General features: G+C 43.0%; 4 protein-coding genes across 14 annotated transcripts in view; 3 read left to right on the top strand and 1 right to left on the bottom strand.

Annotated features, from left to right (window-relative positions):
• Nucleotides 1-7,439, top strand: part of FAM118A (family with sequence similarity 118 member A) — a 16,329-nt gene extending 8,890 nt beyond the window's left edge. For both annotated transcript variants that reach the window (XM_033148277.1, XM_033148278.1), the window contains exons 5-9: nt 2,182-2,310; nt 3,340-3,625; nt 4,822-4,854; nt 6,425-6,508; nt 7,249-7,439. In XM_033148277.1, coding sequence (XP_033004168.1) covers nt 2,182-2,310; nt 3,340-3,625; nt 4,822-4,854; nt 6,425-6,508; nt 7,249-7,295 — 579 coding nt within the window. In that variant the 3' untranslated portion in view covers nt 7,296-7,439. The remainder of the gene's footprint in view (nt 1-2,181; nt 2,311-3,339; nt 3,626-4,821; nt 4,855-6,424; nt 6,509-7,248) is intronic.
• A 2,216-nt stretch (nt 7,440-9,655) lies between these two features.
• Nucleotides 9,656-48,819, bottom strand: SMC1B (structural maintenance of chromosomes 1B). 7 transcript variants are annotated; one of them, XM_033148276.1, is made up of 26 exons: nt 48,780-48,819; nt 46,891-46,999; nt 44,610-44,798; nt 41,863-41,975; nt 40,563-40,766; nt 38,860-39,098; nt 37,506-37,764; nt 36,928-37,068; nt 35,359-35,441; nt 33,303-33,510; nt 31,555-31,740; nt 31,043-31,222; nt 29,149-29,295; nt 28,393-28,530; nt 27,370-27,486; nt 25,078-25,184; nt 24,083-24,224; nt 22,590-22,735; nt 21,700-21,853; nt 21,045-21,143; nt 18,230-18,386; nt 15,661-15,815; nt 14,661-14,812; nt 11,338-11,407; nt 10,238-10,348; nt 9,656-10,017 (listed from the first exon to the last, which is right to left on the bottom strand). In XM_033148276.1, exons 2-26 carry the CDS (start codon nt 46,997-46,999, stop codon nt 9,892-9,894), a joined length of 3,732 nt encoding a protein of 1,243 aa, XP_033004167.1. In that variant the 5' UTR covers nt 48,780-48,819; the 3' UTR covers nt 9,656-9,891. The 7 variants fall into 7 exon arrangements, with proteins under 7 accessions (XP_033004167.1, XP_033004164.1, XP_033004160.1 ...); XM_033148269.1 differs by lacking the exon at nt 27,370-27,486 and having other exon boundaries at nt 9,657-10,017; XM_033148270.1 differs by lacking the exon at nt 27,370-27,486 and having other exon boundaries at nt 9,657-10,017; nt 48,692-48,787.
• Nucleotides 48,820-50,571: 1,752 nt separating this feature from the next.
• RIBC2 (RIB43A domain with coiled-coils 2) lies at nt 50,572-59,998 on the top strand. 2 transcript variants are annotated; one of them, XM_033148266.1, is made up of 7 exons: nt 50,572-50,703; nt 51,696-51,777; nt 54,410-54,754; nt 55,297-55,415; nt 57,028-57,255; nt 58,956-59,122; nt 59,807-59,998. In XM_033148266.1, the coding sequence occupies exons 1-7, from the start codon at nt 50,587-50,589 to the stop codon at nt 59,886-59,888; spliced, it is 1,140 nt and encodes a 379-aa protein (XP_033004157.1). In that variant the 5' UTR covers nt 50,572-50,586; the 3' UTR covers nt 59,889-59,998. The 2 variants fall into 2 exon arrangements, with proteins under 2 accessions (XP_033004157.1, XP_033004159.1); XM_033148268.1 differs by lacking the exon at nt 51,696-51,777 and having other exon boundaries at nt 50,605-50,703.
• Nucleotides 59,999-79,327: 19,329 nt separating this feature from the next.
• FBLN1 (fibulin 1) lies at nt 79,328-143,498 on the top strand. 3 transcript variants are annotated; one of them, XM_033148264.1, is made up of 17 exons: nt 79,332-79,551; nt 86,090-86,189; nt 89,411-89,543; nt 91,050-91,218; nt 93,813-93,866; nt 94,655-94,756; nt 97,425-97,556; nt 98,065-98,202; nt 98,428-98,571; nt 100,428-100,556; nt 101,437-101,562; nt 102,527-102,646; nt 103,790-103,921; nt 105,504-105,627; nt 120,226-120,368; nt 121,136-121,267; nt 143,259-143,498. In XM_033148264.1, exons 1-17 carry the CDS (start codon nt 79,485-79,487, stop codon nt 143,396-143,398), a joined length of 2,085 nt encoding a protein of 694 aa, XP_033004155.1. In that variant the 5' UTR covers nt 79,332-79,484; the 3' UTR covers nt 143,399-143,498. The 3 variants fall into 3 exon arrangements, with proteins under 3 accessions (XP_033004156.1, XP_033004155.1, XP_033004154.1); XM_033148263.1 differs by having other exon boundaries at nt 93,801-93,866; XM_033148265.1 differs by lacking the exons at nt 120,226-120,368; nt 121,136-121,267; nt 143,259-143,498 and adding an exon at nt 110,947-111,355 and having other exon boundaries at nt 79,328-79,551; nt 93,801-93,866.
• Nucleotides 143,499-144,179: the final 681 nt, after the last annotated feature.

Below are 144,179 nucleotides of genomic sequence, written 5' to 3'. Positions count from 1 at the left end.
ATATACAGTAAGCCCACAACTTTGCTTAGTTTACGTACATGACCTCAACCTTAAATGTGATCTTATATAAACAAATATGTTGGAAAAATTGGGAAAAATCAAATACACGGTAGAAGCATGTCAATCAGCCATTGCACTCACTCTGGGAGAGTGTTTCGGCGACATCAGAGTCGGAGGGTGAGAGAAGGCCTAGCAAGAGCACAGAGGGCAAAGGGAAGCTGGTCTGAGAGTGGGCAGAGGTGATCTGAGAGCAAATGGAAGATTGGCTAAGCAAGGGGAGGTGGTCCGATAGCGAGGGGAGGTGATCTGGAAGGCAGTCTGAGAGCAAGAAGGACGTGGTCTGAGCAGGCCAAAGTGCTCTGGATTTTTAAAATAAAAACATTGAATGCCTTGCAGAAATCCAAAGGTACAAAAAGTGTCCCATGCTGTATTTTTGAGTGTGCGTGCATGTGCCAGGGGTGGGAGAGAGAAATGCATGTTGAATCAGAAGTAAGCCCTATTGAGTTCAGCATGTAACTTACTCCCAAGTAAATGTGTTGAATTGGCAAAATGATTTTTTCTGGAACTAAGCTAATTTCATGATATTTGGCCCTATCGCTGTTTCGCTCCAACCCTAGTTAAGACCAGCTGCCCACCTCCACTCTGTGTTTACAGAATGCAATTGCAAACACTTTTGCAATTCCCACAACTTTTATTGAAATGAATAAGAGCAGCCTGAGAAATTTCTTTCAGTGGAACTTGCATTTGCAGGGGGCAGGAAGTAGCCCAAGGTGGTTCTTCGTCATTGTTCTTTTATTTTGAATACTGCATTCTTTTAACAGTGGGTGGAAAATTCTTCATCTTTAAAATGTTACCTAGATATACAGTTACAGGTGGGTAGCCGTGTTGGTCTGCCATAGTCAAAACAAAATAGGAAACAAAATAGGAAATTCTTTCCAGTATACAGTGTTTCTCTAAAAACAAAAATGTTTAGTTGTACTGGAGTGTTTTGTTTTCAGCTATGTGTAGCATAACCACTGTCAGGTTTGTTTTTTTAGAAAACCTATTTCATAAGTAGCTAAAGAAGTATGTCCCTTTGCAGTATCAAGGCTCGAAGAGGATTCAACGTTTAGCAGCAAATTAGGAAAGCTTATTATATAAGTGCGTTTCTGTACTCTTTAAGCAAGCCAGTAGGAGCCCATGGACTTGTGAATGTGGGATCTAGTGCTGTTGTTGTTGTTGTTTAGTCGTTTAGTCGTGTCCGACTCTTCGTGACCCCATGGACCAGAGCACGCCAGGCACTCCTGTCTTCCACTGCCTCCCGCAGTTTGGTCAGGCTCATGTTGGTAGCTTCTCATGAGGTGGCCAAAGTATTGGAGCCTCAGCTTCAGGATCTGTCCTTCCAGTGAGCACTTAGGGCTGATTTCCTTAAGAATGGATAGGTTTGATCTTCTTGCAGTCCATGGGACTCTCAAGAGTCTCCTCCAGCTAGTGCTGTTATATTACCCTTAAGCAGTCAGGTATGAGACCCAAGGCTTGCTGTAACATCATAACAACTAAACCAATAGCAGTGCAAGGGATCCAGCATGTTTTGCAGTAGAAATAAAGGTCAGCTGTGAAATCACAGGGTGTTTTGAAAGCCCCAGGTAAACTGAAACAGTTGGTTAAGAAAATGGCATGGTTGACAACATTCTGTTGCCCATCTGAATGGCTATACTTGTATTGACATTTTTCTGTAGAAGGTAGCTGGATTGATAGATACATTTTCACCCTATAGTTTTCTAGAACATTGCTGTATTTTTCCATTTAAAAAATAGGAAAGTAAAATAAAAACCTATATTTTTATTTGCAGATTATCCCCTCCCCCATTTTGTTTGAAATGATACCATTGTAGAATTTGCATTATTGCAGAATATTGTTCTGCATTTAATAATTTGTAACTTAGCTCTCGAATGCCATGCTGCAGCCTAGACAATTCTCTAAACAACAGCAAGCCTTCAACAGGTAGCAAATGAAATATGTGCGAATGCTGTAGCCTGCAGTTTGGGTGGGTTCCTTTTTCAGATTTAGTTGTTTTTTTAAAGTAAATGAGGGAAGTGATAGTACTGTCACCAAAATGAATAAATCACATGTCCCTTTTGAGACAAGGCCTCTTTCTGCCTCATGCTTGGCCGTATTAATAAACTGTTTGGCTTTCCCCAGGTTCTCCAGTGGGCAAAAGGGCAAGTCAAATATGGAGTCCTTCACATTCACGGTCTGTACGCTGATCCCTGTGGAATGGTGTTGGATCCCTCAGGATATAAGGATGTCACTCAAGACCCTGAGGTGATGGTATGTGGACCTTGAAACCAGGAAATTCTTCTCTTTCATGTTATGTCACCTATAAATCAGGAAGTGCTTCAAAAGCATATTTCTGTTGTTGGGGACATTCTGTTGTTGCCTTCCGTGGCCTCTAGCTCCTTACATTAATCTGTGTTGTCCATGTTGTCTCATTTAATATATATGGCTTTTGTGTGTGAGGAGGAGGAAGTTTGTGCAGCAAGCCCACAACTTGCCCACATTTTACTTGTGCACATTCAGCTTTACACGTGCAGCAACAAATTAAAAAGGTGGCGGGGTCTGGGGGGGGTGGGGAATGACTTTAGCAATTCCATCTCCCATTGAACCCGATGGGTTTTGACTATATGTGATTTTGGCTTTGGGCGTGATCCCCAGAGCATTACTCCCATGTAAGTTGCAGGCCTACTGTATTTTGAAATGTTAAAATAACTTTTTCTGATACTTATTCCAGTGTATGCATCACTCATTGATGTGTAGATGATGTGCACAGTGTGAGAGGGTCGAACTCAGACCTGCGTTCAGCACCCATATTTGTTATCTATGTAGTTTTAACAAGAGCCATGTGAGTTTGGTCACGCTGAAAAATAGTGATTTGCTATAGGCTACTCTTTTTCTCAGGAAGGATTTGAATCAATTCTTTCCATTATACAACATTCTAATGAAATGCTAATTAAGTAGATGCAACTTCTTGATCACGACATCTTAACAAAAATATTTCTAATATATGTGTATATTTTGAAATTAACGTTATACTACCAAATTCCTTGGGCATAAAAGTGCAAATGGTTATGTTATCTAGAGCCTCGTAATGAACCCATCAAAATACTGACTTGCAAAATTTTTACTAGCCCAATTATAAGTCATTTGTGGCATAATGACAACCTGAAGGAAAACTTACTGTAAGTGTTTGGAAACTTCCTTGCCTGGGAGCAGCTACAGGCAATCAGGAAAATGGCCATTCATGAGCCTAGGCTGCCTTACAATTAAACATTTATCTTACATGTGACTTGTTCTTCACAGGAGGCTCTGCAGAACCTGTACCGGACAAAATCTTTTTTGTTTGTGGGTTGCGGAGAAACCTTGCGTGATCAGATATTTCAGGCCCTCTTTCTGTACACTGTCAAAAACAAAGTGGATCTAGAACATTATATGCTGGTGCTTAAAGAAAATGAAGACCAGTTTTTTAAACTCCAGGCCGATATGCTCCTACATGGAATAAAAGTAGTATCCTATGGAAATTGCTTTGAAAGTTTCCCAGAGTATGTTCAAGATCTCTCCACTCAGATCTGCAAACAGAGGAGTCCAGGTACTGTATGTGTGTGTCAAATGTTGTGCCAAAACATATTTTCTCTTCTCCATATACCAGTGGTTTTTTGTTTCATATATTTCTGGAATAAAGGTTATTGCTTTAAATATGTGCGTGAAACTTCATGCTTCTGATGCCGCATTCATTTGTAGAATAGTCTGTGACAACCACCATCCCTTGTTTCTGTACTACCTATGACAATCACGGAAATGATGGCCAAATTAAAAGATTATAGTTCTATGATTCCTTTTATTCAGGCTAAACATACCCAATTCCCCTCAACCATTGTTCATATGGCTTGGTATCCAGACCCTTGATCGTCTTGGTTGCCCTCCTCTGCACACATCCCAGCTTTTCAATATCCTTCTTAAATTGTGGAGCCCAGAACTGGACACAGAACTCCAGGTGTGGTCTGACCAAGGGAGAATAGAGCAGGACTAGGACTTCCCTTGATCTGGACACTAGACTTCTGTTGATGCAGCCTAGAATAGCATTCGCTTTTTTTGCTGCTACTGCTGTATCACACTGTTGACTCATGTTAAGCCCCTGGTCTACTAAGACCCCAAGATCCTTTTCACATGTACTACAATATTTTGCTCTTTTATTTTGGAAGGCCTGGGATACAACAAAATATGTTAATAAGTATTGCCAATGGGCAAATATCCCATTTTCAAGAAGGTGGCCCACATGCTGCCCTGCCCTATCCCATCTTTGGCCCAGTAGTTCTAGGAAGAAGAGCTGTTTTCTCTTATCCCAAGAGTATCTAGACTACTCCATCATGGAAATATTATCATGATACAGTACTGCAGAACTGAGGATGTAGACTCTTGGACCAGTAAAAGCACAAGTTAAATGTAAATCTTTATTTGCGGTAAAAGCACCAGTAAAAGCTTGGACCAGTAAAAGCACAAGTTAAATGTAAATCATTATTCTCCTCCATTACTTTATATAATATAGGAATATTGTATTATGTATAATATATTGTATAATATATTGTATAATATAGGAATATTGTATTATGCACACACGTGTGCATGCACATGTGTGCAAAGAGTCGCATGTTAATAATGTCCTAGATAAGATGTCTCTGTGCATTTAGCCTTTCATGCAACCTTTTTTATTAGCAACTCTGAAAAGTGAATGTAGCTAAATTCTATCCTATCTCATTCATGACATAGTTTTCATTCTTTTTTCAGATGCAGATCGGGTGGACAGTACAACACTTTTGGGTTAAGTACATTTTTTAATTTGAATGTAGGCCTTGTAATATTCAGTTGGGTCTTGGGAAGAACTGGGATAGTATGATTTTACACTCGTGTAAAATTATGTACTAGTTTGAATGTTTGGGTCATTATATTCTGTTTTACAACAACAGTAAAATAATAATAATAAACCCTCTGGCAATAGTATTCAGAGAAATTGATAAGATCTTAAAGCTGTCACATTTTCCCAACTTCTCAGTTAGCAGTTTTATTTATAATTTATAAATTTAACAAACATTTGCATAATAAAGAGCTGATATAGCACCTTTTTATAGCAGCTAGAACGACCATTGCAGTTTGGGGGAAATTGAGCCATTCTTACTACTTGGTACACTAAAGCGTGGAATATTGCTGGGCTAGAAAAACTAAGTCCTTAGGGGCCAAAGAAAACAGGATGATTTTGTACCTCTTTGGTCTCACTTTCATTTCATTTGAAAGCAAGGAAGAAAATGGCCCAGGACTCACCTCAGCCTATGAACAAATACAGCTGATATACTGGTAGTGACAGGGGGTGCTTGAATATATCTACTTTGTCTTGGTACAATAGGGTTTATGTTTTGTAAACTTTTATTATGGTTTTTTTATTGTGGTTTATGGCTTATTTGTTTTGTGCAGTAAGCCCTTAATTTTGCTAGCAGTAAATGTATAGGTGTTTCTCAGGGATTTTGTTTCAGCATCGTAGTGCTTAAGGCAGGAGCACTGGAAGGCTACCTCTCAAAGTTGTGCCTGTCAGGAGAACCCTATAGTAATACCACTGAAGGGTGATTTGTGTGTTTCTTTTGTGCACAGCCACAATTTTAACACATTTACCTGTTGATCTATGGACTTAACTTGCCTTAAACTCAATGTTTGGATTTTGAGGTACCACTTCAAACAGTTACAGCTGTATAAAACTGAAGTTATCTGGTCAAACAAACTACTTGAAACAAACATCTTCTCATTTTTCTGTTCAAGGGGAAAAATCCCCTGGGGATGCACACAAAAATCCCCTGGGGGGGCATGCCTGGAGATCAGGTTAGGAGGGGGCAATCTGGACATTAACCTTCTCTGCCCACTCCTGCTTCCTGCCTACTTTATCTCCCCACTGATTTTGCCAGTAAAATCAGTGGGGTCTTAGGAGGCCAGATCTGGGGCCCAGGGTGTGGATGAATTAATTTCAGCAGGGAAATCTCCACGCTGGCATACCTTTTATAACTGGTTAACACCGGGTTCAGGGACCTGAAAAAGCCCCCCCAACCCCACCAGTTTGGGCAGCAGCAGCAAAGGGGGAAAAAAAGTTAAAGTAGATACACAGCTGAATGGGCAGGACCCTGATGCGGGTGCAAATTCTACCTTTTCTGGTATGACCCCCAAAGGGTTATCCAACGGTGAATACGGACCTCCATCCACAATTGTTACCTACACCTGGCATACGGCACAGGATTATGATGTGAATTCTAATGGTGTTCAATATGCACCTAGTTGGAGCCAGTCTTTTCATGAAAATCCTTATGTTCACTACATGCGTATGACTTTGTAATACTGTTTGTTCTCACAGGAACATCTTGCGTGGATTGTGCCAAGAGACGGCTAGGGGAGAGCAGTAATGACCAACTTAAGAGACCAAGGCTTCAAGATAATGGTAATTCTAACCCATTATTTGACGTTTTATTTTTATTTTCAAGGGGACATTGTTTCCAAGCCTACAAACAGTGCATAGCACATATTTATGAGTCTGCAGTGTAAAAGTAAACAGAATTAAATGCATGCATGACGTGTAAAAATAGTGTCATGGGGGATGCAGCTGGTATTTTCAAGATCACGTGCCTAGAGTCATTCCACACCATGAGGAAAGTTGCACTGTATCTTAGTTATCTCCAAGTCCAAATTTGGCCATTTTGAGAATAAAAGTGTGGCTTGAAATGCCCAAATAGTTACAGGGGGAAAAAATCCTTGTGCAGATTTCATAAACACTATCCTGCCTGGATCAACAGCTTACTGGGGTGGCATGCCAGCAATCTAGAACCAATTGGGAGAACTTGTGCATCTCCAAATTCTGTAGTTATTTCCTAATCCGGAGATGTTTAGAGAGATCTTAGCTCACATCGTCAACAGCCGTTGGAACTGACTATCTTGATGGAAACAGATTTCTCTCCATATAAAGGGATAAATGATGAATTAAGTTTGTATCTCAGCATGCTCCTTACCTCAAATGCTACAAGGCAGTTTCCTTTCCGCCAAAGTTTTCAAAGCTTTAAAACAGCTGCTTTTAGAACTAGAGGCAGGATTTCCTGGCACCTGTGCATATCCATTGCTTCTATAATTAGTCTTGATAAAATAGTATTTTTTTCAATTTGAAAACAGACTTTTTTTCAAAATCAGGTAGTGTTGAAGATGTTGTCCTCTCTGAATACAAGAATGTAACTTGAACAACAGTGGTCTACGATGAGTGTGTCATCTGATTTTATCATGGATACGGCTTCCAACAATGGCCAAGAGGATCCTTTAAATTTATATGCATTGTTCAGTAAGAATTGTTTAGGAATGGATTTTCTATTACAGACTTGTACACCTATTCAGGATATGTACATTTTAAGAGTATCCGTTAAGTAACCAATTTGCAACTACCTCAGCGAAGAAATACCGCAAAAGGATATGTAGCTTTTCTGACAAATATGTGAAACAGCGTTTTACTTTCTTTGAATTGGACTTATTTTGTTTCCGTTCGTCTGAATCCAAAGGTGAGTATTAGAAATCATCTTCTGACAAGGGCAGTTGTGAGAAAAGTGCATGAGAACTGCTGTAGAACCTACCCATCAGAATGAACTCTTGTGCAAACATTTGTGGAACAGCAGTAATGGTAATTTTTATTTTGCTTACTCCTACCCATTGCAAATATAAACAGGTTTTGCACATTTTGTAAGTTTTTAAAAAAACTTGGTTGCAGTGGGGCTTTTAATTTATGTACATTTTAATAAAAATATTTGAAACCCAGGAGCAAATGTTTGTTGTTTTCTGTATATATGTTTTAAACCTAGCAAAATGTCATAAAGGACATAAATAGAAGGTAAAAGCTATGAGACTAGTAGAAGAACTTTGTTAGAACGGTGTAAAGCATTGTTTTATTACAATAGCTACTGACCAACAATTACCCACTTCTTGGGGAAGAGATCTGTTCTAATCTGGATTCAGGGCTCGGACTGAGTTGTCCTGATATGATGACCTTTACAGAGAGCATGACAAGAAGAATGCAACCATCTGTCATGGAAGCTTTTAATTGAGATTCCTGATTTGCAGAGCTGGACATGACCCTCGGGGTCCCTTCCAACCCTGCAATTCTGACATTACACTTGCTTCTTGATTGTGCAGCTTTTGATACAGTTGACCACTTTATCATCCTGGACCAGCTCCATGCAATGGGAATTGGGGGACTTGTGGTTCTGGTCCTACCTTTGGGACCAAGTCCAGAGAGTAGCACTGGGAGATTGATTTTTGACTGCCTGGTAGTTAGCCGATGCTATTTAATAACTATATGAAGCCACTGGCAGCAGTCATTAGGAGTTTTGGGACAAGGTGGCATCACTATCCTGGAGACATCTGAATCACGACAGGCTGTGTAGGACCTGAATTGCTGCTGGGATGCAGTGTTAGCACAGATGAGGGGAAATAAGCGAAGCTTGAATCCTGGCATGATGGAAGAACTGTGGGTGAGTGGTTCTTGTTGCACGATGGGGTTGCAAGCCAACTGAAATAGCAGTTAATGCAGCCTGTGGGGTATTTCTGGAGGCCCAGATAACCGAGTAAGACAGCTTGACCACAGTAGTTCACAAACCTCTTGATCTGGAAACTGCACCCAGTGTAGAATGCTACATTACGGTTACTGAACCTAAGCATCCATGAAAAGTTTCTAATCTTTCCCCACTCTGCTTGTTTTCTGTATCAGGATGATTTTTGATACAATCATGCATTTCAAAGTGATACAGTTCAAGAACACTTTTTCTGTCCTACATGCTTATGTCAAGCAGGTGTATAACATATGCATCTCTAAGAATTGATATATGTAATTACCACCAATATTTTTCTAGAAAAAGAGGTACCAGAACTCACCATGAACAATTGTTCTCTTAGAATGGCAATGGCACCCACCTGAGAGGTGCTGGAACTGAGTTCTGACAAGTTCCAGCTGGAAAAAAGCTCTGTTTACCACTTATATTAGCAAGTATGCTTAGAAGTGACCACAACTTAATTAGAAACTAAACATTGAATAGTTTATTTAGCAACTTTCAAATATAAATGCAAGCAAAACAAATTTAATGGAAACACTAAGAAATATTTTGTGTCACAAACTGTTGCATAATAATCTTCAACGACCAGTGTCAGTGGTTCTAGTTGTCTATATATGCTTTATATTAGTAAATGTCATTGGAACCCCGTCTTTGTCTGACCAAGGATAACGATCAGCTCAAAAATGCCAAAAAAGTGTGGAACTTCAACGATAATAACTCAGGCCAATGCAGACGTTACATGAAGTTGTGTGTCATGGCCCCGTTTTAAACAGGAAAACACTGCTGGAGGGGAAATCAAGATTTGAAGAGTGGCTAATAGGGTGTGTTTACCTACTCATTCTTCCATTCCAGGTAGCACCCCCATGACTTTTCACATGTTTAATACCTATATGAAACCAAAGTTAAAGCGGGGGGGGGGGGGGGGACAGATGGACGGACGACGACAGACGGACAGAATGGTGGGGAAATGAATATTATTTCCACATTCAATCCCATCTGCCCCTCCAGCAGCTTTTCTTTTTGATAAGATACACCAGGAAACTGTATCTAATGCCTACGTAGGGCCACAGCTATTACAAATTTTAGCAGTTAAACTTCCACAGAGAATAAGCATATTAATATAATGCTAAACAACCAGTTCTCACATTAAATATATGTGAATTTAGTTTTATACTGAATTCTAATCGGTAACATTCAAACCTGTCACACCGTGGTTAAACAAAAGCCCACAGCCACAAATTCACTTTATATCATATTTCAATGCAGAGCTCTTTCTGCCTTTCGGTTGCCTTTCATTTTCATCATCAGACTCTCGATACAGGGTAAGATCCAGGCTCAATACTTGACTGAAGACAGTATCTTCTTGCTAAGGAGAGAAATGATCAAGAGTTACCACAGCAAACCAGGCCATAATAATGCAGGTGTTTGGTTTCTTTGCATTTCTGCCACCCAACCCTTTAAAATCACCAGGGATTTGATTCTATAGAAGTGTAGCCATATTCTGTTTGTTTTCCTCTATGAAACATTTGGAGTGCGGAAACTATCACCCAAGAGTGTGTTTTGTGTGCATGTGTGCATATATATACCTCAGGCCAGACTCCAATTAAAGCATCTGCTTCAGAATAAAACTCTTCCTTTAGAGAAATAACAATAATCTGAAACTTTTCTTGGGCCTGCTCTTTAATGAAGCTGGATATCTTTTTGAGAAGAAAAAAAGGGGGTTGTTAGATACATGCAGAAATACAGTGATTAGAAAAGAAACTTGCTTTATAGAATGGGTAAGCATACTGTTGGCAAGACATCTCAAATACAAGACTATGCTATGAAATACATTCATTTAGAGAATCTGTTTGAAATAAAAATTCCTCATGCAATATATCTCTACTCACTAAGACAGTATTTTATTTTATTTTTAAAAACCCCACACCATTACGGCTTGGAGGAATTGTATGAAGTGGCTTAACAAAAAAGTGCAGAAGCAATCATGGGAGAGTCCTCACTATAATAGATAAATTTTATTATCTATTTGGGGTCTTAATTAAAACCCTCATGTGCTAATAGGGCTACAGCAAAGGTGTGATTAATACTGTCAAAAAACTGTGGAAGGTTGCAGGTTCCTTTCCAAAGGAGCCTGCAAAACCCCTGCACGGTACATCCCAAGCGCCAGCTGAATAAGAAGTGCTACAATGCCCCTTTGCCAAGCCCTGCCTTTACCTCACTTTACATGGGCAGGGCTTTGTCAAAATGGCCCGGTGGGCTGGGTTAGGTCTGTGGACTGGAGGTCCTTCACACCTGCCTTGGTCCCTAGGCAAATGGCTGTCTACTCACTGACAATTTCTGGAGTCCTGAGATCCCAATGAACAGTGGCTTTCAAGAACTCACAGTTCCTGTGGCTGCAAACTACTAATAAATCCTAAGATGCGTTGGGTAGGCATGGAAAGACTCTTAAGCAAACAATCAAAACTGCCTTTAACAGGCAATTAGCATGAGATGCAATTCACTTCCTTCCATTTCAAAGAGTGTCTGATATATGCAGCATATCCACTGTAGTCTCTTCAATAAAGGGTTTGTTTGCTATTTACTCTTTGCTCCTGCTTAAAAATACTGTTTTCATATGTTAAAAAAAAGCATGTTTCTGAGATGGAATGTTGTTTTTCTTTTAGGAAGAGAGCGAGCGATAGCTTACCTTGCCAATGTTTGTGTTATCTAGTGCTGCATCTACTTCATCCAAAACAAAAAAGGGGGCAGGTCTAAAGCTGAAACAACAAAGTAAGCACAATTATTAGTCGAAACTAATAAGTCCAATTGTACCTTATAAGAGTAACAGAAACAATTTCACCAACTGAGTGTGCACCTGCCACCACCTGCTTTCTACTTTAATGACTGCATATTCTGGATTTCAAGACTTTTTACTTTTTCTTAATATATAGCCAAAATCCCCCACAAATACATAAGCGTGCCATATAGTATACCTCCTCCCCCACCTTATAATATGCCAGTGGTATAGAAATATATTTCTACTTCTCTTTTACCATATTGCCATCTAAACTGTATTACTGTATTACTTTTCTGCAGTTAAGCTGGAATGGAATTAAAGTGGCACTTTAATAAATGATTATTATCTTAGCACTTAATACAGTGCTGTATTATCTAGCAATTTCCACCTCCATAGCCGAGACCTAAAAGGTAATTAAGCAGAGGTAGCCTGGAATTTTAACTAGACCCAATCCATTACAATGCTATTTTGCGATTTTAGGAAAAGGAAAATATGAGGTCAAGCCAGAAAATAACTGCCTGAATGGTATCCTGAAACCTATCAGAAACCTCCTAATTAAGGAATGATTAATTACCAATGCCACTCTACACTGAACAAGAAGCAGAGGCAGAAGAAACTTATAATTAAAGGCACAGTATCCTCCCCGAGAGCGGCGGTCTACCCTGGCAAAACTGATGCTGCAATTGCATTTTATTTGAAAAACAACACAGAAAACACTGGGTGGGCAATCATACTGTCTGTTTTCACTATGAAGAATGAGTGGAGGAGGGTGGCAATTCCATTCTAAACAACTAGCATGGTAGCAGCCCTAGAAGATAAGTAGGAGACACAGCTTCATTCAACAAGTTGTAGGGCAAGGCAGCATTATGTGGTACTTAAAACGAAGATGAACATTGCAGAAGTAAGAGGTATCTATTGACTATCAGCTATAGAATTAGTGAGCCACAGAACAGAAGTAATGAACTCTGTGAACATAGCTGGAGAGCACTTCATTGTTCTCCAACCTTTTAATTACTATATAAGACCACAATAATTGGAAATTACAAAAATTAAAAGATTACATAAACTAAGAAACAATATAAAAGACAAACAAAATCATTTAAATAAATTTCCTACTACCTGATTTTAGCTTATCATAAAGGCACTTTAAATCATTTATTTCAAGGCACTTTAAATCATTTATTTCAAGAAAAAGGCCACTAAGTAAATGATTTACCAGTATGTAAACTTTCTCACTGATATTTTATATATCCATTAAATAATGATGCTTATCTGACCACTAACCCATGTTGAATTTTAAATGGAGTAATTTTGCCCCAAGGAAGGAGCTACTTTGTATATTTTTTATTTATTTGGATACTGATTTGCATGAAAGTGCTTAATGGGTAGCTTAGATGGTTATCTTTGTAGCAAAAGCTGCAGTTCCTTAGGAGTATTAATACTGCACCACTCTCAAATTCTGCACCTGGAAGAAGACCCCTCACTGGTTGCGTCCCTGACAGACTTCCTTTGGAATAGCTGGACCTTGGGGGAAAGTGGCACATTCTAGACGAAAATCTATTTGTGTATTGCTCCCCATGTTGCCAATCTCTTATTAATCCAGTTAAATAAATTGGAGAATCAGGTTTTCTGGGTTGAGCCAGAACTGGATATAGGAAGAATCATAGAATCATAGAGTTGGAAGAGACCACCAGGGCCATCCAGTCCAACCCCCTGCCAAGCAGGAAACACAATCAAAGCATTCCTGACAGATGGCTGTCAAGCCTCCATGTAAAAAGACCTCCAAAGAAGGAGACTCCACCACACTCCTTGGTAGCAAATTCCACTGCCGAACAGCTCTTACTGTCAGGAAGTTCTTCCTAATGTTTAGGTGGAATCTTCTTTCTTGTAGTTTGAATCCATTGCTCCGTGTCTGCTTCTCTGGAGCAGCAGAAAACAACCTTTCACCCTCCTCTATATGACATCCTTTTATATATTTGAACATGGCTATCATATCACCCCTTAACCTTCTCTTCTCCAGGCTAAACATACCCAGCTCCCTAAGCCGTTCCTCATAAGGCATCGTTTCCAGGCCTTTGACCATTTTGGTTGGCCTCTTCTGGACACATTCCAGCTTGTCAGTATCCTTCTTGAACTGTGGTGCCCAGAACTGGACACAGTATTCCAGGTGAGGTCTGACCAGAGCGGAATACAGTGGTACTATTACTTCCCTTGATCTAGATGCTATACTCCTATTGATGCAGCCCAGAATTGCATTGGCTTTTTTAGCTGCTGCATCACACTGTTGACTCATGTCAAGTGTATGGTCTACCAAGACTCCTAGATCCTTTTCACATGTACTGCTCTCAAGCCAGGTGTCACCCATCCTGTATTTGTGCCTTTCATTTATTTTGCCCAAGTGTAGTACTTCAAATTTCTCCCTGTTAAAATTCATCTTGTTTGCTTTGGCCCAGTTGTCTAATCTGTTAAGGTCATTTTGAAGTGTGATCCTGTCCTCTGGGGTATTAGCCACCCCTCCCAATTTGGTGTCATCTGCAAACTTGATCAGGATGCCCTCAAGCCCATCATCCAAGATGTTGAATAAGACTGGGCCCAAGACAGAACCCTGTGGCACCCCACTAGTCACTTCTCTCCAGGATGAAGAGGAGCCATTAATGAGTACCCCTTGGGTTCGGTCAGTCAGCCAGTTACAAATCCACTGAATGGTAGCATTGTCTAGCCCGCATTTTACCAGCTTCTTTACAAGAATATCATGGGGCACCTTGTCAAAGACCTTGCTGAAATCAAGATAGGCTACATCCACAGCGTTCCCTTCATCTACCAGGCTTGTAATTCTGTCAAAAAATGAGATCAGATTGGTCTGACATGACTTATTTTTCAGAAACCCATGCTGACTTTTAGTGATCACAGCGTTCCTAGAAACTGGGTGTTGACACAGCGCCACAAAAAACGTGATCAACAGCTTTCCACATTTACTTCCAGAATTTCTAAGCATAAGCACAGGACCAACAACAGACATAATCCTCTCTTGCCTTTCCACACTTCCAGAACAAACTGAAAGCTTATATATGTTGCTCTCCTTTCTCATCTTGTCCACCATATATGTCCAGAGGTAGAATCTCAACATTATATGAAGAACGGAATGACTTCAAAATGATATCACGGTTGTATAAACTGTGATATATGTGTCATATTATATTTCATTCTTTTTTGAAGTGCAATGTATTTATTACCTGTGTATTGCAAACACAAGAGCCAAAGCTGCAATAGATTTTTCACCACCTGACAGGTTGTCCATTGGCATAAATCTTTTTCCAGGAGCTACACAGTTATAGCCAATACCTTCCAAGTAAGGCTCCTCGGGATTTTCGGGACTAAGAAATGCCTGAAAGATACCAGCTTCCTTGTTCAGTTAATAACAAAACATGGGCATTAGCTTTATCTGTGCAAATTTAATGCAGGGTTTGTCAACATGGTGACCTCCAGTTGCTGTGAACAACTATCAGCCACAGCGAGAAGAGCCAACAAACAGGGACAGGAGTTCTTGTCTGCAACATCAGCAGGACAGCATACTGGCTATCCCAGATTTCATGAATGCTAAAAAAATTACTGGTGTCCATAAATGCAATTTAAATTATTCTTTTGGACAAAAATGCAATCCAATTTAAATTCTGGATGCAAACAATATAACATTCTTCAAAGTAAATTTGGAGAACAGGGAGCATCTAAAGCAGTATTTGTAGTGGATGGAAAATCATTCACAAGCTGCTTTGGAAACAAGGCAGAGCTCTTTTCTGTGTCCATGAGCACAAAGCTTGAGAACACACTAGTTCTGTACATGGCAAGTTAACCTAACCTTCATGATAACTGCATGTCAACTTTGCACAGAACAAACTTCCCACCCCCAAAATAAACTTCTACTGTGGAGCCTTGATGCAGCTTCACAGGTGAGTAAGTCATCTTTCACCAGCTCTGTCATTTCCCCTATGCCCAGCTAACTCTGTATTTCCAAGTCATGGAAGCAGAGGGATTGGACCCTTTGCTGCTTGCCTTGGATCACTTTATTTTGAATCCTGAATCTGGTTGCCTATATTTCTGTTTTAAAAACTAAGAATAATTCCTGGAATGATTCATTTTCTGTAGGACCAGTAATCTAGCCTTAATTTAGAACCAGTATACTCACTGTTGTTGTTGTTAAAGAGTATTAAATGAAATATCTGAAAAATTACAAACCTGAGCGCTATTGTTTCTGCAGAGTTTCTTGTAGATCTGATCTATAGCTACTGACACATGTTCAAAACACTGGCTGAACAGCTCATATCTCCTTTTCTTCACCTTCTCAAATTCCTGCCTACATATTCTGGCTTCTGTCCTACAAGTCTCAAACACTGTAAAAGGATAATTGAACTAGCTTTAACAGAACACATCACTAAAATACTGGAATTAATTTTATAGGGTAGAATCCAATTAATGTCCTTGCATTCAAGGAAGAGCTTTTTTCTGGTGGATGCCTCTGCTAATGTAAGAACATGGGTAGATGATTTACTCCATACTCAAATTAGTTTCAGATAGTTGTCACCATCCAGCAGAGGGTTGAAGGTGGTGTGGAGAGCTGCAGGTGGAAGAATGAACTAGAAAAAAATCAACCCTTCTCCTTTTCCGCTGAATCAAAAGTCCCTCCATGAGAGCAAAGGTCACCAGCTGGATTCCACCCAAAGAAACCCAAGAAAACAGTATTTATGCTGTATCTGAAGAAGTGTGCATGCACACGAAAGCTCATACCAAGAACAAACTTAGTTAGTCTCTAAGGTGCTACTGGAAGGATTTTTTTATTTTTTATTTTGTTTTGACTATGGCAGACCAACACAGCTACCTACCTGTAACCAGTATTTATGCAGATATTCTTTTGCAACAGAAAGGCACTTTTCCCAACATACAAGTTTGTGCTGTACAAGGCCAGGTTCTTGCAATTTAAAAAAAATGTTCTCAGTGAACATTACATGTTTGCAGTGCTATTTAAATTCAAACTTTATTGTAGCTTATGTGGCCCATTTATCTATCTGTGTATGGTGGAAAATTGAATTGCTTCACACTTTCATGGAGAGAAAGAAAGAAAAATCCTTGCAAATGTCTATTCTTTTGAAGGAACACTGGATTTACCAGGATGTTCTTTCTTCATTACCTCTACATCTATTGCCCTAAAGGGACAAATGAAAATGAACATCCTTGCAAAAATTGCCATTAAAGCAGAGATTCACCTGCAATTTCCAGTGAGGGAAAGAGTTGTGGGGTCTGAGAAGGCAGCACTGTCCTCCCAGCTCCGCAAGCCCTTTGGGGCAACCAGGATGTGCAGTTACCTGATAGGTAACTCTTCGGATGAATGGAAGCTTTGAGTCTTCACGGGAGGGACAACGAATAGTATCTTACAAGGAAAGGGATTTTGTGAGGGTTGACAAACATTTCAGGCATGGCCTATATTACTCGGACTTTTGGCACCTGAGGTGTATATTTTTAGGAGCCCCCATGCTTTTGTGATTATAAGGTGTTTTTTTTACTGTTTGGAAGTTTTTTTAATGTTGTAACCAAGAGCTGTTTTCAGATCCCTAATGTGATATCTCAAGAAAATTGGGGGGGGGGTGGGTTGACAATGACAATGACTTTCTTGGAATATTGCCTAAGGGATCTTGTAGTGGATCTACACACAGAAAAAAAATAAGTCAGAAATCAGATCGTTATAACAAAATGAAAGAAAAAAAAACCCTTTGGAAAAACGCTTATAAAGATTTCCTGCTCTCTGGTATTGCATGTTTATAGCACATTCAAATTGTTGTTTCTTTACTAATGTAAAGAAAGTGGAGTCCTTGCTTGATGCAAATAATGCTGACAACTTGTCAGGCAGAACAGTAAGGCCTATAGGGGATGGGCTGGGGACTGCCCAGCAGGTTTGGGAGCAAGTGCTGAAGGGGCCTGCTCATAACCTAACCATATGCTCAAGTATAGGGCTTCACCAGAGGAAAAAGGCCCCAACAGATAGTCCAGCAGGACAAACAGCTAAGTCACTTCGGGGGGGGGGGCAGAAGGAAGGGGAGAGGAGGCCTCCTATCTCAATTACTTATTGAAGGCAAACAATAAATAAAAGTTGTGGCTGATTTTTAATCTAAGACGTGTTCACCTCTTTCCTGTCAACTGTTAGGACATTTTGAAAGATTTCCAATAACGTAATAAATAGGGATGCGGGTGGTGCTGTGGTCTAAACCACAGAGCCTAGGGCTTGCTGGTCGGAAGGTCGGCCGTTTGAATCCCTGCAATGGAGTGAGCTCCCGTTGCTCGGTCCCAGCTCCTGCCAACCTAGCAGTTCGAAAGCATGTCAGAGTGCAAGTAGATAAATAGGTACTGCTCCAGCGGGAAGGTAAACAGCGTTTCCATGTGCTGCTCTGGTTTCGCCAGAAGCGGCTAAGTCATGTTGCCCACATGACCCGGAAAAACTGTCTGCGAACAAATGCCGGCTCCCTCGGCCAGTAAAGCGAGATGAGCGCTGCAACCCCAGAGTCATTCGCAACTGGACTTAACTGTCAGGGATCCTTTACCTTTTTAATAAATTGGGGTGTAAGTGCACTGTGGGGTGATCAAACAGCCACAAGGGCACCCAAGCAATCTGGGTTTACAAAAACACCTTTCTCACTACTACTACTACTACTACTACTACTACTATTAGAATCAGGAATCGTTTTATTATTAATTTTACTAAGTAAAAAGGTTAATTTTATTAGTAATATTATTAATTAAAATGGTTCAATATTACCATCAACCGATTCTTGAAATCTGCCTATAACAACATGTAATCTCTCAAGTGCTCTCATATTCGGTGCTGCTGTTTTTGATAAAACATTTTCTCTAGATGATATTTCCTGCTGAAGTTGTGCTAGGTGAGTTTCAATATCTTTGTCGGAGCGCAAGTCCTAGATGTAAAACGAAATAATGAAGTATAAAAACAATGGATAATTGGTATTGGGTTATTAAAAATTGCCCCAAAGTCTTAAAAGAAAAGACAAGGTGTGAGGAGGTAATGTCTACACCAGAGTAACTTCCTGCAGCTGCAACATTTTGATTGTCTCTGTGGGGCTGCAAGTACAATGCTTATTCCTCCAGGCCTTATGGACTCAGATACAGTGGTACCTTGAGTTACAAACGCCTCAGGTTACAAACACTTCAGGTTACAAACTCCGCTAACCTGGAAGAGTTACCTTGAGTTGAGAACTTTGCCCCAGGATGAGAATGGAAATCGTGTGCCAGCGGCACATCGGCAGCAAGAGGCCCCATTAGTGAAAGCATGCCTCTAGTTAGGAACAGTTTCAGGTTAAAAACAGGCCTCCGGAATGAATTAAGTTCGTAACTAGAGGTACTACTGTAGTGCTATTGACCTTCTTAGAGCATACATAGTCCATCAGACGGTTGGATACTGCCATCTATCACTTGATACGGTGTCTCTGGAGAGATGATTTCTCCAGCCCTTGGGCAAAAGTAATACACTTGAAATTTGTGTCCTTTGGGTTATCCCCATCCAAATTATTAAAATTGGACTTAGCCTCAGCCAAGAGAACTGTTATCCAAAAATTAGAGGAGATTGATCTCCAACATAATATCACGATGGGCAGTGGTACCTGCTCACCGATAAATCTTGGCTTAACACCATCACTGAAACTACCATCTTACTTAACTACTCTATCCGTTGCGACATACAGGTATGCCTTCATAAAGGCCAGATTCAATGCTTTCCCGTCAAACGTCATGGGTAACAGACTCTCCAACGGCCAGATTTCACTTCTATGCGACTGTGATAGTGGTCCTATAGAATCCTTGAATCATATAATCTTTTGTTGTCCATTACATCAGGCTGCTCGGACCAGGTTTCTGTCTCCATTTTTATTGCAAACTGCGGGTGAAACTAAGGAAGCCCAATTAATATACTTACTGAACGATGAAGAGTCGAGCAGATCCTTTATGGTCGCTAGATTTCTGATTAATGTTTTATTTCAAAAGAAGAGAAATCGAACACTTTATGATTTTGATAGCTCAGCTAAACCAAATAACCATTAATGGGAACCAGAACTTAGCTGTAAAATTATATTTTATTTGATAGAGTCTAAATCAGGTTTTAGATGGACGAATGAATTTTATTGAATACAACTCTCTTATCCAACTGGAAATTTTGTATATATATATATATAGAGGCCATTTTAATTTGGAAAACTGTTTTAAATTGTATCGGTTCAAATGTTACATGATGTATTGTTGTTATTGTTGTTTTGATATGGACCAATGGTCGTAATAAAATTACTACTACTACTACATACATAGTCCATCAGATGGTTGGATACTGCCACAAGCAGAACGGCAGAGTTTAGGAAGTATGATTTTTAAGGTACTGACACTGACACAATAAGGAAAACACCCTAGAACAAAAAACAAACGTGTTTTAAAAAAGCTGTCAAGAAAGGTCTGGGGGCAAAAGCTACTAAGAGAAGAAAAGGAACTGCTGTTGCTTAGGACAGCAGGTATGGGGAAGAGACTGAAGACAATTGCTCACATACCACAACTACCATTGAATAAAATTATAAACTCAGGGACTCACTTCAGATGGGGAAGCTGAGGGGCCAGAAAACAAACAAAACACCAAACCACTGGGCCGAGAAGCCAAGCGGATGTGGGGAGACGTGTGAAGAAAAAATTAAAATACTGTCAGGAAAAAACATAACCCAAACCACTCAAAACTCACCATAATGAACAACAAGCAAGCAAGCAGGGAAGGGAAGGGAAGGGAAGGGAAGAAAAATCACCCAATAGTCCAAGATGTGAGGCTAGTCATGAGCTATGAAAGGCAAAACCACCTGGAGAGGATGCAGGAAACTGACCAGGGTGTCTACACCGGGAGGAAATCTACTTCCCCAACTCTGCAATTCCTGCCAGTGGATGGCAGATGGCAGTATCTACCCATCTGAGGGACTATCCTCCAGGGAGAATTTGGTTCAGGCAACAAACCTGATATAGCTATGAATATCTACAAACAATAGTCTCAACACAGTGTGCAGTGTCAGTAATGCAGAATGAATGTGGAACTAATTTCTTTTCTTTTCTTTCTTATTTATATCCCACCTTTCCTCCAAGGAGCTCAAGGTGCCATACATAATTCTCCCCCTTTTTTCCTCACCACAAACCTATGAAATGCAGAAGCACTTATCACAACAGGTAGTTGTGCTATGAAGTGTGGACTGCACAAGCTGTGGGAGAATGTCCCCCACATGCTGATGAAAACCACCCTTCTCCCTGAAGCTGCTTCTGTCTGTGGGAGGGAAGCTTCAATGGGCATCCATGAAAGCTTCCCTCCAGCAGGAAGCGGCTCAGTGGTCCTGCACACCACAGGATGGACAGTCTCTGGGGTGATTGATTGCAATCCTGCTTACTGAGCAAGTTGCATGCAGCAGAAAGTATCTAAGGAATCATGGTAGCCAGATGTTCCTTTTAACCACATTATCCAGGCAAACGGAAAATAAACTGGGGAACCAAGCTCATGAAAACATGCTTTCATACACAAGATTAAAATGGAGATCTTCTCTTACCTTTAGCTCTTTTGCAAGATTGCTATAGTCTACAAGAATTGCCTGTTCTCTTTCATAGATATCAGCCGTCATTTCTGTAGTTTCAGTATCAGATCCCAGCTGTAACAAACAGCCAGCAAAATTAATGGAGATACGTCATACTTAAAACCAAAAAACCCAAAACAGCAACAGCAGCATTTGCTTCTCTCTTCTCTCCCATCCTTCTACTTATGGTTAAGATACAGTGTTTACTTCTTCATGAAAACCAGTGGTGCCTCAATTTTATCCAGCCTTCTATTCATTTGTTTCTACACGTTTGCCCTTTTTGAGAGGCAGGAGCATCAATTGTTAAATATACATCCTAGCATTTGAATAAAATAGCATTGGATTCGGGGGGGGGACACCCATCGGGATGATAGCTTTGCAGTTCTGGTTCCCTGTGCCCTCTCAGTGTCAGCTCTTCTAAAAATTTGGTACTTGCCACCCGATAAAACTCTAGTTCAATCTTTCCCAAACTGTAGCTGTTTTTGGACTACAGTTCCCATCATCTCTGGCCACTGGTCCTGCTAGCTAGGGATGATGGGACACTACTCTACTTAGATCAAGCTCTGGCAGACCTTATTTATGTACAAGCTCCACAACTGCATTAAATTGTTTAATATGCCACAAAACCTACCTCTATTTCACTAATGTCATCCAAAGATCCCAACAGAAGTCCTATCTTTAAGTCCTGGAGTTTGCAATCAAGAAAGGTATTATGCCTTTCTAACTTTTTCTGTTCGAGAGAGGTCTCGATGGCAATACCTTCCTTTTGCAACTTTGCCAACTCTCTGCCACCAAAAAGCAAGAACACAGAAAACATAACACTGATATTTCAAAACTGGTATTTCAGCTACTGAAGGTTTAAAAATTATATAAGAATAGTTTGTGTATTATATTATTAATTTAGACTTAATACCTGGGTTGAGAAACACGAGATAGTACTTTTGAACCACACTTCAAGCTTAAGTTTCTAACCCAAATACAAAGTACCTCAATCCATTCTAGAAATCAATTACTTCCCCATCAAATTCAGCTTGCTTGCTTTCAGTGACACGTGTAAGCAGACACAACTGGGAAAGATTTGCACGCCCTCTTTCAAAGAGAGAAACAGTTTTGTATCTGAGTCATTTACACATCTGCTCTTGCCACTTTCTTTTACCATCCAAACCACCCTGCGGTGGTGATCCAACGAGCACCGAAGCCGAACATGTGCACATTGGCTTCTGGATCTCTTAGCCTGCTCTGCACCAGAGACTGCATCTAACTTTCCACCAATTCATGAGTGGCTTGTCAGGCTGCAATGAAGATGGTATTGGAGACATCCTGTTGTACACCAAGAACATCTCCATCACAACCCTTCGGATCTAGGTCAGAGCAGTTGTACAGCATTGTACTATCCGATTAGCAAATATACAATGCTCAACTTAAATGTTCCTGTTCACACAAATTTGTGTGAGAAGTTTCAGATATCTGGAGTTCCTCCCCCACAAATCACTTAACTATTCTAAACACAACATTATTTACCTTGTTAGAGTTAGTGATGCCATCCTTGATTCCTCTACTTGATTCTGTGCTTCTGCAATATCAGCCTTATTAACATTCCACCTTTCCTTAAGCTGTTGCAGTTCCACCATAACTTCCTCTACCATTTGTAAAAAGTTTTCCTCATCCTATGTGCAAAAAGTATTTATAAAGTATAATAGCCTCAAGAAGCTACAGTTAGAACTGGATATGGAATAAGTGATTGGTTCAAAATTGGGAAAGGAGTACAACAAGGCTGTATATTGTCTCCCTGCTTATTTAACTTATATGCAGAATTCATCATGCGAAAGGCTGGGCTGGATGAATCCCAAGCCGGAATTAAGATTGCCGGAAGAAATATCAACAACCTTAGATATGCTGTTGACACAACCTTGATGGCACAAAGTGAGGAGGAATTAAAGAACCTTTTAATGAGGGTGAAAGAGGAGAGCGCAAAGTATGGTCTGAAGCTCAACATCAAAAAAACTAAGATCATGGCCACTGGTCCCATCACCTCCTGGCAAATAGAAGGGGAAGAAATGGAGGCAGTGAGAGATTTTACTTTCTTGGGGTTCCATGATCACTGCAGATGGTGACAGCAGTCACGAAATTAAAAGACGCCTGATTCTTGGGAGAAAAGCAATGACAAACCTAGACAGCATCTTAAAAAGCAGACATCACCTTGCCAACAAAGGTCCATATAGTTGAAGCTATGGTTTTCCCAGTATGTATGGAAGTGAGAGCTGGACCATAAAGAAGGCTGATCGCCGAAGAATTGATGCTTTTGAATTATGGTGCTGGAGGAGACTCTTGAGAGTCCCATGGACTGCAAGAAGATCAAACCTATCCATCTTGAAGGAAATCAGCCCTGAGTGCTCACTGGAAGGACAGATCCTGAAGCTGAGGCTCCAATACTTTGGCCACCTCATGAGAAGAGAAGACTCCCTGGAAAAGACTGTGATGCTGGGAAAGATTGAGGGCACAAGGAGAAGGGGACGATAGAGGACAAGATGGTTGGACAGTGTTCTTGAAGCTACCAACATGAGTTTGGCCAAACTGCGGGAGGCAGTGGAGGATAGGGGTGCCTGGCGTGCTCTAGTCCATGGGGTCACGAAGAGTCAGACACGACTGAACAACAACAACAACAACAGCCTCATAGTAATATTATCCAGACAAGGTAGTGAGATACCCATTGGTACAGATGGAACATAGTCTCTGTGTTGGGTTGATCTACATGGATTTCCCCCTCCAATTCCCATCTCATTCCTTGATCTTAGTTACATTTATATGTTCATATATTATAGGCATGCAATGTGTGCATAGTGCAAAGTGCGTAGAAAAGGAGGTCTTCTAAAATAATTAAACCGATTTCTTTGTGAAGTAAATGACTGTAACCAAATCTGATTATTTTATTACTTTGAAATTTTATACACTGCTTAATTGTAGTGAAAACTTGAAAAGCTGGATATAAATTATTTTAACAAACCGTTGGTTACCTTTTTCAGGCTAATAATATAAGCTTCATCTTTGCAAATGTTCTCCTTTAACGTGTTATTCTTCTTCACCGCCTTGTCTACCAAGCTGCAAATATACTCAAGCTGAGCACTCAGTCGTGTCTTCTGGTTTTCAAACTGAAACCTGAACAGACACAATACAGCACTATGTTAAGATGGAGAGGGCAACGTTTTCCTGTCAAGGGCCATTAGATCTCTCAGAAGTAATGTCAAGGGATGTGTATCGACTGTGGTAGGGCCAAAGTCAACAGTGGGCAGGGACAGTCAGAAATGTGTGGGGCATCACCTTCCTCTACTTCTGGCACACCTATTTTTCTCTTGCCCCCTCTTCCTCTCTACCCAGCATACTGCCAGAGGAGGGACAGATAACACTTGCTAAAAGGCTGAACTGATCAGTTGCAGATGACTCTAGAAATTGGGCGGGTGTGCATGTGGCTTTAGGCTGCCCGCCCTTCTCTAAATGCAAGGTAAAAAAACAATTTATTTATTTATTTATTTATTTATTTATTATTATTATTATTATTATTATTATTATTATTATTATTATTATTATGGCATCAGAATGCATGGCACTTTGCAGTGTAGACCCCCCAAAGCTTACAATCTAATCTTCAATCCAAGGGAAACAACCAAGGAAGCAAAAGGTATTGGAATCAGGGGTAAATAAGGAAGCAACATATACAAACATTACACGCAAACATCCCTGTTGGTGGGGATAGGATAGGAAAAACAGCTTTGGAAAAGAATAAAACTACTGACAATTCCTCTCCCCCAATGTACTTGCATCCCCAAAGAGTAGCAAATGCATACTGGCGAGGGCATTCCATGCAAGCATAGTTCTGACGTCAATTTAACAGTAAAATAATCATCATGTGATGATAGCTGAACAATATCTTAGGACAGAGACATTAAGTATGTATTTATACAGAATAAGGAGGAATTCTGATTACAGAATGTTACGAAACATCACTAGTTACCTCTTCTTGTCAATTTCTTCCTGCTCTTGCAAATGTTCTTTTTCATATACACGAATATTGTCTACTCCAATCTCTGCACAGAATTCACGGAAAACATTGTCTTCCACCTATTGTAACAACCCCCCACCAAGAGGGCAATTAAATATAATTCCTTTAAAGAAGTTCTTTCACACAGTATATGAAGGTTTTAGAAATGTAAGAAGTATCAATTGTTATTGTAGGGATGTTCACATATTACATTCAACAAGTATACAACCTATACACAAATAGTCAAGCTATGCAAATCGATAATAACACTTCAATATGTATAGACAAATGCTTGTGTCTGTGTGTAATGTGTGAATGTGCCATTTAGGAACATTTGTCTTTCAGAGTCACTGGAAAGAAACCTCACTTGCAGCTTTTCTTCTTTAATGAGGTATTGACCTGTTAATTGGAACACAAGAACACTGAAAAGCTAGGGCCAGAATAATTTCACTTTTTTTTTTAACTGCAGACACACCTTTTTAGGAATATTGTATATTCTGGCGTATAAGACTACTTTTTAATCCAGAAAAATCTTCTCAAAAGTCAGGGGCCGTCTTATACGCCCAGTCGTCTTATACACCTGAAAATACAGTATTTGGTTGGAAGAGGTCAGGCCAAGCTAGACATTACATTATTCAGGAAAGTAGCAACTGGACAAACATTTTAAAAACACAAACAGTAGCCATATGGCATGTGTGTGATTTGGACTGGGACTGTAAGGCGGCCGGGGGGGGGGAGCCTTCAACCCTTTAGCCCCTCTATGCTCCCAACCTAAATAACATGTCCCCATCCCATGGTTCTTATCTGCACTGGGGGGGGGGGGAATTCCCTTTGGCACAAGTGGGAGCTCTTTTCCCAATGCAAATATGGGGGTTGGGAGGAAAGATCTGGGTCAGGACAATGGTGGAAGAAAAGGGTTAAATTGTCTACCCTTCAGCATAGCTCCTATTTACTTGGTTTTATTAAAACACACACACACACACACACACACACACACACTGCTAATTGCATGAACAGCATCACATCTAGTTTGGCCTGAACTGTTACAGAAATTGGTGTTTGGTTAAAACAGCTTCAAATTTTATTTTATAATAGGAATGAAGTGCTGGTGCCCATTTTGAAGATTTCCTTTCTGTTAAAGAATTAACGTAATTATTATACGGGGCAAATGCCAGAGAGAAAAGCAGTACTAGAAATTCTGTAGAACATATTTCCAAGAACGAGTCTAGAACTTCTTCAGGGACACCATCAGTTCCTCTTAGAGCGCTGAACCTTGATTACCATCTATGGCAGCTAAAGCTGACCTGCTTTACTTACAATACTGGTTCAATTTAAACGAAACGTAAGATATGGGTCTTACTAAACTGTGCAGCGTTCCCACAAAGGGTTGCAAGTTGTCAAAGGAATTGTCCAAATAAATTGGCAAGTTGTATCTTAACCTCTGAAAGATGGATCTTTGACATCAGACCATCATTGTGCCCTGATAAGGTATCTGGCTATGATGGACATTAAAATTGTGCAGTCATTAATCATACATTTTTCTCCCAGTGGATGCTGCAATTCAGATAGATCATGCCAGGGCAAACACTGACCTTTATGCAGTTAACAAAGGGCTTTATAGAACTTGAGTTCTGAGCAATACCAGTCATATATCTCAAAGGGAGATGAAGGCATCCTGCAGCAGGATCAAAAATGTCCCTTTGGGTCTAATTGAAACTCACCATGTAATTATTTTGCACACCATATGCTGACCTAATATAATTTTTTCATCAAACATTATTTTACACTAAATGAATGAAGCACCTCAAAAGATGTCATGAGGAGAGTTAGTATTAAGTAGCTAGTTTTATATTACATACATGGGGGTGCCTTTTTTCCACAGATGCCAGAAAATTATTATTATTTTCTATGTTTTTGTTATTAACATCGTTAAAATTTGTTTTAACTGAGTTTTATGTGCTGTATAGCTTTTGGATATGAAAGTTTTTTGTTGAGCTTTTCAACCCCCCTCCCTGGGTTATGTACATAGCCTGGATACATTATATTTTATAAACTATTAATCTGTTGTTTGAGTGAACATGAGATCTGCAAAGGCCTTTGGCTATATGCATTAAGTTTATTACAAGTGTAATAGCAGGTCTGGAGCTTTCGCCTTAGATCAGTGGGTTTCACAAGCAGCCACACAAGGAACACGCATCTACAACAAATTGCCATAAGACAGTCATTCTATGATTCTATATGCTGCCATGAATGAAAAACTTATACCTCATTAATTTTCTTTTGGAGTTCATCCATTTTTACAGCTCTTTGTAAAACTCCTTCATTCAACATCACATGTTGTGACTGGCTATTTAACAGTACACTTTCCAGCACAGATTTTTCCTAAATACAAATAAATATGAAGAGTCTTTAAAAACAATGTAGAACTAGTCTCACTGTTTTAATTATTTATGTTGTAAGGATATTTTATTCTGGAACCACACAATTGTACTGCAAAATGTAACTATCAGAACATAGGTGGCTACCTGCAGTCCACTGGCTGCATTTTGCAACAAAAACCATTTTTGTGAGGCCTCCCCTAAAACTGCTCTATGGGTTCCCCACTATGAGACCATGATGCCAAAAAAAGGCTTTTTGTGGGGCCATCCATTTTTTCTTTTTTAAACATTTAATGATTTTAATGATAGTAATTCTTAGAAATAATTTGTTCCTGCTGTAACTGGTGACAGCAGCATGTTTGAGGCCAGACAAATCCAACCTAAATTTCTCAATTTACAAAATAATTTAAAATTTAATATAAAGAAATTGTTTTATGGACTTCTTCCAAACGTAAACTTCACTATGCTACCATGATGACAGAAGTTTTTTGTGTCCTTCCGCACCCTCCCAAGATTTGTCCTTTATAAACAAAAATGTGGTTGCACTCACTTTTAAACTGTGGCCCCTGGATGATTGTTCAAGGGCAATGCAGTCCTTGGCACAATAAAAAAGTAAGCCAGTCTGGGGATTAGGAGAAGCCATCCCCACTCCAACACCCAAACACAAAAAGGGAAACGTTTGATGATATAGACATCATGTTTAGAGTACAAAAGTATAAAAATGAAAGTCTCTCAAAAGAAACATTCCATCCTAAATTATGGGTTTTAAAAAATTACTTCTATTTCTTCAACAGGTAAAGAAAAAAAATCAATTATGTTACCATTTAAGATGTCCTAGTTAAAACCAAAAAGCAAGTCATTTTGCCCAAAGTCAGACAAGGAAAACAGCCACCTGAGAGTTTAATATTACCTTATAGAAATTAGCAATGTGTTTTTTTTTAAGAACTTCTAGTTCATTTTGCGAATATTTATGTCGTGTTTGAATTCCTTGGCATTGAGCTTGCAACTGCTTTAAATCAGTCTCTTTGCGCTTGATTTTCACCAAGTCCTAGGGATAGGAGAGAAATCTGATTTAGTTTGCATTTAGAGGGCAACCTACCTAAATCACACTTTCTGTAACAAATTTGCAGTGCAGTTCTCCAGCCGAGTAATATGTACAAGAATGTGTTTATTAGTGGAAGCATGTATTAGTGAAAATAAAATAAAAAATGCATAATATTATGGGAAATTGCATTTAAAAAATGTGTTCATTAGGGGAAAAATTGAATCAATTCATCAAAAGTTGAATTGTTCCTTTTACAGTATTACAGTAATGATATTAGGATACTTTGGCACCTTAAGCTTAGGTTATGGGCCCAACAACAGAATGTCTAGGCACTCTTTTTTATAACAAGAATACAAAGCTGAAAATGAATGAACTGCAGCTAAAATATTATGTTCCTTTCAAATGATCTAGCCCTCATCTGCAAAAAACAAAGCCATGCTTCCCCTGCCCCCCCCAATATTCTTAAGAGGGTCTCTTCTCCAGTCTTCAGAGAGTGGCTGGAAGTGGGGAGGCAGAAAAAGGTCCTCCTTTCCTTCCATTCTGTCGTTTGTCACAAAACGCACCTAGAACAATGGGAGTTTCGAACACCGATACTGTTGGAAATAATTTCCATAGCTTTACCTTTAGTTCATTCATCAGCTTCTCTCTCTTCTCTTTAAGTTCATTCACCTCTTTTTCATCCCAGTATCTAGCTTTCTTTTTCAAATCATTTGAGCCGCCAGAGATTACACCAGATTTCAAAAATAAAGTTCCATCCAGAGCCACTGTCTGAAAATTAAACACTTTTTTCTGAATTGATCAATATTACTAGAGGGCAATTAGGCATAAGTATACTAACAATTCCTGGACTGAAGTGAGGGCAAGTATATTTGGGGGGGGGGGGATTCCAAACTAGCTATATTCAAATTAATTTTGCCTTCCAATAAAACACAGAGAAACAGGACTTAAAACCAGTGAAATAGTTCAGGATTAAGACAATTATACATTACAGCATGTATTTGACTATCCTGTAGTGTATCTTGGATGAAAGGTAGTACAGTGATACCTCGGGTTACATACGCTTCAGGTTACAGATGCTTCAGGTTACAGACTCCGCTAACCCAGAAACAGTACCTCGGGTTAAGAACTTTGCTTCAGGATGAGAACAGAAATCGCACGGCAGCAGCGCAGCCGCAGTGGGAAGCCCCTTTAGCTAAAGTGGTACCCCAGGTTAAGAACAGTTTCAGGTTAAGAACGGCCCTCCAGAACGATTTAAGTTCTTAACCCAAGATACCACTGTATATGTGATAACCTCTGGCTATCTTAAACCTAATCAGAACCTCTGGCTGGTCTCATATAACAGCAATTTTAAAAGACCTGCACTGGATGTAAATTGTCTTATGAGCTTGGTGTGTATGGTGACATATAAAGCTCTGAAGGTTCCTATTTTACCCATTCAGTGGGACAATGCGTGCCTGGCGTGCTCTGGTCCATGGGGTCACGAAGAATCGGACACGACTGAACGACTGAACAACGACAACAACAACAAGCTAATGTGTCATTAGATTATAAACTAGGTTGCTCTGTCCCAGCTCCTGCCAACCTAGCATTGTATTTTATACAATGCTTTATTTTAATTTAAAACAGCAATAAAAACAGTAGATATAATAAAATAATCAAAATAGATTAAAACTAACAAATTTTCAAAAGCAAATGCTCAGAGGACCACCAGTGTTACCGTATTTTTCGCTCCATAAGACGCACTTTTTTCCTCCTGAAAAGTAAGGGGAAATACCTGTGCGTCTTATGGAGCGAATGGTGGTCCCTGGAGCTGAATTGCCCAGGGGCCAAAAGAGGATCATGCTTTTTATTTTACAAAGAGAAAAGGGGGTGTTGAAAGGACCCCGCTCAGCAGCTGATCAGCAAGAGATCAGGAGAGAGATAAGAGTCCCCAGCTCCCTTTCAGCCCCACCCTCCTTTGTTGAATGTGCTGCAGAGGGAGGTTGTTTGTTTCCCCAGCTACATGTGACTGGCTGATTAGATTATCTGTCTGGAAACTGTAGAAAAGGCTCCCTTTCCTTTAGAAGCTGCAGAAATGTGAGTTGAACGCCATAAAAACAGAGCTTTTCCTCTTTGCTTTTCCCCCTTTGCAAAAAAAAAACTGCGAAACTTTTAGCTGATCCTCAAAAAACCAGGGCTTTTCCCTTTGCAAAAAAGCTGCAAAACCTTTAGCTGATCCTAAAAAAAAAACCAGGGCTTTTAGAGGAGGAAAACCAGAAAAATATTTTTTTTCTTGTTTCCTCCTCTAAAAACGAGGTGCGCCCCATGGAGCGAAAAATGCGGTATGTCATGTCAGGGGGAAGTGTTTTAGTCTAGCCTATTTTAGCTGTATAAAAGGTTTCTGGCACTGGCTAACATTTCAAGTGATACAGTTCTGGAAAAGATGTGCTACGTGATTCTTCTGAACATGTAGCTTGCGTGTTTAAAAGCCAGCAGAAAATCTTATTATTTTAAAAGAGAGGTTCTTTGTGCTTACTTTAAGTCGGTATGGTCCTTCAAATGCTGTTTGTCTTGCTTCATTTACTGTATCACATACTAAACCGTTCCCACAAACAAACTGAATTACTTTCTTCAGTGCAGGAAATGATGTCTGTATAACATCAATCATCATTTTAGTTCCTTTTATCTCTCTCAACTGTTCATTGATTGGTTCTACCTAAATAAAAATGTTTAGAAAAGGTTACTTAAATTCAAGGAGCTTGTAATAAAGATTACAAGTATCCTATCAGATTTTGTTTCTAACATACCAAACATGCTTTCAGACACTCATAAATTAATAAAGCAATATTGATTGGGCCCAAAAGGAGAGACCAAGTATACAAACCTATACACTTTAATTGTTTTACAAAATCTTCTAAGACTACAGTCACATCTTATAAAAAAAATTAAAGCAAATTTAAACTAACAAAATTTCTTAGATGTCAAAGTAATCCCCAATCAGCTTTGTGAATAAAAAAAACTACTAATATACTTTTAATAAAAGTGTACCTCAATGTAATCTAAAGGAAGGAAAGTTTCAGCCTCAGCTCTTTGTTCCTTGAGGAAACGAATACAGTCTCGAGCTACTTTTTCTGAAGCCACAACAATCGCAACCATATACCTGCCAAAAACCTTGGTGACAGCAAGCTGATATTTTTTATGGATAGGGTGACACAAATCAAGCAGTCTTCCAAACTAAAAACAGAACAGGAATAATGAGCAAACCGAACTTTAAGTTTGTACAGCACACATTTCATTTTAGCTAATTTCCCTTTTTTTTTTCTTGATGGAAGCATCAATTTTCAGGAGGCATCAGAAAAACTGCAGCTTACAATCCTCATTCTAGAAGCAAATACAGGAATGTTTTTAAGAGCAGTGAATCCATTACGGAAAGACATTCACTGCATTCTACCTAAATGAACCTTATTTGAGCACGTATGAGAACCTACTATGAAGATCATGTTAGAAACCTCTGGGTATCAATGTTGGTATATTACTATGGCGTTGTTTTAATCACACAACTTTTAAATAAACTTGTGATTACTGCTAAAACCCTTTTCCAGCTTTAGCTTAGTGAAAAACCACTTGAATGAGAGTCCTAATATCATACTACATGGCTAGCCAATGTGGGACTCAGGCTATTAGCCAGCAAGAGCAATGGTCAAGGATGTTGGGAGCTGCAGTCCAACATCATCTGGAGGGCATCACTGCCATGATGATAATAATCATAAAAAGGATTGTTTTATTGTTAAAAAAAATCATTTTGGGCACAGCCATTGAACACATTGCTAAAAAGACAGTGCCTGCAATGGGTGCATCAGTGATATTCTAATAATTCAAATACTATTTTTAAAAAAAGAGGGTGTATGGAATGTTTTAGTGATCATTTGTTAAAAATAAAAACATATTTTTTAATCTGCAAAGATTAAAGTGAATGAGTGCCAAGAATTAAATTATTGCTCAGGTGAACTGTACCTTCCCCACAGCCTCTATGTCATGTTCACCGGTGCTGATGCAACATTGACACAGGAAAAGCACAATACTCCTCCCAACGGTGTGGACAGTCAATTACAATGGAAAAAGCTATGACTGACTCCTAGCGTTGTCCACCCACCTCAAAGCGGTTCAGCAGGGAGCTTGTCCCACACTGCCAGTTGGAGAAACATATTCTTCTGGTTTCATGGTTTCTTTTTGTCACATTGAGATTTATTTATCTTTAATTGAGATTTTGAGATTTATTTACCACATTGAGATTTATTTATCTTTAATCAGGTGGGTATATAGCTACTAATTACAGGTGGGTAGCCGTGTTGGTCTGCCATAGTCGAAATAAAATAGAAAATTCTTTCCAGTAGCACCTTAGAGACCAACTGAGTTTGTTCTTGGTATGAGCTTTCATGTGCATGCATTTCGTATCTGAAGAAGTGTGCATGCACACGAAAGCTCATACCAAGAACAAACTCAGTTGGTCTCTAAGGTGCTACTGGAAGGAATTTTCTATTTTATTAGCTAGCTACTAGTTTCTCACTTTTAGTGAGCATAAAAGTTATGTAGCCACCAGAGTGCTACTTTCTTTACTCAGTTAGAGAAATACTGATGCTCAAAAATGGTTTGCTAGTTCTCAGTTGCACTTATGTTCAACACTTCTTAGCATTTATCAAGTAGGAAACATGATAAAGACAACCGGCTATTCACAAGGCGAAATTCTGAAGTCCACTGAACACTTTAAAACGTAACAATGAGTCCCATCTATTTACCACGTGACCAGGATATAGTCTTTTAAGGCTCTCCAAGTTTTCAGCCCTCGTCTTCTGGCGTTTCCCCTCATGGACATCGATTTTTGCATTATGCAGGTCACTGACAATTTTATTCAGTTCTTCGTTTAACTCAGTCATTCGTATCTTTGACCTTTCAATTTCGTTTGTGAGTGTTACTTCTTCCTGTTTTTTCTCTGCTAAAGATTCACTTCAAACCAAAGCAAAATGGTAAAAAAACACACAGCCCAATTAGTTTAATGTCAACTAAGCAATACTGCCCTGAATACTGAAGGTCATCCTTCAAGGGAGGAAGGGCTTGAAGTAGCTGCCAATCAATAATAATAATAATAATAATAATAATAATAATAATAATAATAATATATTATTTGTACCCCGCCCATCTGGCTGGCTCTCCCCAGCCACTCTGGGCGGCATCCATCAAATATTAAAATACATTCAAAATATCACAGTTAAAAAACTTCATCACTTTCAGCAGGGATGGGCTCCATTTGGGAGCAGCTGAGAAAAGCCAGTCCTAGCAGGCCCTGCATTTAGTGCCAAATAGAAACCCTGCTTGCCAAGGAACAATCAGGATTGTACTTTAAGGCTCTTGGTTGTTCTTACACAACAGTGTTTTTACCTGACCCTTAGGTAAATGATCTTAGGTGGGGACACTCAGTTACAGGATCTTGATCTGAAAATAGAAATACAACTCTCTGGGGAAAGCTACCATAGGAGAAAATTCCTGATCATCCAAAGTGCCCACAATGAAAAACAGTATGAACCAAAGATACATTTCAAGAGAGAGAAAGAACATAGAAACAGGCACCCCCTGTAAGAAAATGTGTTTTCTATTTGTTTGTTTTTTTCTTGTTTGGAATATGAAATGCTGGGGGGGGGAATTCTCCCCCCCCCTTTTGTATTTGTTGTATTTTTGTGTAACTGTGCAATTTTTAAGATGAATAAAGTTTAATTTAAAAAAACAGGCACCCCCAAATGCAAAACTTACTAAATTCTTAAGACAAGAATCTCCCCATCCCACCCCTTGCACGGTAACCTTCCTAGCTGGGTAGGACACTTTCTATCCTACAAAAATGTACACACCATTATTTATTATTTATTATTATGATTATTATTTTATACCCTGTCCATCTGGCTGGGTTTCCCCAGCCACTCCGGGTGGCTCCCAACAGGGCTGCCTTCAGATAGTTGCTTATTGCCTTGGTATCTGGTGGGAGGGCGTTCCACAGGGCGGGCACCACTACCGAGAAGGTCCTCTGCCTGGTCCCCTGTAACCTCACTTCTCGCAGTGAGGGAACTGCCAGAAGACCCTCGGAGCTGGACCTCAGTGTCCGGGCTGAACAATGGGGGTGGAGACGTTCCTTCATTATCCTTTTCACCTCAAGTGGTGTTAGCACCAAAACAACCTTGCTCATACTGATTTATTGAGAGAGAGTATTGTTCTTACTACTGTATTGTCTGCCACTGTCAGGGACTAGGCAGAGGAGGAATGGTGGAGACTACCTCCCCATCCTGACAACTTCGAGGAGGAGGAAGATGGAAGACAGTATAAGTGTGGACAGGCTGCTTGGACGAGTGAAACCGACCATGTCTCCTTGATCCTTACCCATTCTGGCTCATAAAAGCAAGCCGGGAAGGGCTGGGCGAATGCTTCCCTCTGTGAGGGAGCCTTCCCAGACCTGCTGAAAGAGGGCAACCAGCTGGGAGCCTCTGACAGTGTCCTGACCCTGGGTTCATTTGGGAGAAAACGTAAGATATAAATTTAATATATATTAAAAACAATATCCCCAACTTATGAAACTCAGCCCACTCCAGAGCTCTGTGGGTTTGTCTGGGTACATGCAGAAAGCCAGTTTGCATCTCAAAACTATATAGAATACACCTGTAGATTTGCATGCAATGCTCTCCCTTTAATATACTATTTTGACAGCAGGTTTACGGGGAAAACCAAACTATCAAAAGATTTTAATCTAATAGCTCATGTTTGTACAAAAAGTGATGAATTCAAATTTAATCAGATTTTATAAATACATACACACATGTGCTGCTATACTCTGTCAACTTCTCTATCCGCTTTTCATGATCTTCTATCTGTTGCATAACTTGCTTCACACTTGCCTAAACAAAAACAGAATGTCAAAAGATCCTACTTTACCAAAAAGGAATGTGAGGCTTACCCTTATTTTCTCCCTAGTGGGTGGAGGTTATCCAGGTGATGGACTGCTCCTCTGACTTACTTAAGAGACAGAGCAGAGCAAAGCACTCTGTACTTAACCCTCCCACCAATCAGAAGAACTTCAGGATGCAATGCTGCTGAATAAACCATTTTGGGCATAATTTGGCACCCAATCAACCATTAACGTGGAATTCTAGAGTTGGAAGAGACCCCGAGGGTAATCTAGTCCAACCCCCTGCAGTGCAGGAATCTCAACTAAAGCATCCATGACAGATGACCATATTAACCCTTCCCCCAAATAGAGCAAATGATGTAGAAGACAATCTACATAACACAGCCCATTTGTACTGGAAAAACATCCTCAGGTCTTCTGGGCTTGAGAGAATCAATGCCATGGACAGTAACAGTCTCTCTTCTACCTCTAAAATGTTAGTGGCTTTAGAATGAAGGATCTCGGTTTGAAAAGTCTATTAGAGGAAACATTGTGAGTTTGCTAGACGAAGCTCCCAGAGCCCCAAAGCATTCATTTACCTGAGAGTCTGCCTGGTGGGTCCCTGGTACCCTAAGAAGATAGGGATCCTTCTCATCATCAAGCTCTTCAGGTTAGCATATTTCACAACAGGCAAGTTTCTCCCCCAGTGAAGCTCACAAAGCAATCTCCTCCTTTCCCTGCCAACTTTCCCATTCCACAGCTGCGTCTAAAGGCTTGTAAGCCTTCTCGGTTTCTCTCCCTGGTCTCCCACTTATTTATTTTAAAAAATTATTAACACACTACTGGACAAGATACAAGCAGAACCGCTGTCATACACTGCCTCTGATATCCATCCCACTAAGTCAGTCCAGGAGAATATCAAGGTTGACAGTATCAAAAGCCACTGAGATCAAGCAAAAGTAACAGGGTCTCACTTCCCATGTCCCTCTCGCAATAAAGATCATCCATCAGGGGAACCAAGGCTGATTCAGTTCTGAAACTGGGCCTGAACCCAGACTGTAGGGGATCTAGATAATCAGTCTCATGAATGAACACCTGCAGTTGTTCAGTCTCCAGCTCCCTTTACCCCTGACCCCTTTACCCCTTACATCTCTATCCAGTTGCCTTCTTACTACACCATTTTGTTTCCAGAACATTTGAGGTTTCCATCTTCAATTTCCTCAACTCTGCCATGCAAAGAACATTGAAGGACTATTATATGCTGGGATCTTCATCAATCACTATTCTTTATGGGACTAACTAGATGCAATAGGGAGGGCAGAGAAAAACTGCCTTGGTGCTGTTTGTTAGCAAAACTGAATGCATGAAAATACGTTTCTTGAACTGCACAGCAAGTGCAGTATTAACATAGGAAGAAATATGAAACCAAACGGGCCAATAGGTTGAATACAACACGTGCTCCAAAATAATTTTGGTTTGTTGTTATTTACAAGTACCTCAATTTCTCTCTGTTTTCGCTGCTCAAATGCCATCTTGTCTTCATCTGCCTTTTGCTCCAAGTGCAGTTTTTCCAGTTGCTGAGTCAATACAGCTACTTTTCTCCTAACTAGTTCTTTCAGCTCCTTATATTTACATACCTGGCCACAAGATCGGACATACATTACCAGCTATTTACCAAGTTTATATAGAGCTCAAGAGCAATCAGTAAAATATTATTCGGGGGGGGGGGGAATCCACCATGTATTAATTTTATAGCTTGAATTTTCCAAATCATTGTCCATTTAAGGTATTTAAAAACTTATTTTATTTCTGGTTTTAATTACCTTTAAAAAATAACATGTAGGACTATATGGGACACTAGAAACAACATTTAATATTCTACATACAAAAGATAATGAATATCTACTACAACTTCCTGATTTATGTTGCTAATAAATAATAATCACTCCAAAAATGAATAAAAAATAATTTAAAATGAAATGGTGAAAACAATGAGCTCTTGATGTATTAAGTGTATGTCTAAAGCTGCCTAAAGTTAAAGCTTGAGCATTTTTCTGCTTGCTTTGATATTTACCTGACTTTCTTCCAGCAAAACATCTCTCCCTTGGTGCAGTGCCTCCTCTTCAACCTTTTTTTCATATGCTTTCCAAGCTTTATCAATATCCTTCAGTTCTGTCTCTAGCTCTTTTTTGTTTTCTTCTATCTTAGCCTGTTCTTTCATATGATCTCTTAAATCTTTCTTAGCTGTATCTACTTTTTTTATTTGGTAAGAGGTTCTTTCTTTTGCTTTAATATACTGAGGTCTTTTTTGATTCAGCAAAATTTCCAGAGACCTAAAAATGGATATATTTTGATCTTTGAACAAAGTATTTTTCAAAGGAATTCCAGAAAGAATTTTGAAAGGCTCCATTAAAGTCATCAACCTTTTTCCACAGCATGAAAAATAAACATTGGTCCACTTACTTTGAATGTGACTTCAAGGTTGCCATAAGGAGACATCCATTTAGTGGGTTACTTTATTCAAATCACCCAGAGATCTACCAGGAAATTCTGCCCAATGCCAATATAAAAAAGCCCATGGCTGGTTAATCTAATATATCGGGGCACAGCTGATTTCTAAGTACTCAAGGGGGAGGCTCACTCTGATTCTGCCACATCCTTTAATACTACAGGGAAAGAGGCTGCCTTCTGAGATACTTTGACAGATGCAGAAACTGAAGCTGCCCTGGATGGTGCCTTTGCTGGAACTGGCTAACCACATTGGAAATGGCTTTGACAATAATCCAAGGCTTTAAATAACCTGGCTCCCTTAACCATTGGGCATATCATGCCCCTAGCTAGCCTCTCTCCTAATCCAAGTCATGAGGTGTTTCCTGAGAGGGAGGCTCTTAAGTCTCAGGAAGAAATGTCTCACTTCTACCCCGGTCCCTAGGTAGAGAGCTGATAGGTTTCAAAGAACCCTTGCCCTTAACCAGAGTGAGGGGAATCTGGGAATTCACATTCTGAAACGTCAGGAAAGTGGCACTGGACAGTCCTGTTTTGTGATGGCGTAAGGTTGGGTTTGGAGGCTTTGTTCACTCTTCTGTTGTGCTAAGAAGCTGGGATTGGCAAGGGAAGGGGTGAAATCAGATTTTTAAAAAACATTTTGAACTCCTCTGGGATTTTAGCTTCTTAGCAATATCACTCAGTAAATAGAAGCTGGGGCTTTTTGCATAATCTCCAGATCTGGCAGGCTGGCTCTGGAGAGCTGAAAGAGAATAAACGGACCCATTCCCACTCAAAGCATTTCACAACAACATTATATTGCCTCGTGAAAATGGGGGAACAAAACCCTCACATACCAGCAACACCCACTCGGTGTAGCACAGCATTCTGACAGAGATGGGTAGAAACAAACATTTCCCAACAATGTTAATTTATGCACTTACTTTATTTCTTTTTCGATCTGCTGCTGTTTTCTATTTAATGCTCCAAGCACTTTTTTCTTGGCTCCCACTGCATCTTCAGCATGGGAAACAGCAACTTTGTTAGAATCAATATCCTTGTTTTTTGCAGCCAATTTGTTGTTCAGTAAGTTAATTTTTTGTTCATTGTGATACAGCTTGAACGTTTGCAGTTTCTCTCTACATTCCCTTAACTTGTCAAACATCATCTGGTAATGCTCTGCCTGTAAACAACCAAATTATTAGCAGCTAACTGATATTCAACAGCAATGGATATTGGTAGTTAAAAGTTGCAAGCAAAGCGCCAAACAAGCATTTATTTCAGTTATATAATATATACATACAATATACAGTATATTAACAGTATTTGTAAATATTAGAAATTTCTTAATATACATCGCTATGTCAAGGGTTTCAGTGGTTTTTGTGGGGGGGGGGAGGGGAGATGAAGGGCAGATGGGTACCACCATCTGGCCATGTTGTAGCCCAAGCTCAAGCCCAAGCTCTGAGTGCTGGTTTCCTGCAGGCTGAGTCTCTGTGTGAATCAGAGAAAGTCTCCTACCCTGATCTTTGCCTCAACTATCTATCAGGGGCATGGCCTAGGCCTTGTTGTCAACTCTCCCAGCCTCTCTTGTCTTGCGACACTCACCACCATGCTATGGACAAAATGTTGGCCACTGGTTAACAGAGCTGGAATTCATAGGTTTTGCCTTCCCCATGGCAACATTATTTGATATTTGTTTAATTACCGGTATATTATTCTGTAGTTTATCACAACAGGTTATAGGTCCATAGCAGGGATACACATGGATGCACACTTTAAGGCCAGGTCCAGGTTCAAGACTGGTCTGCCTGCCACAAGGGCCACGGTTTCAATCTGCACCATGGTGGGCCAGAAAGTCTCTTTTGTTTCTTAAAACAGGTATGGCTAACCTTTTTTGGTCCAAGGGCCAGGTTCTCTTTTGGCCAAACCTCCTGACCTGTTTATGCTCAAGGTCCAGCCCTTCTAAACTTAGCTTTCACTGTTTGCACTTACTTCCCTTCTGATTGGACAGATTCCATTACCAGGTGTTTGGTTGGTAGGGACAGAAGGAGAAGTGGAGACAGAGTAGGTATGTTGGCTGAAAAAGAAAAGGTGGGCCTGGGAAGTAGGGAAAGCTGCTGCCAGGGAAGGACTGAAAAAAGGAGAAGCTGGATCCATGGGGGAAGAGGGAGGGAAGCAGCAGGTAGGAAGAAGGCTGAGGAGAAACTGAGGCAACAGAAAGAGCAGTTATTTTTCTTTCATTTTCTTTTCCTTTTGCCTTAGAAGCTACACCACTGCTTATATTGCAGAGCCACTTATTATTTTAGTTGATTATTATTTCCACTGTTAACTAGAAGAACCAGACACATGATTCTCAGCTCTGAACCAGGGGAAGCAGAGAAAGATGTCAAATGAAACCTGATTCAGAAGATTTCTGCACAAAAAGTTAAAAGTAAATTCAGAGGAAGCATATTTTGGCACAATAATGCTGGTGCTTATGCTTGTGAGCAAAATCTCTATAATGGGAAATTATTTAGAAAACACTGATTTAAATCATGAGTTTCTTGAAAACAAGAAAAACACCACCTAAGAACCAAAAACAGTATTGCTGAACTTCGCACACAAACTTTAAGATCCAAATGTTTTGTGCTGTTCTTTGAATTACCTCCTCCTTCTCCAATTTGGCACGTTTGCGCTCAGCTGCAACGTTTTTCTTCTTGTTATAACTAAACTGTGCCTCTTCTTCTGACTGTTGCATATTCTTCTTCTTTTCTGCGTATTCAGCGGCAAGTTCTCCTGAATGACTAATTTGTTCAAAAAGTAGAGTTCTTTCCTTGGGTTTCTTCATAGCAATTGTTTCAACTTCACCCTACAGTGAAGCAGGATCAAACTACAGAATTACAAAGCATTAAAACTGAAGCAGAACCGTCACCAGCAACAAAAATGAGAAAGGGATTAAATACAAAGACCATGTTTGCATGTCATATGAAACCACCATCTGATTTAAAGAATTGGGAGCAAACTTCGTCCACATACACACCATACATGTCAAGTACATTCAAAGCACTTTCCCTGACCACACAAAGAATCCTGGGAACTGTAGTTTTTAACATCAGACAAAGGAAAGGTGGCTAGTTTGTCCGAAACAGTCTATCCAATCTGTGACTTGGTGAGGCCAGCAAGCTGGAAGTTTCTCACTCCTACATTAAACTATGGTTTAGCATGACATGCACAAGCAAAAACAAACCACAACTAGCTTTGGTCTTTTGCACACACACACCCATTTCCTCCTCCTTTATGACCAAGGTAAATTCAGAAGCTTTTGTTTCTGCTAATCCAACACTGAGTTTCTTCACACTGTCATTTTATGTGTTATTATTATTGGTTCAAACTATGGCTTGTGATGCAACTAACCACAGTTAATGTTAACCACAATTCTAGTACAGTTAAGCAGAAACGAAAGTTTCTGAACTTATTCTGTAAGTAAGCCTAAATTACTAGCCTGCAAAAAATGTTTACTAGCCTGCTGGGAGCTGAAAACACCTTGCCACATTTCTTTTTTTTTAAAGTATTTTTTATTATAGATTTTCTTGATTTACAAAGGTATTGCAATGTCTCTCTCGTATTTTTTTCCATGTAGCATTTTAGATATTTCTATGCTGAACAAAGAGGAGGAGGCTTCTGCCCTCTGGCAGCCCTACTTGGTTTCTATGCTAGGCACAGGCAAAGGCAGAGTACTCTATCCTTCCTCTGCACACAATTTGTTGCATGGCTGCTAAGTTGGTGCTCAAATACAAGGCTAATACAGTACCTGCTTCAATCTATCAATGGGTGTGAGGCTGCAGGACACAGGATGTCACACATTCTACTCCCCAGATTCTTCCATGCCTCTGAAGCTGCAGACCTGTCACAGTTATGCTCTAGTTTCCTGATACGGTACATTAGATTACAGCACAAATATTTACCTGAAAAACCAGGCAATTTCTTGCTCTAGCAATTATACCAATTTCTTCAAGTTCCTTTGTATAAACAGATCTGCTGACAATCTTGTCATTAACAAGGAATTCAGATCCACTGCCTAGTTTTGAAAGAAAGAGCAGATTATACAATCCATCCATTTTGAAAGAGATAATGACTACTCAAGCCAAGAAAACAGTTCATTACTTTCTGATGTGGTCTTTAGTTCTGAACTGTTACAAGATCTGCTCTTGCACTAGTGTATGCTCGTGTTACACACAGATGGCAAAAAGCTTAGAAGCATGCCTTTGAAAATAAGTAGGCAGCAGCATCAAAGCCAAACCAGTTGCTCATTATGGATCTCAGGAGGAACCAGGCGTCTTCCTAAGCAACGGGACGCAAAGCCTGTTGTCTCACCATTCCTGTGAGACCCAGGTAATCTACTAGCACTCCAGAAAAACCAACAAGAATGCCTTGTGTCATGCATCTTCTTTTAACTGTACTGGGTTCTCCCAAACCTTTTACTGCAATTGAAAACATACAAATATTTTCTTCCAAGATGGACACTGTCTGGTGCCTTCCCAAGAAAGTCCCAAAAGTGAAACAACAAATGTGGTTAGAGGCAAGGGAATTCAGAAGGTGGAGGTAAGGGGGGGGGGGACATTGCTACACACTACACTAATTGAAAGTATGTAAGGAGAAGGTCAGGGACCCAGGTGGCGCTGTGGGTCACAGAGTCTAGGGCTTGCTGATCAGAAGGTCGGCGGTTCGAATCCCTGCAATGGGGTGAGCTCCCGTTGCTCGGTCCCAGCTCCTGCCCACCTAGCAGTTCGAAAGCACATCAAAGTGCAAGTAGATAAATAGGGACCGCTCCGCCGGGAAGGTAAACGGCGTTTCCGTGCACTGCTCTGGTTCGCCAGAAGCGTCTTTGTCATGCTGGCTCCCTTGGCCTATAGAGCGAGATGAGCGCCGCAACCCCAGAGTCGGACACGACTGGACCTGATGGTCAGGGGTCCCTTTACCTTTACCTTTAAGGAGAAGGTGATCATAACCTGCAGCTGTGCAGTGCATAACCAGACAAGACTGACATTAATGGCTGAACCGAGTGATGTGGACCAGTCCTGAAAGGTGGTCAGTTACAGGAAAAAGGATTAAATAACCTTGCCCCACAATGTCAAAGGTTCAGAAAGGGCCCAGGCTGCCACCAGGAGCCAGTCAGTTAAGTTCAGAGTGTAAACTCTAGACCTGGGTGATTTATCAATAGTGTATATCATCCAAATCTGGTCCACATCATAACGGTTTCATAAAATGTCACCTGGCAAACACCCCAATTTGGGGAAAACTATGTAGCTAGCCAGTGATTCTTAGTGCTTCCAGCTCAGTTCCACTACCTCCTGTCGAGGTAACCAATCGCAAGAGCAGATGAGAATTTGAAAGCAGCTGGGAAAGAAGCAGCCAGCCAGCAGCAGAAATTTAGCAGACACCTGAGGTTCTGATTGCTTAAAGTAGGGCTGGCGGGCCAGGCTGGTAGGTGATGTTTAGAGATGCTGCACTGAGCTGGCTTGGGGCTTCTTGCTGGGAGCCCTTTCCCTTTTGCCCCTTCCTTACCCACCGCGAAAAAAGAAACTGGGGTTGTTTTCTTCAGAGTAGAAGGGGGGGGGGGAATTGTCCTGCTAAGACTCTTTCTCTTTTCTCCCCTTCTACATGTGCCTTTAATGCCCATCTGAGGCTGGGACAGAACCCTTCCCCAGTGTAAAAGTAAGATGTTGTTTTTTGGCCCCAAATGGCTTCCCTCATATAAAAAAGGAAAACAGAAAGAAAGAGCTATCTCTTTGCCTGCTTGCCCCCCTCCTTTGATAAAAAGGGAGATGCGGGGGCTTCTGTGTCACAATAGGGGGAAATGGAGTTAACACTGACTGCCTTATTCTGAAATGAGAGATTTTTCAGGGGTCAGCAAACTTTTTCAGCAGGGGGCTGGTCCACTGTCCCTCAGACCTTGTGGGGGGCTGGACTATATTTTGAAAAAAAATATATGAATGAATTCCTGTGCCCCACAAATAACTCAGAGATGCATTTTAAATAAAAGCACACATTCTACTCATGTAAAAACACCAGGCAGGCCCAACAAATAACCCAGAGATGCATTTTAAAGAAAAGGACACATTCTACTCATGTAGAAACACGCCGATTCCTGGACCATCTGTGGACCGGATTGAGAAGGCCCATGGGCCGCATCTGGCCCACGGGTGCCTACCCCTGGATTAGGTAGTTGAATCATCAAAATTTGCAAGGTGTTAATCACTGTGATAGGTCTGCTTTCTACTGTCAAATTCCTTTGGCCCCAGAAGTCGTTAACAGCTAATCACTGAGATATTCACACTTAGGCATACCAGACAGAAGTATAGTATTAATATGAATTTATAGCCCACCTTTCTACAGAAGTACACAAGGTGGCTTACACACAACTGACACAGTACAAAATAAGATAACGTGCACCCTAAAAACAAGACAAATTGCAACCTAAAAATAAGAACAAGCAAAATCAACAGCAGTTAAAAAGCAAGCTATTTTAAAATTTAAATTATATATTTAACCATATAAATTAGCATAAAAGTTTCTATGTATGTTGCTGATTATGCTAATGTATTTAATTTTTTTCTATACGTACTTAAAATAAAAACATATATATTGAAAAGCTTCTATATAAATTTTCCATATAAACCTCATACCCAATATTTAGCAAAACCCCACTCACCTCGAATAATTCTTGAAAATGTTTTCTCTTCCCCATTTTCCTCCATGTACACCATTTTTACACTTCCAGTAGATGAAACCGGCTTCCCGATATGTGCTCCATGTATCAGTTCTTGGATGTGCCTCACTCTCAAATTAGATGTCTTCTCACCCATTACAAAACTAAGTGCATCCATGACATTTGATTTCCCTTCAGTTGTATAAAACATCAAAATATTACCCTTTTCAAATATGGTTTAGATAATCACAAGCATCTTTATTTTCATTTCAGATCAGATGTAAGAGACTCTTAATTCAAAAACTTCCCGTTAAACTAAGATACTTTTATCCATTGGCATGGCCTTGACAGTACGTACGTCTAATCATGTCCAACAGATTTTCCTGATTCTACGGGGTTGGATATCATCTACCCAACCCTCAGAATTTAGGGGGAAATGAAGTTATTCTCAGATTACTTTCTATCCTCTTTTTTTAAGTGCATATTTTAATGAGGTTAGCCAAACTTGAAAGTTAATTTTCATCACGCACTCCATAGTGCGTAACCCAACTTTTTGAAGAGCTGAAAGGCAGATTTGATGACTTCTATTTCATTCTATTTCTATTTCATTTGCTCCCAACGTTCGAAAGCACGTCAAAGTGCAAGTAGATAAACAGCGGGAAGGTAAACAGCGGGAAGGTAAACAGCGTTTCGGGGCCACATGACCCGGAAGCTGTACGCCGGCTCCCTTGGCCAGTAAGGCGAGATGAGCGCCACAACCCCAGAGTCGTCCATGACCGGACCTAATGGTCAGGGGTCCCTTTACCTTTATTTCATTTGCTTAGCCAAAGTTCAAAAATAACAACGAAGGCTTGCTGTATACATGATGTTATGAACCATCATAACAAAAAAAAGCTTAAAATACTGTGTGGTGTGATAAACATCTCACTGACTAAAGTTTGATTCATACCAGGCAAAGAATCATGACTCGTGTATCACCACAGCTATGTTTTATCTCCTAGTTGTGAGAATGAACTCACATACATTATTTTTATGTCAGATTATAAACAGGGCCACTGTAATTCCACAATTTAGCACACACTTCTATGCACATTTTACTAAGCCATATTTAACTTTAATAAGATTTGCTATTAGCCACAGATACAGGTTGAAACAGTTTTGCACTGTACTTTTATGACTAAAAACCACTAGCACAGGTAATAGGAGACTATGTAACTCAGGTTTCTTCTTTATAATAAATTTAGGATTTTAATAGTTTCTGATAACCCTAAGCATGAACAGCAAAGATTTCACTGTAGAAAACATTGAAATCATTACCATATATCCCCAAGTGTTGGTTTGGTAATTTAATAATTCTTAAGGGAAAAAATATGTATTATTTTTCTGTAACACATACAAGCCTGCCAGCCATAGCAGGTACCGGTAAAATCTTAGAAGAGACAGGAACTATCTTTTCTAAAACATTTTGAAATGAAAGCCACATATAAGATAGATAGATAGATGTTTATTCGGCATTTGCGCCCATCATACAATACAATCATACACCTATAAGCTTACTTAGCTGTAAGTTAACTCCTCTCTTTGAGCCCTACTTCCCCCCCCCCACAACATAAAAGGAAGTATTACCTCAGTAATGAAGGTTGAATAAGCTTGTATTTTACTTTCTAGTTTTAATATGAATTTAAGTGTATAAGACAGCTTGTTTATGCTTAAAACAGAATTTAAGCATAGCATATGGGGAGGAAAGTAAGAGCCACACAGCAGTTTCAGTTAAAAAAAGGGGAGAAAAGCACACATGGTACCTCAGAAGAAATCAGAAGATTAAACATTGCAACCTCAGCAATGTATATGCCACCTACAGACTTAGCATGTATATCATACTGTATATGAATAATTCTATATTGGGGTAAGAATGGAAAGATCCTCAAAGGCATTATTGGTGGGGGCTAAAGGCTTTTAAAAGCTTGATATTTGAGTAACAACCATTGTCTCACAAACTGAGAAACCTTCAGCAAACTTTCCCCAGAGGGCTAGTTTATTCAGTTTAATTTACAATGGGTTATTTTAATACAGATTAATCAATTTGGGTAGGTAGAACTACATCCCACCCAATCGATTTTTAAAAATGTATTTCATTAAAACCATTTGTGAGCCTTTCAAAGTAGCATACAATAAATCTTCCTTGGTACATCAAAGACAACAAATAATACACAGGATAAAGAAAAACTCTAGCAACAGTGTGGAGATAACAGGCAGACACCTGTCTGAATTGTTCACGTGTTACCTGAACCATTGGGACCGATGACACATGTAAATTTCTTGAACGGTCCTATGCATTGTTTCCCTCGCCATGATTTGAAATTTTCCACCATCAAAAGCTGCAAGTATCCCATCTATGGATTACAGGGATTGGAGAGAAAGAGAGAATTATTTTTCAAAGAAAAATATATAGACAATTTCCCCTCAGTACTTAATAAACACTAAGTAACAATCAAACATTGCAACCCTTTGAATATGAGAGTTGCTCAGTAATAATAATAATAATAATAATAATTTTTTTATTTATACCCCGCTTTTCCCGGTTCAGAAACCTGGGCTCAGGGCAGCTAACAACAAATTTAAAACACTTAATTGTAATACAACATAAAAGCAGCATAAAATACAGTATAAAAGCATGAATAACAATAAAATTCAAAGTAGAAATGATATGGATAACTACCAGGGCTGCAAGCTAACACTGCTCACTTGGGAGTATGCACCACTGAATTCAACAGGATATATTTCTGAAGAGACATAGTCAAAACAAAATCGAAAATTCTTTCTAGTAGCACCTTAGAGACCAACTGAGTTTGTTCCTGGTATGAGCTTTCGTGTGCATGCATGAAGAGACATACCCTGTTTCTCCTAAAATAAGACATAGCCATAAAATAAGCCATAGCAGGATTTCTATGCATTTGCGAAATATAAGCCGTTCCCCAAAAATAAGCCATACCCCGAAAATAAGCCATAGTGACGTGGTACCTCCCATTAAAACAGCCTGGGGAGGCATGGCTATGCAGTGTACCGATGCGACATGGTTAAAATAAGACATCCCCTGAAAATAAGCCATACTGTGCTTTTTTGAGCAGAAAAAAATATAAGACGGTGTCTTATTTTAGGAGAAACACGGTAGTTAGGATTATACCATAAATCATTAATCCCATTAAATGGAGACCTTCCACTGTATTACACATAATAGTCGTAACATAGCCCATAAGAACATTGCTGAAACAGGCAGGCAAGTAGCTAGGCATGAATTTAATAAATATGGTAATAATAATAATAATATAATCTGCCATTGATATATATTCTCCATTAATTTGTCTCATTTCCCCTTAATATACCGGTAAGCACAGCTTAAAGGCACGAATTTAATAAATAATAATAATGATGATGAAGAAGACAACTGCCCTCTCCAACCAATCTGACCCTACTAAACTGGCACTCAACACAGCCCTCCACAAATCCCACTGTAGCTGCCATTGATAGATATGTATCCTCCATGAATTTGTCTAATTCCAGCTTTAAAACGTTTTTTGCAGCACCATCCTAACTATGCCTACCCAGAGGTTAAATCTTTTGAACCCAGGTGAGCAGGGGGTGCAGCCTAAGTAATATTTTTAACAAGTCAGTGACAATGCAGTATTCAGCACCCAATCTTTAAATTACCAACATAGTTAATAAAACAGGTGTCGTACATTACTAAATATAAGTCAAATTATGTAAAATTGTAGAGTTGGATGCGACCCCGAGGGTCATTCAGTCCAACCACTGCAATGCAGGAACCTCAAGACTGTGTGTGTATATATATACATAGAAATATAGATATGCACGCGCGCGCGCGCGCGCTTTACAGTGATGCGTGTGTGTTTTTTTTAATACAGGTGGATATACCGTAACCTGCTTTCGCCACACCCTCATATTCAAAATACAGGTGTAGTAATATAATATAAAATGCAGGTGGTGCTAAACACATTCAAACGGGGAGTTCAAAAAGAAAATGTCTTATTACTATTTTTAAAGAAAAACCACGATAAAAGTCATGCAAGGCAAACAAGCACAGAGCTGAGGGGAGCCCGAGGGTCCCCTCGCCCGAAGGCTTTTGAACGGGAGGAGCGGGGAGAAGACGACCACCTTCTCGCCCGGATGCGGCCTCACAGACCCGTCTCTATGGTCTCTTCCTAGAGCGTCTCTTCCCCACACCCGCCCGCTCTCATCCCGTTCCTCATAAGGGAACAATATCTCGCGAGAGTCCGAAGAGAGGGGCGGGGCAGTTAGACGAGCTTCGCCGGAATCGGAACGGAAGCCCCGCCCCGATTTTAACGGCTCTCGGTTTTTTGAGGACGGCGCGCGCAGAGCAAGCGAACGCGAGGAGACGCTGGTGGCGGTGTTTCCGCTTCCGAGTAGCGCGTGCGCTGAGGTTGCGCCGCCCGAGGGACGTCGGGAGAGCCGCGCTACAATCTTCTTGTTATTACAAGCAGTAAATCAATATGCACTATAAACATAAATCAGTTATGCACTAAAATGCCTGTATTAAATATATTAAGTGAACCCTGGAATTCTATCCCCGACCAAAAATTATTTTGCATCTAGAAGAATATCTGAAGGAGTGTGCATGCAAACGAAAGCTCACACCACGAACAAAACAAAATCGAAAATTCTTTCTAGTAGCACCTTAGAGACCAACTGAGTTTGTTCCTGGTATGAGCTTTCGTGTGCATGCACACTTCTTCAGATACACTGAAACGGAAGTATCTGAAGAAGTGTGCATCTGAAGAAGTGTGCATGCACACGAAAGCTCATACCAGGAACAAACTCAGTTGGTCTCTAAGGTGCTACTAGAAAGAATTTTCGATTTTGTTTTGATTATGGCAGACCAACACGGCTACCCACCTGTAACCACGAACAAACTTAGTTGGTCTCCAAGGTGCTACTGGAAAGAATTTTTTTTATTTTTATGTTGTATCTAGAAACCTTTCATTTTAAAAATAAATAACATTGTCTACTGTGGTAGAAAGTACGGAGATGCAGGGTTTTAAAAAACAAACACTTCATCTAATGCGTTGAAACAATATTTTATTACTTCATGTTCACTTTCCCCGCTTTGGCCGAAGCAAGTCCGGCCTCTGTGGCCCCTCCATGAAGGGAGAAGGCAAGGCCTTGGGCCCCCGTGGGCAGGAGGAAGAGCGCGCCGCTTGCATCGGATACACACTTATAACTGACCCTGCACCCAGTTTCTCGGGAGTAAAGCAAAGCCTTAAAAAATCACGTGAGGAACTAGAAGCACGTTCGATTCAGGCGTCTGAAGGGAGCACAGCGTCGCTCTAGCCTTCACGCGTCTATGGTGAAATCCCGCCCCGTGTTTTGGTGGGGAGGATTCACCGGAAGTACCAGCAAGGAAGAGGGTGGCGTGTTCTTCGCAGGGTGAAGGCGCGAGAGGAAGCGCGATGGTGAGACGGGGTGGGCGGAGCCAAGATGGAGGCGTGGCTTGTGGGACAAGGCGGTCCTTGGAGCGGAAGAGAACCAGGCTGGGGGGCGTGGTCTGTTTCCCTTGGCAACCGCGCGTTGTTGACATCTCCTTAGCATCGGAGGAGAGAAGGCTAAGGGGGGGGGGGACTGCTTTGGATGTAACTCCAGCAGATCATATCATTATATAGCTTTAATTCGATTAATGTTTCATTTTTTAACGAGTGTTTCCCTCCCCCTACGTTTTTAGCTTTTGCAGTTTTATCTGCCAGGGGGAAAGAAGGTTTATAAATCTGCAGCTTATTTATTTTTTGTGTACACACACAGATATTTATTTATTTATTACACACACACACACACACGCTCGCAAACATATAAGTGGAAATTGTTGCTTTGCCATTTGCAGGTTTTTAGACGTGCCTCCTCCTTGCTTCCCCCCCCGTGAGAGCAACTTGCTCCCTCCCAGCCGCCCGCCATGCATAAACTAGACTTCCGCGAAGACCTCGCCGAGGACGCTGCCCTCCAGCGGAGGCGCTACAGGGAGCTGCAGAGGCAAAGCCGGGTGTTCGACGCCAGGGTCAGGACCATCGGGGTAAGCGTGCAGGAGAGGGATGTGGAGTTTGTGGGGGAATAATAGCAATAAATAATAATAATAATTCTGGTACAGTAGGTAGAGTGCCTCTAACAGTGGGAAGAGTGACTCCTGGGAAGGGGCAATGCTTGGATAGACCCTCCTAAAGGCAAGTAAACAATGTGTTTAAGGACAGGAACCTCTTACTGATATATTGTTTGTTTGTTATGTAGGGTGCTCACAGTGAACACAGTTGTACTCTCAGTATGAACCCAAGCCACTCAGTAGGAGATTTGAGCATAGGTCTCCCTTATCCCATTCCAGCATTCTGTAACACACTGGTTCTCACTGGAAATGTACATTTATCTGACCCTTGTTTTCCACAATGTGTGCTTAAAGCAAATATGTTGGATACATAATCTAGATCAGGGGTGGCCAACTCCCAAGAGACTGCGATCTACTCACAGAGTTAAAAACTGGCAGTGATCTACCCCCTTTTTATGGGGTTCAGGTCAAGGTTGTTGAGCTTTTTTTAGGAAGGAGGAAGGCCCATTTTGGGTGGGTTCGGGTCAAAATAGTTGACTTTTTTCAGGGAGGAGGTAAAATGTTGAGCTTTTTTTTTAGGGGAACCACAGTTGTTCAGCTTCTTTGGGGGAGCCAGTGATCTACCGCAGACGTCCAGTGATCTACCGGTAGATCAAGATCTACCTGTTGAACATGCCTGATCTAGATGAACACAAGCCTTTATTTTCAAGCTAGTGTCTTGAGTTTGCAAAATATATCAATACCCTTTTTACTCCCGTATAGAGAACTTATAATGATATCCTATACTAGGAAAGGATTAGACTTGGAGCAGTTCATGGATAATCTGATCACTGGTTCATTTCTAAATGCTTTATCTTGAATAGCAGTTTCTATATTGAAGTTAGCCCTGCATAGTTTTGGTAATACAATAATTTCTTTATAATTTATACATTTGAACCAGTTTTGTGGTGGGGTTTTTTTAACTACAGGTTGACACGGAAGCTTTGGACGCTCAAATCAAAGACAGAAAGATCCAAGAAGCAACCCAGAGGGCATATGATGACACCACTGGTATATTTGTTAATAGTTTTAAAACAGTATTTTATCAAGCAACTATCAAAATATGTTCTCTTGCTATTTTCTTCTTAAATAACATCTTACATTTTCTATGAATCTTCTGCTATGAAGAGGGAATTCATGAATTGTCAACATTATATAAGATTAACAGCACAATCCTATACACCTCCACCCAGGGCTAGCTGTGGGCAGGATTCATGCATTGGAGGGGGGTGGACTAGATGACCCTTGGTGTCCCTTCCAACTCTACAATTCTGTGGTTCTATTTCTACTTGGAAGCAAGTGCCATTAAATGGGACTTAACCCCAGTACATGGAAGAGGTACATAAGTCCTTCTGTTGCAACTCCTACTGGCTGGAAATTAGGTGTTTTAGAATCTGGAGGTACTCCTCTTCTGATTCAAACACACCTACCAGTAGTTTCCAGCCAGTAGGAGTTGCAACAGAAAGACATATGTGCACCACAAACTTAAACAAGTCTAATTGTTATTTCTTTCCCCCAGGGAATTATGGGAACTGTAGTTGTGTGAGTTCTTATTGAGAATACTCACCAAACTCGCATTCCATGATTCTTTGGGAAGGCATCAAAATTACACTGGTGTAAATCTGTTATAAATTTGTAGTAGAGATATACCCTGTGTAGCACCAATGCAAATTTAGATCCTGCTTAATGTTGCATGCCACTGCAATATCCGAGTGGTGCAAGATTACAGGGGTGGTGTTTTCTTTGGACTAAGGTACAGCAGAGGCTGAGGTGCCTTTACGATATATGGTTTATTTACACATACATACAATCTGAGCCTACAATAGAGGGCGTCACAGCATTGACACCTCGTAGCTGCAGCCTTGGATTCAAACAGAAACATCACACTGAATCTCTGGTTTCCGAGCCTGTTGCTTCTAGCTTCTAGCTCAGATCATTTCCATCCGGCCTTTAGTCTTTCTAACTAACAGCCGTTTGAGGGATGGTGGCCCACCCATTTGTTATGTGGCACAGATCCACTTTGTTTGTTCACTTAATGGCCCATTGCCTAGGCTATCACTTCACCAGGAATTTGAATCATTGCTTATCAAAGAATAATAGAATTGTAAAGTTGTAAGTTACCCTAGGGTCATCTAGTCCAACCCCCTGCAATGCAAGAATCTCAACTAAAGTATCTGTAACAGATGGCCATCCAACCTCTGCTTCAAAACCACCAATAAAGGAGAGTCCACCACCTTCTGAGGGAGTCCGTTCCCATGTTGAATAGCTCTTACTATCAGAAAGGTCTTCCTGATGTTTAGTCGCAATCTCCTTTCTTGTAACTTGAAGCCATTGGTTTGAGCCCTACCCTCCAGAGCAGGAGAAAACAAGCTTGCTCCCTCTTCCAAGTGACAGCCCTTGAGATATTTGAGGATGGCTATCATATCTCCTCTCAGTCTCCTCTTTTCCAAGCTAAACATATATTCAACTATTCTTCATAAGACTTGGTTTCCAGTTCCTTGATCAACTTGGTCGCCCTCCTCTGCACACGTTCCAGCTTGTCAACATCCTTCTTAAATTGTGGTGCCCAGAACTGGACACAGTATTCCAGGTGTGGTCTGACCAAGGCAGAATAGAGCTGTACTATGACATTCCTTGATCTGGACACTATACTTCTGTTATAGTGCCTATAAAGTGTTATATTTTAACACTTGCTGGATCCAGGGATTAGAAGATTTCCCCCAACTGAAAAGACTACAGATATGTGTAATAGAACTCTAGTGACCATTTGAAAAAGGAAAGGAGAGGAGCTTCAGAAGGGATACTTAGCTCTTCTCCTGCCTGCTGTTTCCACAGTCCTAGCTGAGCCCCACTCCCACCCCTCTTGTGGACCAGGTATTTACATATCCATGTGTGCATTTTGAACCTCACAGGGTGAAAATCAGCCAAGGCATCAAGGCATTTTGGAGTAGAAAGATGGCAGATTACCTGATAACTCCACTTACCTGAGTAGACATGATTAGAATTGCATCCTTACTCTTTTCATGCTGCCACTTTTCTCTGTTGCTCAAACATTTGCATATTTCTATACCAAAACAAGTTGGTTCAATAAAAAGAATGGTTCTTTAGCATTTTTAAAAATGAGTTATCCAAATGACCACAAGGGGAATAATACTGAGGATTCTGAAGATTCTTTTCCTACTGCAGTGCATGCAGTGTCACTGAAAAAGAAGCCCCCCACAACTGGGGGGGGGGTTGCTTCAGAGCAGCAGCCTGTGGTACAGAAGTGTGAAGAATGGTAGCTGGAAGCCATGCTGCATGCATACAATGGGCACCCTGGCTCCTTTGGGAGGGTGAGATATACAATTAATAAAGAAAAGATTGGGAGACAGCTCAAAGACATTTGGTGGCTCAAGGCACCTCTCACTTATCTGCATGGTGGTAAAAATATTGGAGCGTTTGCAGTCTGAAATTGACTGTCTGAAGCAGGCTGTCTCACCCTCCTAACAGCTGGCGTAACACTACATGGAACCATCAGAAATGTGCACATGCAAGTCTGGATTCTGGTCAACAAGTTTGTAATTCTTTTATTGATAAATAGTTAAAAAGAGTATATGTTTCATCTGGGTTGTGAATGAGACTTTCTTTTTTCTTTTTAATCCAGCTGCTGAAATGAAACAAAATGACAAAATCCTCTGCATCTTAGATGAACGACAGAAAAGAGACTCTCAAATTCTAAACAAAGCTGTCAATGAATTTCGCCAAAATTATCAGCAGCCAGAAACACGGCGTGAATTTGATTTGTCTGACCCACAAGCCCTAAAGAAAGATACTCCAGCTCGTCTTGCAGACAGTGACCCTCGATGTACCATATCTGGCTTGCAGAAGTTTATGGGAGAAGATTTGAACAGTGAGAATAGGTGGAAATTCCAGAAGGAGCAAACTAGGGAATGGCTTTTGGAACAACAAAATGATTGGGAGAAAGCAATGGCGGCTAAAAAATATGCAGGTAATAAATTAACCTAGATTTTTGAATTTGTTTTGAAAGTTATATCTCAGGTAGCTGGCCAAACAGTTGTCAAGTTATTCAGCTGCATGCCAGACAAAAGCATTCCTACATATTTTTATTTAGAACACTTCTCCCTGACATACCGGTACTAATTTTGTTGCCTTTTTTTTTTTTTTTTTTGGCTTGGAATACATATTTCAGTTTTGTCAGCCCTAATCCACCGTCTGGAGTAGTGAAGCAGTTCAGTACCTATTTACTGGGAATAAGTCCCCTTGAAATGAGTGGGATTTACCTAAGAATAGACATTCATTGGATTGCACAGACATATGCATGTGATGCATATTAATTGGAGAGTGAAAGCCGGATCTAGGGATTAGAGAAGTTACTGGTTTGTCAGGAGAACAGGGCAAATGAATTGGTGTACGTGGAAACTTGAGTCCAAGGAACAGGCAGAAGTAACAGAATGAGGCAATAGGTGTCCCCCCCCCAAGTTATACTGATTTACATGTGTCCACGTGTCCAATTCTGTTTCACTAATTTAGATGATCTCCATGACCAACACAGAATGGAACTTGATCAAAAGGCTATGAACCTTCAAAGAATAGATGAAGAAACGAGACGAGCCATTTGCATCACTACTACAGAATTTAATAAAGCTCTGGTAAATCAGTATTAAAAGGAAAAAGATGAACTATTATTTTCCAAGTTCAGTGTAACAAATAAGACACTGAAAAAACATTTCAGAATATTTAGACATCCTCTAGAGACATACTTTATTTTATTTATGAATCTGTTCCCATAAAACATCTCCGAGCAATTTACCAATAAAACATACATAAAAACAGTTTCATAGAATCATAGAATTGTATAGTTGGAAGGGACCCAAAGGTCATCGTCCAACCCCGTGCAATGCAGGAATCTCAACTAAAGCACCCAAGACAAATGGCCCTCCAACATTTTCGGTGGAACAGTCTATTCTTATGGAATGTTTTCAGGGCCATTTCAGGACCAAACAAGCCCCATTATAACTAGTTGTTCAGTTTCTGAAAAAAGATTTCCTTTAAATGTACAACTCACTGTCTTTTTTCCTCCCCCTACCCTTGGAAGTGGTCAACCTTTTGTTCCTGGAATAAAACTCGGGACTTCTAAGGGGTAGGGACAAGTCCTCTGCAGGCCTGTGGGAAAACTCCCATTCCAAGTGAATCCTCCAGGACTTAAGAATTAGCTCGTATTTTATGATGGATGATTCCAGTAAGAGAAGGAACCAACAACAGTGATATCTGACATTTGGTTTGCTTGACCTTTTGATGCTTAAATCATTGGTTTATTCTGGCCCAGCTTAGGAAGTTCCCTCCAAAATAAAGTGGGGTTTAATGAATTATGAGCAGATTTTAATTTTTTTAAACTTTAGTCTCTTGAACTTTTAGTTGGCCCTCCTGCATCTTATTTATTTATTTCATCTGGTTCTTTCCTATCTTGTTTTTAAGCTGTGGGCGAGTTTTGAATCTTCTCTTTCTGTTATTCCACTTGTTAGACTACTGCTAACTCTTGTCACTTATCAGTTAGTGAATCTTGTCTGTTCTGGCCCATTCTAATTTTGAGAGTTTTACCTTGTCACTTCTCTTCCTTTATTCCTACTTATTGATTTGCCGCTTTCCCATCTTGTTCCTCTTTCTTCTGTCGTTTTATTTCTTTATACTATTTGCATACCACTTTTCACAACTTTAGAAAGCAGTTGACAGTGCACTTCAGAAGTACAATAACTAAAATCAATAAGTATCTGAAGAAGTGTGCATGCACACGAAAGCTCATACCAAGAACAAACTTAGTTGGTCTCTAAGGTGCTACTGGAAGGATTTTTTAATTTTTAATTTTGTTTTGACTATGGCAGACCAACACGGCTACCTACCTGTAACTAAAATCAATAAAACAGCAAGATTAATTTTTTTTCAGTTGAGTAAGAACAGTCAGCAGCTGGATGCTTACCTCTGATTCTCATCCTCCTGTGTTTCTCTGTTCTATGTTGGCTCCCTTTTCTTCCATTCATTTAGTCTAATTCAGTTGCTAATGTTTCCATTCTTAGGTCTTCCTTATTTATCTTTCTATCTTGATTCTCCTGTGAGCTGAAGAGAAGGGATTGTAGTACAGTGTATTAGATAACATAACAATATCATGCTGTACTCATTAAGAACTGTGCACGGTTTAACAAGGTAAATCTTTTGGAATAACTAATAGGGTTTGCTGTTTTTCCTACAACAATGTCTTTTTTTAAGGCTGCTGACATTGCATCAAGAAGACAACTTGAAAAGCAGCTAGAAAACGAAGATAACATAGCTGAGATTTCAAATCTGCTTAGAGGAGACCTGCTCTCTGAAAACCCACAGCAAGCTGCCAGTTCTTTTGGTACTGGTCGAGTGATTCCTAACCGATGGAAAGGAATGAACCAGGATCAGCTGAAAGAAATACGGGACGTTCAGCTGCAACAAGTTCTGGAGAAGCTGGTATTCACTTTCATATTGCCGCTGTGCTGCAGTAGAAGCTTATGAATCCTCTTTTGAAATAGGGTGTTTAAAAAAACACAAATACTTAATTGTTTTTCACCAGTCTTCCAGAACTCATTGTAAGAACTAATTCACACTTAACATAATTGCCACCCTGACCACACAATTATTTTGGGATTGCACAGGGACACTTATTTTTTTAAAAAAACATAGTAACATATCAAGAAAATTTTAATTCCATAACTTACGTAATCATTACCATTCCTTCATAATATCTATTAACACTACTCCATAATGATTAAAACTACAAAATAATTACATAATCTATCCACATCAGCCCGATGACTTCATTATTTTTTTTAACAACCTTAAAAATGAAATTATGCTTCATCAGCTCAGCCCAAATCAGGCTGCAGTCCTGTAGCTGGCCAGAGTCTAGCTAAAACGCCTTTGGAATGTGTGTAATTTGTCAGCAGAGTGGTTCATACATCCCTGTGTGAGCCCCTGATACGTGTGTGTGTGTGTGTGTGTCTGCATGTGAAGACTAGGTGTGCCACAGACAGCCTTGGAGTTGAATTTCCTTGTTCCTCTGACATGTTCCCCCAAAGTACCAAGAACTGTATAAGCCCTGAAACTTGAGAAGATGATTGATGTCAATGGGTGGGAAACTTGAAATTGTTTATATTGGTACAAGGAGGAGAAGGGGAAAGGCTGCCCACACCTCTCATCCTGCCTGCATTGATCCAGCAAGGCACAGAAAGCAGATTCCCCAACTTCTGTACCTCCATAGGTTTGCTGTATTAGAGTGCATTCTCTTCTTAGCCTCAGTCACCACCAGTAGGGGAGGCCCAAACTGTGCCCAGGTGGACAGAAAGCTAATGCATTTAATTTGACCAACTCTTAATTTCCTATTCCATAGTTGTGTCTTTCCCCCTATGTTGTGCTATTAAAATATGTACAGCTATTTATAAATAACATAGTTCTATTTCCTGTTACTGTACTGATCCTACCTCTTCCAAATATCCTAAGATAATAATTATGGGAACTAATAGTGCTGTCTTTTTAACATTTGTCCTTAACTGTAACTAAAACTCCTATTTCATTGCACATTCCCACCAAACATGCAGTATGTCTACTCCTTGATAATTACAGAAGAAATCATTAAGAAGTATATTAGGGTATATATGATTATATGGAGACATATGCTACTTAGCAAATATTTTATGTAAAGCTGATAATGTCAGTTGCATGGATTTCTCTAAATGTATTTCCACATTCTGGGCTCTGTATAATTGTGCCTTTATGCCGGAAGCAGGCAATTTGCAGCTCTCAGCATAACTATATGCAGATTTCATTCATGGAAACTCACCAGCCGTGCCCCCGACCTACTTCGGATCCAGCATAATTAAGACTGAGGGACCAGCACATTAGGTGGGTGGGTAGACTTCCTGCCTACAATGAGGACTGAGTTCTGAGCTGTGGGCTTGAAATCCACTGTGCCACTGTCTTAGTTATGCCAACCCTGCCACCAGCATGTGGTCTGTTTAAACATAGAAGGCATGCACAGCACCATTTGCACATGTACATACATACATACATACATCATTTCGGTTCTATGAGGATTGCCCTAGTTAGGATTGGGGTGTTTGTGAATTGTTGCTGGCTATGAAGAAATAATGAGCATTTCCTTTTTGACATAGAGGTTGGACGAAGAAGAACGTCAAAGAAATGCGGAGTGGGACAGAAAGCGCATTCAGGAAGCTAGGGCAGAAATGCTTTTCGAACGGCATCAGCAGCGTCAGAACCGAGAGCTTCGGAGGACATTAGATAATGTTAATGCACAGCTCTCCAAGGAACAGAAGACAAGGTAAGAAGTGTCTATACCACGTACCTCATGTGCCCAGTCTGGTGAGCTGTCATGTATACATATGACCGTCTTGAGTCTCACCAGAAAATAGCAGGCATTGATCAGGCCTGGTATAAAGGCTAGTAGCCTGGTTTTTGTTTTTAGCTAATCAATAGAGTAGTGTCTTCTGCTCGTTGTTCTTTAGGCTCAGGTTTCTAGTCTTTCCAGTTTAAAACCCTGATCTGGAGATACCCACCTTTTGGGGAAAGGTCTGCCTGTAGAAGGTCCTAGGTGCAATCCCAAACATCTTCAGGTAGGGTTGGGTATGTCTGCCAGTCGTTTTAGACACCACTGAGGTCGATGGACCCATGATCTGACTCTGTGCAAGGCATCTTCAAGAGTTTGGCAGAGTTACTCTGTTTTGATCAAACTGGTTGCACTTGGTCCAAAATGCTCATCCTACTGAAATTCCACAGAGAACTTGCTATTTTCTACATTCACTGATCTGTCATAATCTTTAAAAACAAGTGTGCAAATTTTTTACAAAATGTCAGACTTAATAACAATTACGTGTTATCATTCTGTGATACTATTGATGCTTTGGGTGACTACTTTACTTTGCGTAGCAGTTATCTGAAGCACACATTAAAAATGAACTTTACATTTTTATGAGAATTTTTATTAATTGAATGTATTTATTTCCAGGCAAGCATATATTAATGAAGAGGTGTATTCAAATTTTCCTTCTGGCCAGTATTACACACAATTTAACACCACCAGCCGGTGATGTTTGGATCAATATTATCAAGTCTGATATATCCAAAAGGTTTGCAGAAGTATATGTTTCAACTTCAAAACTGTAATAAAGAAAACAACATTAATATGTTTTTTACCTGACATATGGATATTATGAAACTCAGCCTTTATAAAGAGCAAGAGGATGGTGGATTCCAAAAGGAAATACTAATTCAGAAATAAAAAAAATGTACAGTGAAATAATAGACAATATAATAGAACAATTACAGTTCTTAGTAAAAGTGGTTGATACTGCTATAATGCTTCTAGAAGAATTTATAGGAGAATTTTGTAGCCCCACTATTCATCAAATGATTCCATTGTCAGTTTCAGTAAGATTATTATATGCTGCACAATTCATAAAAGCAAATACAAATTGAGCAAAATTTTGGGAAACAGTAAATTAAATGATTTGCTTAACAATTGTTCACTGCACAAACACATCCGTATAAGGATGTTTCTAGATTACGAACTATTTTTACATTGAAACTACTGACAGAAATATATGTTGCAGGAGATGGATAGTATGGAAAACAGCATTCCTATGTTGCGTTCTGCACTGTATCATATGGTATCACTTACCCCATATAATAACACCATCACCTGTCCATTTCTCCACCTCCATTCCAAATCATTGGTTGGCACTGGCAGGAGTGGATAAGCAATATTATATGTTATGGAGGAAAACTTGAACATAGGCATTCCCATCTCATTTGTGACATCCAACCCTGTGCATAAAGATTCATTGAATGACCAGAAAACTCCACTAAACACACATAGTTGGTGCAACAGATTTCCCCTCTCGCTACTGCCCCCATCCCCAATAACCCAAAAATCTGCTTTAGAGATTTGGTGATCTCCTGGAGCAGATGTGGACAGAGGGGTCCATCAGTGTTGGAGAGGAGGAGGAGGAGGAGGAAGAAGAAGAAGAAGAAGAAGAAGAAGAAGAAGAAGAAGAAGAAGAGGTCAGCTCACTTGAACATTGGATGTTATCATCTCAACTAGGAAAAGTTTGTCCAAAAATTTTCTTCATGATCTCTTTTTCAGACTTTCACATGGAATTTTCTGCATAACTCCCAGGACAAAACATCCATAAGCTTTCTAGAAAGTTATCAAACTCTGTCATGCTCAGATCTACTCTGGATCTACTCTGAGTTTGACTTAGATACTTGGGGAAGTACTGTGCCCCCTTGCTTAGTTGGGTTGAAGGTTTTTTGTGTCTTCTTGAACCATTTTTACTTTTGAGTCATTTTGTAGAACTTAAAAATAAATGAATGAATTCTGAGAAGCACGGAGAATTGTGATTTTAACCATCTGTGGGAGATCTTTGGCAGTTACTCAGAAATCCCAATTCAGTCTTCAGTAGTCTTGCATCTTTTATACATGTCTCTGTCCCATAAATTTGGGAAGAATTTACCCATGGCCACACATCCAAAAGACATACTTGCATGTCAAGAGTTTTTTCCCCTATCAACAGTTCCTCTACTAAATCCAAAAATTGCTTGATAAGCTTACCCCCATCTTGAATACCATTTGGGGGAATGAGACAGGGTAACTACCATGTTTCTCCTAAAATAAGACATAGCAGGATTTCTATGCATTTGCGATATATAAGCTGTTCCCCGAAAATAAGCCATAGTGACGCGGCATCTCCCATTAAAACAGCCTGGAGAGGCGTGGCTATGCAGCGTACTGATGCGATGCGGTTAAAATAAGACATCCCCTGAAAATAAGCCATACTGTGTTTTGTTGAGGGAAAATTTATATAAGATGGTGTCTTATTTTAGGAGAAACATGGTACAGTGGTGCCCCGCTAGACGAAAATAATTCGTCCCGCGAAAATTTTCGTCTAGCGGGGTTTTCGTCTTGCGGAGCGGCAATGGGAGCCGCGCTCCGCCAAAAAAAAAAAAAAAGACGAAATTTTTTCGTCTTGCGAGGCAGCCCCATAGACTTTTTCGTCTAGCGGGGCAGCCTCCCGCTAGACGAATGCTTTCGTCTAGCGAGTTTTTCGTCTAGCGAAGCATTCGTCTAGCGGGGTACCACTGTAGTAAAGAGCAGCTCCCTCATCTGCGCCAGCAGAATAGTGAGTGGACATGCCTTTTCTAAAAATACAGAGGAAGGGAGGGGCATTTTTCTTGGAGTGTCCTGCACCACTTCAGACGGCAAGTGGAGTGGAATTCACAGTTTTGAATGCTACTCCTCTACACAAAAAAACAACCAAAGAACCCAACCCTGAAACCAGGAAACTGACATGGCAGGGGGTAGCGTGCTTAGAAGCTGTCTCTTGAGATATGAAAGGTTTTGTTTGCAGGGAGCTTTTTATGTGGGCAAACATTCAAAAATGACATTTCCTACCTTCAGTATGCAATAGTATTGTCATCTTTATTACCGCATTCTGCTCCATGTATACACCAAGTCACAGTCTCTCAAAGCTATATGATGATGTTGCACAAGATTCAGAGATACATTTCAATGCTGTGGGAAGGAAGTCAGCAAATGTGACTCGTTAAATTTTGGCTTGCATTTGTATTTTGTGGATCTTCAGTCAGCGTCCTTGCTGCCAAAGAGAAGGTTGGATGCATAGATAAGAACAAACAGGCAAACAAAGATTGCAAAAAGGAGCAGGTATGTTATCAACAGAATATATAAGCAGTTTACAATGACCATGTCCCATGGTGGCATCATACACTTTGCAGGGCACAGGACTTAGATAATGTTACTGGTGTCTTCACTCTACAAAACAAAAACAAAATTAATGCATTTATTAATCTGTTGTGGAAAAGGAACAAAGAGAAGTTTGAATTAGGAGGACAAAAATAAAAAGTTGAGCTTTGGAGTCTAAGCTAGCAGCAATTTTGTGGGGGGGGGTGTCTGCCTCTCTCTGGGAATCAAATATGAGGTAGTAGAGCTTTCTGTTGGAATTTTTAAACTGAGTGCCTCTATCAAAGTCAACCTGTATATTTGTAAATAAATTCAGATTACAAAATACCATAAGTGATTTTCGCAACAAAAACAAACACAGGCAAGTGTGGCGATCCTGAACTTCTCACTCACAACAGAAGTCAGAGCAAATGTACAATAACCTCACATCACAAAAGTTTCTCATTTCAATATATGGTATTAAGGCTACCAAATTCATTTATTCAAAAGCAAAAACATTTTCCTCCTTTTCCTCCTCCCCTTACGAATGATAGTTTTCCTGTTATACATAGAATCATAGAATGGTAGAGCTGGATGGGACCACGAGGGTCATCTAGTCCAACCCCTGCAGTGCAGGAATCTTGCCCAATGTGGGGCTTGAACCCACAACCCTGAGATTAAGAGTTTCATGCTCTGCTTTTTAGTAAGTAGTTGGTATTTCTTCATGTATGTTAGAAGGTTTCCTTTCAATTAAAAAAACTGGTTCCAGAATTAAAACATATACTTATTCTATAATTTGTGGCACAGTTATATGCATATTTGGCTTCTTTCAAAAGCTAGAACACCCATTTGAGCATATTTTCACAGGAGTAATAGAAAATACTCTCCACTCCTGAACTACAAGTGGTAAATTAAAATGTGGAATCACCTTACAGTAAATAAAGAATGTCTGAATCTGCCTTATACTGGGTGATGCCATTTGGCTGCAGTTCTCCCAAGGTCTTTCCTAGCTCTGCTACCCAAAATAATCCTTTGAACTGGAGATGCTTGGAATGAAACCTCACATATTTTGCATGTGAGGTATGTGTTACAGTACTGAGCCCAATTGGCCATTTAAAAAAATCAATGACTTTTTTATCAGTGCCTCAGCATTGTGACTTACCTTATGCTGTTCACTGGAAAAATTCCGTAATCACCTATGATTTTATTTCAGATCTGAAGCCAGTAGCTGGTAGACACTACCTTTTTCTTCTATAGCTAAACAAACAGATGAAGCTGGACACATTGACAGATGTATAAGCCTCACTATTTCACATCCCTTTCATGCTTAGGAGCCTCATTTACCAAGAGAAAATAAGATTAGTGACTCAGTTCAGAATCCTCCTTTTGTATTAACACTTTGAAAAGGAGGCAAACCAGATGAACTGCTTGCCGTTAATTTTTACAGAAGTCCATTATTCTTTCATTCATTGATGTCTCCTCCATGCATTGATAGGGAGATACAGTTGTTTGGAACGGGTGTGAAACCTGTGCCTCTCCAGATTGTCATTGGGCTACAACTCCCATCATCCCTGACCATTGGGCTGGCTGGGACTTATGGGAGGTGGACACACAACAACAACAACAACAACAACAACAACAACAACAGGAGAGCCACAGGTTCTCTACTCCAACTTTGGACGCACTGAAAAATGTCAGAAGCTGAAATCAATGCTTTCCTAATGGAGTGGCACACACTGTTGGCATCTGTCAGTCTCGAGAGACAATGGGGTGTGCCTCTGGGGGTGAAGTCAACCTGCTGTGTTATCACTGAAGTGCCCTCCCTGGGGCGCACATCTGGGCAGTGTATATGGAGGTCCTGGGCTGCCCAGACGACAAGACCTCATGGCCTCACTGATGTGGTCCAAAGACTACTGCCCCTCCCTTAAAACCCCATAGACCCCAGAGGCACATACCCAGTATATATAATAACTACCAGTAACCACAAAAAAATCCAGAGGTTTGAAGCATCATGGCTTGAAAGCTCTAAAGTCAACCACTCTTAAGTTTAGGAATCTGCACATTGTGATCTAGACAACACTACACAGAGCCAGTGTGGTGTAGTGGTTAAGAGCGGTAGACTCGTAATCTGGTGAACCGGGTTCGCATCTCCACTCCTCCACATGCAGCTGCTGGGTGACCTTGGGCAAGTCACACTTGAAGTCTCTCAGCCCAACTCACCTCACAGAGTATTTGTTGTGGGGGAGGAAGGGAAAGGAGATTGTTAGCCGCTTTGAGACTCCTCCGGGTAGTGATAAAGCAGGGTATCAAATCCAAACTCTTCTTCTTCTAGCATGAAATAATGCAAGTGAATAATAGGCTTGAGAAATCCATTTCCTGTGCCTTATTAGTAACCCAGCCTTTTCACAGAAGACACCACAAAAATCCTTCCATATAAAAAACCACAAGAAAATAAGCATTGTCTTACAATGACAGTTTGTAACCCTTTTAAAAAGGGCATATCACAAAATTCTGGGCTGATTCACTACCCTTTGTTCCTAGTTTCATCTGTGTTCAAACAGGAAAAGAATGATTACAAGTAGCTCTGTTGCAGTAACAAAGCAAGGTCTAATTTGATTACCCCATTCTTCAGGGATATGAAAATGCAAAAGAGGATTAAACATGTTTTAATCAGCTGGGTGGGGGGGGAAACCTTTTTCAGCTTGGCCACATTTCCTAGCAGGCAACTTTGAGAGAACAGGGTTACAGCCAAAAAGCAGGCAGCGCAACAGATTTGGCTTACTTATCCATCGTAGGCCACATTCCAGAAGCATAAAAGCCAGAAGTTTCCACACACCTTTCTCCGCCATCCAGGCAAGAAAGAGGCATTATTATCTGAGTTCAGGAACACATTCCCGCCAGAAAGAGGTACTTGAGAAGAGCCTGGAGTCTGGTCTGGTGAAGGATGTGACCTGCGGAGCAGGTAGTGTGGCCTGGGAAGGGTGCTGAGGGCCAAAAAGGCCTGGAGGGCCACATTTGGCCTGGGGGCTAGAGGTTCCCCACCCTTGCTTTATGCATGTACATAGGGCCAAAAGAGAAGCTTTGAGGGAAATAGGTTTGAGGGAAATAGGAGGTCCCATCACCTCCTGGCAAATAGAAGGGGAAGAAATGGAGGCAGTGAGAGATTCCACTTTCTTGGGTTCCATGATCACTGCAGATGGTGACAGCAGTCACGAAATTAGAAGACGCCTGCTTCTTGGGAGAAAAGCAATGACAAACCTAGACAGCATCTTAAAAGGCAAAGACATCACCTTGCCGACAAAGGTCCGTATAGTTAAAGCTATGGTTTTCCCAGTAGTAATGTACGGAAGTGAGAGCTGGACCATAAAGAAGGTTGATCGCCGAAGAATTGATGCTTTTGAATTATGGTGCTGGAGGAGACTCTTGAGAGTCCCATGGACTGCAAGAAGATCAAACCTATCCTAAAGAAATCAGCCCTGAGTGTTCACTAGAAGGACAAATCCTGAAGTTGCGGCTCCTGTACTTTGGCCACCTCATGAGAAGAGAAGACTCCCTGGAAAAGACCCTGATGTTGGGAAAGATGGAGGGCACAAGGAGAAGGGGACGACAGAGGATGAGATGGTAGGACAGTGTTCTCGAAGCTACTAATATGAGTTTGGCCAAACTGCGGGAGGTAGTGAAAGATAGGCGTGCCCACCACCATCACATTCCCAGTCACCTTGGAAAGCATGGGGGTGGGCCTGTATCTTTGTTAAATCTGGTCCGCAAAGAAGATCCCTTTCTGTCATTTGCTTGCCAGGACACTAAAAGGAATGGTGGCAAGTACATGTTAAGCAATACTGGTTGTACTTTCCATACATTGAGAGTTGGACCATATAGGATGACTGTCTCTCCATAAATATAATTTAAAGCCTAATCCAATGAGTTCTAACACAGCAGCTGAAGTCACACAAAGCATAGTCACATGCACACATATATTGCTGCTTCACATTCTGGGTTCATTTTTGGGGGGGAGGGTAACCTCTTTATGTGGTAGAAATGTAATAATTTATCATGTAGCCATTTCACTATCTTTTGTATCCCAAAATTTCTACCTGCGTTCTTCTTGCTTCTACATGGAATAACATATGAATCTGACCTTTTGAGTTTGTAAGTAAACCATTTAAACTTACTAAATTGTGTGGTTATGTTCATTGCAAGAGGGGAAGAGACGGGAAGCACTGTAAGTGTCTAGAACATGATATTTAAAATATCTAACAGCCCATTACTCCCGTGCTTCACTGTGCCGCATGATTCTGTGATTTTTAATTGATATGGTCTCTCTCTTGCTAGAGAGTATGTTTAGCCCCGTGTTTTGGATCTAGGGATCCAGCCAATTAAGTAATTGATTGATTGCCTCACATGAGTGATTTATCTATATCATTGGATCATTGGCTAGCATTGCCAGTGGCAATGGATGCAGTGGGGAAACCCAGAGCACTGAAGCCCCTCCATCACCACCAGCAGAGCTGAGCGAGGGTCACTTCTGCCTAATTCTAACCCACGGTGGGAGAGCAGATCGGGAGTTAGATTTCTCTGTAGCGTTTTGTTGTTGTTGTTCAGTCGTTCAGTCGTGTCCGACACTTCGTGACCCCATGGACCAGAGCACGCCAGGCGCACCTATCCTGTAGCGTTTTAGGATCACTTTATAGGACAAAGTGCTCTCGGAGGAGCTAAAATGAGCATCATAGTCCTGCTCTTGCAGAGTCTCCATAGCACTATAATAACCTGTGACCAGAAATGGTGTGGAATATAGGAAAAGAACATCATGCTACCACCAGTCCTTTGCTTATTTATTTCTGCGTTCATATTCCTACTTCTTCTTTTTACCAAAAATACACACAATGGCTTACCATTTCAGTACAGATGACACAAATTAGATAAAGAATACAAAGCAGAATAAAAGCAAAAATAATAGAGACAATATACTATAAAGAGAGGCAAACTAAAACTTTATTCAATGCCTGCCTAAAAGCAGACAACTGTATTGTCTGCCCCCAGCTTCCAGTCAGTGAAACCTAGTCATCATATAGCATTCACATTTTCAAAGTAAATGGTAAAATCATTTAATGCATTTGCACTGACGTAACATAGTTTGCAATCCCAAACGGTGCTCTCATTCTTGGCAAGTTTAATGAAATACTGTTTGGTTTCCATAAACTGCTTGGATTCAGAAGAATTGGGGCTTAGAAAAACAGGATTATGATGTTGTGTCTAGGAGGTGCTATTTATCCCTGAAATGGAGCCACTCTAATGATTTGAATATGCTCTGCTGTCAGGTATCCCATCAGATTAAATCCTGATTATCCCCACTGATGGGAGAACCATGCTGTTATTTTTTTTTATTTGAGAAGTCCAAGGAACTAATCCAGTGGCTCCATTCTAGTTAAACTTTGCTACATGCAGCAATTAGTGGCCTCAGAATTCAGCGAGAACCAGATATAATTGCAGTGCATTACATCAGTCGGCGGTTCGAATCCCTGCGACAGGGTGAGCTCCCATTGCTCAGTCCCAGCTCCTGCCCACCTAGCAGTTCGAAAGCACGTCAAAGTGCAAGTAGATAAATAAATCCCTGCACATAGAAAAGTAATCCGTCAGCAGACAAGCGCCTTTCTCCTGGTATCGAGTTCTCTGCATGAAGAGAATATTTTATAGAAAGAAGCGTTCAGTCTTGTGGGCTCCCGCCAGACATCTGAGTTGCCTTCCTCAGTAAAACGTAAGCCCATTTAGCCAGCATCCTTGAAGCAGGTCAGGGCTGTTTTTCTATAATCTCACCTTTAGTTCCATAGTTACGCCATTGTGTTTAGTTTATAACATGTGTATCTGGATTTATATCATATTGGCATATTATTTAAAGGGAAGAGGACTTTAAGTTCTCCCTGAATAATCTTAAACTAGTGCTCCAAAGCAGCATGCATCTCCCCAGCACATTATCGTAGCTTCTTGTTGCCATGCTTTTCAACCCATATCCTGACTAACAAAACATATGGCGAGGATGCTGTGATTGCAACATGCTCCCTCATTGCCTGGAGTCATCTTTGCAGCAGTGTTTCAAAAGCCTTTGTGAAGGATACCATATGGTTTTCCACACTTCTCTGCTGCCTGAAATCTGGCTCTTTTACAACAGACCTGCCAACTAATGTATATTATTAATGCCTCTGATGAAGTGGAGTTCGTCTACAAAGGCTTATGCCATAATAAAATTGTTAGTTTTTAAGGTGTTGCAAGACTCCTTATTGTTTTTAATAGACATAAAGAAACTCTCATCAGATTGCATTTATTTGGATCTTTTTCAGAGATGGTTGCACATTTAGCAACTTTCCCTCCTGGGTCCATTCTGCTGGGTACTCTACCTTCGTCTTCTTCTGGTCACTTATAAGTACACCTGGGGGGCATGTGAATAGCCTACTCCTAAAACTCTTGGGCATATTTCCTTGTTCAGGCCATGGAGTTTAAGAAGGGTCTGACTTCCTTAGTTCCCATTCCCAAATGCAGAGAGGAAATGCAGTCCTAAGGCTGAAGGGAAAGGGAATAGAAGTCTTTCATTTATAGGTGGGTATATGTATTGCAATACAGTGGTACTTCTGGTTAAGAACTTACCGGTAATTCGTTCTGGAGGTCCGTACTTAACCTGAAACTGTTCTTAACCTGAAGCACCACTTTAGCTAATGGGACCTCCGGCTGCCGCTGCGCCACCAGAGCACGATTTCTGTTCTTATCCTGAAGCAAAGTTCTTAACCTGAAGCGTTATTTCTGGGTTAGCGAAGTCTGTAACCTGAAGCGTCTGTAACCTGAGGTGCCATTGTAAAGACAGCCTACTGTGTTAAGCCGTCTCTCCCCCCCCCCCCCCAGTCATCCTCATGTCTCTCTATCCTATATTTGAACTAGTCATGGTTACATAAATACATTGGGGTTGTCCCTGCCTGAGCCCAAGGGGCAGGGAGACAAGACAGAATGAGCAGGAAGGTCCCATAGCACAACAGGACTGAATTAACACATTTTGAAGTTGGATGATGGATAATACAATAAGACCATTAAGTTCAGAGTCTAAAATTACCTAACCATCATTGTATATGTGTAACAAGCAAGTACCTCTTGTCAGAATGCAGCCTTCTATTTGATGTTTATGTATCTATGGTAAAGTTGTGTTGTGTGAATTAATGCGATATTGACTGTAAAAGTGCTTCCATACTCTCAGGTGCTATAAATGCATTAATTTAAAAGGCTAAAATTAATTTACATATATTTATTTTTTCACTTATGTACAGTACATCAAAATGGCTAGTAATGCAGAATGGCCTAATCTTATTGCCAGGGTTGGATGTATGCTGTGATTCTGAGAGACTACAGAAAAAGTGCACAGAAATTTGGTATTCTTTGTTATTTTCCCTTGCTTAGGTATGTATTTAATTCACTTCTCGATCCAAAGTATTAAAATACACAGGGTGTTAATTATATATATTCTTTTCAGCTAAATCAAACGTTAATGTTTTGTCAATCCTGATAATGCAAAGGAAATGAGACATAAAATTTACTTGGACATGCAAAATAAAAAAGTAACAGATGTTTCTGAAAGCCTCAGTAACAAATGCTTTCAGAATGGTGCATGTCTGAGGAATTCTTATGGCACTTTGGATAGCCTTTTTGTTTTTGCCTCCCCCCCCCACACTTATGTGGTTATCTTTTGATAATAAGAACCAAATGTTGTCTGTGGAAGTGACTGGAAATGACAATCATGCCTGGTTCTCCACCCACTCCTTTGAAAAGCAAATGTACAAGGCATAATTTAAATTGTTTCTTGCCTCTTTAACCTCTGCAGACAGTGCTGGAGAGGGAACCCCAAACAATGATTTGAATAATTACTGGTTCCCTGTGTCTTGGTCTGAGGGGAAAGGGGTCTGCATCAGCCATGTTCAAGGCTGAATGGCCTGTCGGAGAGACTATGTTAATTTGTGTAATTATTTTTTTTACTACATTTGTACCCCAGCTTTCAGACTAATACAGGCTCACACAGGCAACATGTTTACTGTGATTATTAAGAATTTCTTTGTTGATGTTATGCATATGCGGAAAGGAAATGGTTTCCAGCTTGAGGAAAAGTGATGTGTGTGGAGAGGGAGGCATGAGTGGTGGGCCAGAAATTTCAGGTTTCAGGAAGAAGAGCTGAGGGATTTAAGGGGAAGCAAAGAAGAAAAAGAAGAGGAGGAAAGATGCATGTGTGGGTCCATGGGCGTACCCAAAAAATTAAATAGTTATTGGCAGCCTAAAAGAGAAAAAAAGCTCTCCTAAAAAAGCTCAACTACTGGTCTTTCTCCCCCTCCCAAAATCTCAATAACAATTGAACTCTTGGCCGACACTGTGTGTGTGTGTGTGTGTGTGTGTGTGAGAGAGAGAGAGAGAGAGAGAGAGAGAGAGAGGGCTGAGGATCCTGGGAAACTGAGTTTTTCAGCCATTTGGAGCTTTCTGTTGGGGGGAGGGAGTGTTTCTGTTTTTTGAAGCGCTGTTTTTGTTTGCTGTTTACATAATGTGGCCAGTAATCTAAAACCGAACCGAACCCCTAAAAAACGGGGCATCCCTCATCCCCAAAAAAGGTCAACAACTTTGAGCTGAACCCCAAAAAACGGGGGTAGATCACTGCTGAAAGTAGATCACAGTCTCTTGGGAGTTGGCCACCCCTGATATAAGACATGTAACTAGAATAAAAATTAAAAAAAAATTCAAGCAAATAATTGTAATAACTACTGTAATAAAGCACTGCTATAATTATATATAATTTTCCTAAAATTTTGGTTTCATTCGCCTTTCCGTGCTGAAATGTCACAACCTGAATGACCATGGCTTGCCCCCCCCCCCAGTTTTGATCCTGGGTACGCCCCTGTGTGGGTCTACAACACACGCACAATTTATCGGAGACTTCCTGCCCAAATTGTGATGCAATTTCCTCCGAAAACAGCCAACTTGACTGGCTCAAGTGGAGGTCCAGAGAGCACAAGTAGAGCTCGGTCCACTTTGGGCTGAGCGCCTCAGCGCCACAACCTGCTCATCATCCTCAGTCAGCCCCCTGTTCCTGTGTTGCTTCTTGGTTGAACTGAAACTGCCCCATAGGAGAGCCAGAGAAGTGTTGGGGTGGGGGGAATATCCTTCCTCTGAGGGGGAAGTGGCAGAGGAAGCGCTGAAGGGAATTACATAGAACGATAAATGGTTCATATCTCTTAAAATAATAAAGTGGGAAGAGAAAGGAACAGGATAAGAGAGGGAAACTAGTAGTTGTTTTGCAGGGGGAATGAATTTAAAAGGAGGGATGAAATAAAGTTTGAGGGTGGAAATAAGATGGAAGTTAAGTGTGAAAGAAGACAGAATAAATTGCAGAAGAGGAGCAGAAACAGTTTGAGAGACGTGGGGGAAGGGAATGATATAAAATGAAAAGCTGTATTCTTTTAAGGCTCTGGAGCAGCAAATTCCTCTTAAAATGGAGAGCTGAGTCACAGGACTTCCAGAGTGAATATATGTATTTAACTTGGAGAAAGCTGAACTGCAGAACTCCTTGCTACAAGAAAACTGCTATGGCAAATAATTCAGCAATTTCAAAAGAGGAAATCTAATTTCCAAACTAGCTTCACTTGGCTCAGTATAGGCAGGCTGCGCAAACTAGGATTTGTAACTTCCATTAAGAATTCTTTTTTTAATCTGTGCCTGCTGCCCCTGAGAGGAACGCCAAGTCTTTTTACTGCCCCACAATGCCCCCAACATAGCAATTCATCACTGGTGTTGGGAAAGAATTAAAAAGAAGGCCCAATCATTTGTTTGCTACAAGGGGGGGGGGCACCCTGAAAGGATTCCATTAAGCCCAGTGGTGGTGGTCCCAGTAAGGGTTTTGGGCCCAGACATTTCCCCAAAGAGGCTCATGCAGGGCCTTCTAGCCAGGCCTCCCTAAATAGTAGGCTATCATATCCTAAATTACATTTTTTAACACCAGACTTCTTCTTTTTAAGCCTCTCTCCTCACGTGTTCCCAATTATAGACTGTTCTGCTTTTCATATATTTACAGCAGCATTTATTAAGTCTTTTTTTCCTCCAAAAAACGTATGGGAAATGTATTAACAGAATAAATCCAACTGCTATATTAGGTTTTATGCTGGTGTCAATAATTCATAGTGTAACAGCTAAAAAGCAGATCTTTTCTCAATGTGAGGTATTTTAAAAGCCTATTTATAGGGTGATTGAACTCAAGTCTATTTTTTAAAAATGCTGTTTTTCAAAGCAAATTATTAAGTGATGGGTATATACAAAATGACATCAATATTCTTATTTCAAGGATCATATGTCCTTTAAATAGAGGGAGATTGGGGAGCTACCCCATTGCCCTGGCACACTCTCAGAATGAACGCTCAATTTTCCTTGCAACCAGAAACAGGAGGACGAGCCTGAGGAGATACTGCCCTTCCCAGCCTTCTACCCAGCTTGGCACAGCCTTGGATTTGGTAGTCCACCTCTTTGAAGTGCCCTGCAATTCTACATAAATTTGCATACAAATTAAGCATTAGTTCTGATTTAAATACATACTTATTTTGATATGATGAAAATGATGTATAGATGGTATTTAACCCCGGTAAAACTTGCAAAAATGTATCATACACCAGATAACAAATGTTGGAAGTGCAAAGAGAAAGAAGGAACCTTTTATCATATGTGGTGGACGTGTCCCAAGATAAAGGACTTCTGGGAAAAGATTTAGAATGAAATGAAAAAAAAGTGTTGAAAAACATTTTTATTAAGAAACCAGAAGCCTTTTTATTGGGAATTATACTTGAAGAAATCCGCCCCAAAAAATATTACTTTCTTTCTGTATGCCACAACAGCAGCAAGAATATTAATTGCCAAGAACTGGAAGAATCAAGAGATGCCTACAGTAGAAGAATGGCAAATGAAGATGATGGACTTTATGGAACTTGCCGATCTGACAGTGAGACTATGCAACCAAGGAGAGGAATCAGTGCAGGAAGATTGGAAGAAATTTAAATGTTATTTGAAAAAATATTGTTTTATTTAAATTTTATATACCCTAGGGAAGTTGTTATAGGTTTTCGGTAATGAAATGAATTTTATACGATAGAAAGATAGAAAGAAATAAGAGGAGGTGATTGTATGTATATGAAATTGCCAACTAAGATTCACAATGAAATTCAGAAGGAGGAGATAGAGGGAAGTCACCTTTAAGATGTGAGAGAAATTATGTTAGGAATATGTAATAATTTTTCTTTTTATCTGTTTGTATTTGTATTTATATCTGTGTTTGTGTTTGTTATATCATGTTTGTATTTCTTTTTGTAAAATGAATAAAAATATATTTTTTAAAATACATACTTATTTTGGATGATGCATGCACACATCACAATAGGCACCATCTTAGAAGAGGCATTCTCTGTTGTGTGATAAGAGAGGATGCATCTTTCCTGCATCCTTCCTGTTTTGAACTAATTTTTTTTCATATTTTTTATTTTAAAAAATATGGCTGCTCAGTAATTAATCAGCAGCTCCTTTTCTGTTGATAATTTTCTTTATATCTTTTTTATCTATGGTTTTCAAACTCTTCTTTTTCGTTAGCTCTTTCTACATTTACCGGTATGTTCTGTGGTGGATGGAAGATGAAAGGCCCTGCGTGAGAGGCAGGGTAGAGAGGATCTCCCAGGATGGGAGGCTGGGGGAAGAGGAAGAAGCCCCCAGGCGAGAGATGGGATGGCTTACCTCCCTTTGTGTGCTCACTGGAAGGGCAGATCCTGAAGTTGAGACTCCAGTACTTTGGCCAACTCATGAGAAGAGAAGACTCCCTGGAAAAGACCCTGATGTTGGGAAAGATGGAGGGCACAAGGAGAAGGGGACGACAGAGGATGAGATGGTTGGACAGTGTTCTCAAAGCGACTGGCATGAGTCTGAGCAAACTGCGGGAGGCAGTGGAGGATAGGCGTGCCTGGCGTGCTCTGGTCCATGGGGTCACGAAGAGTCGGACACGACTGAACGACTGAACAACAACAACAACCTCCCTTTGTGTGGACTAAGAGTAAAGATAGAGGGCTTTGTATTTCCTCCTTTTATTCTTTTCTTTTCTTTCTTTCTTTTTCTTTTTTCTCTTCTTTATCTCATTCCTCATTTTCTTTTCTTTTTATGCTCTTCCTTTTCTATTTTTCCTACCTGTTTTACTTTTATTGTATTCTAAAACTTTTAATAAAAATTGATTATAAAAATATCAATCAGTATAGTAGATTTATCAACCAAATATTGCAGCCCTAATAAGAATATTTCTTGGCTGCCTATATAAGTAAAAGGTAAAGGACCCCTGGATGGTTAAGTCCAGTCAAACTTGACTATGGAGTGTGGTGCTCATCTCATTTCCAGGCCAAGGGAGCCGGTGTTTGTCTACAGACAGCTTTCTGGGTCATGTGGCCAGCAGGACTAAACCGCTTCTGGTGCAGTGGGACACCGTGAAGGAAGCCAGAACACACAGAAACGCCATTTACCTTCCCACCACTGTGTTACCTGTTTATCTACTTGTACTGGTGTGCTTTTGAACTGCTAGGTTGGCAGGACCTGGGAAAGAGCAACGGGAGCTCACCCCGTCACACAGATTTGCATTGACAATGTTATGTATTGAAGTTCTCACCCTAGGCCACTAGGGGTGTGTGTATATAGTTCATTCTGCTGCAGTTTTCACTCAGGTCTGCATATGCAAATGAAGGATTGTAAACTGACGTTCAGGGATTGGGTAACTACAGAAAGTTGTTACTGTTGCTTTGTAGCTGAGTTCTATATAAGCAGGTTACTGAGCCCTTCAGCTCACTTCTGTTCCAGCCTGAGAATAAACAAGAGCTGTTTGGAAATCACTGTGTCGTCTGCTGTGTCCACCCACAACTTAACAGACAACCTGGCTCGGTGGTATAGACCAGAGCCATCTGCGTCCCGTTGGCTGCCTATATGTCCCTGTATTAGCTGAACTGGACCTGTACGAATGGGAAGCCAGTGTGTTTGACGAAAAATAAGAAGGGTAGAAGTTGCAATTATATGCGGATTACAGTGGTACCTCGGGTTACGAACTTAATTCGTACCAGAGTTCCGTTCTTAACCCTAAACCATTATTAACCTGAGGCGCGCTTTCGCAAATGGGGCCTCCCGCTGCCGCCGCACCACCAGTGTGCGATTTCCATTCTTATCCTGGGTCAAAGTTCGCAACCCGAGGTACTACTTCTGGGTTAGTGGAAGTGTTTGTAACCCGAAGCGTTTGTAACCCGAGGTACCACTGTACTGTCTCAGGCCAGTCCCCTGTATATAAGTTCTGCACTGGATTTTATTGTATTTTTTAGTTCTATCCAGAGCAATCTTAGTTTTATTGTTAGCTCTCAGGTGCCTGGAACCAGAATGGAATAAGACTAAATATAAACAAAAGTGATCAGTGACCAGAAGTATGAGGCTACCAGCTCCCTGGTGGTAGGTTTATCTGGGAAATTATTTACTGCAAATTCCTTTCACAGATACTTACTGGAAATGACTCCTGACTCCCACTTCAAACAATTGCACTCCATATTTCCTGTAGTGTACAAGCTGCCAATTACGAGATAAATCAGCCAATCAAATGTGGATGGAAGGAAAAATGGTTTTAATCATACGCTTGAAAAAGTGTAGTCTCCCTTTATGGTTGCCAAATCTCAATAGCGTCAGACCCTGGTACTCAAAGTGAAGGCATCTGGGTAACAGGAGGTGGTTGCCGGCAGATGGTGAGAAGAGAGTCTGGGCTGTGGGTTGGAACCTAGGGGCAGCTGGAAGAGGCCCGGGATGCCACTTGCAGATCAGGGGTCAGAGCCTGCCTATGCCTGGTGGTTTAGTAGAAGAACCAAACCAAGCATAATTGTCTGACTTTGCATTCTGGCACATCACCCCAAGGTTTTACACTTCATTTTTGAGACCTGCAAAGGAAGGCTTAAGCTCTAAGACTGTGCACTACATGCAGTAGTAATCAATAAAATCATTTTCTTTCACAACACACGCAAAAAATTATTGGAAGCTCTCTATGAAGAGAGCTTTCATGCAGACATTACAATATATAGCACATACTCTAAGTTGCACATGAAGCAAAGGTGCTAATATTGGAAGCAAACAGAGTAAAGGCAACAGGGAACAAATTTCCATTATGTCACCATCCTGACTGCAGGTTTGTTTTAGTTTTGCTCCTGCAACAGTTCAACTTTGCCTCCAAATGGTTTGGCTTCAGATAGAGCCAGCAGATTTGGGTTGAGATGGAAAGGAGCACATTTGTTTTGCTCCTTAGTTAAAAAAAAACCCAAATACTCACTTTTGTACTATTTTTATTTGTGAAGTGTGGCACCAAACAAACAAACAAACACCCGAAACTTGGGTTTGCTTGGACTGGAAATGTCAGAGGTTTGGCTTGCTTCTCAGGATTTCCAGGGCAAGGCGTTAAATTTCAGGATGCGCAGAGGACTATTTTCAGAAGTCTCATTTGCAAACTATCCTAAAAGTTAGCCTCCTTGCCTTTTCTCGCTATAGTGTTCCAGTCTCACTTGCCTTTTCTCTTAGAGGAAATTGAGACAGATGCCAATAAGGTCTAATAAATATATTTTGAAAACTTGTGAGAAGGAGGGCAAGAATCCTGTTCTGAAGACAGCAAGTCGTCAAGAGATGATTGGCTGGATTTGTTTTGTTTGGCACTGCCCTTAAGTTTTCAAGCTCTGCTCCTTGAGCCTCAGGAACCTGGCATTGAGGAAATATGCAAATGTGATGCAAATATGCCAGTGCATGTGTGCATCATCCAAGCTGTCCAAAAAGCCACAGTGGCCAGGGTAACGGGGGTGGGGTGGGTGGGAGGGGGCTGCAGCCTACACCATGAGAAGGAGGGCAAACAAGTGAACCAGCTAGCTCAGCACCTCCTTCCTTGGTCCTCACTACTGCTACCAAGTGGGTATCTCTGTATTTCCTGCCTGCCTCCACTAAACAACCCTTTAACCTTTGGAATTTATTTCCTGTCCCAGGCAACTCTCTATGCTGTGCAATGTGGTAAGCCAGTGCCAGATTTAGAAGGCATAGAGCCTAGGGCTTGCTGATCAGAAGGTCGGCAGTTCGAATCCCTGTGACAGGGTGAGCTCCCGTTGCTCGGTCCCAGCTCCTCCCCACCTAGCAGTTCGAAAGCACGTCAAAGTGCAAGTAGATAAATAGGTACCGCTCCGGTGGGAAGGTAAACGACGTTTCCGTGTGCTGCTCTGTTTCACCAGAAGTGGCTATGTCATGCTGGCCACATGACCCGGAAGCTGTACGCCGGCTCCCTCGGCCAGTAATGCGAGATGAGCGCCGCAACCCCAGAGTCGGACACGACTGGACCTAATGGTCAGGGGTCCCTTTACCTTTACCTTTAAGGTGAGGGGGCGCAATATTGAGAAGATCCATACTTGAGAAGATCTATTTGGGGGCGCCTTGCACAAGGTGTCATTTTACAAAAAAAATTACCAGATTCCACCCCTGTGATAATGAAATAATAATAGGGGGGAAAACAATAGAAGGCAATTATCAGTTGCTAACAGCACCCATATTAATTGCATTGTCCATGGTCCAGCAGTGGCAGGTGGTCCCCCTTGGAATCAGCCCACAGCTGGACACAGACTGCTGGATGAGATGGGTATTGGTCTGATCAGATGGCATTTCATAGAGCCTTAACAAACCAGCCAGATGGGTGGGGTATAAGAGTTCCAACTAAACCATTAAACAAATTAACTACAATATTTTGAGGCTCACTGGTTGAAGATGAAATGTGGATGTAGAACAGTCCAGTTTTGTAAGTCACTGGCTGCTGGTCACTTGGGATGGTTACTAGAGTTCTGTGTAAATGGGAAGCCCAGAGCACTCTTACAGGAGGGGGGTGGGTGGGGTGGGGGTAACCTGCCCACCTAGCCAAGCGACTCCTCTCTTCAAATGGGACTGAGCACCATCTGCTCTTATTGAAGTAACATTTGACCCTCAGTTCATCTAATCCCCACACAAACAGCGCAGCAGGAGGTAGGTTGATGGGCTCAGGGCAGATCCTCCTTTTGACCAAAGATCACTCTGCATCTTGTTTGGATAAGATAAAAAAGGAGATACCATTTAAGCCAGTGTGCTTTAATCGGAGAAGGTTCGCGTCGCTTCCTTTGCCTCCTTTTTTCCAGCTCCGGATTTTCTCTTACTCATTAAGTAAGACACATGCATTCAGGACAATCTGTAGGAAGAAAGGAGACGTTTTAAACTTTCCACTGAGCGGCTAGGAAGCGGCCTTGACTTTTCCCGGCATCCTACTTTTTTTGTTTATGTGGGGTTTTGCTTGCGCTGAAGGTATTTCGAGAATTCCCTTTCTGTTTGGAGGAGGAAACCTAACCTAAACCAAACAGTCTTGGCCACTAGGTTGTTTCCCAAGGTTCCTAAATTGGGAAAGAGAGAGAGAGAGAGAGACTGACTCTGTAATAAGAAGAGAACCGGCGGGGCGCTGGGGGTGGGGGGAGAAGGACCACCCCTGGATCCAACAGATGACTTTTAAAAGGCCCCGCCTCCAGGCTCTGTTTCGCCTTAAACCTCTGCAAGCGGGATAATTGAAAGGAAGGCGGCAAATTAACTCCTTATACAGTTACTTTGTAGCGGGTAATCCTTGCAGGCTCCTTCCTTCCTTCCTTCCTTCCTTCCTTCCTTCCTAACCCCCCTTGAGTGGCTAGGAGGACTTTAGCCGAGGTAGGGGCAATAAAGTCGAATAAAACTAAAGCAGAGGGAGAGGGAGGGAGTTAGCGGTGCATGAGAGAGCGAGCCAGAGTGAAGCCACTGCCTGGGGCTGCTGCGCTCTCCTTCCCCGGACCTTTCCCCCCCGTTTCTGCGCTGCTCACTTATGGACAATCTGCGCAGGATCCGGCTTCTCCTTTTCCTGGCTTCAGTGCCTTTGTGCGGCGGGCAAGGTAAGCAAATAGCCGCAATGCTGCAAAATGTTTGAATTGCAGGGGGGGGGGGGAGGACGAGGAGGAGAAGACTGGGCTGCCTCCCACCTCACCCACCATTGGATGTGAAAGCCAGGATTTGACCCGGGGCAAAAGAGTCTGCTCTCATGGAAAGTGTGTGTGTTTTGGGGGGTGTCTTCTAATCTTTGAGCCTGGCTGGGGTTAGAGAGGGATAGGTGGGGATTGAAGCCCTCGGACACTGAGTTGGTATGCAGGTTACTAGTTTCTTGCAACTAAACTAAAGCGCCCTGTTTCTGCCCTATTCTGAGTGGAGTTGATTTCGACGGGACTAAATCCTTGGGAGTTATTTTTCCCTGAGGTTATTTTACGATACCCAATACTTGGAAATTTCGGCATTCAGAAGCATTTTCAGGAAAGGAGGAGACAAATTCTTTTCGGAAGCTAGCTCTTGCTCACTTATGTGGTGCCGCTTACTTCCGAGTAAATATGCATATAGATAATCGATAAATCTGTAAGGCGTAACATTATTTATAAACTTAAGAATAAGAGATGCTTTTGCCTTGGCCTTTCTGGTCAAACCATCCATGCTCTGAGTGTGGATGTGAGCAGGGCTTTTTTCCAGCTGGAATTCGCTGGAACTCAGGTGGGCGCCATTGCCATTCTAAGAGAACGAGGGGGGGGGCATTCAGGGTGAGTTCTGGCACCTCTTTTTCTTGAAAAATAGCACTGGATGTGACCCTAGTGTAAACCAGGCATTCCTCATAAACGCCCTGTTAAACAGATGCCCAGTTTTCACCATCAGAGCATGGTGCACATTCAGTGTTATCTGTGTGGTGGGAGGAGGAAGAGTATGGCCCTGTTTCCTTGGGGAAACCTGTGGCCCTCCAGATGCTGTTTTATTTCAGCTCCTGTCACCCCTAGTCATTCTCCCTGCTGGCTGAGGAGAGTTGGATTCCAGCAACATCTGAGGAGCCACAGGTTCTCAATCCCTTCTCAGTCTGATGTGTAAGGGGGGGGGGAAGCATTTTTCTGGAGGAAACTGTGATTTCGTTAAGATTAAAAACACAAGTACAGTAGAATCTCAAGGGGGTTTGCAGCAGGACTCAGGAAAAAAACACCTCCACATGTACATGTGACACATACGTGGCCCAGCACCCAAATTCTTCTGTCTAATGTTTGTGGCTAGAGAATGTCTCCCTATGGCTCTGCATTCCCAGAGCTACGGGCAGGTGGAGCTGTATGCTCCGTCTGACCCGGCTGGGGAGGCAAAGTTCCTCTTCCCTGGTTGATGGTTGGGAACAGGCTGGTCTTCCCTTTGCCAGAATGTTCTTCCTGGGAGGCCTGGGCTGCCAGCCTACCAGGGGCTCTTGAGCCACGTTGGATCATTACAATATTTTAATTTAATGAGATTAAAATGACCCTTTATTAGAACCAACCCCCCCAAACATTCTGGTGTGGGGTGTAAGATTCCAAGTTCACTAGGTTGATTTTCAAGTTAGATGTTGCCATAGTGTCTGCACATAGGAAAGGAAATGTGGTTTGGCCACTTTGGCCAGGCATATCACTGGTGTGCAATCCTCAGTGTAGACCCAAATGCCACCCACCCCTGAGCTAGACTAGGATAATAGAACTGTAGAGTCGGAAGGGACCTTGAGGGTCATCTAGTCCAACCCCATGCACTGCACTGCAGTGTGTAGTATAGTTGGGTATTATGAGTTGGCCTCTTGGAGGTGTACATTCACACTTGAAGCTAACTGGCTGGTATTGGGCAATCAGTCTAACCCACAGAGGTGTTGTGAAGATAACCTAGGAGGGACCCAGGTAAGATTAATGCTACTTACTGTTTATGTTCTTATGCACTTGAAAGGCTCAAATAATTTTCTTTCTCAGTAATCCTTACTCTTGTGAGGTGGGCCAGCGATATTTCCCCCGTATTTCCAGTGCAGTGGTTGAGAGATAGCAAAGTCACCTTGCAAGTTCATGACCGAGATGACATTTCAGCTTAAGACTTTCAGATCTCAGAGCCACATTGCTAACTAATGACTAGATACCTAGCAGTTCGAAAGCAGACCAGCGTGAGTAGAGAAATAAGTAGCGCTGTGGCAGGAAGGTAAATGGCATTTCCATGCGCTCATGTCCCGTTGCACCAGAAGTGGCCACATGACCCGGAAAGCTCTCTACAGACAAATGCCTGCTCCCTCAGCCTGAAAGTGGAGATGAGGGCCACACCCCATATTCAAAGCATTTACAAAGCACCTTTGTTGTATGAGGAATTCCAAAGTTATCATCATCATCTTGTTCTGACAACCCTGGCAGATAGGTTAATAATTCCAACTTTACAAGTGGACCCCTGAGACTGATCATGAGGGCTTCAGTGCTCACTAGGCCTGGCCTCCTGAGTTGACCATGTTTCTTTGAATAAAGAGTTAACTTGTGATTTATTGCCGACCTGTTCCTGACATTCAGCATGGAATAGATGTGTTATGTGCATGCTTGCTCTCTGTTTGGTGCACTCAAGATGGCAGTAGTTGCTTGGGTTGATATACACTGTATTTTGAAGAGCAAGATAGAGGATACATTTGCCGACTTCTTTTAACTATGGATCACTATGACGACTCTCATTTTACATATTCACGAAAAAGAGGATGTGTCCTGGAAAAAGAGGACATATGACAACCCTACTAGGTGCAAGATTGTATCATCCAGTATTGGGGGTCATTGCAACCACAAATTTTATCTGGCTACCCAGGCTGGCTCAAGTATGTGAACCCCGGTAGCATGTCAATGGCCCCCAGTTTGTTTGATATATTTTTATAATATTATATGGGGCTTTGTTGGACATGTATACAGTGGTATCTCGGTTTAAGAACAGTCCGGTTTAAGAACGATTTGGTTTATAAATTCCGGAAATAGTGTCTTTGTTTGAGAACTTTACCTCAGCCTAAGAACGGAATCCGAAAGGTGGAAGGGCACCGGCGGCAGGAGGTCTCATTAGGGAAAGGGCGCCTCGGTTTAAGAACAGTTTCAGTTTAAGAACGGACTTCTGAGAGCCAGTGTGGTGTAGTGGTTAAGAGTGGTGGACTCGTAATCTGGGGAACCGGGTTCGTGTCTCCGCTCCTCCACATGCAGCTGCTGGGTGACCTTGGGCTAGTCACACTTCTCTGAAGTCTCTCAGCCCCACTCACCTCACAGAGTGTTTGTTGTGGGGGAGGAAGGGAAAGGAGAATGTGAGCCGCTTTGAGACTCCTTCCGGTAGTGAAAAGCGGGATATCAAATCCAAACTCTTCTCTTCTTCTTCTTCTTCTTCTGGAATGGATTAAGTTTGTAAACCGAGGTATCACTGTATTCAATAAGGGGCTAATTCTTCTGCAGCATTAGTGTCTGCTTTTTTTCTTAAGGCTAGACTTTTCTCTCAGCCAAGATTGCAAATTCAGGTCATCTGATCAGTTTCAACATTTTACACACGACAAAAACTGTCAAGGGCAGCTTGACATAAGATTTGCAGCAGAATTTTGGAATGGTATAGAAGAAGGAAGACGGCTGTTGTAATGCCTACCGACTGACATCTTGCCTATTGCACATTTTGGAGCTACTTGAAGCTCTAATCCAGGGGTGGCCAACTTCCAAGAGACTGTGATCTACTCACAGAGTTAAAAACTGGCAGTGATCTACCCCCTTTTGTGGGGTTCAGTCAAAGTTGTTGAGCTTTTTTTTTAGGAAGGAAAGCCCTGTTTTGGGGGGTTCACGTAAAAGTTGTTGAGCTTCTTTAGGGAAGAGGAAAGTGATGTTGAGCTTTTTTAAGGGAGGAAAGCCCTGTTTTTGGTGCTTCAGGTCATTTTAGGGGTGCAGGGCAAAGATGTTGACATTTTTTTTAGGGGAGCCAAAGTTTTTTAGCTTCTTTGGGGGGAGCCACTGATCTACTGGTGATCTACCACAGACGTCCAGTGATCTACCGGTAGATCACGATCTACCTGTTGGACATGCCTGCTCTAATCCAATGTCATTGAAATTCTTTCAGCTGGAGTTTTAGCCAGCCTAGACAGTGATTTGTAAGACTGCCATAATTTTTTTAAAAAATAACAATTAGAGCGACTCGTTTATTAGTTCTAATGTTCCTGCTGCGTAGTGAACTTTTGTGCATGAAATATTAAGTATGTCTGTAATCCTGTTGCTCATTAACTGTGTTTATTTTGCTAGACCTGGCCATTGTCCACAAATAATCTGAAGTCCAAATAACTGAGGTTGCAATGTACTCACAGTTAGGCTGCTTAAATACAACAGATTTAAGCAGCTTAACAGTGTTCAGGATTGCAGCCTGTGCAGTTCTTTTTGGTATTCTTTTTCCTTTTGATATATTTGTCAGCTGTATGGTTAATTTCTTTTTCTTTGTAATTTTAAATTCCTTAATTTCCCGTGTGTGTTCTGCCTTTTCACTTCTGCATTTTTCATTTAAAAACAGTTTTTAATTAATCTTGATTTCATAAGATTTTACTGTTGTGTTAGGGTGCCTCTTCCACATCCTTACTCCAACTGGATTATTTCCATCTAAGAGCAGTAACAGCATTTTTATGATTATATCTCAGATATACAGTTGAAAGCAGTTTAAAAGAGGATCACAGAGACATTTTTCTTCATTCATTAGGTCACTCAATAAAGCTGGTTGGCAGTAGGTTCAGGTTTGGCTCCCTGGTATACTCCAGAGTTTAGGGCAAGAGAACAAGCTGGGAGACAACTCAAACACAAGTGGAGGAAGGATCCGGCTGAATGCAGCTGAACACTGGCGAGGGCTCATCATCGAACCTTTGTAGTGTCAGTGAAGGCAGCAAAGGTGGCATACTTTGCTGCCTCCATGGGACCCTCCTTATGTCCTCCGGCAGAGCTTTTCTGGGTTGTATGGGACCTTTTACAGTCTGGCCCCAAAGAACCAATGGTAGCTCGCAAGGCATTTTGAGGATAAAATCGCTTGCACCCACAGAGATCTTGACTCCGCTGTTATAGCAGGTGAATCTCATGGGGTGCCCAGAGCACTCTCTAGTCCTGTTGTGTTGGGTGTTTCAGTCAGTAAGGCTGCAGGATGTGGACCAAGTGCTTGGATCAGTCAGGGACTTGCGCTCTAGGTCCTTGCCCCTCTTGGCTGATAAAAACTAGCATACGTATGTGTTCATAGGAAAATACATTGCTTATGGAGTAAGGCCCTTGATTTGAGCCCACTTAATCAGTTGTATTTTCATGCAACATATTTGTATATTCCACACTATGGCATCCTTTTCTGTTTAGGTTAGAAATTATATATTATACTAGCTGGCCCGGCCACGCATTGCTGTGGTTTTTTCTTTTTCTTTTTCTTTTTCTTTTCTTTTAAAAATTCTCCTGACCCCGAGAGTATTCTGGAAGCTCCTGTTTTCATTCTTTCCTGTCCCTTTAGAGCAGGAGTCAGCAACCTTTTCCAGCCTTCGGCCGGTCCACTGTCCCTCAGACCATTTGGTGGGCCGGACTATATATTTTTTTTGGGGGGGGGGCGAAATGAACTAATTCCTATGCCCCACAAATAACCCAGAGATGCATTTTACATAAAAGAACACATTCTACTCATGTAAAAACACCAGGCATGCGAAGCTGCGGTGGCCATTTTAGGTTAGGGCACTGGCGACCTTAAAGAGCATTCTCCCCCACCCCAGTCCCAAAATTACCCAGTCCCAAAATCACGCACCCCAGCGAAACAATCCCCTCAGAGCTGGTCTTACTCAGTGCGACCTCTCAGGCATGCCTCCTGCTCCATGTTTTTTTTCTTCTCTAAGAGCATGCGAAGCTGCGGCGGCCATTTTAGGTGAGGGCACAGGCATTGTTGCTCTGGCCGGGTCTGATGATGTCGACGGGCCATCCGCCTTTCTATTGGATGCTGTTGGAGTCTTCATTCCTTTTGCTGATGAGATATAATAGGTGCGCCAATTTTTTTTTGCCTTTATTCTATATTTTAGGCATTACAGGTGTGGTTTGTTTTAATTTGTATTACGCCCGATCCTTCCTCGATGGTCATGTTATGCTTTGTACTAATTTGATGCACTTTGGTCCAGCGGTTACGGAGAACATCGGTGTCCGCCACGCACACATTGGGAACATTATACACACACACATACACACACATATATATTTTTGATACAGGTTCCTTGGGAGATGATTATGAGATGGGATAGAAGAAGAGGAAAGAGAATTGTGTTGTAACTGCATTGCAGGGGGGGCACTGGCAGAGGAAGGGGGATGTGCTGGCTGTGGCCCGCTCTGGGTGTCATCGCAGCGCCGTCCCCCTAGACGCTGGCCATGGACAGCACCCCCCCCTGGGCCGTTCGCCCCCCCCGGGTGCCCAGCATGTGCACCGCTCCCAGTGCCAGAGCAGCTAGCTCCGCCTCTGCGGGTGTGTGTGTGTGTGTGTGTGTGTGGACAGATGACCCTCGGGATCCCTTCCAAGCTACAACTCTATGATTCCTCAATGACATTTCCTGAGTGCTTATAAAACACAATTGTTTTTTTCTTTCTGCAGATACTTCAGTGGAGAGCTGCTGCTCACGTGGATATGAATGGGCAAGTCAAAAGAGAGACTGTAGTTCTCTGCCATCGCATCCTGATTCCAAAGAATGCAGGTATTCTTCAAAGCAGCTTGCTTGCTTGTTGTTATTATAGCAAACAGATAGACTACTCCTCTGGGGGAAAGCATTTGCCTTGAAAGCCCCCTGTGCTAAGTTTTCTCTTCACTGCTACTGTAGGGTCCTATTTCAGACACTGACCTGGGACTTCTTCCCATGATAGTAGTCTTTAGTGGAAAAATAGGGGCCTCCCGCCCAGTCCATAAACAGCACTCTGAAAAGAACCTTTTTGGGGAAAATATTTGTTGTCTTGCTTTTCAGATTTGTAATTGTAGATGTCCTGGCTTGATTTCTTTTTAAGAATGGAAAGAATGTGTTTTGCAATCCTGTCTGCTAGTACTTGGTGAATTTTTGCATTTATATTGGCATTGAATTCGGCCTCCCACACAAAGTGGTTGACAGATAAAATTTAACTTGATTTGAAGTTGCTTGAATAATAATTAAAAAACTTGAAAGATGAAACATACACAGGGGTCAGGAAAAGGGGAAATCCTGTTGAGAAATCAAATTGAGAAACGCAGGCAAGCTCCTCTTGGTGTCTCAAGCTCACTCCTCCACTCCACATATGAGATTGCCACCAGCACACCTGGGCCTAGGTTATTACAACTGCTACTCCTTTAATGTCACATAATGGGCATGTTTGCTGCCAGAGCCGTAGCTGGGTGATCTTGCACCCCTAGCATAGTTGTCAACCCTCCTTGCTGCTTCACAATGCTTGAATAATAATAAAATACTTGAATAATAATAAGGCAAATTCCTGCAAAAAAAGGGAAAGGTTGACAGCTATGGCCCCTAGCATAGCCGTCCAGATTGTGCCCCCTAGCTCTTCTTTCCACCTCTCCTCCAACCCCAACCCCCCATTCAATTCACCCTCTATTTAAAAAGAGTTTGGATTTGATACCCCGCTTTATCACTACCCGAAGGAGTCTCAAAGCGGCTAACATTCTCCTTTCCCTTCCTCCCCCACAACAAACACTCTGTGAGGTGAGTGGGGCTGAGAGACTTCAGAGAAGTGTGACTAGCCCATGGTCACCCAGCAGCTGCATGTGGAGGAGCGGAGACGCGAACCCGGTTCACCAGATTACGAGTCTTTATATTTATGGACATATTTTTAAACCGATTTTGCGCCCCCCCCCATTGCTTGCGCCCCTGGTGGGGGCCCACCTCACCACCCCCTACCTATGGCCCTGTTTGTTGCCAAGGTGGTATATTTGTGACTTGGCTGTACCACTTGTACAAATTGAAGCTGAGGTCCGCTAAGAATGAGTGTTCCTCTGTGCAATCCCCCCAAACCCCCCCCATTAAAATCCCTCTGGGGATGAAAAATTGGCATGTCAGAGAGAAACTTGAGCTAGAATAGGTTTACCGCCTTACAGAGAATTTGGCTGATATTGCTTACACGTCCCCTGTAAACACCCCGTTCAAATATATTTCCATAAATGAGTTTGTTGAAAAGAGCAGCAGGTCCCTCCTTTTGTATTTAATGTTGAAATGCTAAATACCAACTTAGCAAGTTCTTTATTTAATCACAATGTTCTCTGGAAAATGATGGAAATGAGATGGATGAGGGACTCCCCTCCCAACCACTTAAAACTAGACTGGTGCTAGAGGAATTCCCCCCCCCCCCCTGAAGTTATAACTTGCACTTTGCATGGTTTTTATGGAAATGAATGAAAGGGAAATAAGAACAGTCCAGATGCAATTAGGAAATTCATGCTGTTTTTAAGCATTCACCCTCTGGGGGGGATAGCAGAAGACATGAAAGAGTTCTGGAGCTTTCTCTGCTAATTGTAAATCTGATGAAGAGGTGAAGTAACAGCCCACAATTCTGTTTGTTTAAAGATCTCTGGGTTGGCTTTATTCATTGGACAGAGACTTGCTTTAAAAACAAAAAAGTATGTTGTTAGTACTGAGAGGATTGGGAAAGAGAGGTATGCCCTGTCCAAGAATTGTACCCAACTAAGCTATACTCTGAGTAGACCAGTGCCATTGCTTTCAGTAGGTCTGCTCTACATGTGACTTAGCTGAATATAATACATAACATTTAACTACAGATTATGTTATCTAAACCAGGAAGAGCCAATGTGAAGTTCTTCAGGTGTTGTTGGACTACAGTTCCCATCATCCATAGCCAGCATACGCAATGATCATGGATGATGGAAGTTGTAGTCCAAGAACATTTGGAGGGTGTCACACCAGCTAACCTTAATTAAACTAAAACCAAACTTTATCGACAGACCAGGTTGTGTAGCTGGCTTGGTGCCGATGTATGGCTTCCTGACCTCTTAACCAAGATTAAGAAATCAGGAACACGACTCAGGCTCATGTAACTTCTGTCCTGCTCTCTTATGAACCCCTGCTCCCTGTTTCTCTTGCCCACGCTAAGCTGCCCTGAGTGGAATACTAACCATACTTGGCTGAAAGCAGATGTCAAATTCTAATTTAGAACTATGTTTTTTTTCTAACTCGGGGCAGGTGTGACACTAATCATCATCACCATCAGGGCAGTTTCCCTACAGCTCTATACTTTGTTTTTAAACTCTCAGTAAAGCCTAACTAAATATAGATTTCACTGGCCCAGTTTGCATGTAACACTAAGCCAAACCACAATTTAGCGACCTCTTCAAGTGGAAATCATTACCACTTTGTTCTTCCTCCGGTCTTGCTATTGTTGTGCTGCTGCAAGCTAAACTATTGTTTGGGCTTAGTGTGTTGTCTGAACTTGGACTCATGGTTTGTCTCCTCCAGACAAACCACAATAAGCCATTAGAAAGAGGCCTTGGCTACAGCTTGTGGACTGTCTGAAGATGCTGAGATTTTGGCTTGAGGCAAATATTACCATATAAGCCTTTATGTGGTTGGCCTAAGTCACACCCACTGGGGGTGCTCCAGAGACCCAACGGTCTCAGCGGATCCAGCCAAGAGGGAGCAACGACAGTTCTGTCGCCCCAATTACGCAGGGGTGTGAAATGTAAGGAGGGAAGGAGGAGACTAGGGGTGCCCAAGTTCTAATGTTGGGGGTGCTCCCGAAAAGCGCCACTTCTGGGATCTGAAAGTGACTAAGCTGGTCATGGACTTTTGAGCTCTGCACTGTACATATATCTGCACAATAAAACCTGTAAATATACGGGACCTGAGTCGAGCCTCTTTACTCGCGAGGAACCGCAGCAGAACCCTTACAGCCACCCTCTGCTCCCATTCTTTTTACTTATTCGTAGCATAGCTCAGGAACAATGCTGCCTCAATCAACTGGAGGAGCTGCATTGCACAGCAGGAATAGCGATCGCCAGCAAGCATGAAGACTGTGATTCCGATGAAGGCAATACTACCTGTGAAGACAAAGTCATTAAGGTGAGATTTCAGAGTTGCCATTATTTGATAACAACCATTTGCCTTGAATTAACCTCTTAGGCACAGCATTGTATTCAAACTTCCTGGAGTCTAGCTTTCTACAGTGTTTCTGGAACTTGGCATTCTGGGAATCATATCAGCTCCTCAGTAAGAAGACTGATAGGAGGAGGCAGCTTGCCCTTTATTATATTATATTTAATATATTTATATTTATTCCCCTACAGTGTGTAGCATCTAGGTTGGGTGTGCCCTAAGGCACCTGGCCAGTACCCCACATTAAATGAATGGTGTGTTCTAAAACATTCTAAAACATCGTAATTCTTAAGTTTTCCTATATACTTCCGCCTACAACATTGTTTAAGTCAACAAGCAAGAGCCCTCTTGTGGCAACTACTTAATGTACCATTGGCACAATGTTTGCGTCTCGATGCTGCTGGTGTTTGCTAATTGGCAATATCACCCGTTGTTGAGATTACAAAGCTTTATGCTGCTCGCTCTTATACTGGAACTACCTGTAAGTGTTATGGCTGATGTGTGGCTGCTACCCTGTGTCTCCTCTGTCCCAGAATTGATTCTAGGATGTGAAATAGATTAATGCACCAACCTGGGTGAAACTAAGCAGGTCTGAATCTGGTCAGGAGCCAGATGGGAGACTACTTTGGTGTCCATCACAAAGCAAAGGCAAGATTTAAATGTAATAAACAAAAATAATTGGGATCCTCAGCACATTGAGAGTTTCCCCTGTAGTGGAACGCACCAGCCGGTGGTGAAGGTGGGGAAAATCTCGTTGCATCATGAGTTGAGTATCCATGGAAGTTGAGGAGGTTAGAGCTGCTGTTATTTCAGTGCTTCATCCAAGCCTAACTTACAACTTGTCCACCAGCCACAGCCATCTTTGGGGGGGTGGGGATAGCATAGCTGGATACAGCCCACAGGCGTACTAGTCATTTATATTATTTATCTCTACTGTCCATCAAAATGGGATTTGCCATTTCTCTCCTATTGTGTTTATATGAACATTATTTATTTTTTTAAAGTTATAGTTAAGATCTGTTCTTGTATATGTATTAAGTGGGCATCAAAGAAGCAAAAATAATGTATGAGGTGGGGGAGCAAAAATATTTTGGAGGGAACCACTGGACTGAGAGCAACATATAGGCCTTTGGTAATATATGAAATATACCACAGGTTGAATTTTAGTTGTTTGTGAAATATATGTTGGGAAATGTAATACAAATTATTGTTATTATATTACATTACATCATAGCTCCTTTCAATTTCCCCAGAGACACCCCCCACAAAATACATTATGAGAACTTATATCCGTATAGAAATATTTTTTAAATAAATACATGATGTGATGAACACCAGGGGGGGGGGGAGGATTGAGGGAAAGAGGAGAGGACATGGTTTAGAGGGGCCACTGTGCTGCAAAAAGAAACCTGAATGTGGCTGCTAATACAGTACTGTAAAGCTCATTGATAATGTCTTGTTGCGTTTTGGCAGAAATGTTGTTATTGCTGCTTTATGGGGAAGGTGGCCCGAAAGCAAGGGAACAGCTGTGAGCAGAGCCTCCTGATGGGATACCAGTGTGGTTTGGTCTTCCGAGCTTGTTGTGTTGAGGGGCAAGAAAACTCTGACACATTAACTGTTGATGATCCTAACAAAGAACTGGGTAAGTTACACACACACACACACACACACACCAGCACAACTTTATTTTTGAAATACGGAGAGGGGAATTGTTTCAGATTTAGTTCAGTTCAGAACTAATGAGATTTTGCTAGGAATTCACGATGTGCAGAAATGGTTGATGTCTCAGAGCAGGGGTTTTGAAATTGTCTACCTTCAGGGAACACCTTCCAAATCAGCTTGTCTTGCTTGGGCATTTCCACATATCCTCTGTACATTGCAAGGGCTTTAGGGGCAGATCCTGGCCTAGTTTACACACCTGAGTACATACTTAGCTCACCTGAGGGAGCGGCCAGTTGTGAGGCTTCATCATTGCCTCACTTTCTGCTGACGCACACACCAAAGAGAAAACGGTGTTGGGGGCTCCAGCATCACCCCAGAACAGTGCATTGAAAGCAACTGCCCTAGATTAGCCATTTTTGTAAAACTCAGTGCAATGCGCAGTGGACCTTGTGAGGGAGGTATGTATCCATAGCTGCCCAATGACACTGTGGATGGGTATATACCAAGACCGCAGCCACCACTTCCTTCTTCATTCACTCAGGGCATGTGCAGAGAGGAAAAGACATGAATAACCTCACCAAGGGAAGGGCTTTCAGGTGCATGCCAAGTAAGCACATCACCCTTGTGAACACACCTAGAATCAATTAGCTTGAAAGCAGCATTTTGAAAATGAGCACGAATGATTCTGGGTTAAGAAAAAATATATTTTCTGCAAACAGGTTCATGTGGACACAGCCTTAGTGGGCAGCAAATTGCCACTTCTGTGGTTGCTCTATGAAATACTGTATTTTTCGCTCCATAAGACGCACTTTTTCCTCCTAAAAAGTAAGGGGGAATGTCTGTGCGTCTTATGGAGCGAATGGTGGTCCCTGGAGCTGAATTGCCCAGGGGCCAAAAGAGGATCATGCTTTTTATTTTACAAAGAGAAAAGGGGGTGTTGAAAGGACCCCGCTCAGCAGCTGATCAGCAAGAGATCGGGAGAGAGATAAGAGTCCCCGGCTCCCTTTCAGCCCCGCCCTCCTTTGTTGAATGTGCTGCAGAGGGAGGTTGTTTGTTTCTCCAGCGACATGGGACTGGCTGATTAGATTATCTGTCTGGAAACTGTAGAAAAGGCTCCCTTTCCTTTAGCAGCTGCAGAAATGTGAGTTGGACCCCATAAAAACGGGGCTTTTCCTCTTTGCTTTTCCCCCTTTGCAAAAGGAGCTTTGCTTTTCCCCCTTTGCAAAAAAAGCTGCAAAACCTTTAGCTGATCCTCAAAAAAACAGGGCTTTTAGAGGAGGAAAACCAGAAAAAATATATATTTTTCTTGTTTCCTCCTCTAAAAATGAGGTGCGTCCTATGGTCCGGTGTGCCCTATGGAGCGAAAAGTGCGGTATCTGCTCAGAGGGTTCAGGTGGCCTTTGTGTTCCTAAACAACACCTTCAAAAGTTGCTTGATCAGGTTGCTGCTGTTGGTGTGGTTCACAAATGCACAAGCCATCGGCCAGTGTTTTGTTTCACTCTGCCAATAGCTGGAGTTTCAATGTGCCAGAGCAATGCTGAAAGAAGTAAAAAAAGCTCCCCTTTTATCTAAATCTTTAACAACTCCATATTTGAGGTAATCCTTAACCATTATGAGGCTTGCATTGCCATGTGGCGTCCCAGTCTCCTGCCCTTAAATCTCATGGAATGCCAGAGAAACAAAAAGAACATGAAGTGCTAGTGGTCAAAGTGACCATAAAACGTTGTTTTTGTTACTATTTTGTTACTCTCCTTGCCTAGCCGACAGACACTTAATTCAGACCCGTTCTGTCCATTTGTGAGAAAGGAGCATACAGATGGGGGGGGATCTATTTTTAAACAGACAAATTACTAGCTCTCCTTAATAGTGTAACAACTGGTTTTAAGGGTCAGTATTGTCCCACAAACCTGCTTTTAAAAAAAGACATTTTCAAATTCAAATCTTCCCTGTAACCCAGCAAAACTGTTTTATCATTATAACTCAAATAACTCTGTTACCAAATAACTGTTCATGTTCAACAATACTTACTGAGTCTGCTTTTGGAGTCATTTTAACTTCAGTTGCATCTGCAAATATTTAGAAGCAACCTGTGTGGCTGAGGTTCAGTCAAGGAGCTGTTAGATGACCCCTTGTCCTTGTTTAATTCTCAGTCAAAAGACCTTTAGACAACGCCTTTCCTGAGACAGCGTGTAATGAGTTAGCCTCAGCAACTCAAAATCTAGGCCAGACAGCAGTTGAGGAACTAACAACCACATTTACAAAACTCTGGATGGAATAGGACTACAGATAACATTCTCACTCTGAGGCAGATTTGGCCTAAATCCAACTATCTTGGGAGGTACCCTTAAAAAAAAAAAGCATCTCTACAAGAAAATGTCTGGCAGAAGTCACTGTGTGGTAATTGACCTGTTAGACATGGTCATATAAACCTCAGATTTAAAACAGATTCATAAAGAAGACTTCATACCCATTCTAAATAACAGGACAAAGGGCCATTTTATTCTAGCAGGCTTGACCTTTCTCTCTCACTCTCCTAATGTTTGGCTTTTTTTCTCCCTCAAGATGCAGTAGGCCTATCACCAGTGGAAGTTGATAATGAGGATCTTTACCTTAATGACCGCTGCAGAGGTAATTTACTAATTTGCGGGGCAGGGCTGAGAGAGACCAGCTTGTGAGTTTGTGACTGAATCTGTTCAGGGGCCTCCCAGCTCACTGAGAAACCACTACAATCTTAGAATCGTGGAGCTGAAGGGACCACAAGGGTCATCTAGTCTAACCCCCTGCAATGCAGAAATCTTTTGCCCAACATGGGGCCCGAACCCATGACCCTGAGATTAGGAGTGTCATGCTTTATTGACTGAGCCATCCCAGCTCTACTGGATTTGTCCATACTGCATAGTTTGCTCCTAATACTAGTGTCACTCTTAAGCCTTTAGTCAGGCACCCTGTAAAATTAATATTGTCTACCATTTTTTGGTTGGGTGTGCTGTGTAGAAGGCACATTACAAGTCCTCCACAGCAGCTTAGCTCTGTTTTGTTGGCAATGCATGCAGACTGCTAGGTATAGTCAGCATTGCCATTTCATGTGCACTGCATTGCAGGGGGTTGGACTAGATGACCCTTGGTGTCCCTTCCAACTCTACAGTTCCATGATTTCATGAATGATGGCAACCATCCCATTCATCTCTTTCCGTTTTGGGCTTACCTTGAGTGAACAATGCAAATTTAGGATACACATAATGTGGAAATACAGAGTATTCTGTTCTGGTTTTGAACCACTAATTTTTAGTTAATTGTTTGTTTTCTCTTAAGGAAGATACAATACTGTTAAAGGGCAAATGGTTGATGCTGGTCTTTGGGTTTCTTAATGACAAACTTTAAAAGAACTAGCTATCTTCTGCTGTTGTCCTTCGCAGGAGGAGGCCCTTGCACCCAGCAATGTAGGGACTCCGGCTCCAGTGTTCTCTGCTCTTGCTTTATGGGCTACCAGCTTCAGCCTGATGGCTTCACTTGTGAAGGTAAAGAAAGGTTGCCATTTGCTTTGCTTTTATAGTTTTGTCATTTGTTTAGAGAAATAACTCTGGCTATGTGTGTCCTGCTGTTCAAGTACTCAAAGTAAGGTTGCAGAGTAAATCAAGAAAGGAACAGAACGTAAGAGTGAGTATGTACACACTATGTACACACATTGTATCGCTGTGTTTAGGGCAGCACTAAAGCCTTGTTCTTGGTGAAGCAGAAAGCCTGTATAACTCAGCGATACCACTTCAGTATGCAGGTGTGAACTTGCTCCGCTGAGTGCTCCTTCATAAAAGAGCAATCTCACACACTCCTGCACATAGAAAACTCACTGGGAAAGTGATGCTGCAACGCTTCTTGCTGCCATTTAGTTTTCCATATGCAGTGTGTGTGTGTGTGTGTGTGTAAGAGAGAGAGAGAGAGAGAGAGAGAGAGAGAGAAATACTCTCCTACTGCCTGAGGTAGTTCATCCCAGCTACAGGTTATTAGTTCAGTAAGAGTGCGGCCCACGAGGGGCTTCAGATGTTGCAGGGAAGAATAATAGAATCCTAGAGTTGGAAGAGACCACAAGGGCCATCCAGTCCAACCCCCTGCCAAGCAGGAAACACCATCCAAGCATTCCTGACAGATGGCTGTCAAGCCTCCGCTTAAAGACCTCCAAAGAAGGAGACTCCACCACACTCCTTGGCGGCAAATTCCACTGTCCAACAGCTCTTACTGTCAGGAAGTTCTTCCTAATGTTTAGGTGGAATCTTCTTTCTTGTAGTTTGAATCCATTGCCCCGTGTCCGCTTCTCTGGAGCAGCAGAAAACAACCTTTCTCCCTCCTCTAGATGACATGCTTTGATATATTTGAACATGGCTATCATATCCCCCCTTCACCTTCTCTTCTCCAGGCTAAACATACCCAGCTCCCTAAGAACAGACAGTGCAGGTACCTTATGCTTCCTTTCTCTAAAGCCATTAGGTTTGAAGTCATGGCTTTAGAGAGATAGTTTGGAGGTGCACAGGGACATCCTATTACTTCAAGGAGGGTTCTTTCCATACTGAATTTCTTGTAGCCCACCTTCCTCCAAGGAACTTGAGGTTTTTTTTTAAATAGGGAACCGGTGACTGGTCCAAGGTGGCCCAGTAATAGTCGTAGCTGAGTAAGGATTTGAACCCAAATTTCTCCTAAATTTCCACCTATTACACTAAGAAGTGGAGAATACTGCCGAGGATAGAAATGACGTGGACACACACAACACATACAGTGAAGAATCAGCTACTGGCCACTTTTCTTCATCCCTTATTTGTCTCTCCTTATATCTCTGTGTAGAAGCTAATTTCCACTCCTCCTTTCGGTGTCCTGTAGCTTTCTCTGGCTGCTGGTGCAGAAGCTTTCAGAATTTCTCATGGCTTGCCTGCTCTCACATGGCAAATATAACACGTAACCAAGATAGGGAGACCCAAATCCCTGAAAGCTAACTTGGCATAGGATTAGGCTGAATAGGAGGCTAATATATGCATTGGGGGTGCAGGGCGCCAGGACTGCAGCAAACATGAGTTGAAATGGATCAGAAAAATCTTTGGCACTAGGGACAGAAATAATATTACATCATCATCGTCATCACCACCCACCTTTCCCCTGGGAGTCAAGGAAACTTACAAAAACTAAATCAACATGGATAAAACACCGAAAGCCAAAAACATATATAAGATAATTGTTTAAAAGCTAATTAAACTATAATTACATACTGGGTGTAACTGAGTTCCATTATATACACTGGGTATTTTGCAGTTGACTAATGAGATGCAGATTTTTCAACTGAATAGGAGGAAATAGGCAAGAGAGAGAGAGAGAGTTTGGACTTGATATACCACATTTCACTCCCCTTAAGGAGTCTCCAAGCGGCTCGCATTCTCCTTTCCCTTCCTCTCCCACAACAAACACTCTGTGAGGTGAGTGGGGCTGAGAGACTTCAGAGAAGTGTGACTAGCCCAAGGTCACCCAGCAGCTACATGTGGAGGAGCGGGGAATCGAACCCGGTTCACCAGATTACGAGTCCACCGCTCTTAACCACTACACCACGCTGGCAACTTGCACATTTATGAAAGGATAAGAGGGATAAAAGAATAATCTTTTACTTAAGATTGAGTTCAGACAAACTGTGGCTCAGTTATTTGTTGGTTAGCTTTCTTAGCTTTGGGAAAGCAGAAATCATTCTGTTGTGCATTTTCTTGCTCCGACCGCCGCCACCAGCAGCAGCAGCAGCCAGGGCTGTGCAGCACATGCAGCCAGTAGGGAATCCACAGGATGAGATGCTGTGGCATGAGGTGTATTTTGCTGAGGATTAGTAGCAGTGTGTAGAATTTGATTCTTTTCCTCTGAAGAAACTGCCATGAGATTGGCAGGAGGTCAGCAGAGCTGTGGAAACTGGGGGGACATAAAGTGAATCTAACCAAAAAGGAGAAGAATGACTCTCTTCGCCAAGTTTAGTTTTGCTTTCCTCTCCTCTTTCTCTTATGAATATTACATCAGAAATAAGTTTTTGTTAATTTGAGAGTCTAAGCATACACACTGCTTACTTCCTGAACACCAGCGAGCATGCTGTGACTTTGACTTCTTCCTGATGGTCGTATGGTATGGCAAAGTTGCAGTTTCACATATTTCCCCCTTGATTCTTTCCAGATATGAATGAATGCCTCACCAACCCTTGCGCCATTGGACAAATTTGTATCAATACAGCAGGATCTTTCCGCTGTCAGCGGGAGACCAGCTGTGGGACTGGTTATGAACTGACGGAGAACAACCTTTGCAAAGGTATGTTTCAGACTTCTCACAAGAAAGATAGGTGGTTGCTGTAGTTCTTATGTATACTAATGTACCCTGTTCTCGTGAAATTTGCTGTGTTAGGCCCAGTTCACACATAATGCAGGAAGCTTGCTTGTTTGCTGTAGTTTATGCTACAAAGTGGGACACCTTTTCTCATGCTGGGCTCTGAAATTAGAAGCCCACCCAGCTATGGTGAAAATGAATTTGGGGAGCATTTTCAGAGTAGCATAGGCAGAATAAGCCCTCCCACTGTGTAGCCCCTTGCCAGCTTGATTCCTGTTATAGTGACTAATGTGGCTTTGGCAATACTTGTTTGCTGCTATAACATCTAGTTCTACCTCAATCCTGCAGTGTAGTTATACCTTTAGAATGATAATTTTAAAAAAACAAACCCACATTTGGTCTGATTTGCTTAAATGTTGCTTGTGTCTGAAGCATGACAAGATGGCTCTGCAAGACCTTACGCTAACAAATTCTTTCTTTTGTGATGTACCAGATATTGACGAGTGTGAGACTGATACTCATAACTGCCTCCCCGATTTTATCTGTCAGAATACTCCAGGATCCTTCCGTTGCCGACCCAAGCAACAGTGCAGGAGTGGCTTTATACAAGATGCACTGGGCAACTGTATTGGTAAGGCATGTTGCACCTGAAAGCCCGTACCATTGAATTGGATGTCATTCCTGAGAGGCTAGCCCTTTACCGCTGCCCCACTATTGCCACAGGGAAATTTCCTCCGTTTATGCTGTTTCTGCCTATGCTTTGTCTTTTCAAGGGAGCATGCTCAGTTAAGATTTTAAGGTTGGTGTCTCTGCTCTTAAAAGTTTCCCTTTTAATTTAATGTTTGTACTGTTGTAGATATCAATGAATGCTTGAGTGCGAACGCACCTTGTCCCGCTGGACAGACTTGCATCAACACGGATGGGTCTTACGCTTGCCAGAGGAATGTGCCAAACTGTGGGCGAGGCTACCACCTAAACGAAGAAGGCACAAGATGTGTAGGTTGGTACAAAGGGTCCGTTTTAATCCTTCCCCCTGGAGAGGCCAGCCATGGTGACAGCCACCCTGCCGTTGGTGCTCTGTGGTATACTGCCTCTGGACATAGAAGCTCAGTTCCGCTGTCAATGGACCTGCTCACAAACAGCCAGAAGCTACTACTGCAACCTGTGGGAGTCCATATGGATGGGTGTTGCATGAAAAAGTACTTAAATGCCCATTACATGAAGAAGTGATGCTCACACCCTCCCAGTTTTGTTTCCTTTTAAAAATTGCCTTATTTTAGAATAGAGCTGAGCAACAACAGTCTTTTTAATGTCATTTTCACTTCTGCTATTTTCCAAGATATTTTTTTGCTAAAAAATCTTGAGTGCTCTATAACATTCCTAAATAAATGTTTAGGACCCCAAAGGCTGGTTTTTTTTAGAACTCCTAAGGAGCTGTGTAATACGTACCCGAGTGATTGCCCCACAGGGCAGAGCTCAAAGGAGCTTCGGAACCATGGGAGCAAAAGTGCTGTGAAATACAGGGCCATCGAAACGGAGCAGGGGTCCCATGGTATGTGCTGTCTCTCTCAGCCCAAGTGTTAAGTGGCCGTGCCCCTGTCCTCAGCCCTGCCTACAATTATTAGGCTGGAAGCTCTGCCTAAGCTTTGGTTCTGTTTTCTTGGAGAGTTTCCAGCCCAAGGATTGCATAGTCCCCCTTGATCCTCAGGTTTCTCTGAGCAGTACTCGGTGGACCCATGGATCAGGTATTAGACAGATCTTTGGAGTCTTGAAAACCTGGAATCTTAACAATAAGCGTTTGCATTGCAATTTGCATGGCCTCGTCTTCCTGTAGTGCCCAGGACTTCGACAAAATGCAGAGAAAGGCTTTGATTTTTCTTACAGGTTTGCTTGACTGTTCAACGAAAGCTTCTTGAGTGTGCTCACTTCAACACAAATGGAAATTTTGCTGGAGTCTGCTGCATTATAGAATGTTCCCTTGGGTGTGTGCATAACAATAAAATCAACATTAATATTTGCAAAGGAATCAACACAGTAAAGCAACAAAATGCCAAGTTACAATAGCTCACAACAGGTCAAGAACAGTCCCAAAATCTAAAAGTTATTTCTAGCAGCCACTTAATATTACAAAGACCAAAAGACCTCCAAGTGTTTTTGCGGAACACTTTAGAAAGGGATGCGGGTGGCGCTGAGGGTTAAACCACTGAGCCTAGGGCTTGCTTATCAGAAGGTTGGCGGTTCGAATCCCCGCGATGGGGTGAGCTCCTGTTGCTCGCTCCCTGCTCCTGCCCACCTAGCAGTTCGAAAGCACGTCAAAAATGCAAGTAGATAAATAGGTAGCGCTCTGGCGGGAAGGTAAACGGCATTTCCGTGCGCTGCCCTGGTTCGTCAGAAGCGGCTTAGTCATCTCGCATTACTGGCCACATGATCCGGAAGCTGTAATGCGAGATGAGCGCCGCAACCCCAGAGTCGGACATGACTGGACCTAATGGTCAGGGGTCCCTTTACCTTTTTACTTTAGAAAGGATTTAGAACAACTGTGTACCAGCCACGCCAAGAGTGCCCTTGGAGCACAGTGGGCGTTTAGGGGGTCTAGGGCATTCTTGATGCTGCCATGCCACCTAGGGAAATCTTTGCTGACAAACGCTGCCTTGGCCAGTTCTAAATCCTTTCTAAAGTAAAAAGGTAAAGGGACCCCTGACCATGGGTACAGTTGTGAGGTGAGTTGGGAAACCCAGGCACTCCATGTGCAAACCAGTGTGTAGGTTCTCTGAACCAGAGACCTTTTGTTTTTTCTTACTTTGTCATGTTATGCTTTCACCTCAAATTGTTTTTCTAACCCTTCTGTATTACAAGATGTGGACGAGTGTTTGCCACCGAATCAGCCTTGCGGAGAGGGACACATTTGTGCCAATTCCCCTGGAAGCTACCGCTGTGAATGCCGAGCAGGCTACTATTTTGAGGCAATCAGTAGAACCTGCGCTGGTAAGTGACATGACATGCATTGGCTTCCTTTAGTTCAGCCATCTAACCCTTAAAAAAATAGCATTTTGCTTTATTTGGGTATTCCTATGCCACAAAGTCACAGGAAGGCATACACCACATTAAAACACACCACTACGTTTCTAAAAACAGTTGAAATAGCATTACAAAGTAAGCAACAGCATAAACAAAAATAACAGAAATAACATAGCAATGGAGACAACACCATCACCATCAACAACAACAATACATTGTATTATTTAAAATAATTTTATTATTTATACCCCACCCATCTGGCTGGGTTTCCTCAGCCACTCTGGGCAGCTTACAGCACATATAAAACGAGGTAAAACATCAAACATTAAAAACTTCCTGATGCAGGGCTACCTTCAGTTGTCTTCTTACAGTTGTGTAGCTCTCTGTGTCCTTGACATCTGATGGGAGGGCTTTCCACAGGGAGGACGGCACACTGCCAAGAAGGCCCTCTGCCTGGTTCCTTGTAACTTTGCTTCTCGCAGTGAGGGAACCAGCAGAAGACCCTTGGAGCTAGATCTCTGTGTTCAATGGGGGTGGAGATGCTCCTTCAGGTATTCTGGGCCGAGGCCATTTAGGGCTTTAAAGGTCAGCACCAACACTTTGAATTGTGCTCGGAAACATACTGGGAGCCAGTGAAGATCCTGGCTCTGATATTAAGACTACAACTTTCCAGCAGCTACCACACTGACTTGCTACAATATGAATTGGGTCTAAGATAGAATAATGTGATCAAGCCAAAGTTATAGTGAAGTGTGAATTGTTCAGAAATTGACTAAAATGTTTTTGTGAACTCTCTGATTTATATGCATTTCTTGAAAACTTCAGAATGACGTGTTTATTTCTGTAGATATTAATGAATGCCGACGATACCCCGGTCACCTATGTGCTCACAAATGTGAAAACACGGCTGGCTCTTATTACTGCAGCTGTACAATGGGCTTCAAACTTTCAACGGATGGGAGGTCATGTGAAGGTTAGCTGCTCCACATCACATCTACCTGTGTGGTAACATTTACAGCGCAATCATATCCTTGCCTACCCCAAAGTACATTCCATTGGGTTCAGTAGAGCTTACTCCCAAATGTCTGAGTTTATTGGTCTCTTCATGAGGTTATCAGTGTCCCCAATCCAAATTCTTAGAAATGTTAATAAAGTTAAGTCAAGAAATATCAATATATATGGTAAACAACATTTATTATTAATCAGTCACCATTACTAGGAATCATAAAATACAAAATGTAAGGAATATTGTTGGATTGTGGAATAACCTTATTAAATACAGAAGTTCCTCACTGTTAAAGGATGCGCACTCTGTACATGCCCATGCCCTTTATTTCTGAGGCTCATAGTTTCTAATTAATTTTATCACACTGTATCTTGTAAGCTACTTTTCCCACCCTTTCCCCCCTTTTGACCCCTAACTCTTTATTTACCCCCCTGCGCAGGCTCATTGACCTCAGGGGATTAATATTGACCACCTTGGGAAAATGGTGTGGTGTATAGAATTGCAGCTCTATAGTGTGAGTGTGAAGGCATGAAAACAAAATAAAAAATAAAAAAAATTCCTTCCAATAGCACCTTAGAGACCAACTAAGTTTGTTCTTGGTATGAGTTTTTGTGTGCATGCACACTTCTTCAGGTTAGACTACCAGGCCAGGACTGCAGAGATCTAGAGTCAAGCAATGAATCTCGCTTAGCCATGGAGCTCACTGGATGACCTTAGGCCAATCACTAGGTCTCAGACTAACCCACCTCCCAGGTTTGTTGTGAGGATAAAAATGGGTGAGCCATTTTGTGGTGTCTTGAACTCCTTGGATGAAAGCCAGGATATGAAAGGAATGAAATTAAATTAATTCAGCCGCTCAACAATTCATATGGTCGCTGACAAATAAGGTAAAAAATACTGCTTTGCATTAATGCATTTTTGTTGGTTTCAGACTTGAATGAATGTGAAAGTAATCCCTGTAGCCAGGAGTGTGCTAATGTATATGGCTCTTATCAGTGCTACTGTCGTCGGGGCTACCAGCTGAGTGACATAGATGGCATCACCTGTGAAGGTGGGTAGCAGTCATTATGCACATGGCTCATATTAACATATGGAAGCTGCACTGTTCTAATGAAGACCATTGGTCCATCTAACCCAGTGTGACTGGCACCAGCTCCCCGAGGGTTCAGGCAGGGGAGTCTTCTGTGGAGGCCTCACTCCCTCACGTTAGTGCTTGAAGGATACTGACAAGCTGGAACGTGTCCAGAAGAGGGCAACCAAAATAGTCAAAGGCCTGGAAACGATGCCTTATGAGGAACGGCTTAGGGAGCTGGGTATGTTTAGCCTGGAGAAGAGAAGGTTAAGGGGTGATATGATAGCCATGTTCAAATATATCAAAGGATGTCATATAGAGGAGGGAGAAAGGTTGTTTTATGCTGCTCCAGAGAAGCGGACATAGAGCAATGGATTCAAACTACAAGAAAGAAGATTCCACCTAAACATTAGGAAGAACTTCCTGACAGTGAGAGCTGTTCAGCAGTGGAATTTGCTACCAAGGAGTGTGGTGGAGTCTCCTTCTTTGGAGGTCTTTAAGCAGAGGCTTGACAGCCACCTGTCAGGAATGCGTTGATGGTGTTTCCTGCTTGGCAGGGGGTTGGACTGGATGGCCCTTGTGGTCTCTTCCAACTCTATGATTCTATGATTCTAAGGTTTTTAAGAACATAAGAAGAGTCATGCTGGATCAGGCCAAAGGCCCATCTAGTCCAACATCCTGCTGTCATAGTGACCAGCCAGATGCCATGGGAAGCCTGCAAGCAGGACTACGAGACTAGAACGCCCCTCTCCCGAATTTGGGGTACTCCGTAGCTGGTATTGAGAGGCATACTGCCTCTGACACGGGAGAGAGAACCTATCTGCCATGGCATGGATTTGTCTGATTCTCTTGTAAAGCCAACCAGTATTGGGAGTGAATTCCAGTTTTTGCTATTCTTCTCCTGGAAACTGCTGAAGCTTGCTGAATTGATTACCTTGGAATCTTGAGGGGAGCAGGACAGTTTCCATGGAAGTCTAAGATCCAATTTACCCATCGTTTAGCTAGGTAAAATGTAATGTGTACTCAAGCGTTAAATCATCCATTCTGTAGAGGCGTAAGAGTTGAGCACCAAGGCATTAAACAGTCTCTGTTGTACTTGCTAATTGTGAATATGCTTTTCAGATATTGATGAATGTGCCTTGCCCACTGGAGGACATATCTGTGCCTATCGATGCATTAATGTTCCAGGGAGTTTTCAGTGTACTTGCCCTTCCTCTGGTTACAAAGTGGCCCCCAATGCACGAAACTGTCAAGGTATGTTGAAAGCATTATGATGTGCAAGTGTGACATTCATAAGAAAGAGGAGCCCATGTGGTGGGAATGCAGTCTGGTTAAGGAATATTGGCAAAAGATTACAAAGGTAATTTCTGGATTATTTCAAATAAATATAGAAGTGAATAGGGATTTACTATTTTCGGGAATACTGGGAAATAACAAAGTAAAAAGTAATATGCAAGAGCTGTATAAGATTATGATTCTAGCCGGAATGGCAGTTATTGCACTGGGATGGAAAGAAAAGGCTAAATGGGAAATGGGAAAATGGAATGATTATGTTTTTGAATACGTACAATCTGAAATATTTGCACAGATAGCGGCAGAGGATAGTTGGGAAAATAAATGCCAAAGAATTACAAATAAATGGGCATTTTATAGGAATTGGATAGAAAGGGGTGAAGCCAACCCAAATATACAAGCTCGAATGAACAGACTGTGTACATGGATAAAGATCTGAAGAACGAAGGTCTGTCCAGAGGGGAGGGTGGGAGGGGAGGGGGAGGGGGGAAAAGAAAAAGAAAAAGAAAAAGAAAAGGTCTATTGGAGATGCTTGAGAGTGCTACCTTGTTTAGTGGCTGTTTTAAATGACGCATTCGAAATGTATTAATTGTATTCTGAACTTTGTGCATATCTTATTGTACGATGATTCTTTTTTTTGTAAATCAGCTGCAGATTTTTGTTAAGAGGTATTTATATCTTCTGAATAAATAGTTCTTTAAAAAAAGAAAGAAAGAAAGAAAGAGGAGCCCCTGCTTGTGGTCTAGAGAAGGCAGAATTCTTTTGTCATGTTCTGATACAAAGAAAGAACTACTGATCGAATGCATTCGACAACGCATTTGACAAGTCATTCCCAAAGTTCGTTCTCTAAATGCCTCTTCACCGGCCTCCTGAATTTAGAAACTTCACATCTTCTTCTTAAGGGTATATCAAAACTGGCAGGGTTTTTTGTGTGTGTGACTGTTTGGAGGGAGCGGGTTACAGATGTTAAATAACACAACAAATCTAAGATGTTTGTCTTATCCCTGTTGTGTAGGGTTGCCATACCCAGACAGAAAAGTTGTTGAGCTTTTCTTTGGCAAAGTTGTTGAGGGGGAAATGCTGTTTTTGAGCTATTTTTAAGGAAAAGCAGTGCTGTTGACATAGGCTGCCATACATTCAGATTTTCCCGGACATTTTCCCGATTTCCTCCTGGACACTGGCTGCAGTATTCCACATATGTCTGGGGAAATCTGTATGACGTAGAGCAACCCTACCATTGTGGATGATCACTGTGGAATAATCTCAGACTGCTGCCCCCCCCTGCTGGTATTTCTTTTTCCTTTCCCCTCCACACTCACCTATATTTAAACTGGAAACTGAAAAGAGCCTTACATGCATCTGATGGTGCAGACTCTAGTCTATGGAAGTTTATGCCCTATCTCTCTGATAGAGAGGGTTGTCCAATTCTTGTGTGAAGTTGTCCAGCTGAGGCACAGGTTTACTGCCTCAGTGCAAACTTCACCATTGCCAAATCTATACCCCCACAATAAGCATACTCTGTCCTCCTCTTCTGCTTTTACAGATATTGATGAGTGTGTTACAGAAACACATAGTTGCTCATACAATGAGACCTGCTTTAATATTCAGGGTGGTTTTCGCTGCCTTTCCCTGGAATGCCCAGAAAATTATCGCAAATCTGGAGATACGTAAGTACATTTCTTTCTTTCATTAGGCAGCTTGTACTAGTACCCAGCCATCATCATCATCAAAGTGAGGAAAGAAAGAAAAGAAAAAAGGAGAAAAAAGTGCAAATAAAAATAAAAATACAACAAGAAAAAAGGTGTAATACACTAAATATAAACAATTACACTTCCATACATAATTATATAGATACATAAGTAATGTTATTGTCCTAACTTATATATGATTATTAATAACCTACTGTATTCTGAAAACTCATTGCAAATGTCAATATATTCATCCAAACGAAGTCTGCAACTACAGTGGTACCTCTGGTTAAGAACTTAATTTGTTCCGGAGGTCCGTTCTTAACCTGAAACTGTTCTTAACGTGAAGCACCACTTTAGCTAATGGGACCTCCCGCTGTCGCTGCGCCACCAGAGCACAATTTCTGTTCTAATCCTGAGATAAAGTTCTTAACCTGAGGTAATACTTCCGGGTTAGTGGAGTCTGTAACCCGAAGTGTTTGTAACCCGAGGTACCACTGTATAAGCAATCTGTTCATATGTTGTGAGTGTTGTCATGTTGTCAGTCCTTTGGGTAAGGGGATCATATCGCCTTTCTTCCAGGCACTTCTGCGTGGCAGTTTATCTGCTCATACATGGCAAATTTTGCAAAACACCCACATGGCACAGTCCTCATCAAAAATACCATATTATTGGCCATAGTTAGGGCACGTAGAATCCATTTTCATTGTCTGATTGTTAACTTCCATACAATAGGTATATAATTCAGAAAAATATATGAGGATGAATTCTATATGTATACTGCTTTAAGAAATAAATTACATGTATCAGATGCAGCCCAACAGCAAATATCTGCAGCTACAATATATTGCAATAGCCTTGTTTGGACCGGTGTCTTTCTCAGCTTCTGAGACACCAGAGATATTTGAAGAATTGAACAAACTTTCTAAAACTAAAAAACAGTGATCGCTGGAATAGAAATTCGTTACTAACAGATAAGTTTAATATGAAGATTTTAAGAAATGTTTGGAATAAAGTATTGGGTTTCCCAATATTACCTAGACAATGTGAAAGTGTTTTAGCTTCTGTAGCAAAGGTAGTATTGATAGATCTTAAATTATGACTTGTACAACAGCGCTAGTACCAAACCTGACCAACTAAGCCACACAATGAGCAGCCTCCCTTTAGGTACCCATTGATGAATGAGACTCTGTCTTGGTAGTGAATTCTGCAGCTTAACAACATGCTTCTTAAGCTGAGGTAAAATTGCAATCCTGGGTCATAGACTGGCATGAGAAACAATGGATATGAAGATGGAATATGTGGTCCATCTGTTATACTCGCCGAAGTAAGCTTTTGCCAGTGTAATATACTTGTCTGATTGTAGCTGCCTGCTTCTAAACATTTAATTCAAAAGCCGTATGCCAAGAAAAGGTTAACAATGATGGGCATTGAGAGAGTTTAAAGCAAGCAAGGCATGAGAGTGATACGCAGACCCTTCATTTCCTGCCCGCTAGGAAAACCCTGGGAATACACTCAGATTTATTCAATGAACTCTGTCAGTTGTATGCGGCAGTCCATTGTAGTGAAGGAGTGCAGCATGGAAGAGACGACGAGTTGAGGTAGAATGCCCAATGTCAAGCAAACAACTAGGAAGTTACTGCACAGCACAAAGCCCTGATCCACTGGATCCAAAGTCCCCGTGGATCCCCTGAGGGGGCCTGATCCATGTGCCTATCACCTAAGCCAACCTGGAGCTGGCATAGTGAAAGCAATGCAAACACATGTTCTAATCTTCCACCCTGGCCAATGCAAGCCGGCAGAGCTTTCAGCGTGGCTCCATATTCACCACCTTTCTCACCTGAATTTCATAGGATTTGCCTATGCCCTGTGTTAGCTTCAGTTGCCCTCAGTGCAGAGACGCAAGCTGGCGAGGACAATTGGGGGCAATGCCGTGTGTGTGACATCAGGACAGGCCTGAGGCGGAGCTGAAAGGAGGGGTTGTGTGTCTTCAATGGCCAGCTCCTCCTCTTCCTCTGCCTCCTGGAGCCCCCACTGGGGGGAGGCTGCTTTGACCCTCCTTCCCCTCCATAGTGGGGGGGGGGGAGCCGGCCACTGGAGCTACACTGTGCCTGCCTCTGTGCTTCGCCTCTGCATTTTTGGACACTGGGGACCCAAAAAGGCTGTGCCCCCAAGAGCTGGCGCCCCTGCTCCAGTGACTTAATCACATACCTCAATCTGATTGGCCAAGTCATGTCATGGTTGAGGGGAAGAAGGCATTCAGTTTGAGATAAGAAAGACACAGAGCGGCGGCACCTCAGGGAGGCTGAGAGGCCAATTACGAAACGCCTGACACAAAGGAGGGCAGCCCTTGATGTGTGCATGTGACTGGAGCAAGGGCAGCAGCACTAACACACTTGATTCCTTTTGCACCACCTAAAATGTCAGGAGTAGCATGTGGGGGTTTGGGGGGGTGTGTGAAAAATTTGTGGAACTTGTCTGCCATTTCTGGTTACTATGGTTGTAGAAAGACAAATGAGGTAAGTTTGTCTAAAGATGACATTGGCACTGTGGTCTAAACCACTGAGCCTCTTGGGCTTGCCAATCAGAATGTCGGCGGTTTGAATCCCCATGACGGGGTGAGCTCCCGTTGCTCGGTCCCTGCTCCTGCCAACCTAGCAGTTTGAAAGCACGTCAAAAAGTGCAAGTAGATAAATAGGCACCACTGTGGCAAGAAGGTAAATGGCATTTCTGGGCACTCTGGCTTCAGTCACGGTGTTCCGTTGCGCCAGAAGCAGTTTAGTCATGTTGGCCATATGACCCAGATAAACTGTCTGCAGACAAACACCGGCTCCCTCAGCCTGAATGCAAGATGAGCACTGCAACCCCAGAGTCGCCTTTGACTGGACTTAACCATCCAGGGGTCTTTTATCTTTACCTTACCTTTTAATACTATTTTCTGTTCCTCATAAGACTTCAAGGAATACATCAGGCTCTCAGTAGTCTGCCATTCAAACACTGACACAGCTCACAAACAATAATCTTCAACATTGCTAAATTTGTGCTCTCTCTAAAGAACAAGGAATTTTGCATTTTTTTGGGTTAATTTTTGTTCTTTATAAATGACCCATTATTTAACATCTAAAAAAATAACATTCATGCTCTGCAGCTTGGAATCAAGTCAAGTATAATCATTGATTGCAAGGGGGGGGGGGTTTAAACCAACCCCAAATGGTGAGCTAAATGGTCAGAAATGAAACCTAAGAGTATTTTTTTTTTTTGCACTAACATTTATTTTTCAGGTTTCTGTGGCTAACACTACGACACAATGCTGAAGAGGTTGCAAAGAGCTCTTTAGAACTACTGTGATGCATGAAATCCTATGCTGCCTTTTTAGCTCAGCACTTGTTTCCCCCTCTTGGAAAACATCTACAGTGACACCTACAGACAACCCATAGAATAGAGGCATGCTGGGCAGATCCCTAGGAGAATGTTGTGGGTTTGGACTCACCTCAGTCGCTTTAGTATGCTGGGCCCCAGTCTTGAGGTTACATGTCCCCATGGCACACTTGACCTCTGCCCATGCAAGTCAGAACAGTTGGCAACTGAGTCCAGAGGCCAGATTGGTCTTTCAGTGCTAGCTGCTTATAGTCATTATGGTGGACGACCTATGCCTGAACTTTGGTCTTTGAAACCAGCAGTATCTGCCAGATCTCTTTGTGGCTACAGGATGGAATCATTAGCGCACATTTAAGTAAACCCACAATGAAGTGTGTGGTGAATATATGGGGTACCAAACAATAAGATAAGGAGATTGATGGTTTCTAAACAATTCTAATTTGCCACAGGCAAATCTGCTTCCAACAATATATTTCAGAATCAGCAGAATTTCATTCTACATTTCCCACCATTTTTGCTTTCCAGCATTATTCTCAATCGCAGGAAAAGGGCACCGGGGGTCTTTCTTTGTATCTTCAAGCCTATTCAGAAATATGGTATGGGGGTTCCCAGAAGCATCAGCATTGCATGGCCCCATCATGGGCAACGGAAGAGAGGAGATTTGTTTAAAAGCAGTATCATTTGAGCTATTTCACAGTTGCAATGAGGATTACTACCCATTACTCTGGGAGTTAATCACTATATTCGAGGGGGGGGGAGAGAGAGAGAGAGAGGTGGACAGGAACTGCCCCATAAGCTTTTTAAGTTGTGTTTTTAACAATTTCATCATGTTCTCACAATGCTGTCAAGGCAGTTTTATTTTCCCAAAAATATTGCCCAGTCTTAGGCCTCCATTTGACCTGGAAGAAAGCCCTCTCTTTCATTCTATGGCCTGATTCTCATTGGAGTGGCAAACAGGATTTGTGGCCGTACAACTTCAGAATGCACGACTGAATGTTCCTGTATGCAGAAAAAAGAGAGAAATTCCTTCACATACGAATCTAGCATGTGAGGAGGAATGATAGATGGCCTGTAACACTAAGCTTCGGTGTCTAGCTTTGTATGCAGATTGATTTGTTATTTTTTTATCGGGAAGCTGACATTCAAGTATGTCTGGCATGGTACAGCCCAGACCCAGGTTGATTCCCGCAAGTAGAATTAAGTGCACAGGGCTGGTCAGCTGTTGCTCGATGGTGACATCATACAGTCTTCCAGGTAATTCACTATGTAATAATATATTTGTATCTGTTTCCTGAAAGTGAGAGTATGGCTGCAGATGTGGGGAGACCTGCACCCATTATATTTACATAGAGAGAGACCTATGCTTCATCCTTGGGGGCATGGGCATAGCTGGGGGGGGGGGCAGGAAGGGGCAGCTGCCCCCCCAAATCAATTAAAATATATAGCTAATTGAGGTTCTGGCCCCCTAACAAAAGGTCTTCTCCTCCCAACAAAAGGCCTGCCCCCCAACAAAAATCCTGGCTATGCCCATGCTTGGGGGTTTCCCAGATTGAAGGCTCTTTTGCTTTTCTCCAAATACCTTAAATGACATACCCTCAATTTACCTGTGGAATGAAGGAAAAGGGGCTGCAGTCAAGGAAAATGGAACACCCACTTCAGAGCACATTGCGTGAAGTGTCTGAGATGGGAGGGGTTCTGCATACCCCAATGAGGGATTTTCAAAATGGATTTTGGCTCTCTCTGCCCTGCTTATTAGGCTATGCCAGCTGTGTTGCGTAAAACTCATCCACTGAGCTATGATTCCTCCATGGGTCAGTAGGTTGCAAGTCGAGATGCGCTTGGCTTCTCTGCTTTCCTTTCCTTTCCTCCTCATGGAACGGTTGCTAATCCTCCTGCCTTGTCTTTTCACTTTTCTTGCAGTCGTTGCGACCGCTTGCCTTGTCACGAAAACATGGAATGCCAGAGCCTGCCCTTGAGAATAACTTCTTATCACCTCTCTTTTCCTACCAACATTCAAGTTCCCATTGATATTTTCCGCATGGGCCCCACCAGTGCTGTCCCGGGGGATAAAATTCAGCTCTCCATCATCAGCGGGAATGAGGAGGGCTTTTTCACTACCAAAAAAGTGAGCAGCCACAGCCACAGCCACGTAGTGTCCATGCAGAAGCAGATCACAGAGCCCAGAGATCACCTCCTGACGATTCAGATGCAGCTCTTCCGCCACGGGACTGTCAGCACCTTCGTAGCCAAGCTGTTTGTCTTTGTCTCTGCGCAGCTTTGATTCCTCGCATGTCTGGCCCCCATTGCAGTTTCTCTCTCCCCACCTCCCTTTCTCTCTCCTTACCATTTAAAAAAAATAAAGTTTGAGTGGTAAATCACTTCCTGCATGCTGTGCATTTGCATTTTGTTTGTCGCCACTCATTTTGCCACAGCATTTTTAACATTCCAGTTTTCCTGTTTGCTTCTCATTTAGATGAGCTCTGCATATAAGTCAGCTTTTGCTGATAGACGCTGAAGGCAGGGATAGGCAACCAGCACTTGGGGTGGCATCAGGGGTGGGGTGGGGGGCCTCGGATCCTGCGTGCCCAACTCCCTGCATATCCCCTTTTAGTGCTTTCTGCTGTAACAGCCAAGCCACAAGCAAAGGGCTGTTTCATTCTTCTCCACCAGCAGCGTGGCCTGCTTTTCTGGCAGATGTGGTGCACATATGTGCCAGGGGGGGCGGGGCAGGGTGTGGGTGTGAAGGGAGTCCGCCACGCCAGGCGAGGCAAAGCGAGGGTGAGACTGGGATTGAAGGGTGCATGGCTGTTGCATCCTTCTCACGCTGCCCTGCCAGTCCTGCACCGCTTTGAGAGGCTGGGATCTCAGTCATTCAGATCACATTCCAGCCTTGCAAAGCGCCACAGGGCTGCCAGGGTGGCAAGAGGAGCCAAATGCGCAGTGCCCCTTAAAAAAGTGCCCGGGGCCATTGCCCTGGCAGCACCCCCCCTTTGCCCCTGTTCTTCATTCACCCATGGGAAAAACAACCGTTGTCTCTTGTATTTTACCACTTCAGCGCCAACCAAGACATAGGCAAAGAGCTCTTAGCCACACTGTTCCTCAGCCAGTTTCCCAAGACACAGGCAAAGGAGAGTGAGTAGCTAAGGCATGGTGTTGTGTGTGTGTGTGTGTGTGTGTGTGTGTGTGTGTGCTCTCTTTCTCTCTGTGTGTAAACTTTACCAGTGTCTCATCCTGGGTGGGAGGGTGTCAGTCGCCAAATCCAGCATTGGTGACCTTTCAGTCTTTACAAGTTGGAAATGAGTTGTTGACTTTGACTGTAAGGCAGGACGGGAGAAGTTCAGAAGTGTGTGTCGTTTCTGGATTGAGTGGACTTGTTAAGTGCACCCCATAAATAATAATTGGGGATCTGTTTTCACAGAAAGAATCAGGTGTGGGAACTATAGTTAAAATGCCGTAGGGCAATCCAGAGTTCATCATGGCACATACAGGAGTGTTAAAGGCTTCCATGGACTTTTGTCCTGTATGAAGTAACTGGGCTTTCTCTGCTGTCCCAGTTACCCTCTTGGGGGCAGCCGATGAGCCTGATCTTGGCAGAGACTATTAGGGTGCTGGGTGACTCTCCCAAAGAAGTCAAAATCTGTTCCTGAATTATTTTAAGTCCCCTTTAAATCCTATGGCTGACTTTGCCTAAGGTGAAATGCTAAAATCTGATTGGAATCCACCTTCAACAGAACATATCACTTCCTATTTATAATTACCATAACGTAAGGGAAAAACTGGGACGCTGGTGGCGCTGTGGGTTAAACCACAGAGCCTAGGGGTTGCTGATCAGAAGGTCGGTGGTTCGAATCCCCATGACGGGGTGAGCTCCCATTGCTCGGTGCCTGCTCCTGCCAACCTAGCAATTCGAAAGCACGTCAAAAATGCAAGTAGATAAATAGGTACCGCTCCGGTGGGAAGGTAAACGGCGTTTCCGTGCGACTTAGTCATGCTGGCCACATGACCCGGAAGCTGTACGCCGGCTCCCTCGGCCAGTAACGTGAGATGAGCGCCGCAACCCCAGAGTCGGACACGACTGGACCTAATGGTCAGGGGTCCCTTTACCTAAGGAAAAAAACTATGTAGAAGCTTTGTTGGAATCAAAGTGATTCATGCAGGGCACAGGCGTGATGGAAAACTTTCCTGAATATTCTGCACATTTCTTAAGAAGAGAACTTTTGTGCCAGGGATAACACACCCAGCTTTTATGCATAGTATCTAACTTACTGGCAATGGACCTTTTGCACACCTGGCTATGCACCCATCAGATGTAACCATTCATCTAGCAAGTGCTTCAAAGCATGTCCAGTGAGGTGGCACTGTTCAATTTATGTCTGCACACATCCAAATCCATTAATGTTTCAGGTCTTGTAGTAGTAGTAGTATTTGCATGGCATTCTGTTAAGGAGGTCTGATGTACAGCGCACAAGTTCTTGGCACATTCTTAAAGGGGGATGTTTTCAATATTTCCACAGGCTAGATCCTACAAAATTATGTGTGCTATAGTCAGGATACCCCATGTGCCAAAGAAATCAAAGCTATATAGTGAGAGAGAACATCATGCAGTTCAATGACATATATACTCTTTGAATGGTGTAAACTGGATTGCAGTTTTTGAGTTTTCACCCTACTGCCCTGAAAACCTTTCAGTTATAAACGCTATTGTTTAAAACAATTCCCATTAACTGTAGTACATCCTGTATGTATCTACAGGCTGCTTTGACAGAGCAATGTAGATGTCTCGGCTAAATTCAAACACTGAGCCAAATCAGAACTGTACATTAAACTGGACATCTTCAGTGTGGACCAAGAGGTCTACTTTGGCCAAAGTTCAGCAGAAAAGTTCTATCAAGTGTCCTAAAAAGTACTGAAAAGCATAAGAGAATGAAGTTGGGTGTACATCTCTACGAAATGCATCCACAGTTCAGAGGAGAGCAGACTATACTATATGCACTCAGCTGCTTGTGTCTGCAGAAATGACCACTTCGCAACTGCTACATTATGTTTATTTTCCACATAATCCTTCAGTGTGGCACCACCTGCGCTTTGAAACTCTCTGCCAATTGACGTTAAGCAGGTGCCTTCACTGTATTTTCCCCCCAGCACCTGGCAGATTTTTTTTTGTTTAAGCAAGTCTACCCAGACATGCAAATTTGACATGTATTTTAATGTGTACTTTTATTTCATAATTTTATTTTTTACTTCTATATTTTGAAATATTTTGGGTCAACTTGTTTTCAACATATGAGTTGACTGATAATTTTTAAGTATATTTCATGTAAACTGCTGAAAGGTTTTGATGATTAAGTAGCATACAAATCCTGTTAAATAAATATTACATATCTATGTGCATCACAGAGACTGCCCTCTAATCCCGTGAGCAGCCAGAAACATGGCAGGCAGGGAGCTAAATTGCTGCCTCAGCACTAGCCTGGCTGCTTCGGTTTCTGTTCTGTTCCAGCTCCCACCTTGCTGGCAACGGTCCAGAGAGAGGCTGCGAATCATAGACAGGAGTTCTCTCAGGATTACAAGCCAAAGAGTTTGGGTGGAAGAAAAAAGAGGGCTTGCCTGGCCTCTCTCCCCAGTCGTTCTTGCATTGCTTCTGCTTCACTGGACTTCATGGGATGCATATGTTGTATGATGCCAGATAATCCTCAGGCACATGGCACCACATCTCACAAACTCTCAATATTCTCCCCCCCCAAAAAAAAAATTCCTCTCCGCCTACTTTTTTAGTTGTACGCACAAACATTTTTAGCGATTGCAACAGATGCATCTGCAAACATGTCTGGTATACTTGTCAGGCAGCCAGAGCTGGCCGAAGCTCATTGTTGACTGCACAGTCCTTTAGCTCCAAGGACAATGTGCATCCATGGATATGTGGTTACAGGTTCATTGCACGGTCAACTGTACATGAGGCCTCAGCAGGCCAGCAGCAAAAACTAAAGCTTAGATTGGCTTCAAAGTCTATAAATGAAGCCTTATTTGAGCTACAAAGTGAGGAACGCAAGGCTTTGGCCCAGTGCCTTGCAAAATTCTGCTGCATTCTAGTATATTACTGAGTGCATATATTAATCTAGTTGCCATTAAAAACACACTGCAGTCCAGATTAAATCATATTAGATGGATAATTCTATGTTGCATCTAACTGGAACATTTAAATAGACATAATTATATAGCACCATTGGGGGGCCTGTCTGGATGAGAATGAAAACAGGATTCCTTGCTTGAAAGATTTAACAAATTAAATGGAAAAGATACTTCCCCTCCCCCCAAAAGTAGCAAATGAAAGTTCAGGACAGGAAAGATAAATATTGGAATGTGCCATGTTCCAAAATAGAAAATATTAAAATCAAGATTGGACCATCCTTTTTAGAGGAAGAAGGACAAGGCCCATATGACCATTGCTAGAGTAGAAGAGGCAGCCTATCTGCATAACTGGATCTCATCTGTAAGGAGGTGCCAAGGGGTTGAGGTGTGTGAAGTGGTTCTTTTATTATTTTAATTGTAAGTTTGCAGTTTGTTTTAAAATGCCACTTGGGGAAGGCAGCTTAGAAGTCTCTTAAGCAATCCGCATGGTGAGAACTTTTTTTCTCCTCTAAAAATAGCAGGTAACCCAAGGAAGCTGAATATATAGGAAAAGTCAAGGCAAACAAAGTGAGCCTCAAATCACCACCTCCAGTGCATGGACTGGAATGTGCTGCCACTGATTTAAAAGGGAGATAGACAGAACCATGGAGGAACAGCCTATCCATGGCTGCTTGCCACGAGGGCTGAGCTGGAGGCAGGATGCCTCCAACTGGTGTGGAACATGTGAGGACATTCATGTACAGTGCTACCTCTAGTTACGAACTTAATTCATTCCGGAGGTCCATACTTAACCTGAAACTGTTCTTAACTTTGTTGTTGTTCAGTCATTCAGTCGTGTCCGACTCTTCGTGACCCCATGGACCAGAGCACGCCAGGCACGCCTATCCTCCACTGCCTCCCGCAGTTTGGCCAAACTCATGCCAGTCGCTTCGAGAACACATCTCATCCTCTGTCGTCCCCTTCTCCTTGTGCCCTCCATCTTTCCCAACATCAGGGTCTTTTCCAGGGAGTCTTCTCTTCTCATGAGGTGGCCAGAGTATTGGAGCCTCAACTTCAGGATCTGTCCTTCTAGTGAGCACTCAGGGCCAATTTCCTTGAGAATGGATAGGTTTGATCTTTTTGCAGTCCATGGGACTCTCAAGAGTCTCCTCCAGCACCATAATTCAAAAGCATCAATTCTACGGCGATCAGCATTCTTGATTGTCCAGCTCTGACTTCCATACATTACTACTGGGAAAACCATACCTTTAACTATACAGACCTTTGTCGGCAAGGTGATGTCTCTGCTTTTTAAGATGCTGTCTAGGTTTGTCATTGCTTTCCTCCAAAGAACCAGGCGTCTTCTAATTTCGTGACTGCTGTCACCATCTGCAGTGATCATGGAACCCAAGAAAGTAAAATCTCTCACTGCCTCCATTTCTTCCCTTTCTATTTGCCAGGAGTTGATGGGACCAGTGGCCATGATCTTAGTTTTTTTGATGTTGAGCTTCAGGCCATATTTTGCGCTCTCCTCTTTCACCCTCATTGAAAGGTCCTTTAATTCCTCCTCACGTTCTGCCATCAAGGTTGTGTCATTCTTAACTAGAGGCATCTTTTTGCTAATGGGGCTTCTTGCTGCCTCTGCGCCACTGGCACACGATTTCCGTTCTCATCCTGGGGCAAAGTTCTCAACTCGAGGTAAGTCTTCCAGGTTAGCGGAGTTTGTAACCTGAAGCGTTTGTAACTCGAGGTGCCACTGTATTGTAAAGGGGCTTTGCAAAGGCATCTGGCTTGGCCACTGTGAGAACAGGATGCTGAACTAAATGGGCCATTGGCCTGATCCAGCAGCCAGGCTCTTATGTTCTTACGTGTTTATACCAGGCCTGGCCAGCTCAGAGGTTGAAGACTGCCTGCTGTTTTAAGGTTACCAGATGTTCCCGTTTCCCGGGGACAGTCCCCGGATTTAGAAATCAGTCCCCATACAAAATCAATTGAAGTTGAAAAGTGTCCCCGGATTCATTGGAAAAAATCTGGTAGCCTTAAAGGGGCTGATGTTGCACATCCTTTTTTCTTTCTGGTCCAAAAGGAAGGGCTAAAGTTAGCAGCCCCATATGCCAGGGGTGGCCAACTCCCAAGAGACTGCGATCTACTGACAGTTAAAAACTGGCAGTGATCTACCCCCTTTTTGGGGGGTCAGGTCAAAGTTGTTGAGCTTTTTTCAGGGAGAAGGTAAAATGTTGAGCTTTTTTAGGGGGCCCACAGTTGTTCAAGCTTATTTGGGGGGACCCAGGGATCTACCACAGGCGTCCAGTGATCTACCGGTAGATCACGATCTACCTGTTGGACACGCCTGCCATATGCTACGCCATTTCACTAGGCTGGGCTCTGGCTTCTCCACGTGAGGCCCCCTCAACCCTTGTTTCTTCCACTTACTGATGCTGCATACCCTCCAACATTCTTCAGTTGAAAATAGGGACATTTCTCACTCCCCCCGACCCTCCTCAGCCCCCCCTCATTGTTTGTACCCCCCTGCAGAGCATTTCCACCACTGCCACACCAACGGGACACAGCACCCCCCCCCCTCCAACACCCTGAGAAAACCCCTTAATCCTGGTTTTATTTTGTTCTTTGGTGAACTTACAAAAAGAAAAGCACACACTAATAAATTTTAGAAAGGGGAAAGATTAGGTGCAAAGCATTTTTTTAAAGCAAGACCCCTTGTGCTCCGCTCCCCCTTTCTTCCTGCTCAGGATGGCCCTGCCCTCTGCCTGCCCCTCAGAGCCAGCACATCACACAGGGCTGGGCCTTGGGGACGGTGGCCTCTCCTCCTCCTCTTCCTCTTCCTCCTCCTCCTCCTCTCCCGCTTTCCAGCACTCGCTTTAAGATGCCCAAGGGAGGGGAAATAGTCACATCCTGGGATTAAATCAGAAGCCAGAGTGGCTTTTGTAATTCCAGAACACTTTGAGGGTATGGTACTGCCACCTTCTATTTGTTTCTTGCAAACCCAGTTCAAACTATACTGGGTTTATTTAGTTTTGGCGGCAAACTGGATTTGACTTGTTCAGATCTGAGCAAGTGTTGAACAGTTGACTGCAAAACCCGTTCAATATAGCATAAAGCCATTGGTGGTTTGGGGGGTTGGGAGTGGATGTGCCTTGAATTCAGTTAAAAAATTGTTCATGAGAATCCACCCTAAGTAGTTTTTCGGACAAATTGGCTTTAGGTTATGGATGAATAATGCTGGCAACGTTTTTTTAAAAAAATCTGTTCTGATGGTGCGGGTGTGGAAATGGAAATTTAAATGAAATGGTTGCATATTAGTCATGCAGCCAATCCATTCTCCTTGGCTCCCTGCTAACACCTGCTCAGTTGTTATTTTCTTATGCTACCTAAAACATTACCTGGAAAGAGTTCAACTTGTATACAAAGGAGTTAGATAAAATCTGCAGCTGAAACCCCAGAGCAACCTCAGAAACACCCCCCCCCCCCGTAAAAGCACAATTTCATTTCACATCTTTAGTTTGGTTTCCAGCTCCAACCTTTTCCCCAAACTTTAGTTATGGATCCTTTGAAGAAATGATTGCTTCCTGCTGGTATTCAGCCATGACCATTTTTTTTTAGCCTCAATAAATAACAAGATGCTATCTTACTCTCATCTTGCCACTGGTCCAAGGATGATTGTTGCCACCGTTCTGAGCAGAAAAAGTAGGGAAATGATTTCAGTCGATTTTTGTTTTTGTTCCATAATTAGACAGTTCTATACATAGCTTTCTTCTATTTATATTTTATAGTTCACCTTCTTCCAAGAGATCAGGGAGTTATGATAGCATAAAGTATCATATCTTTATGTGAGAGATTTTACTTTCTTGGGCTCCATGATCACTGCAGATGGTGACAACAGTCACGAAATTAAAAGACGCCTGCTTCTTGGGAGGAAAGCAATGACAAACCTAGACAGCATCTTAAAAAGCAGGGACATCACCTTGCCGACAAAGGTCTGTATAGTTAAAGCTATGGTTTTCCCAGTAGTAATGTATGGAAGTGAGAGCTGGACCATAAAGAAGGCTCATCGCCGTAGAATTGATGCTTTTGAATTATGGTGCTGGAGGAGACTCTTGAGAGTCCCATGGACTGCAAAAAGATCAAACATATCCATCCTTAAAGAAATCAGCCCAGAGTGCTCACTGGAAGGGCAGATCCTGAAGTTGAGGCTCCAGTACTTTGGCCACCTCATGAGAAGAGAAGACTCCCTGGAAAAGACCCTGATGTTGGGAAAGACAAGGAGGGCACAAGGAGAAGGGGATGACAGAGGATGAGATGGTTGGACAGTGTTCTCGAAGCTACTAACATGAGTTTGGCCAAACTGCGGGAGGCAGTGAAGGATAGGCGTGCCTGGCGTGCTCTGGTCCATGGGGTCACAAACAGTTGGACACGACTCAACGACTGAACAACAACAACAAAAGTATCAAAAGAGTTCCCAGTCCAAAAACTCATTACTTGTACATAGAAAAGCCAATCACCTCTCCCTTGGTCTTCACCAAACTGCAGATCTTCATAAACTGTCCACTCCTACTGGTGGCAGTTGCCAACTTCAGATTTCAAAAATTCTGCTACGCAGGCAGGAGAAGGGTGGCGCCCACATCAGGTCAAAGCCTGGCAGGCTCCAAGAGGCGTATGGGGAATAAGGGAAGCTTTGTGTCAGCCCCCAGGGCTGGTGTTGCTGCTCTATATGGTGGACTCAGCATCTGCTGGATTCTGGTGCAAGGTGAAGAAGCTGTCCAGTTGGTCATTGGACTTGACAGTCCAAGGCAATTTCTTCAAACAATTTTTGTGACTTGTAGCTTTTCAGACCCAGTGGTAGTTGGGTCTATCCAAGTTGCCTTTAGAATTAGTCCGGTGTAAGATGGATGTCCGAAACATAGATCAGACCCCAGAGGCTAGGGAAAAATATACATATGCATAGTGTTTCACAGTAAGATCAGGATCTAAAATAAGAATTTCCATCATTACCGCACCTCACTTGTTTGATGCTTGCAAATGCAACACAACTGAATTTATGTTCCGTATTTGTCTTTCCCTTCTCTCCCTCAGAGTCAGACATGAGAAGACAGATACAGTTCGCTGCATTAAGTCCTGCCGACCGAATGACGTCAACTGCATGTTAGATCCCGTTCACACCATTTCCCACACGGTCATTTCATTGCCCACATTCAGGGAATTCACAAGGCCTGAAGGTAAACGCTGCAGAAGTAGCCTATGGTATAAACACCTCAGAAGCTCCACCTACGGAAAGAATGGCTAAGAGCCGAATGCATAGCGAGGCTGAGAGGGGGTCTTGTCATCTGGGCAGCCCAGGACCTCCAGACCCATTGCTAGGCTTGTGCCCCAGAGAGGTTCTCCCCCCCCCCATGCCCATGCTGCCGGAACATAGCACATCAGTCATATAGCAGGGGGCATATGCCTAAATTGCTTCCTTTTAGGGTTTTATTTTATTTCAGGTATTAATATACTTCTTTTCAGGCAGACTTCAGAAAGTGATTTATATAAGTTTATTACAACAATAAGTATCAATGAAATGGAAAAATGTTGTTGTATGTTGGGTTTTTTTTAAAACCAACAATAAAATTGAAAAGACAATGAAGAGGCTGTAATGGGTTTTTCTCCCCTTCCCTCAGCGCAAGATGGTTCTGCAGAGTTGCAGATGATGGAGGGAGGGAATTGCCTGACACACCTGTGCAGGTTCTAGGCTGCAGGATGAGGGTCTGCCATTCCAGGTTCTTAGTACTCCTCTTGCAGTGTTAAGTCACTGGCAAATGCAACTCCTGCCGCCACATCCCTAGCAAGACTCATGAAGGATAAGACAAGCTGAAGTATAATCTTGCTTTCTTATTTCTCTGCTTTGACTTGTCTGATTTGCAATTGCTGAATAGGTTGCACTGCACTAATTTAAACGTTTTTTCTGTTGCCATTTATGGCTTACCTCCAATATCTTTCCCCACAGAGATTATTTTCCTTCGTGCCATCACGCCAGCATACCCAGGCAACCAGGCAGACATCATATTTGACATCACCGAAGGAAATCTACGGGATTCCTTTGACATCATCAAGCGCTACATGGATGGCATCACTGTGGGTGAGGAAAAAGTTTTCCTATTATTATTATTGAACTCAAGGGAATAATCAATAAACATTGGCTTATTGCATCATTTATTAATTTTTATTTATTTATACATTATATACACCTAGCCTTTAGGGTTACAAATCCTACAAGGCATCTTACAAGCAAATTAAAGATATAAAAATGAAATCACAATATCATATCAAATGCTACTTTTTGCCTCCCCTGTTTGAAAAACAACAATATTTTCCTGTTCAGTGCCAACAAGTGAATGTATGGAGTGCACAGGCAAAGCTGAAGAAGCTAAAGCATGTGTATCTCTTTCCTAAATTGTTGTAATGTTGTTACTGAACAAAAACAACACAAGAAGCTGCATGTCGATCTGCAATTATCTAGAGAAGGGGTGGGAAAACTGTGGCTGTCCAGATGTTGCCGCAATAAACCTCCAGTCACTTCTGTTCGTTGGTCATCCTGCCTGAGGATGATGGTGGGGTTAGCTGTTGAGAAGCAATTGTATTTTAATTTGTATTTTAATGCTGTGTGTGTGTGTGTGTGTGTGTGTGTTCTTCTTAATTAATTGTGTATACCACACTTCATCCATAGATCTCAGGGCGGTTCACAGCATAAAAATATAAGATAAAAACACAAAACACACAATAAAGACAAGAACAGCAATGAAACAGTAACCCTCCCTTAGAGGCTTCTACTGAATGTGACTATTCCTACTAACCTTGTTGCTGCTGCTGCTGCTGCTGCTATTATCTGGGCAGACCAATTTTGTGCACATTGCAAGAGTTGGGCTAGTTATCATGGTGATGGTCAGATAACAAGAGTCCTTCTGTATCTTTCCTTTGAACTTATATGGATATTAGCTTCTTAAATAAATATTGCTAGAAGCTGCACTGGGCGTGAAATAGCAGCTGCACACAACACAGAGAGGCACCTTTCGCAGCTCAGCCTGAAGGTGGCGCTGTTGGCTTTACTGTCTTGTAGCAACCCAAATCCTTGTAACATAAATCTAGGTTTATTTCATAATTTATCGAGCAGAAATGTGAGGCTGCGTGCCAAGAGGCAACATGTTAATGCAGGCTTATAAGCTTCCACGTCTTAAACAGAGTTTGTTGATGAAAACGACGGTTAAATAACTGGAGGGTTGTTGTTTTGTGTTCACGATGAAGATTATGTAAAAATGGTGGAGAGGGTTGTTACTTTCCTTCTTTATATGCTACTCGCCTGCTTTTTGCTGTGATGGGTGGGAATGTTTATTGTATTGTGGTCATTAGAAGGACTTGTGGGTTCTCCCGGAGAAGAAGACATTTCTCTCTGTGACCCGAACGTTGTCTCTCCTTGCAGTGTCTCTGTCAGGCTTCCCTCCCTTCACCAAGAGCACCCACAAGCCCAGTGCCTTAGCTTTTGTGTGGCCAGGTGGAGACCCCTCCAACCCCGGACGACATCCGGGTGGAATAATGACTCAAGACAACGTGCTATGGGATTAAAATTTTGGCCACAACTTTATTAGAACTTCAGATGTAGGGAGACCTTGGCTCAGGCATTGGGCGTTTATCCCTCCCAGTCCCCGGCTGGGGATCCGGGGAACATCCGGGTTATCCAGAATGTGTGGGGATTGGGCTGGCTCTGGAGAACATATGTTCAAACAGAGAGCCCGCCCCCCATTCATCGCTGTTGGAGGGGAGAGCAATGACAACCTCTCAGTGTATGGCCAATGCCTCCTCTCAAGACCCCTTTAACGGAAAACCCTGGGATCACCGCCACAAGGGGGGTGTGGGTCACCGCTTCACGCCCCCCCCCCCATTTAGGAAGATAGACTAAAGGATTCTGCCCAAGGCCTGAAACTGCCAAAGTTGTGACGTTTTGCTACAGGAAAGGCAAAACCTGCCAATGCAGGGAAATCCCTTTGCGGCCCTTCAACAGAGACCCTGACGTAGCAGCGCCTGCGTACCTGTGGAGAAGAGGTGAACCTGCGAAAGAAGACTTAACTGAGGGAGGGGAGGGTGGGAGAAGCTCTGGAGCGACTGAGAACTCCCAGGTAAGTTCCGCCCACTATTGTGTGGGCAGGTTGATCCCTCCCCTTACCTGGCCAACTCTCTTCTGGCAACGCCTCCCCAGCTGGGATTGGGTAACTAGCAGAGGTAGGCAGCTACCTCCAGGTGTCCAGCCTGGGGGGGCGCGCGAATCCAGGCTGTACTGCCAGGAGCCGCATGGGATTGGTGGGGGCTGCGCGCGACCACGCAAAAGGTGCCCCCCATTTGTTTGTGAGCAGTAAAAGCCCATTTTGCAGATAGCAAACTTAGTCTTTTACGGCAAAATGCAGCAAAAGCAACTGTGGTTGGAAAGTAACATATAAGGTTTTATTTATAAAGGAAATAACAAAACAAGACAACTCTCACATCCATCTTCTTCAGCAGAGGGGTAAAAGAGAGAGAGAGAGAGAGAGGGAGGAGACATTCAAATAGTTCCCATACTCATGCATCAATTAAATAATTAAAGGCAACTCGCAACATTATGCAATGTGAGAATGAGACATTACAATACTGACATTGATGTGGGGAGCAGTCATTCCCACAGAAGTGAATGTCTACCATTTGCTTAAACAGGATAAAAAAGGGCTCCACTCAGGATGCCAGTCCCTACGCTTTGCCATCCCAAACCTTTGAAAACCATGCCTGCTCCACCTTCAGTTCTGTTTGCAGGGCAGCTGGTGAACCTCCAGGCTCAGGAACTGTAGCCCAACATCTGGAGGGGCACCAGGTTGGGCAACGCCGGGCTACAGTTTGAAACTTTTAGTTACTGCTTAAAAATTGCCCCACATTTCTGCCCAAAATTTGATATCCACTGTAGCTGACAACAATTGGAATAAAGCAGACAGAAAAACTGCTTTAAGGATCAAAGGGCCACATTCCCCAAAACTCTCCTGAGCTGCCAGCCAGGAAAAGAAGCAAAGATTTCAGCAGCCGTCCTCCTTCCCTGGGAAGAACAACGGAGGTGCGGCTAGAGACCGAAAAGGCACTTTCACGCATGGCTGTCTGGCAAGTTTCAGTCAGCAGCAGGAGAAGATTATCAGATCTCCTATGTTGAGGGCAAGAGAAGCACCTGGCATGGCAAGAGGCAGTCCTGGCATCTTGAGTAGTTCTTTTTATCTGCATTAACCACTATAAATGGCACCCAAGGCACCTGCACAAGTTGAAAATAAACAGCTCCTTCAGGGGACCTTTATCCTGATTTTATGCAGCAGTTATACAATGCCTGCTCTTTATTGAGCACCCATTCCAATTGGTTTGTTGGGAGATTATCCATTTCCCCATCAACCAATCATTTCCCCACACATTTTAATGCATTTCCTCCTCACTTTCCTAACTGTGGAAAGGTGGTGCTTTAATCCACTTTAATGGCACAAACCAATATTTCCAGAATGCACCTGAATCCTTCCTGAGAAACAGTAACAACCTCCAGGGGACCCTCGTACTTAAGAGTTACTAACAGCCAACAATAAAAAGCAGCAGCCCGTTGAGTGAAAAATGCCCCACAAACCAGATCAGTCCACAGGAAACATCCTTGGAACACAAATGTCTTCGCCTGATGGCAAAATACTGTTCCAAGGGCGGCTGCAGGGGTGCAGGTGAGATTGGTTTCCTTGGGGAGTGCATTCCACAATTGCGGATGCCACTTGGAAGAATGGCCACTCTGTGCCCTCCTCACTGAGCTCCCCTAGTTGAAAGAGGGGGAACAAAGAGGAGCTTTGTAAGCACAGGTGACTATCATACCATTGGTTTACAATATATACCGATATGTAAACAGACATTTCAGGTTCTGTCTCATTGCTTTCTGCTGTATGAGGATCACTCTTGGGTGTTTTTGCTTAAATGGCTCGATCTCTTCGCCTGACAAGCTCCCCTTCCAGCTGGTCTCCCAAGCTCTGGTGGTTAAAGTTCTGGAGCCTAACTAGGGAAGAAGAGCAAATGGCCGGAGATATCGTCTGTGGGATCAGTGGGCAAAACCCCACCACGTTTGGGGGCTCAGGGCAGAGCCTGGTGGAAATGGAGTAGCAGATACGGAACACCTATGCAACTATGGTTGGCAATATTATCTTTCTGGGTGTCGTGCCCCCCCCCAATATTCTAAGCTTTGGCACAGATAACAGTTGTTTCTGGGGCTAGGCCCTGGTGAATTTTTTTATCTGTGCATTTATGATAATATGAAAAGCAAGGCTCTCGGGCTTAAAGCCAAGCCCTCCAAATTTAGATCACTTTAGCCTAGGCTGGTGATGGTCACAATATGCACGCTGTACCAGGCTGGGGAGGAACCTAGACGTGCAGGATTCTCCCACTGGTCTCTAAGCTTGGGTTCCGAGACCCGGCTGGCCCCTTTGCAGGGAGCCCCAAAGTTTAGCAGTTCATTCTGCGAGATATTCCTTGTAGTCTTAAATCACAGCTGAACTAGGGGAAAGGGTAAACAGAAGTAAAGCCTCAGCTTGTTCTCCTTAAGCCTTTCTACAGACTTTCTGCTACATACCTTTTTGTTTTGTTTAGTCCCCCCCCCCCCGTACCTTTTAACCAGCTGTCAGTGAAGAATTCGTTTTTCAGCTTGTACAAAAAGGTCCTATTAAAGCCTGGGGTATTAGAGAGCTTTTTTCCCTCTGCTCTGTGTTAGGGTTCTGTAATACCACCTGTGTTCAGGCAGGGCATTCAACTGCAGGATGTTTTCTCTCCTTTTCCTCCCCCCCCCCCAGCCCCAACCAGGCACTTTACACACTTACGTTTGGTTAATGGAAAATGAAACTTTTGCCCTTGAACACTGCTGTTAGTAGGGAATTTTTTTTTTTCTGAAACCAACACCATCAGGATATTATGACGGGGCTCACGTTTGAAGAATGGCCCTATAGCAGGCACATGGTTGTGTGGTCACAGGCTTTCAATCTACTTTCTGGCCGACGGAATTTAATTTCTAGAAAAAGGAGACGTCAAGTGTGTTTTGGAACCCCCTTTCCCCAGTGTTGCCGCAGCAACCAAACCCTAGGGCTCTTCCATGCTTCCTCCGATCCTTGCCTCTTTTTGCTGGGAAAACCTACTCTTTACCACTGAATTGGATTGACATTTGCTCCAGTTCAGCGGTAAAGTGTGGGTATTCCCAGGCAAAAGAGGTGGGGCAAAAGGAAAACCACTCTGACCCATGCCTAGAAAGCAGGGGGCATAGTGGTAAACCTCTCAGACTTGTGCTTTTTAGTGTAGACAAGCCCATAGGACACACAAATCCAAAATCGTATTAGGAGAGCATTTATCGAAAGCAAGAGGAGACAGTGGCGAGTCAACGGCACTCTGCATCCACGGCCATCTGGTTTTGTGCCTTACTGTTCCAGGGTTCAGTTTAGGCACTAAAAACAGATACTGGAACTGTGCCCTGATGTGCTCTGGCATAAATCAAGCCCTGCAATTCCCGGAAGCTGTACGCCGGCTCCCTCGGCCATTAACGCGAGATGAGCGCCGCAACCCCAGAGTCGGACACGACTGGACCTAATGGTCAGGGGTCCCTTTACCTTTACCTTTACATCTGCATAGCCAGAACTGTGCGTAGGTATTAATTCTGCAGAGAATTGAGAGTGGGATGCTGAACTGAAGCTGAGTCCAGGGGCTTGCTCACACTTAGCATTTGCCCCAAGTGCTTCCCCCCCCCTTGCCCTGAGCTTCCCCCACAATGCACCACTCTTTACCACCAAACTGGAGCAAATGTCAATTGAGGATTCCCACGGATTTCCGTTTGCTCTGATTCAGCTTTAAAGAGTGGGAAACTCTGGAGCCAAAAAGGGGTGCTTGGAAGCAGAGCCTTAAGTAGCAGAGCATACCTGGAAAAGAGCCGAGGAAAGCTAAGTGTGACTAAGACCAAACTGGGGGCAAGACCTGCTTCGTTCTGTGGCATCACCATGCTTAATGCCACCCCAGATTAGCTGGAATGCTTAAAAGATTGTGCTGCCAAAGCAGCTGATCATGGAGACAATAGTAAGGAATAAGTATGAAAAACAGCACAAAATAGGTGAAATCCCCAAATATATTTGAACTGTGTCATCTCGGAACAAAGGCAACATAAGCATCACTTTCAGTGCCTAGGATGCTGCTCATCTGAGCTTTTTTAAATGTAATGCTAAGTAGTGGGGACCCATGATTTTCAACAGAACCACGGTTTGTGGAGGTTAAATAGGGTTAAGTACCAACTTTCTCTGCAATGTATCTTGGTCTCTTCACCTCCGCCTCACCCAACCGACATTTAAAGGGGTTGAAGATGACGTAGAAGCCCCCTTCCCCGGTCTTATTCTTGGAATTTGGCCAGGGATTAGAAGGCACAGGAGCTGAAAAGGCTTCGTCCTTCAGAAATTCTGCTTAAAATAGCAACCGGGCTCTCATCTCTAGGTGATTGTGCAATGGCTTCCAGGCTCAATCCTCCATATTAGCCTTTATTTTCTTTGGTAAATTGAATCACACTGACGTGGCATGGTGTGTGCCATGGTGTGGCTTATAGCCAAGAAATGGTCAAGGAGTGGGGCTTGCCAGAGCCTTGGTGACATGACTATGCTATTCAGTTATGAAAAGGATCCTGCTCTCTCCCCCCCTCCCCCTCTGGTCCCTCTCTTTGTGTCTCCCCTGAAACTAAAATTTGGGGCTACCCAGCTATATTGATTGGCAGTGGGATTACGTAAAAATAAGCACTTCTTTACACAACGCATGATTAGTTTGGATGGTCCACAGCTGTAAGATGTGGCAGTGATGACGAGATTCTTTAAAAAGGATAGGTCTATCAATGGATATTAGCTATGATAGATGGAACCACCATGTTCAGAGGTAGTATAGCTGATCAGTGGCAAAGCTGCTTGCTCCGCTACTGGGGGTGGAGAGCAGGCAGGGGTGTGGCACGCTGCCCACAGGAGCGTGGTGCGCCACCTGTGGGGGCATGGCGTGAGGGGGGATGCGCAGCGCATGTCCAGGGGGCCCGCCGTGATGGCACGCTACCGGAATAGTGGTGCTAGGGGCGGTCTGCTGTCTCTGCACCCCCGCTCCTCTGCCAGTGTAGCTGAATACACTGTCAAAAAAACGTGGGGTTGCCTTCATGCCTTTCCTGTGAACTTCCGAAATAGTCAACCTGACCACCGTTCGAAAAATAACACTGGACTAGATGGGCCTTTGGCCAATTCAGCAGTTTTTATGTTCCCATATAATGTACCAAAGCTGAAGTGATGCTAAATAATGTGCAGCAAGGCTCTGTCCCCATAATTATTTGCAAATTATAAAATTTGTTAGTCTTGAAGGTGCCGCAAGATTCTTTGCAATACGTGCAGTGTGGTTTGAACTCTCCAAAGTGCTACACCAAGTTCTAAATATCAACGGGCCATATTCAGCGTAAGGCTAATGTTCCATCAGCGCAAGGATTTTTCTTGTGCTGTGTCATTTTCTCCCTCCTTCCTCTCCCCACGTGCCCCCTTAATCTGTTCTTGCGGTTCCCCCCCACCCTCCAGAGCAGATTTAGAGATGGCGCGGGGGGCAGGAGGAGGGGAAGTCCTGTTGCACTAGTGGGAATCCTTGCACTGGCTTCCACTAGTGTTATGATTCTGTTTAATACAGCCCAATACATTTTTATTAATCATGTCCCAATTAGTGCTACCTAATTAACCAAAGCAAAATATTTAACCAAATATTTAACCTAATTAACCAAAGCAGCATTAACAGCATTGACTGTGTGTGCTAAGATGTCCACTTTTGGCACAAGAAGGAGGAAACAGGGTCTGCAACATCAACTGATGCAATTGGCAGGTAACATTTAGCCTTTTGATTGGCCAGTCTTTCCATAATAGATCCCTGGCTCCTGCTTTTGTATAGTTCAAGTGATCTGCTTGGGGATCCTGTGCTGGATTCCAGGTCTAGATTCTGGGATGGTGCTCTGCAGCTCTGCCTATTGCCAGCTCAGGAGTGTTTGTGAGGAACGAGTTAAACAACAGAATGGCTCTTTCTAAGTTTAAGATGCAAGGTTATTAGCAAACTGGCTAAGTGATACAAAATACAAGCAGAAACCAGACATGAAGGTGAACTGCCTGAGGGGCTGACATATTTTGAAGGCGGGCAAGAGGGAGGGAAATGTAATTATATCTTACAGCAACATAAATGAGCCAAAAAGAATACCTTCAGTATCTGTCTGCAGTATCAGAAATCCCGATGAGGAGAAGATTGAGAAGACAAACAGTGCTAAGTTTAAAACCAGCACTCTCCTGGCACTTGCAACGAGTAATGCTTGCTACCCATATAGTGAGGATTTTCTCCCGAACGGATGAATCTTATTGTGGTGATTATGACAGCAACAACAACAACAACAACAACAACAACAACAACAACAACAACAACAACAACACAGCAGTTTTTCCAAGAGCTCCTGGGCACCATCTATACATTATTTCTCTAATTCTTAACTACAGCCCTGTGAGGCCCATGAATGTACATAGCGGACTGGAGCACCATGTAACAAGGAAGCAAGCCTGCATCTTCTCCAGCATTTCCTGCACCACTATCCACTTGCCTGCACATGAAAACCCAAGAGACAAGAGTGTAGTATAAAGGTTAACATTTATTTATTACAGCTTGAGGGTTTGCAGTCATAGCAAACTGCTCAAGGGCAGGCAGGTGGCAGCTGTGCAAAGAGCAATGGGAAGTCCATCCCAGCTCAGTCCCATCTCCCGTTCAGTTCATGAGGAAGGCCTGCAATTGTATCTTCCCCTACCTGGGAGCAGTAGGTGTGCAAAATAGCAGGAAATAATAATAATAATAATAATAATCAATCATCATCATCTATATATATAAAATCCAAGTGTGTCTGCGTCCAGTCCCTGTGTCCGTGGGTTTGCGCTACTGCGCATGTGCCCCACGGACACAGGGATTGGAGCGCAGAGACATCGGGCCGGGAGCAGCGGCGGCAGTTGAAGCGGCAGTTGAAGTGGAACGCCGGCGCTCCAGAGGCCGAGGGGAGGCCGAGAAGGGAGGCCACGCTGCCGCTCTCGCCGCTGCAACCAGAGCCCCAAGGACTAGTGGCCCAGGAGCAGCACAGAGCAGCCCGCCCCACGGAGCGCCGACGCTCCGGAGGCCAAAGAGGGACGCCGCGCTCCCGCAGCTGCTGCAGCCTCCGTCTGACTCTGGGCCCCGAGGACTAGCGCCTCCCCCTCCCCAGCAACAGCGCCACATATGTTCTAGCACCCGTTAAATTAACGGGCATAAAAACCACTAGTAATAATAATAATAGTACAAAATGAGTATGTTGCTCCCTATTTCAATTCTTTTTCTTTTCTAACTGACTTCCTTCATCCTCAACGCGGGTCTAATTTCGTATTTGGTAAACTGTTTCTTTCTCATTTCCTTTTTCCTACTTTTCTCTATATTTTATACTTTTACACCATGTTTTGTTTTGCAAAAACTACTCAGAGCAAGTCCACGTATTGATTTTAGGACACTGCTTTTTTTTTTTTTTAGATAATCTCTATATTTTCTCCATTCTTTTTGTATTTGTCTTTGTACATTCTAATTGTATCTGTCATTTTGGCCAATTCAAGGTAATCAAATAATTTATCTTGCCTCTCTTTTTTTGTTGGCACTATCTCTTTTTTCTAGTTTTTTTGCAATTAAGATTCTCGCTACCGATGTTGCATACAGGAATATTCTCTTATTTTCACTTGCAATGTCAGAGTCTAATATACCCAGCCGAAAAGCTTCTGTCTTTTTTAAAATAAAGGTTTGTTTAAATATTTTCTTCAGCTCTTCATATACCATATCCCAGAAGCTCTTAATTTTATTACAGGTCCACCACATGTGTAGCAGCGTCCCCTCTGCTTGATTACACATCCAACACATTTTGGATTTTGTTTTATACATTTTGAATATTTTGCTAGGTGTTATGTACCATCTTTAGAAAAATTTCCTTTATGGTTGCTGCATCCTTTCTTTGCCACCTCCTGCAAGGCCAAATTTTATTTTCTCTTTTTGTGCAAGAGCGGTTCTGTGCAAAAGAGCTGCTTTAAAAATAGAAGCATCATGGATGTACCTCCAGCAACAGCCAGTGAGAAAAGGAAGGCTGTATCCTTTCCTTTTGGGCGGCTAATAGAAACCAAATGGAAGTAGTGGGTTTGGTAGAAGGCAGTGTGGCAGGAAAGCATCACCACACATGTTAAAAAAGCAAACCCCACACCTACACCACACGCAGCGTGCAATTTTGTATCAGCTTTTCTGCCCTTATTTAATTATTCACGGATTGGGATAATCCAGATTTATGAGAGAGGAATTGTGGGTTGTCACTTGAATGAGGAGGATTTCATGAGAAGGATATTTAAGAATAAGAATAAGAATAGAAGAGACACAGTAAGCTTCAGCTCTACATTAAACTTCAGTGTGGATGAGCCCAAAGTTATTAGCCAAGAAAACCAACAACCTTCATATCAAGCTCAGCAGAAAATGCCCACCTCTCTCTCTCTCTCTCTCTCTCTCTCTCTCTCTCTCTCTCTCTCTGTCTTTCTCTCTCTCTCTCACCTCCCACTTTTTGTTCTGGCCCCTCACTGTGAGACGTGACATGTGTGCATCACTCCCACAGTCTAGTCCAATCTTTGGGGGAAGTGGGTTTGTTGCACGAGACCTCCCAATCACCTATTTGTTTTCCACACCCGTCGCCCAATCACCCATTCCCACCACCCTTCTGAGTCATACCCCTCTCCACTCCCTCACTATATACTGTATAAGGGTCTGGTGACTTCTGTTTCAGTGTATCTGAAGAAGTGTGCATGCACGCGAAAGCTCATACCAAGAACAAACTTAGTTGGTCTCTAAGGTGCTACTGGAAGGAATTTTTTTAATGTTTTATTTTGTTTTGACCTATTTGTCAGTGTGTGATTGCCTCCACGCAAAAAGAGTGATGGTTTGGAAGTGCCTTGTGACTGACCACAGACCAGAAGTGTGGCCGTGTGAGCTTTTGAAGTATGAGCCCTGGTCTCCCCTGTTTATTCAATATTTTTGCCAGGGTTGGTTCTTGAAGACCAGGTCATTCTCCAGGCACTAGGGTGATGGTGTTTGTCATGCTTGCCTTGAAGAGAGCATTACAAGCCCTTGAGATTCCCACGACTATCTCAGGAAATATGCATCTTAGCACTTTCACAAAGCAAGAGTTACTCACTGAGCTTTGCAACATTTCTGTACCAGAGTTCCAGTGCTGTGTTGCCAAGTTCCACTGATGTGCATCCTCAGATGTGGCTGCATGCTGGGCCCAAGGGCCTTTGCCTTGCCCTGTTGCAGGCTGAGTGGCAGGCTGTGTCTGAATAAAAGCAGGTCTGCTCCTGCTGCTCTGTCAGCATGGTTGACAGATGCAGCATCCCAGCCTGGAATGTACCTGTTGACAGGAGAGCGACGTTGTCCTGCTTGCTTTGACACAGCAACTGACATAGCACAGAAAGTGAAACTTCAGTGCATATATAACGGTAGTTGTTATTTTAGCCTTAGCTCTTGCATTTCCCCCACTCCCAGGATGGCTAGCTACCCATAAAACACAACAGTAGAAACAGTGTTTCCTGCCCACCTAGCAGTTCGAAAGCACATTAAAGTGCAAGTAGATAAATAGGTACAGCTCTGGCAGGAAGGTAAACGGCATTTCCGTGCGTTGCTCTGGTTCGCCAGAAGCAGCTTAGTCATGCTGGCCACATGACCCAGAAAAACTGTCTGCGGACAAACGCCAGCTCCCTCGGCCAGTAAAGCGAGATGAGCACCGCAACCCCAGAGTCGTCCGCGACCGGACCCAACGGTCAGGGGTCCCTTTACCTTTTTTTAAAAACAGTGTTAAAAACCACAACAAAAATCCAACATTTTCACCCCCCAAAACAGGACTTTAGTGCTCATCAACAGGGTTGCGTCCGAGCACTGGACCTTTGGCAAGTGTCAGAATGCCGGAATGAAAGGGATTCTGGCGCTCATCATTAGGGTGCACCAGAGCTCTGGTGAGATCCTGCTGGCTTGCAGCGCAACAAAAAATGGGAAATCCCAGGATGCAAACAGAGGCCGGGATTGGCTTCTGTGATTCCAGGATGTCCCGCTTAAAACAGGACAGTGGAGGGGTATGTAATACAACCCCACACAACACAGTAATCAAAGGCATAAAATAATCAGTGCTGCAATTGACTCAATAGGACAGGGGTGTGGAAGCAGATTGTCTCCCCTATCACGGTGAGAGAAGGGTGGGGTTATCCAACTATCAGTCATCTGACGGTGATGTCCAGTGACCCTTTTTCACCTGCATAGTTTGAAATCAAACTGTTATGTATTGAAGTTCTCACCTTGGCCACCAGGGGTGTGTGTATATAGTTTATTCTGCTGCGGTTTTCACTCAGGTCAGCTTATGCAAATGAAGGATTATAAACTGACACTCAGGGATTGGATAGCTGCAGAATATTGTTACTGTTGCGTTGTAGCTGAGTTCTATATAAGCAGGTGGCTGAGGCCTTCAGCTCAGTTCTGTTCCAGCCTGCAAATAAACAAGAGCTGTTTGGAAATCGCTGTGTCGTCTGCTGTGTCCACCCACAACTTAACACTGGCGACGAGGATGGGATTATGGACATCAGAACACAGACAGCACACAGCCAGTCTCAGAGCAAGGGCAAATCACTGAGCTGAATCACTGAGCTGAATCACTGAGCTGAAACGCTGAGCGAAATCACTGAACAGAACCAACTCAGAGCTGCCCGTTCTGGCTAGAGCACTGTGTTCCATCCATCGCCCACCACGTCGGCATCGGAATCATGGCTACACTAGTGCCTCTACCGCCGTTTGCCCCGGCCTCTGAATTATGGGACTCATATCTCGCTCGGTTCGAATGCTACCTTCAAGCAAACGAGCTAACAGAAGTATCAGAGGAGCGGAAGCGAGGCCTCTTCCTCAGCCTCTGCGGGCCCGAAGTGTTTGAGACGGCCAGAGTTTTAGTCGCTCCACTCGCAGTTCACAGAGCACCGTGGGACGTGCTCCAAGAGAAGCTACGCAGCCACTACGCGCCCAAGCCATCCAAAATTGCTGCCCGCCATGCGTTTTACCACCGGAACCAGGCAGAGGGGGAGTCGATCAACGACTACGTCGCCGCCCTCCGGAAGGCCGCATTAACCTGCGAGTTCCGAGACTTGGACGATGCTATGATGGATCGGATCGTCTGCGGGGTCTGGGACAACCGTCTGCAACGGCGTCTCCTTGCCAAGCCAGACCTCACGCTGCAGAAGGCCATCGAGGAGGCTGCGGCCTCAGAAGCGGCTGAACTCTCTGCCCAAGAGATCCACAAGGCCAGCAGCCCCCGTCCTACAAAAAAGCCAATTGCTGTACACCATGAAGAGGCTAGCAGCGACGAGGCAGCAACCAGCGAAGACGATGACGTGCACCAGATGAAGCGGGAACGCGGGAAGTTCAAACAGAGGTCCAAGGACCAATCAGAATGCGCCGGCTGTGGAGGCAACCACCCCCGCGCCAAATGTCGATTCAGAGATGCCACCTGCCGACAGTGCTCCAGAAAAGGCCACATCGCCAAGGTTTGCCGATCAACCCCGTCAAACACAGCCTCTTCACCATCTCGTAAGTCCAAATCGTCACCCCGGTCCACGAACAGTAACTGTTTCGCTCTCACCAACTGTTGCTGCTCATCCGGAACCACGATTGGACAAACCGACTCGCCTACGCGACGCAAACTACACATCACGGTGCTCATCGAAGGAGCTCCGTGTGACATGGAGATCGACACCGGGTCTGCCCTGTCCGTTGTGTCCTGGAGCACTATCAAAAGACTTGTGCCCAAGCTTTCTAAGAGGCAGCTTGACCGACATCGTGTACACCTGAGGGACTACCAGGGGAACGACATTCCCGTGACGGGCGTCGGCCAGTTCCAGGTCAAGTTCAAAAATTTCTCGGGCCCACTCCGACTCGTGGTAGTTGAAGATCCGCGGCCCAGCCTCCTAGGGCTAGAATGGTTTGGTGCCCTCGGCCTGGAAGTCACCGGCATCAACTGCATCTCCAACGCGGAAGTTGAAAACTTAACTAAAGAATTTGCCGAGGTTTTCGATGGCACATTGGGCCAATATACAGGCACACCCATCTCCTTTAGCCTTGATCCACAAGTAGCTCCAATCAAGCTAAAGCCACGCCGGGTTCCGTTCGCCCTCAAGGCTAAGGTGGACGAACAACTGGACAAATTAATCGCGCAAGGGGTTTTGGAGCCGGTCGACCATGCCAAGTGGGAAACGCCTATCGTCACACCTGTCAAGCCGGATGGGTCGGTGAGGATATGCGCAGACTACAAGTGCACGATCAACAAGGCGCTTCAGCAGCACGCTTATCCAGTTCCCGTCGTCCAACACCTGCTGCATTCTTTGGGCGAAGGCAAGGTCTTTGCTAAGCTGGACCTTGCCCAAGCCTATCAACAACTGCCTGTTGACGATGCCACCGCTGAAGCTCAGACGATCGTCACCCACCGAGGAGCGTTCCGATGCCGCCGACTACAGTTCGGGGTGAGCGTGGCTCCTGGCATCTTTCAAAGCCTCATGGAGCGCCTCCTGCAGGGACTGCCAGGCGTGGTACCATATTTCGATGATGTACTGGTATCCGCAGACTCAAATCAGCAGCTGTTCGAGCGCCTCCGCGCTGTGCTGACCAGGTTCCAGGAGGCCGGACTCAAGGTGAAGAAAGAAAAGTGTCTGATTGCCGTTCCACAGGTGGAGTTCCTGGGCTACCTCATCAACGCCTCTGGCCTTCACCCAACGGCATCCAAAATCCGGGCCATCCAGGAGGCCCCGATTCCAAAGAACAAGACTGAGTTGCAGGCGTTCCTGGGGCTGCTGAACTTCTACAATATGTTCCTGCCCCACAAGGCAACGCTAGCTGAGCCTCTCCACCGCCTGCTCAGCACGAAGGCGCCATGGTCCTGGGGTCATCGGGAGACAGCGGCCTTCAACGCGGTCAAGTCCCTTCTCTCCTCAGACAGTGTGCTGGTACAGTACAGTGAAGCCAGGCCACTGGTCCTCGCCTGTGACGCCTCGCCCTTTGGCATCGGTGCAGTCCTCAGTCACCGGTTTCTGGATGGGAGGGAAGCACCACTTGCTTACTTCTCTCGGACGCTGTCTCCGGCGGAACGGAATTACAGCCAGCTCGACAAGGAGGCACTGGCGCTTGTGGCTGGAGTGAAGAGGTTCCACGAATATCTCTACGGGAGAACCTTTGACCTCATCACTGACCACAAGCCGCTCCTGGGCCTCCTTGCGGGGGACAGACCAACTCCGCCGATCCTCTCGCCACGCATGCTGCGATGGACTGTTTTTCTGGCAGCCTACAGCTATCGGCTCATTCATCGCCCGGGAAAGTCGCTGGGCCATGCTGATGCCCTCAGTCGTTGCCCTCTTCCGGCGTTTGTGGAAGATCCAGCTCCTGCTTCATCGGTACTCCTGCTTGAGGACCTTCCAGCTGCACCAGTGTCGGCTGCCGATGTGGCCTCCGCATCTTCCCAGGACCGCACCATCAGACGTGTGCTCAACTGGGTGTGGAGGGGGTGGCCAGAAGGGCCATTCACAACTGAGTTCCAGCCATTTGCAACCAGACAGCATGAGCTCTTGGCTCATCGCGGCTGCCTACTGTGGGGAGACCGAGTCGTGGTTCCCCAAAGACTCCGCCAATGCGTCCTTGAGGCTCTGCACATCGGCCACCCAGGGATCGTTAAAATGAAGGCGTTGGCTCGGTGTTACGTCTGGTGGCCTAACATGGACGATGCCATCACCTCCTGGGTTGCCTCCTGTCAAGCGTGTCAAGAATCGAGACCTGCACCACTGGCAGCTAAGGGCAACACCTGGGAGACGCCAAAGGCACCCTGGTCGAGAGTGCACATTGACCTTGCTGGCCCTTTTCATGGCCGGACCTTTATGGTAGTGGTGGACGCTTATTCGAAATGGCTGGAGGTGGCTCTGATGCCCTCCACCACTACTGAAGCCATAGTCCGGGTGCTGCGGGGCCTATTTGCAACACATGGATGTCCTGATGTCCTCGTCTCCGACAACGGGCCACAGTTCACATCAGGCGCTTTTGAAAGGTACCTCTTGGGGCTAGGCATCCGCCACGCCCTAACAGCACCATTCCACCCGGCCAGCAACGGACAGGCGGAAAGAATGGTGCGCTCAGCGAAAGAGGCACTGGCACGCCTGGACCAGAAGGACTGGCATGAGCGAGTCACGGAATACTTGCTCGTGCAACACATTACCCCGCATGCAGCCACAGGGCGGAGTCCAGCTGAACTGCTTATGGGCCGTCGCCTCAGATCTCCGCTCGACCGGTTGCATCCAGACTTCGGGGTAGCCGAGCCCCCGGGCGGTGCTAACGCACCAAGGTCTTTCATTCCCGGGGATAAGGTTTTTGCCAGAAACTATGTGGGTGACATTCCTTGGGTGCCGGCCACGATAGTTGGAGTCACTGGGCCCCGCTCATATCAGGTGGCACTTGAGGACGGGCGTTTGTGGCGCCGGCACATAGACCAACTGAGGCGCCGGGTTGGGACTTTGGACGATACCGCAGTACCCTCAACGGCAGCCTCAGCTCTAGAACCGACACCAATGGAAGGCGAGGCTCCATCTACACCCCCTTCACAAACTGCGGACATGGAGCCGAGCCGAGCCACTGCAGGGGTTTTGCCTGACTTCCTTGAGACTCCGACCACTGCCTTGCCTGAGTGTCCACCAAGTCCGATCGCGACAGGCCCTTCAACAGCAGCGGAGCCGGGGAACTCAGGCCCAACGACACCATTGGTAGCACAGCAGTCGCAACGGGACTCGGGCAGCCAACCGGACTCTGATACTGGCCCACGGCGGTCAGGTAGGGTTCCCAAACGCCCAGCGTATCTAAAAGACTATGTTACACACAATTTGCACACATAATGCTGCATCGTAAATTGAACTGTTATGCTATGTGCCTTAATGAATCAACAAGAATATTGCTGTATATAATGGAACCACTATGCTTGTAACCTAATGCCTTATCTCGGTGGGGAGGGGTGTTATGTATTGAAGTTCTCACCTTGGCCACCAGGGGTGTGTGTATATAGTTTATTCTGCTGCGGTTTTCACTCAGGTCAGCTTATGCAAATGAAGGATTATAAACTGACACTCAGGGATTGGATAGCTGCAGAATATTGTTACTGTTGCGTTGTAGCTGAGTTCTATATAAGCAGGTGGCTGAGGCCTTCAGCTCAGTTCTGTTCCAGCCTGCAAATAAACAAGAGCTGTTTGGAAATCGCTGTGTCGTCTGCTGTGTCCACCCACAACTTAACACAAACTATGTGGGGAAATGTGCAGCTTGCAAAGTGCTCTGAAAGGGTTCCTCAAGAACCAAGTGCCAGATGATACTTGGGCCTTGTGGAGCACTTTGAAGGTCAGCTGGGGTGTGGTATGGGCCAAATGGCCTTATGGGCCGCTCTATGATCTGAAGGCCTGTGCAAATAAATAGGTCTTTAGCTGTCACTTGAATGAAAATCAGTTTGGGGCCACCAGATCTGTACAGGGAGGGATTTCTGCAGACAGGGTGCTCCCCTGAGAATGCCCTACAGGGCTCCCCTACAGATCTGAGAACCTGGGTTGACAGGTGTGAGAGACGCCACCACATAAAGTACTTGGGGTCTAAGCTCTTCAGGTCAGTATGTCAGTACCAGTACCTTGAATTGGGCCTTGATAAAAAGACCCATCTTGTCACTGGAAGTCCATGTGGCCTCACTGGGAGGAGGGCCTGTGCCCAGTTTCAGCTTTAGACCGAGATAACTTGGCTGCAGTAATCCAGCCTCTGATAACTTCCCGGTTGTATTTCTGAGATGCACTCTACACTGGACTTCCCTTGAAGAACAGTTGCTACAAGGACACTGCCCATTTGCTGCTTGGGGCAGCAAGGTGGCATTGCATGACCCTAATTGGTAGAGTATAACACTGGCTGCCAGTGGGCTACCAGGACTCTTTAACCTCTTTAAATTGTCCCCAGTCTTCACATATTCAAAACCTCTGCTGAGCTGAACATTTTGGTACAGAATTGCTTCTTTCAGTTATTGGAATCCAACAGTGGCATTTAATTTGGATAGACATGTACAGTTTAAGGGAAGATTATTTGATATAGATTCCATTTCCCAGTTCATACTAGTGGTGGGTTTTTTTTGGGGGGGGGAATATCTGATTTTTGCTGACCTTTTAGCCTTTGTGCAGTTTCAAACAAAGCCCTGACGAAAAATGAGTTGCCATTCTACTAGGATTCCAAATCTGCATCCAAAATGTATGCCAGGCAGCCATGTCTCTTCCAGCTTGACCCGCCTCCACCCCAGTATCCTTAATATTGCAGTAAGAAAGATTTCAGGCAGGAGAGGATAATAGGATAACAAGAGCTGAGGAGGAATAGACAGGAGAAGCCATGGCTGCTTCATCTCTGACTGGATCAAGGAGGGATCCAGCCTTGCCTACTGACCAGGGTATATGCAGAGTGGGAAAGAAATTGTCTGGGTTAAAGGATTGCATCCTATGTTTTCATGCATTATAGGTTAGAAGATAATGCCGAAGAGAGAACGTGTTTCCATAGCCAAGGCTGTATTCCAGGGAGATTCCCTAACCCTCCACCCCCATCTCAGTTCCTGCCAATACAAGTCAATTTTATGAGGAAGGGGAATCCGTCCAAGGAAATGAACTGGGGGGGAGGGAAAGGATGCTTAAAAAGGGAGGTGTGTTTATGGAATATGGCAAGCAAAATGAATGTGGTGAAAAGTCTGCTATTTCCCAGCATGCTGAAGATATTAGTCAGTATTTAAGTAGGACAAAACTCTAAGGTCATCACGGCATTCGGGGGGGGAAAGGGTGCTGACAGCTGGCATAAGCAAACGTTTATCTCTCCCATCAGATCCTAAGCCAATGTGTTCTTAGGGAATTGGTAGGAGGCTGCTTCTGGAATGTCATGCATGCTGCCGAGCTCTCCACTTTTGAAACATGACCTCAACTAAGATCTAAATGGGACACATATCAAATAATCCTTCCTTAAACTGTACGTTTCCTTCCAAATTAAATGCCACTGTTGGGTTCTAATAACCGAAAGAAGCAATTCTATACCAAAATGTTCAGCTCAGCAGGGGTTTCGAATATGTGACCCTTCGTTATTCTGCATTTTGCACTTTCAGAAACTGACAGTGTAGGAGACAGTTAGCCATGTGTTCTGTTCACGGCGGAGGGCAGAAAACTGCAGGGAGAGAAGCGGAAGATGCTGTCAGGCCAGAGCCCAGAGTATTGGGGGGGGGGGTTTCATAGCAGAAAGCAGTTTGAAAGGCAGAATGTATGCAGCCATATATAAAATAGCCACCCAACAATATATATGATCAGCCAACAATAGATATCCACTGGGCAGTTTACAATAATAATAATAATAATAATAATAATAATAATAATAATAATAATAATAATAATAATAATAATAATTCTCACAAACAATAAGACAGCACCTGCAACCCCCTGCTCATACTGTGTAAACATGTTGTTGTTGTTGTTGTTGTTCAGTCGTTCAGTCGTGTCCGACTCTTCGTGACCCCATGGGCCAGAGCGTGCCAGGCACCCCTATCCTTCACTGCCTCCCGCAGTTTGGCCAAACTTATGTTAGTAGCTTCGAGAACACTGTCCAGCCATCTCATCCTCTGTCGTCCCCTTCTCCTTGTGCCCTCCATCTTTCCCAACATCAGGGTCTTTTCCAGGGAGTCTTCTCTTCTCATGAGGTGGCCAAAGTACTGGAGCCTCAACACGACTGAACAACAACAAATGCATCTTTCACATTCACTACAGTTTTCATAAAATACGTTTAAAGATTTATTCAACACAAAATAAAAAAATAAAAAAATCCTTCCAGTGGCACCTTAGAGACCAACTAAGTTTGTTATTGGTATGAGCTTTAGTGTGCATGCACACTTCTTCAGATACACAGGTGTGCATGCACACGAAAGCTCATACCAAGAACAAACTTAGTTGGTCTCTAAGGTGCTACTGGAAGGATTTTTTGTTTGTTTTGACTATGGCAGACCAACACGGCTACCTACCTGTAAAGATTTATTGTTAGCTAGAAATGCCATCCAAGTTGGAGCCAAGAGGGAAATGGTTGGGGGGCATTCCCCCCTCCCCAGTTTGACCTGAGAAAAAGAAAAAAGAGGCCGTGCTGTGAGCTGGCTAATGCAGCTGCAACATCCTTGGCTGATATGGCTTTCTTTGGGAAGCTGTTAAAGGGATTAGGGGCTACACTATCTGATCAAAGGAGGGTGGCTCCTCCACTGTGTAGTGCTTTTGCATTGTAAATAAAGCACATATTACAAGCAAACAATCTTCTGCTACACTGTCCGTGGAACTTTTCATCACTTGTGGAAGTGGAGAGCAAACTTGAACTTTTTCTTTTTGTGTAAGGAAGAAAACAAAGCCCATTAACGTCCCTATTTGTTTAAGAAAAACAAACAAACAAACAAACAAACAGTGTCTTTAACACTTTCTCTAAACCAGACGATTCCAAACTATGGCCTGTGGGCTGGATACGGCCCGAGGGACTTGTTTATCTGGCCCGCGGCGACCCGCGCCGCCCACTCTTACCGGCGTGGCCGTCCACTTCTGGGTTGGAGGAGCACTGGAAATAGCTCATGTGCATGTGCTAGCATCATTTCCGGTGCACTTCCGGGTTGGAGAAGGCCCGTGCGCATGCACACAAGCTATTTCCGGTGCTCATCCGACCTGGAAGTGCACCAGAAATAGTGTGCGCGCACGCGTATTGGCGCACGCTCCCCCACCCTCCAGTCCGCCGTGTGATTGGTGTTGGAGGCACCGGCCCAAGCCGGGTAAGTTTGCCAACCCCTGCTCTAAACCTCTGAGCTTCTCACTTTGTGTTCAGTCTCCATGAGGTAGACACGTTTCTGGATTTGGTTAATTTTGTTATTCTGAAACACTATGTATGTAGTATATAAAGGGGGAAAATTTTAAATGTTCATGCTTTTTCATTATTTATATATTGATTTACTGAATGGCGCTTTACAAAGCAACAAAAACGGAGTGCAAAAGAGGCCTCTGCCCCGATTAGCCTACAGTCAAAAGTGAGCCACCAGGAGAGACAACAAGGAGAGTCAGGAAAGGAACTAACCATGCTCTTAGGAAGGGTCCCTGCTCCTGCAGCTACACCTACTTAGACTTCATTCAGCTGGAGATGAGGACCAGCAAAGCTCGCCCAAAGGCACCATGGAAGAGGAAGGGTGAGAAGCCACCTCACAGGTGTTCTCAGAGGCATTGTGAACACACCTGCAAATGGCTCTTTGTTTGCAGCATATTCAGCCCACCCTTCTCTTTAAAAATGACGTTCATAGTGGCATTTTTCTCCATGGTGCCTTCCAAACTTCCTTGCCGCCACTGCTTCTTGTCTTCACCACCTGGAGCAGGGCATCATTGAATTGATCTTCATGGTTGTGTCATTTCATGTGGTTGGGAGCAGTTCTTAAGTCCTCTGAAACAGACTGGTAAGACAGCAGAACAGCTCTGTTAAAGGCACCAGTCTTCCTGTTAACACCCCGGTAGTCACATTGTAGACAAACTGAAGTTTTCAAACTTGCCTCCAAAGGTTGGCTTTTGTGCAGAATATTACAGGAAGGGGTTCCTGCACTGCAGGGTATTGGAATAGATGACCGTTGGTGGTCCCTCCCAACGCTGCTCTTCTATAGTTATGTGACCAGGGCATGCATGATGACTATGGCCTGTTGCACAGCCTGGGAGACAGGTTGGAAGCTTGTGAGACTCCATAAGCCAAAGGCCACAGAACGGAATAGCCACATCCCCTGCAGGAAATGACCTGACCAGAAGGACTCAGTATGGCAGAGCTGAGCCCAGTTATATTTGTGGCACTACTCTTCTTTTTAATTCTTCTTCCTCCTCCTCCTCAACCCATAGGTGTGGTTCGCCAGGTGAAACCCATCATTGGCCCTTTCCATGCTACGTTGAAGCTGGAGATGAACTACGTCATCGGAGGGGTTGTCTCACACCGCAACGTTGTCAACGTGCACATCTTCGTTTCGGAGTACTGGTTCTGATTCACCTTGCCACCTGGGCGGAAGCAGGAGAGCTTCCAAGTGAAACTCTGCCACAAACTCATAGAAAAGTTGTGCACACCTTTTGGGGTGGGGAGGAGCGAGATGGGGGTTGGGAAGTGAGACCAAATAGCTTTCTTTTCAAGTAACATTTCTGGTTTATAGTTTAATTAAAGGACCAATAGCAAACTATCTAAAATAGAAGTAGGATGGAGCAATAACTTTTGAGTCTGATCTAGCTGGATTGTATATCAAAATAACTAGTGTGTCCAGCTCCCTGTCCTTCTATGGGGTTTTAAATTCTGTTTTGAGGTCTTTTAGGCAGGGTGCTGCATGCAGGATTTTGCAGGATCAGAGCCTTGCCTGCCCTCACCCTTCCTACTTCCACCTTCTTGAATGCCTTGCCTGGCTATCAAATTAATTTTTTCATTGTAAAAATCCAGAAATCACCTCTGATGAATTTGGGGGCATAACCAGGGCTTTTTTCCAGCTCACTTCTGGCACCTCTCAGGTCGGCACCAATGCCGTTATAAGAGAAAAAGGGGAGGCGTTTTTGGTGAGTTCTGGCACCTCTTCTTTTAGGAAAATAGCACTGGGCATAACTGACCTCAAAAATGACCCCTCCGCCACACATATTCCACATACATTCTCTTGCAGTGGGTGAGGTGGGTGGAGTTCTCTGGTGCTTCAAAATAGGTGTGTATTTTGGGGTTGTTGTTTTTTTATCTCAAAGTTTCATTAAAAGGCATTAGCATCAGGTAGGCCCCAATTAAAGTAAATGGTA

This window comes from Lacerta agilis, chromosome 5 (assembly GCF_009819535.1).
Source record: "Lacerta agilis isolate rLacAgi1 chromosome 5, rLacAgi1.pri, whole genome shotgun sequence".
Classification (NCBI taxonomy): domain Eukaryota; kingdom Metazoa; phylum Chordata; class Lepidosauria; order Squamata; family Lacertidae; genus Lacerta; species Lacerta agilis.
The sequence above is the reverse complement of the archived record's forward strand: the minus strand, read 5'-3'. Positions and strand labels throughout refer to the sequence as shown.

Bases quoted from the DNA above. Each gene is read 5' to 3' on its own strand.
- FBLN1 (XM_033148263.1), top strand. From the start codon at position 79,485: ATGGACAATCTGCGCAGGATCCGGCTTCTCCTTTTCCTGGCTTCAGTG. The intron at 93,867-94,654 runs GTAATTTACTAA...TGTCCTTCGCAG, and splicing joins CCTTAATGACCGCTGCAGAG to GAGGAGGCCCTTGCACCCAG. The intron at 103,922-105,503 runs GTATGTTGAAAG...CTGCTTTTACAG, and splicing joins CAATGCACGAAACTGTCAAG to ATATTGATGAGTGTGTTACA.
- SMC1B (XM_033148276.1), bottom strand. From the start codon at position 46,999: ATGGGATACTTGCAGCTTTTGATGGTGGAAAATTTCAAATCATGGCGA. The intron at 41,976-44,609 runs GTGAGTGGGGTT...TTTCAAAACTAG, and splicing joins ATTTTCAAGAATTATTCGAG to GCAGTGGATCTGAATTCCTT. The intron at 24,225-25,077 runs GTAACTAGTGAT...GTGTCTGTTCAG, and splicing joins GAAGAAATTGACAAGAAGAG to GTTTCAGTTTGAAAACCAGA.
- RIBC2 (XM_033148266.1), top strand. From the start codon at position 50,587: ATGCATAAACTAGACTTCCGCGAAGACCTCGCCGAGGACGCTGCCCTC. The intron at 50,704-51,695 runs GTAAGCGTGCAG...TTTTAACTACAG, and splicing joins CCAGGGTCAGGACCATCGGG to GTTGACACGGAAGCTTTGGA. The intron at 51,778-54,409 runs GTATATTTGTTA...TTTTTAATCCAG, and splicing joins GGCATATGATGACACCACTG to CTGCTGAAATGAAACAAAAT.